Genomic DNA, 118,991 nt, shown 5'->3' on the forward strand with positions numbered 1-118,991 from the left:
TGAAATTGTAGAAAACTAGCAGAAAATAAACTGTCAGATGGGTAGAAGAAAGCTCACTTTGTCAGCATTGAATCAATAAAAAAATCACAAAGGACTAGAATGACAGATTGAGCATTAAAATAAAACAACAATGAACAACGGCTGGGAAATATTTGCATCATTGATGATGCAGGAATAATAGCTATAATATAAAAAAAAAATACTTAGTCACAGAAGAGGTTTGAGTCCCCAACAGATGAATGAATATGAACAGATGATTCACAGAAAGGGGAATATAGATAGTAAACGAATGAAAAACATTCATTTTTAAAGTCATCTTAGAAACACTCAAGTATTTTAGGCACTACTAAATTATAAGGAAAAAAAGATGGTACCCTATGTTTACAAATAGATATCAAGGTCCTTACACTTGTTCCTGGGAGGTGGCAGAATGAGTGGGCAGTTCTTTGGGAAAGTCCTTTGGCACTGAGCAGCAAGACCACTTTGCCCTTTCTTAGCGTTTCACTTGGATATTTGGCTGCCAGGAATTTGTCCCAAGTGCAGAATTAAAGCATATATTAGCAAACAATTGTAAAGAACCCAAATATACCTTATTAGGAGACTGGCTGAATGGACGAGGATACCTGCACACTTTAAAAACGAATCAAAAGAAAAACCTGAGAGTAGCCAAGAATAGAGAATGTATAGTTGCAACAATGTAAACACGTACTTGGATGGGATGTTTTATAAGTGAAAGTTGCATTCTGTAGTAGTATTATGGATATTTTTATTCTTTTTACATTTTCTTTCTCTCTGGTTGTCATGTCTTCTTTTCAGTGGTGTTAAAGTAGAATAAAATATCTGGACTTTGAGCAAGTTTTTCAAGTGGGGTAATATTTCCCAGCGCAGAGGTAAGGTCAGTGGGAAGTGGCCTGAGCCCGCGCCTGGCACCCAAGACCTCTTTTTTGCGGTGGGCGCCTCCTCCTTCCTGAAAGGCAAAAGCCATCAGCACCCCTTCGGAGACTTCTCCCTCAACCCCCCCCTCCCCCCCCCGCCCGCCGCCCCACCCCTAGGGCTCAGAAGTCCGGGCATTCCTGGAATAGGCCGCGCTGGTGCTCCCTTCTGGATGGAACTTTCCAGAGCAGGCGGGGATGGGGATGTCCGACGGGCACCTGCTCTCGCTGGGTAAGGGGCAAGCTGGGGAACAACCATCCGTGGGCACCTCCGGTTTCGGGGCCGGTTTGCAGCCACTTTGGAGCTTCTGTCTCGACCCGGGGTCCTCGGCTCTCCTGCCTGAATTCGGCAGCCGTCTCGTGCCCCCTCGCTGAGGCCCCGAACGGCCGGAAAACTCGGATTTACAGAGTGCCTTCTGCGGAAGCCCGGAGACAGCGGGTGCGCCAAGGGCCCGAGTCTGACTTAGCAGACAGGGGCACTTGAATGCCCTTTCAGGTCTCAAAGGACGCGCCAGAACCCAGACGGGGGCCAAGCGGGCGGACGCAGCCCTCTCCAGCGGCCACACGCGCTCATCTGGGATCGGGCCGCCGCTCCGTCCGTTCCCTTGCTAATGCCATCTTGCCGGAGGCGGTCACGTGCGGACGACAGCCGTGAGCTTCGCCCCGGCCCAGACGCCAGGACTGACTCGGGAACGTCAGTGGGTTTTCTGGGCTCCGTCCACAATCGAGGTGAGGCGCGGGGGACCCTTCCCTCGGGGGTTGGAGCAGGGACAAGGGTGGGCGCTGGTTCCCTAAGGGCGCGTCTCCCCGTCGGGGCCCGTCCTCGTAGGGCCGCAGCGCTGTCGGGTCCCGGAGGCGCAGCTGCGAGCCCTGCGCCACGGCCTCGGGGGTGTCCGTGGCAAGTTGTGGGCTGGTGACACGAGGGGCGGGGTTGGCTGGCGGCGCTGGACCCCCAGCACCCTAGTCCGCGGACGTCTCGCATCCCGCGCGGCCCCAGCTGGGCGAAACCACTCGCGGGCGGGTTCGGGAACGATGGATTGGGGGGCGCCACGCGCGCGGCGCGAGGGGCGCGGACTGCCGGGAGGAGCGCGGGTGAGGGGGGGGGGGGGGCGCGGGCGCATGCGCCCTGCACCCGTGCCATATTGGAATGAGTCGGAGCGCGGAGCGCCGCCGCCGCCGCCGCCTCCGCCGGAGCGCGGTGGAGGGGGGCGGGGAGAGCTGCCGGCCGCCCCGCTCCGCCGAGCCCAGCAGGAAGGAGGGCGCGAGCGGGCGAGCGCGGGCGGTGTGAGCGGAAAAAGCGCCCGTGCTGGGGAACGAAAAGAAGGAAAGAAAGAAAGAAGACGAGCGCGAGAGGGGTAAAAGAGAGCGATCGAGGAGCGCGCGCGCGAAAACTCCCGGCAGGTAAAAAAGCGGGGCTACCGGCTGGGCCTTCCCGCGCGGCGGCCTGAAGGGGGGGCAGCGGCGGCGCTGGGCGGGGAACCGCGCGGCGCCCCCTCGACGCGGCGGCGCAACTTTGCTAGCGAAACCGCCGGCAGGCAGAGGCCGGCGGGCGCGCGGGCCGGGGCGCCAACGGGCGGCGGCAGCACGTTGGGGGCGGGGGCGGTCGGGGGGGAGCGCGGCGCCCGCGCGCGGCCTCGCGCGCCCCCGCTGCCCCGCGCGCCGGCCGGCCGGGCTGCAGGAGCGCGCCTGGGCGCCTCGCCGCGGCAGGGAGAGGCGGGGAGCGGCGGCGGCGGATGGCAGCTCCGCGCGGGCAGTTAGGCGCGCGGCAGCCCCCGGGATGTGAAAGGAAAGTGGCTGAGCGGCGGCACCGGCGGGCGCCCAAGTTCCTGGCGCGCGCCCCTCCCCGCGGGTCCAGCTCTCCCGCCCGCCGAGCCCCCGCGGACCCGCCCCCCGGGCTCGCTCCGAGGCCCGGGCGCGAACCCGCAGCGGAGGCCGGGGACGCGCTGGTCCGAACTTCGGAGGGCGAGGTGGCCTCGACGCGCTGGCGGAGCGTCTACAGAGGCCGCCGCAACCGGTTGCTTCGGGCCGGCGAGGTGGATGAGCCGGGCCTCCCCGGGTCGCGCGCCGCGGGCTGTGTGCTCGCAGGGGCCCGGGCCCCGGCCGGCCACTCGGGAGTCCGTGACCGTTTCGATTTCTGTTCTTGAAGTCTCGTTTTGGAGACTGAAAAGGAGGCTGTGGAGAGGCGATCAGTGCCCCGAGAAGCTAGGCCTGCTCTGTGGGGAACAGAAACGCCTTCTGAGAAATAAATCCCCGCGGAAAGGATGTAGGTTAAGTTTTTCGCAAGATGTCAGCTGTGCGCTGGGGTCTAAAACTAAGCGTAAAGCACAGGTCACCTACAGGTCTTGTAAGGTGCTGGGAGTGGGGCAGGGCATTCCTGCCAGACACAGGCAGGGTTTTTATTTAGTGGGGTAATTCCCTGGGGTCGTCACGTACAGCAGTGCTGATGAACCGCCCCAAGCCATCTTTCTTGAGCCCTACTTACCAGCGATGAAGTTTGAGAACCAAGTAACCATCGAAGAGATTTGAAAGGAAATAAGGTGGACTTCGTCAGTCCCTGCATTGTCTTCTTGAACTGCACGTTAAAGGTGTCATACTTTGCATCGAAAGTAAAATGCCTGAAAATGTAGTTGTTTATTTACCAGCTGTCTTGGGAGGAGGAAGTTGAGTGCGCCTGTGTGTGTGTACTTTGGGGCCTGTTGGCCCCGCGTTTTGAGAGACACATTAAATCCTCTAGGGCCCCATTGGTTGGCAAACTGCGGCTCGCGAGCCACATGCGGCTCGCGAGCCGCGGTTTGCCGCTCTGTTGACTAATGAGTTTGCCGACCACTGCTCTAGGCGACAGGTAGATTCAGTTCAGATTTGTTTACAGTGTCAGAAAAGTAACGGCCTGGTGGAAACGGGAGTGGCCCCGAATCAGGAAACAGTTCTGTTACTATTGTTGCCATTGACTAGCTGCCTTATCTTGGGTAGTCTCTTACCTTTTATAGATACGGGTTTCCTTATTTGCAAAATTAGAGGATGAATAGATTATATTTCTGTGTGCTTTCAGTTCTAAAACTCAGCTAAAATGCAAGATTAAAAAGTCAGTCTGTATTTTGAAAGGTTCTACATAAAAGTATTCACACACAGTATGCATCTTTATTAAAATACATTTGGAAAAACATCTGGACAGCTATATCTAGGGTGATTTTATGTCATTGTTTGAACAAAGACATTTAAAAATGTATTTCAGTCTGTTTTTTAAATTATCTAAATTTTTAAATTGAGGTCTAATTTATAATAAGATTGTTAAGAGTACAGCCTGGCTGGTGATGCTCAGTGGTTGATCATCGATCCATGAAACAGGAGGTCGCTGGTTCCGTTCCTGGGGCTTCGGGCTCTGTCCCTAGTAGGGGGCGTGCAGGAGACAGCCAATCCCATCGATATTTCTCTCTATCCTCCCTTCCTCTAAATAAATAAATAAATAAATAAATAAATAAATAAATAAATAAAGTACAGTTCACTGACTTTTTACATATGATAACCATATGATAATCATACTCAGATCAAGGTGTAAACATTTTCAGCCTCCCAAAGTGCTCCCTTGACATTTCCCCCCATTCAGTAAACCCTTCCTGCCTCTCCAAGGCAACCACCACTGACTTCTATCACCACTGATGAGTTTTGCTTCAAAACAGGGCCCTTTTGAGAGTGAAAGGGGGTGATAGTAATAATTAAGCTGAAGGACAACAGGTGGTAAACCTGGAATTATGGTCATTTCACCATGACAAAATGCTTTTATAACAATTCTTATAGTCTTTACTATCTAAAATGACTATAAATTCTGCCCTTGGAGACTTTGTAGTTAGAAAGTCACTTTTTAGCTTGAAGCAATACTTTCCAGGTTTGGATCTGTGGCTCTTGGGAGTCCTGTGGTCACAGGCTCAGTATTAATCTATTACTTCCCATTTTTGGAATATAGGTATATTTGCAGACAGTAGGTCTGAATTATGAACTTTATTAGCAAGTCAGAGTTTAAGGGTCAGTAGATGAATCAGTTCCTTAAAGCCAGGAATTTGCTGAGAAAATTGATTTTTTGAAAGTTCAGTGAATTAAAGAATGTAGATATAAAGCTTTTAACATTTTAAGTGACAGCAATTAATTTGATTTATATATGCAGGATATTTGTCTGGTTTATCAAATTATTAACACTTTAAAAATAAAAACAAAAGGTAACTAAAATTATGTCAGGTGTGATTTTTTTTTTTTTTTTTAATTTCAACATGATGAAGATACCTTTTTGTATTAGGCTTCTAGGAAGTTTGGTGTTCTATATTCTCCACTGAAGCAAGTACTTCAACGATTTGCTTATCCTTCCCCCAAAGGCCTTTTAAAATGTTCTTGTGCCTTGTTTCTACTGCTGAAAGGATAGGAGGTTATAAGTGTGCTTTGCACTGTGAGGATACCTATGTAATGGAAAGTTGGGAACAGTGGAAGGCCTCTGGGAGGGATGTATGGGGCATAGTCCACAGAGGTCAAAGATTCTCTTTTGTGAAATAAGTTTTTTCCTGGGACTAAGCTAGCCAATTGGCTAACGACTAAGCTGGATTTGGTCACTCTACCCCAAGATTCATATCTTCCTTAGCCAAGAGAGTATTTGATATTGAGTTATTGATCCACCTTTGTGTGTGTGTGTGGCTCTTTTTAGATTTCTTAACTTTTGTATTGCTAGATATTGAAAACTTACTAATATTTTAAGACTGCAACTAAAAAGATGTGCAATGAGAAACACATATAAAAGCAAATTTTTTCATAGGGAATATCCTATATAATAAAGAGGTAATATGCAAATTAACCATCATGCCGTCACATGATGGCTGTGCCCACAGCAGAGGCGGGGTTCCCGTAACACAAGATGGCTGCACCCACAGCAGATGTGGGGTTCCCGTAGCACAAGATGGCCGCGCCCACAATGGAGGCAGGGTTTCCATAACAAGCGATCAGCAGGGAACTGAGGCTGCATGGAGCTGGGCTGGGGCCGGGAACCTGATGTCCTCAGCCCCGGTGCCAGGCTGGGGAACCTGAGGCTGTGCCCCCCCGCCTGGCAGGGCTTGATGGGGTACCTCAGGCTGTGCCCCCCCCCTGCCTGGTGGGGCTTGACGGGGGACCTCAAGGTGTGCCCCCCCCACCCTGGTGCCGGACCAGGGGACCTCAGGCCACGCCCTTAGCCCTGGGCCGGGGGACCTGAGGCTGCGCTCCCCACCCAGCATGCGCCGGGGACCTGAGGCTGTGTCCCCAGCTTGGCACTAGGCCAGGGGACCTGAGGCTGCACCCCCCACCTGGCAGGGCTTGATGGGGCTGGGGCCGGCCAGGTCTGGGTATCGTGTGATTTCCAGGCATGCGCAGGTGGGTGGGGACTTGACTCTGGGTCCCATGGAGCGCCCCAGACTCTCACAGGAGGAAGATTTTCATATACATTTTACTAATTTTCTTTCATCTCTAACACTTCTATTATAGAGAAAGGGCAGATAGCAATATTAAAATATTTCCTCTAATTAATTCCCTTTTAATGTGCACGAATTTCGTGCACCGGGCCACTAGTAGTCAATAATATTGTAATAACTGTGTGGTAGCAGGTGGGTACTGGAAATATGGGGGGAACACATTGTAAAGTATATGGTCATTTAACCATTATTCTGTACACCTGAAATTAATGCAAAATAATATTGAATGTAAACTCTAATTGAAAAATAAAATTTCAAGCACTTAAAAAATAATTTCTCTTTTGATATTTGTTTCCTTGTAAACTCTGATTTTTCTCTTTAAATACACTTTGCCTATCCATAATCTTCTTGCTACTGTAGAGTACTTTTGCTTTCACAGTGTTCACTTGGCTGGGCTTAGCTGTAGATGGTGGTGTCGAAGCAGATGACTCTAAAGTCTGTAGAAAAGGTGAACTGTCTAAGCTTCATTGGCTTTTAAAAAATATATATTTTTATTGATTTCAGAGAGGAAGAGAGAGGGGGGGAGAGAGAGAGAGAGAGAGAGACAGAGAGAGAGAGAAACATCAATGATGAGAGAGAATCATCGATTGGCTGCCTCCTGCACGCCACCCACGAGGGATCGAACCTGCAACCCGGCACATGCTCTGACCAGGAACCTGACTGTGACCTCCTGACTCACAGGTTGATGCTCAACCACTGAGCCACGCCGGCTGGGTTTTATTGGCCTTTTAATGATGACTTCATGTTATGTTCACATTAAATAAATGATTACAATTCAAAAAAGCAGACGACCGTTATATAGACAGGCAATTTGAATGCTAAATGTTTTTATGTTAGAAATTTTCTCTTATAACTTCCTGAAGCTCTCTGGAATTATTTGGCAGTTAGCCAATATTTCAAAATAAGAGAGAATAAAAGAACATTTAATCAGTAAATGTATCTCTTCGTTATGGCAGGAATTTTTCTTTCAGTAAACAGCATTTGTTAGCTAATTGTGATGTTTTATAACTGAAGAAATATATTTCTCATTATACATAGTTGTTAAATTGGATGAAAGTCTCTGGGGATTTTGGTTACGGGGGAGATTTGAACCATTAGACTTCGGGGAGTGGGATTTTGATTTGACTTTATGCTTTTAAGTGGTACTAGCCTCATTGGAAAATGATTTAAAATAGAAAGGAGCCCTAATCGGTTTGGCTCGGTGGATAGAGCGTGGGCCTGCGGACTCAAGGGTACCAGGTTCGGTTCCGGTCAAGGGCATGTAACTTGGTTGCAGGCACATCCCCAGTAGGAGGTGTGCAGGAGGCAGCTGATCGATGTTTCTCTCGCATCAATGTTTCTAACTCTCTATCCCTCTCCCTTCCTCTCTGTGAAAATCAATAAAATATATAAAAAAATAAAATAAAATAGAAAGGATATGGTCAGGTTGTTGCAAGTTCATTTTTAAACTTCACAAGAGGGCGAGAGAGGATAAGAACAAAGACAAATTATTAATAGAAAAATGATGATTTCAGTGCAGAAATCTTAAGAAGTTTGATTGTAAACCTTTACCTATAACTCAGAGGCACCTGAAGATGTGTATATAATTATTTCCTAGTCTCTTTTATTTAAGAAGATTTTTGTAACCTTATTCACCTCTTTATCTTTAGATGATCACTCAAGGACATAATTGAAAAACAAAAAATGTAGTCTATATATTGTGCTAAATGATATGAAGTCCCTCTTGAACTTTGTGGTTTGATAGTTGAGTAACTTCAAAACCAAGCCCTTTGCTGTGCAGGGAGAGGCTGTAAGGTGGCATTTCTAACACAGTATACAGTGCTGCATGTAGGTTCCTTTTGAAGCTTTTGCTTAATCTAGAGAAAGGTTAATGACGACCAATTTGGGGCAGATAGGGCAGTTGAGAGTAGCTGCTTGGTCTTGGTCTGGGAACGTTGGTTCTGGTCTGAGATGACATATGGGGAGAGTCCCAGATGAGAGATGGAAGATGGTTTGTTGTCACTTGCAAGTGCAGGACAGTCATGTATTTGGAATGACGACATGAGACGGGCTGAGAAATTTAGGAGTTACTAAAACATCTCAAGAGTTTTTCCTGATGAAATTCAAATAAAGTGTTAAGCGTAGTCAACAATATTGTGATAAGTTTACACAGTGACAGATAATGAATAGAATTGGTGGGGTGATCACATTGTAAGGTACAAAAATGTTGAATCACTATATTGTACACCTGAAACTAATATAACCAGTATAAGATTATATACCAACTATATTTAAATAACAGTATTTTTTTTAAAAAAAGAAAAAATAAATTGTTAATCAACAAGTACTTTGATTTGAATTCCAAATTATATATATATTTTTACCCTGAATAGTTTTTATAAGAAGTGTTTGAGATGGCTGCTATGTAATATATGCTGAATAGTAAGGCCACTGGTTTTTCATTTCTTTTCACATTAATTTGCTACCTGGACTAGGATTCTTCTCTCTCAGTTTCTGCTAGTTTTCTATCTGATGGATCAGTTTCTATAAAACATTAGCTTTCCACGTTAAAAATAGTATGTGTTTATTTGGAATCATAAGAAGCCAGTTGGCTCATTTTTACTTATGCCATTATAAAATAACATCGGAGTGATTAGGTGATGATAACACAGATACATTTAACATATTACACCTGTCTAGAACATAGTAGATAATGAGGAAGTAAATTTTCATTGTTTAAAATTAAAAAAAAATTTAGTTATGGTAAAATATACATAACACAAAATTTACCATTATAAATTGTATAATTCAGTGGCATTAGTACATTCACAATGTTATGCAGTGGTCACCACTATTTATTTGCAGAACTTTTTCATCTTCCCGAACTGAAATTTGTACCCATTGATAATGACTCCTCATTCCCCATTTCCCCCAGCCCTTGGCAACCACTGTTCTACTTTTTGGCTCTATGAATTTGACTACTCTGGCTACCTCATATAAGTGGAATCATACGGTATCTGTCTTTTTGTGAGTGGCTTATTTCATTTAGCATAATGTCCTCACTGGTCATCCATATTACAGCACGTGTGTCAGAATTTCCTTTTGAGGAAATATATTTTTTAAAAGATTTCCATAGTTGATAAAATAAAGATCACAGAACCATGTGCACTGTTTCACCTCCCTTGGGAGAGCTTTGTAGGTGTCCAGCAAAGTTCTGAGGACCAGGTACTCTTTTCCTTAGGTTGGTTCCGACACAGTTATTGGAATGAAAGAGAGAGATGGAAGCAGAATATGACATGTGGAAAACAGGGAAAGTGTAAAAGCAAAGGTTGCCAGTGGCCCAGGATCTTATCTGGATAGGGACAGAGAGCCTTGTGGTCTTAGCTTACATCTTACTGTGTTATGTTAGTCTGAATCAAAGCATTCTGTCCAGAACCGTTCACAAAAAAAGTTTGTGTATTCAGAGTTGTAAATAAGCCTTCAGCTATCTGAGAGACAAGATTATTCAATGACTCATTCCCCAGCTGTCTGGTTAGTAGAGGTTTTGCCATATTTCACTCTCATTTCTGTATTAATGGAAAACTAGTGAGTATTTAAAGAGGCTCAATAGCCTATATAATAATGATAACATAATTAATGCTTTATATTTTAGATTTATTATATTACTTTAACTGTATTTGTGAAATACAGATGTCCAGTCATAGGTGGAGAGAAAGCAGGTTGACAAAATTAAGGATTATGAGTTGAGTAGTCACTATGAGAATAGCTAAAGAGGTATAAGTTTTTTCTTTTATTATTGTTTTCTTCCTTTATTTCTAACTAGAGGCCTGGTACACGAAATTCGTGCATGGGGGAGGGGAGTGTCCCTCAACCTGGCCTGCACCCTCTCCAATCCAGGACCCCTCCGAGGATGTCCGACTGCCGGTTTAGGCCCGATCCCACCCCCTAACTGCCCTCCCCTGCCTGCCTGATCACCCCCTAACTGCCCTTCCCTGCTGGCCTGATTGCCCCCTAACTGCCTTCCCTTGCCAGCCTGATTGCCCCCTAACTGCTCCCCCCCTGCTGGCCTGATCGCCCCTGACCGCCTCTGCCTCGGCCCCTGCCACTGTGGCTTTGTCTGGAAGATGTCCGGTCTAATTAGCATGTTACCTTTTTATTAGTATAGATATCTACATTAGCGAAGTAAACATGGGGTGAGTGTCCTGCATACTGTATGTTACCAGGGGGAGGGCAGACACCTTAGAGCACCTCTTGATCACCCCCCACCCCCACTACTTTCTTGACAAGGGTACTTTTGACTATCTTGAAACCCTTGCAGAAGTGACAGTATCATGAAGCCTGATTGTGTGTGTGATAAATTCTACTTAGTTCTTAAGGAAATCAGAGTGATTAGTGTGATTAGTAGTTTCCCAGAGTTCTGAAAGCATGTTAGGCAAGATATTATCCTTAGGGTACTATTGAGTACCTTTTTTACACCATTCTGTCCTTATTGTATATCATTATCTCCTGAATTGACAGTTAAATATTTTGAAAAATCTAGTTTATATACCAGAGGCAGTTGGTTAATTTGTAAAATATGAATTGGAGTTTCTAAGTAAATTGTTAAAAGAGACATTTTTTTTTTAAAGAAAATAAATTAATAGGTAGTGTTCTTTCCAGTAATATTGTTTCCTTTTGGTTAGTTTTCATTTTTATTATTGAGCAAAATGGGCAGAAGTAGGTGTCTAGTAGCTAAAGCTAGAAATTTGAAAAACTTTGGGTGTTTTATTGTTATAGTCACTTACGATACCTGAACCTCTTGATCTCTTACTGTAATTAATATTTTTATTTTTGTTTTGTTTCTTTACAAGTAACGCTGTATACAAATTGGGAAATAAACGTAGATCTGCCCCTAAACTTAACTGCATCTGGTTTTCCTTAAGGGCACATAGTGGGTCCTGGGTGAACTGAGAGAAGCTTTAAATGACTCTGTTGCCGACCCCCATTGCCAGCAGTGGCTGTGACAAGGGAAACAGAGGCTGGCTCCTCTGACCTCCCTTTTTTGAGTGGGTCTCCCTCCTCTGCAATGAGTGCTTGAGGAGGGCTCCGTGACTTAAGGCGCAACAGGTTTCTGAAGACATGCTCCCCTCTCAACCCCGCCCCCTCTTGACCTTTACCCTGATTTTGACTTCCTATTTTTTTTTTTTGGTTGTTGTTGTTAATCCTCACCTGAGCATATTTTTCCATTGATTTTTAGGAAGAGTGGAAGAGAGAGGGAAAGACAGAGAGAAACATTGATGTGAGAGAAACACATGGATTGGTTGCCTCCTGCAGGGGCCCTAACTAAGGGCTCCGGGCTGGGGAGGAGCCTGTAACCAATGTACGTGCCCTTGATCAGAATCGAACCTGGGACCTTTTGGTCCACAGGCCGATGCTCTATCCACTGAGCCAAACTGACTAGGGCTGGGCTTCCTTTTAACTTTAGCTGAAATGAGTTCTTTCTGGAGCAGCTCTACCGGTGAAATCTTAGGTTCTGATGCTGTATTTTTCACCAGCCTCGTGGAGGGGCTTCCCTACTCTCCTTGTCCCATCTTTGACCTCCTTGTGACCTCTTTTTTCTCTCAGAGTTTCAGCCCCTTCAGGCCTGGACCCATTGTCTAAAATTTCATTTGCTTCCTGGCCAGTGCCCTTTGCTCTGGCCCTCTTGCCTTTCTGAGGCCTCCGCTCTGGAGAATACCACCCCCAGCCAGTCCAGTCTGTGCCTTCTCTGCTCCTAGATACAGAGTATCCCAGAGTCAGGGACTCCTCCTGAGGTGGCCCTCAGTAACGCCACACAGTCCAGTCTCGGGGCAGACACTTTTCTTTTTGCTGTCCTCGACCTTTTCAAACCTGCCTTCGCTTCTCTCTTTACATCTCTCGGTGGATTCATCCACAGTTAGACTTCACGAGCTCTCCTGCTCTCCTACACCTTTCTGCTGAGCTCCAGGTGCCTGTCCCTGCTGTGTGGGCCTCTCCAATTTGGATGCCCACTGGCCCACCCAGAATCCCTCATGCTACCGTAAAGCTGCTGCTCCTTGCCTCCCTGGGTCTCTCTCTTTATGTTCCTCCTCAGTGATGGTGTTTGTTTTGTCCCCTTGGCCACTTTCCTGTGGAACTTGGAATCTTATTCTGAAATTACCAATCTCTGACTTAAGAACGTGCAGTTCTGACTCCTTGGCTTTCAAACATACTTAAAGCTATGGAACTCTTTGTTCAAATGCAATCTTTCTAGGAAGCCCAAAATAAATAGAGCTGGAGTTCTGGTGGAGGGGTCTGAAGGACGCATTTGCCAGGAAGGCTGCCTTGGCTACAGCCTTCCCCTGGAGTGCTGCAAGTTGGAGCTCCTTGGAGTTGCTGTCCGTAGTGCCCTGAGGGCACTCTGCGCCTTTGAAAACTGGTATCCATTCTGCACCCCACTCGTTTCCCGTTGGTTTTCTTTGGAAATTTTTATTTTTAGTGTGACTGATTAAACATAAAGTCAGGGCCAGTGATGGATCTTGCCAAGGAAAAAGAAAAGCCACTTTGGAAAATGAAACTAGGTATTTAAAAGAGCCAGCTCTGCTCTGGTCGGGTGCTCATTTGGTTGGAGTGTTGTCTTGTACACCAACAGGTTGCGGGTTTGATTCTTGGTCAGGGCATATACCTGGGTTGCAGGTTCGATCCCTGGTCAGGGCACATAATGGAGGCAACCGATCAATGTCTCTCTCTCTCTCTCTATCCCCCTCTCCCAACCGCCCCCTCCCCCCCCCCCCCCCCCCGCCCCGCTCCACCTTCTCTCAAATCATAAAAAAAAAAAAAAAAAAAAAGAGCCAGCTCTATTAAATGCTTCAAAAGCTCTCAGGGTTCCTTTTAAAATTTACGTCTCTGCTGACTCTCTTTAACGCTGCATTCCTACAACATAAACATTCAATTACAGATGACAAAAGCTGTAAAACGTTACAAAATTCTTGTTAACTTGTATATATCACTAAAAGTGAAAATATTTTTATTCTTAAAGCGCGTATCCTAAAAAAAGAGATGGAGATGGAATTATGAATTTTTAAAAACTCTATTTGGGTTACCTGCTCCTGAATCTAGTGAGCTACAATATGAACATTCAGGGTAAACTTAGTTTGGTTTTATTGTTTTTGTTTTGTTCATTTACCAGCATCTCAGGTTTGTTCAACTATAACTAAAATGCTATATATATTTTCTGTGAAAAAAATATAAACCTTGTTTGATTGCCTTTAGTTGCCCCCCATCTCTCCTCTTCAGTCTATCCAATACACTGGGACCAGATAGATTTTTCTAAATAAACTTGATTTTATCACAAAAGAATTCCACTGCCAGCAGGGTAAAGTTCAGAATTCTCAGGAAGACGCACAGAATGCTTGAGGAGCTTCTCCCAGGCACCTGGCCAGCGCATCTCCTTCTCACAGGTGCCCTCACTCCGCCAGCCAGAGATCACTCTCTTCTGTAACCCTTTCCTCGGATGTCCCTCTGCCTAGTGTCCTTCCACCAGTGCAGTGCCCCCAAAATGCCAGCCTGGCATGTACCACTTTCATACTTTTTGCCATGTTTTATTACAATTATTTTAATATTCTTAAAATTAACGTTTAAAAATCTGACTTTCTAACCCAGTGGTCGGCAAACTCGTTAGCCAACAGAGCGGCAAACCGCTGTTCTAACCTAAATTTTTATAAAGTATTATCACATTTTAAAAATAAAGATATACAAGTAATAATAAATCTAATCAATTTAGGCAATGATTTTTTTTTTTTTACTCTGACCCCAAAAGCAAAAGCAACAAAAGCAAAAATAAAAAAAGTGGGACTACATCAAACTAAAAAGCTTCCATATAGCAAAGGAAACCATCAAAGAATGAAATGGAAACTGCCCCTGGCCAGTGTGGCTTGGTTGGTTGGAGTGTCATCTGTACAGTAAAAGGTGGTGCATTGGATCACCGGCCGATCGGTGTTTCTCTCATCGATGTTTATCTCTCTCTCTCTCTCTTAAAAAAAAAAAAAAAAGTCAATAATAAAAAAAGGCAACCTACTGAATGGGAAAAATATATGCAAATCATATATCTGATAAGGGGCTAATATTCAAATATATAAAGTATTCATACAACTCAATAGCAAAAAAACCCAAATAATCTGATTTAAAAATGGGCAGAAGATCTGATAGACATTTTCCCAAAGAAGACATACAGATGGCCAACAGGTACATGAAAAGATGCTCAAGATCACTAATCATCAAGGAAATGAAAATCAAAACCACAATAAGATATCACCTCACCCCTGTTAGAATGACTATTGTAAAAAAGACAAGAACCCAGACTGCGTGGCTCAGTGGTTGAGCATTGACCTATGAACCAGGAGGTCAGAGCACATGCCCGGGCTGCGAGCTCAACTCCCAGTAGGGGGTGTGCAGGAGGTAGCCGATTAATGATATTCTCTCTCTCTCTCTCTCTCTCTCTCTCTCTCTCTCTCTCTCTTTCTCTCTCCCTTCCTCTCTGAAATCAGTAAAAATATATTAAAAACAAAAGAAATGTGTTGTCAAGGATGTGGAGAGAAGGGAACCCATATGCACTGTTGGTAGGAATGTAAATTGGTGCAGCCACTATGGAAAAAGTATGGAGGTTCCTCAAAAAATTAAAAATAGAGCTACCATATGATCCAGCAAATCCACTTTTGGGTATTTATCTGAAAGAAACAAAAAAACTAACTTGAAAAGATATCTGTACCCCCATGTTCATTGCAGCATTATTTTCAATAGCCCCAAATTATGGAAACAACTTAAGAGTTCATCCACGGATGGAAGGCTAAAGAAATTGTGTTATATATCTACAGTGGAATATTATTTGGCCATAGAAAAGAGTGAAATCTTGTCATTTGTGACAATATGGATGGACCTTGAGGGCATTCTGCTAAGTGAAATAAGTCAAATAGAGAATGACAAATACTGTATGATCTCACTTAATATGTAGACTCTAAAATGAAAAAAACAAGCTCATAGGTACAAAGAATATGTTGGTGGTTGCCAGAGGTAGAGAGGTGGGTAGGGGGGAAGAAATAGGTGATTTGTTTTCATTTTTAGTTGAAATAAATTGAATTAAAAAAATAAAATAATAAAATACAAGTAATACATTTAATCAGTTTATTAAAATACATTCCTGTAAGGTTCTCAACAAAGCACTTTGTACTTAAAATTTTAAAAATATGTACCTGATAATAGGTGATATTAAAGAATTATTTATTAAAAGTATGTTTTTATTGATTTCAAAGAGAGGAAGGGAAAGAAAGAGGGATAGAAACATCAGTGTTGAGAGAAAGTCATTGATGGGCTGCCTCCTGCATGCCTCCTACTGGAGATCAAGCCCACAACCTGGGCATGTGCCCTCATTGGGAATTGAACCGTGACCTCCTGGTTCATAGGTTGATGCTTAACCACTGAGGCACACTGGCTGGGCAAGAATTGTTTATATTTTTTAGTGTGGTAATGGCATTGTGATTATATAGGATAATGCCCTTATTTTGGGAGATGCAAGTTGAAGAGTTTTTCTTTTTCTTTTTTTTTTAAATATGTTTTATTGATTTTTTTTTTATAGAGTGGAAGATAGAGGGATAGAGAGTTAGAAACATCAATGAGAGAGAAACATTGATCAGCTGCTTCCTGCACAACCCCTACTGGGGATGTGCCCGCAACCAAGGTACATGCCCTTGACTGGAATCAAACCTGGGACCTTTCAGTCCGTAGGCTGACGCTCTATCCACTGAGCCAAACCGGGTAGGGCAAGTTGAAGAGTTTTGAGGTGAGGTATCATGAGGTCGTCCACACTTTCAAATGGCTCATAAAGTATATACATATATATGTATGCGCATGTATAAAAGGTTAAAGCAAATAAGGAAAATTTTAATTTTTAATTTGGTGGAGAGTATTTGGAATATTTTCAAGATCTCTGTGTTTGAAGTTTGTTTTGAATTTTGACATGTTTGAAGTTCTAACCCCAGCTCACAATGGGCAACACACACACACACACACACACACACACGAATAGAGTTACAGACCAACTTGTTAAAGTGACATTTAGATTATTGTATTTCAGTGTTGTAGGAAAATAAAATAATTGAGACTCTTAATAAGCCTTATTTAAGCAATACATTTGCAAGTTTTATATGTTAGCTCCTTTTTTTGCCCCATTCCACCTTAATAATCTTACATAAATACTTTACTTTTTAAAGATTTTTAATTGATTTTTAGAAAGAGGAAGGGAGAGGCAAGGAGAGAGAAACATTGATGTGAGAGCGAAACATCGATCTACTGCCTCCTGCTCCCCTCCTGAGGATCCAGCCCATAACCTAAACGGCAGCCTTTCGGTGCATGGCACAAGACCAACCAGCTGAGCCACACTGGCCAGGGCTTACATGACTTTAAAAGAGTCTTTGGTAGCCCCTATTCCTGTGTTCCACCAGTGGTGTGGGTGTTATGCACCAAGGAAATCCCTGCCTGTACTCTAATACTCAGATATTCTGTGAAGTATTTCTGGACTCGCCCAGGCCGATTAACTACCCTTTGCCACAGCATTCTACATATTCCACTCTTATAAATATTACAGTTGTAATCATTTGTTCAATGTTTCTTATCTCTACCAGCCTGTGAGCTGAAGGTCAGATACCCTATTTTATTCCTCACCACTATTTTGCACATAACTTTGCAGAGAATAGACGGCAGGTAAATAAAGGTACAGAAGCAATACTGCAGTACCACCATTGGTAACATTATTTCTACTTGAAAATGTGTCATGTTCTAAATGAGGAACTATTATTCTTAAGCAGATTTCATTTTGCTACTTCCAGGCTTAACGCCTATCAGAGGCTTTCTATAATAATTAGAATAAAATCCAAACTCCTTATGTGGCCTGTAAATGGCCTTTGTGATTCATTCCCTGCCCCTCACTTTTCTGCCTGCTTTCCCACAATCCAGCCACTTGTTTTTTCTGTCCCTCCAAGTACACTCCTGCTTTTCATCAGAGGTTTAGCTCAACCATGAAGCCTTCCCTACACATCCTCACCTCCACCCCTCAGGAGCTTTTTCTCATTACTGTTTGATTTTCTTCATGGCACGTATCACTATATGAAATTATCTTACTTTTATTTCATTTTAATATTTTAATTTTCAAATTTTAAATTATTACAAAATGTTTTGAAGCTACGCTGTAGAGAATATTAAAACCTACTCCAGGGATTTTTTCCTTATTGTTCCTTGTGGGAAAGCTAGACAGTACACTAATGCATTGTTCCTGTGTTTGCTATTGTAAAGTCTGTGAAGACAGGAACCCGATCTGTCTTTTAATCAGCAAGACATCCCTGGTACTGAAGACGGTGTATGGCAAATGGAGGTATGAAGAAACAACCAACTTGTAAATGATCTGAGAAATTTTTTTTTTTCTAACTCCAGAGATTTTTCTGTAGTGTTTTAGTTTAGTTCTGAATGTTCAGAAAATTTTTTTTATGAGAAATCAGTATTTTGCTGCATGAAATGTCAATTTTGATTGTTTTAGGTTAGCAAAATTTCTTCCCTCAACTTCATTTTTTTTTAATCATATTAATTTATAACATCACTTTTTCCAAGAGAACTGCATACCTTTAGATCTGTGACAAATGCATTTTCATTAGTCAAAATCAAGTCGAAGGGCATAGTCAGTTGTTTTACTTTTCACGGTATTAGTTACAAAGAGACAAGCAACAGTCTGCTTCTAGGTGGGCTTGGGGTGGGGCAACTGCACTTCCTTTGCCCTGGTGTGACTTAAGAGAGCCTGTTATGTGTAGGTGTGTGAGCCCCAGGTTTAGCTTCAGAATCGAATACAGTGAATTCACTGTTACTGAATCAGTGCTCTTACCATGGTGGGAGCATTGTTGATGGCTGTACCTGGATGCGGACCTGGGGGTTCCTGAGACAAGGGCAGGCGTCTGCAGAGGTGGAAGAGGGTTGGATAGGCCTTGCCTGTAATCTCCACCCCCTACTCTGGGCCAGTCCTGCTTGGAAATGGAAAAGGTTTCTGAAAATTGAAGCTATAGGGGGGAAAAACCCTCTAGTTACTACTGAACTGACTTTTGGCTGGGGAGAGCTTAGGAAATTTGGACTCTTAGGTAATTCTAAAGTTCTTCGTTAATTTAAAATAAAAAATATGTAAAACTTTATTCAAAATATGTTTAGCATATAATATTAACATATGATATGTAATTAACTGAACTTTAGTTGAGGACTTAATATATTAAAATCTTTTAAACTTTGATTACAACAGAACAAACATTTAAGGGATTTTTGCATCCTGGTTTGAGAACAAGTATAACTTTTAGCATTATGGCAAGAAACTGAAGTTACTGTTTTTGAAAAAGGATAAAACAGACCTCTCCATATCCATCTGTCCACCCACCCATGTTTTACTGAATTTGAATTTTGCCACAAAGAATTTAGAGATAGTTAAGAAAGATGAGTTTGCTTTTAGTAGGATTCACTTTTTCTACCATAATCCACAGACTTAAACATTTCTACGCCATAAGTGTCTATAGATGCAAGCGGCGGACCTTTTTTTAATTAAATTCAAAATATCATGGCAGTTAACTGCTTAAGTACTCTTTAATTCTTTTTAAAACAGGGATACATGTACACAGTAAAATATTTTTGAATAGTGAAAGAGTGTACTCCTTACCTAGACCGTCAGTCCCACAGTCTCTTCTGTAGGCCATTGCTATTCCTAGGTTCTTTTGTATTTTTCCAGAAAAACTCTGTATAAAAACATAAATTTCCTCCTTTAAAAAATTAATTGGTAATGCCCTTTTCATTTAAAATATCTTGGATGTATCCAAGTACAGATGGATCTTCCTCATTCTTTTCATGGTTGCATAGTAGTCCATGATATCCTATATAATAAAATAGTAATATGCAAATTGACCATCACTCCAACACACAAGATGGCTGCCCCCATGTGGTCAAAGATGGCTGCCACAAGATGGCCAGCAGGGGAGGGCAATTGGGAGGGACCAGGCCTGCAATGGAGGGCAGTTGGGGCAATCAGGCCAGCAGGGGAGGGCAGTTAGGGGGGACCGGGCCTGCAGGGGAGAACAGTTAGGGGTGACCAGGCTGGCAGGGGAGGGCAGTTAGGTGTCAATCAGGCTGGCAGGGGAGTGGTTAGGGGGTGATCAGGCTGGCAGGCAGAAGCGGTTAGGGCAGGGGTGGGGCAAACTTTTTGACTCGAGGGCCACAATGGGTTCTTAAACTGGACCGGAGGGCCGGAACAAAAGCATGGATGGAGTGTTTGTGTGAACTAATATAGATTCAAAGTAAAGGAGCGGAGGGGAGAGCAAGAGAACCCTCCGCTCTTTCGGCTCCGCGGGCCGGATAGAACAGCCGAACGGGCTGGATCTGGCCCGCGGGCCGTAGTTTGCCCACGGCTGGGTTAGGGCAATCAGGCAGACAGGCAGAAGCGGTTAGGGGCAATCAGGAAGGCAGGCAGGCAAGCAGTTGGAAGCCAGCAGTGCTGGATTGTGAGAGGGATGCCCGACTGCCTGTTTAGGCCCAATCCCCGGGATCGGGCCTAAACGGGCAGTCGGACATCCCTCGAGGGGTCCCAGATTGGAGAGGGTGCAGGCTGGGCTGAGGGACACACACACACACACACACCCTGTGCGTGAATTTCATGCACCAGGCCTCTAAAATATATATAGATACACACACACACACACACACACATATACATATACATATACATATACACCAAAATTTATTCAGTTAGTTCTCTGTTTGTATACGTTCTGGGTTATTTCTAGTTTTTTAATTCCACAAGCAGTATCATGGACTGAATTTGCTTAGATTAATACAAGCTTTTTCATACTTAAAATGTTTGGGGGTTTTTTTGGAGTTAGTATATTTGTAAAGATAGATAGTTCTACATCCACTCCCTCCCCCCCCCCCCCAAATGCAGAAGAGAAAGGAACTGATGTAGTAGAGAAGACGGATGAGCTGGAGGTGAAGTCATGCAGAGCTTTCCACCTGCCTCACCATTCTTTCCCTGCCCCATGTTGCAGAAGAGGTGGCGGAGGCAGAAGTCTTGGGAGATGAACCCTGAGGTCTGACCATGCCTTTAAAGCCCAAGGCCTGTGTGCATGCTGCTTGTTACAAATTAATTTATTTTAATATATTTTAATTGATATATTTTTTTGTTTTTTAGAGAGAGGAAGGGAGAGGGGGAGAGAGAGAAACATCCATCGGCTGCTTCCTGCACAACCCCTCCCGGGGATTGAGCTTGCAACCTGGTCAGGTGCCCTGACTGGGAATGGAACCAATGGCCTCTCAGTGCTTGGGACAGCGCTCAACCAACTGAGCTGCACCAGCCAGGATTGCTTGTTATAAATATAGCTAATGTTCTTTTTGTATTTTGGTTTTGAGAAACTTGCAGCAGCATGGATTGGCTAACAAATTATATTGATTTCTGGAAAAATTTTTCTATATCTTTTTATTAATTGGCAGCTGATTTTTATCTGAGTTACTTGGTAAGGAATTTTTAATACTATGCTCTGGTTTCAGTGCAGTATTTCTGAAGACACTGAATTTGGAATCTTGAGGCATTCTGTAGTTGAACCCCACAGTGTTGTATATCTCGGTACTCCAAGGTCTTAGTTATTACCTTTATTGGAAGAACTTCAGAACACTTCTCAGAGCATACTTTCACACTTCCATTGTATCTCCTTTGTGTTCTGTCATTGCCTGCAAAATGCTTTCCAAAAATGTGTAACAATTTATGGTAGTATAGTGTGTGTGTGTGTGTGTGTGTGTGTGTAGGTGTTGGTGTATTCCTAACCAGGACTGTTGCTTGCTCAAAGTGTATGCACACTGAGCCAGTGGTGGGTGGTCTGTGAGCACTAGCACACTTTCCTGCAGGGGTTCTCAGCCACTGAATGCTCTACTGGGCTTTCTTGAGTCAAGTGTGTTTGCTTTGCTGTAGTCTTCTTTCTGTCCTTAATTTTGTGTTCTCCTGAGCAGTTTTGACCCAGAAAGCAGACAGAGGATGCAGCTTGTCAAATTATACTTGTGGCAAAGAAACACTATCACATTGTCAAAAAGCAAGTTTTATGGATCAGTAATGTGCTTTCAAGAAGTGATCTGAGAAAAAAAAAGTATAGTAATTTCCACATATCTGCGGTTTTGCTTTCCCGTTTCAATTACCTGTAGTTAACCATGATCCAAACATATTAAATGGAAAATTCCATAAATAACATACGTGTTAAATTGTGCTTTGTTCCGAGTATGAACAATGAAAGCTCGTGCCATCTGACTTAGTTCTGCCTGGGAAATGATTCCTCCCTTTGTCCAGGGTGTTCATGCAGTATAAGCTTTCTCTGTTATCAGACCGACTGCCATGGTGTCACAGTGTTTGTATTCAGATAACCCTTATTTTGGCCCCCAAAATAACCCTTAATAATGTTCAAGTAACCTTTAATAATGGCCCCTTAGTGCAAGAGTAGTGATGTGGCAATTCAGATATGCTAAAGAGAAGCTGCAAATGCTGCCTTTAGGGTTCGATACTATTCTGGGTTTCAGGCATTCACTAGGGGTCTTGGAATGTATCCCCCATGTATAAAGGGGGGACTATTGTATAGAAATCAGCAGGCAATCAGGGTTATTCAAGTTATTTCCATTGTGAAAGGCTTTATAAATAACAGGAGAACCTGATAAATTGGACCATCCAAAAGTCTAAAGAACAGGTGGAAGAAACAATGGCTTGAAGGCATGTTTTAATCAGAGGATTTAAGAAGACTAAGCAAATTGTCTATGGTTAACGCCTAATAAATTTACACAGGGACTCTGCTTTCTTGACCTCTGAGATCTTCCATCCATTCTTGCTGAGAAAGGCACTCCTGGTGAGCTGTGTGCACACTAGGGCTAGTCAGAGTGCTGGCCTCAAGGCAGGTGCCAGGCACTGCATTTCCTTCTCATGTGAAAAGGACAGTACCCCTCCGTGGGGCAGCCATTGCTGCATTAAAAAGTTGTATATAAATTTTTCTCATTAGTGAATTGGAGGTACCATGATCTGATACCTTAGAAATTCATTTAGCAAATGCTAAATAGGTGTAAAGTGCAGCAGTGGTGCCAGGGGTTTAGGGAATGCAAAGTTGCCTAAAGTCCCTGGCCTGGAGAAGCTTACATATGAGACAGAATAGCTTGTTGAAAAGGTACAAAGTGACTATTATGGAAGATACTTTGACAGCGGTGTGGGAAGGGGCTAACCTTTCTGTAGGATATTGTTTTGAGCAATAATTTTTGTGGGAGTAAATACCAGGGAGTGAGTCATCTGTGAATACTTATTCATATATTGTATTGTTAGCGTAAGAATTTCTAATAAGCTAAAATATTTGTTTTTAACGGAGAACAGGCTCAGTGTAAAATAAAAACCCCGAATGTGTCCTTTTCAAATCCCTTTCCCAGCCTTTATCTCTAATACTGCTACCCCCTAACGCTGCCTTGGTTAGGTTCCTGCCCACTCCTCCTCTCTGAGAGTGGTGGAGGAAGCAGACACTCCGTCACGTAGCTCTGGCCTGTTACATCTGGAACTGTAGGGAGACCCACAGGGCCTGCCTGGAACTGGAGTGAGCAGCAGTCAGAGCATGGGGTGGAGGGGAAACTGTTAACGTGTGGCTGAGCTTGCAGCCTGGCAAGAATTACAGTATATGCCAATGGGCCCCAACCTTTTACTTCGTATTACCTGTTCAGCTCCCCTATTTGCTCTTTAATTGCTAAGGGAAGTTATTATGCTGAGTGCTTAATATATGTGAGCCATTAGCTACTTTGATTTATGGTTCTGTGTTTTTGTGAATCTTCCCTTTCCAATACAGATTAACCTTAAACTTTTTTATTATTAAATTTTAAAATAAGCTACTTTGATAGAATGGCAGGAAAGGAAGCAGAAAATTGAGTTCCTGTTAGCCTACTGGAGCATTTTGGTGGGGTAGTAGGGTTTAGAAGAAAAGAAGTGCCCTTTTATTACAGCTTATTACTTTCCTGTTTATACTTTATGTTGTTGTTTGAGATGTAAATATTACCTTGGCAGCTTGCTTTTTTATGTAGTGATGTATATAGTGTTAATGGTCCGAAAGTTATTTCTCTTTAAGTAATTTTAAACTTCACACTTTTTCAAAAGTGATGAGTGCATTTTGGGGTAGAACTTTTTCTAAAGGGCTGCACATGCATCACCTTTTTAGTCATCCATGTGGGGGACCATCTTAGCCCTGCAGAGCACAGCCCAACCCCTCGAATAAGCAGGTTTCCAGGTGCTGGCAGTAGTTGTTAGAGGGCTCCTGCACCAAAGTGGATCGTTTTTTTCCTTTGGTTCTTACCTAGTCTCACTTTAATTGATGTATGATTTTTAATGTTTCCCAATCTTCTGTTGATTAGGCACCATCAGCTGGGCGGGAGATGAGCAGAACAAAGCCCAGCATTACATCTGGGCTGGACATAAGGGTTCTTTGGAGAAGAAAACTTAAGCTGTATTTTAAGACTCTTTGGTCTTAAGAATTAAGAAGATAAGGAGGTAAACTACATTTTAGAAATACGTCCATCAAGTGTTAAACATGTTTTGATACTTGAAGAAGGGACAGGCTATATTTACTTCTGGGCTTTATTACTTTGGTCCAAAAATGAAGAGAATAGGACTTCCAGATTCTTTCCAGTTCCAAAATTCTTAATTACTCTCTAGAAAATTTACATATGATTTTCCTCTTAAAAATAGAGTTAATAAGGTAATACTCTATCTCTAATTTCATCAGTTAAATAAAAACTGAATTTATAGGTATTGTTTCTTTAATTTTTTTGTTTTGTTAATCTTCATCTAAGATATTTCTCCATTGATTTTTTTAGAGAGAATGGAAGGGAGAGGGAGAGAGAGAGAAACACATAGATTTGAGAGAGACACATCTATTGGTTGCCTCCTGCACGCGCCCCAACCAGGGCCGGGGATGGAGCCTGCAACCGAGGTACATGCCCTTGACTGGAATCGAACCTGGGACCCTTCAGTCTGAGGCCCATGCTCTATCCACTGAGCCAAACTGGCTAGGGCTGTTTCTTTAATAGTTTTATTAAAATGTTAAAAATATTATAACCTTGGCATGTTATACATTAGTTTTTCCCTGTATTGACTATTGCAGAATGTTAATTTATAATTATGTTTTCTTTGGCTGCAACCATTATATTCTCACCTGGTAGGAGTCCTATAGAAATATCTATTAATGTGAGTTCCAGGAAGATTCAGGGACCAAGCCCCTGACTTTTTAAGGATCATTTAGGGGTTCAAAATAAATATTCACAATTTGCTCAGCATCCTTACTGTTGCCACTTTGTTCCAAGCTATCCAGTCTCATTTAGATCATTGCAGTAGCCTCCTGATTGATTCCCCTCCTGCTGTTCGGGCCCCCACCAGTCTACCCTTGACACTGGGGGATCCTCTTAACAGGTAAGTTAGATGATGTCACTCCTCTATTCAGAATCTGCTGATAAAATCTTTATTGTATCCCACAAGGCTCCCATGGCCTAGCCTCCCCACCTCTCAGACTTCCTCCTGCTTAATCTGCTCTGGCCACATATGACTCTTGCTATTCTGTAACATGCCAAGGGGCTCCCTCCTGGGCACCTTTGCACATGCTGTTCCCTCTGCCTTGGAAGGCTTTTCTGTAGATATGTTTGCATGATTAGCTCCTTCACTTCCTTGGGGTCTTTTCCCAAAAATCACCTCAGTGACCTGAGTAGCTAAAATTTCAACCCCCTTCTATCACTTCACTCCCTGCCCCTGCTTAGTTGTTTTTTTCTACTTAGTATTTATTGCCTCACACTGTATTTCACTTATCTGTCCTGTGTATTGTCTCTCTTCTCCACTAGAATGTAAGCTCTTCAAGGATGAGGATTTTTGTGCTATTTACTACTGAATCACCAGCACCTAGAACAGGGTCTGGCCTATGGTAGGTGCTCAGTAAGAAAAAATATTGTTGAATGAACATTTCATAGCCAGCTTCCATGCTGGTCTGTGACTTAGAGAAATTCTGAATTTGGCGGCTGTCCACCAATTAGTGTCTTGTTAGGAAACCACTCCAGGTGCTTCAATCAAAAGGGGATATAATTATAGGAGGTGGATATAAAAGGAAAGGCTGGAGGAATTTGGGGGAAGGTGGTATTACCCAGAGCCCACAAACTCCCAGTTTTCACTCTTGCTGCTGGAATTCACTGCCACCACGGAGGAGATTGTCCTTCTGCCAGTGCTGCTGCCAGAGGTACTGGTAGCACAGCTGACAAGGCGGGGTGGGATGGGGATGTAGATGAGTTAGGGAGAGTGTAGAAGGGTAGGTGTGGGGCCGAGTACCAACATAAACTATCCAGCACAGGTGGTATTATTCAGCTCTCGTGTGGAGATAAACTTAGGTGCAGGACAAACTGAAGGGGGTAGTTTGGGCTGTGATGCCAATTAATAGCACAGGGAAAGATATTAGATTGCTACTGAAACATTAAAAAGCTAAGAATTAAATCCTAGCTTAGCCTGGTCACATCCATGTGTTGAACCACAAACTGAACTCGGCTCTAGAAATGGGGCACAACAGGAAATACATCTTCGCGGTGGCCATCATCTCTTTGTGTGATTAAGTGCTCATTTCTGTGACTCCAGTAAATCTGTGTTTAGGCCCAATTGTGTCCCAGATTAGATCACTGTCACTGAAAGGATCATATGGCCTCCCCTAATCTGATTACAGTCATTACTCAGAGCCCTGCTGTCATTTATTTGCAGGTTTAAGATGCAACAGGCATGTGTTTGTGGTACCTCTAGGTGCTACTCCCTTTGCTACTCAAATCATGCCTTGCTCCCCACTCCCCCAGGACACATGCCAGGATCTTGTTGCTCCTCTCCTCACTTTCCTCCTCTTCTCACTTTGTAAACAAGGCCTCCAGTGTCTAAGTATACTTTCTTGCTAATTATATTCATGTTCAGTGCTTGTCGATATTTATGACGTGAATCCAACACTAATAAGCTTATATTTTTAAATTAGGGATAGCAACATTTTTAATCTCTTAAGATGTAGAGGGAGAAAGTAGTGGATATAGAAGGAATTGGTGGGACGTCTGTTCGCCTTGCTTTTTTTCCCACTGCTCTACGTCCAGGGACTTGGGTTGAGTGTCTGTTTCTTGGATGTGAGGTCTGTCATTAATAGACTAAGAAACTACCTTCTCCACCCACACCTCCTAAAAAAAAAAAAAAAAAAAGACAAAATGAAATTCTATACAATGATTACATCTACAGATTTAGAATTCTACTATTATTTATTTATAAATACACATTTTTTACTGATTTCAGAGAGGAAGGGAGAGAGAGAGAGAGAGAAAGAGTTAGAAACATCAGTGATGAGAGAGAATCATTGATTGGCTGCCTCCTGCACGCCTCCTACTGGACATTGAGCCTGCAACCTGGGCATCACACCATGGGATTTGGTTTGGTGACCAGGAATCAAACCATGACCTCCTGTTTCTAGTTTCCTGTTCAACTACTGAGCTACACTGGTTAGGCCCATAATTCTTACAAAATTTACATCCTTTATTTTTCCTCAAAACCTAAAATTCCTAAGGTATTTTAATGTTAAAAATCTTCAGAGTAATATGTCATGTTTTTGATGAATTAAACAATTTATGTTCAAGTACCAGATTATTTCACTCATCAGGTTGTTTCAGATTTCTGTATTGCTAGTTATTTTTATTTAAGGGTGGTCCTGTGCTGCTTGTAGACATAAATAAATGGACCTTTCATGTGCTGGTTTGGATCCATCTTGTCATGTTTATGGATTCATTTATAGGGATATAATTAGCTTTTAAAAATTATACCTAGCTGCAGTTCCTTAATTTCCTAATAGGATTTTATAATTTTTCTTCAAGCTAAGAAAACTAAAATAAACCTCTATTATTTTTGTTTTCCCATAGTCCAGAGTATTCCCATAGCAAGAAAGTTAAGCCTGGCCGGCGTGGCTCAGCAGTTGAATGTGGACCTGTGAACCAGGAGGCTATGGTTCTATTTCTGATCAGGGCACATGCCCACCCAGGTTGCAGATTTGATCCCCAGTGTGGGACATGTAGGAGGCAGCCAATCAGTGATTCTCTCTCATTATTGATGTTTCTCTCTCTCCCCCTCTCCCACCCTCTCTGAAATCAATAAAAATATATTAAAAAAGAAAAAGTTAACTGCCAGCGCACTTTAGATTCTTCTGTTCTTTGTGCCTCCTCATAATTGAGGGCTTAATATTTGCATTTTCACCACTGAAAGCCATAACATTCTATTTAATGCTATAGAGAAGGAATCCATGAGAGGAGGAGCTGTATTGGGCAGGGATACTGGCCTCTGGTGTATTTGCATTTTGTCTTCTGTAAGTTTCTTTCTGAATTTGAAGTGCCACTTTATTTTTTTTTTATTTTTTATTTTTTTAAATATATTTTATTGATTTTTTACAGAGAGTAAGGAAGAGGGATAGAGAGCTAGAAACATCGATGAGAGAGAAACATCGATCAGCTGCCTCCTGCACACCCCCTACTGGGGATGTGCCCGCAACCAAGTTACGTGCCCTTGACCGGAATCAAACCTGGGACCCTTCAGTCCGCAGGCCGACGCTCTATCCACTGAGCCAAACCGGTTTTGGCTGAAGTGCCACTTTAAAGAGAAATATCACCTCATCAGAATTCTAGGAGAAAAATATTCTGTTTGAAATTTAAGCAAAAAACATTTTACTCTTCCTGCATGCTTCCACTCCTTCCCCCCTTTATTTTATTTTTTAGATCAGCTGCCTGCTTTTTTTTTTCTTTTTAATAAATCTTTATTGTTCAGATTATTACAGTTGTTGCTCTTTTTTCCCCCATAGCTCCCCTCCACCCGGTTCCCACCCCACCCTCTGCCCTTACCCGCCCCCCACTCTCCTCATTCATAGGTGTACAATTTTTGTCCAGTCTCTTCCCGCACCCCCCACACCCCTTTCCCCCTGAGAATTGTCAGTCCACTCCATTTCTATGTCCCTGATTCTATTATATTCACCAGTTTATTCTGTTCATCAGATTTTTTATTCACTTGATTTTTAGATTCACTTGTTGATAGATATGTATTTGTTGTTCATAATTTTTAACTTTACCTTTTTCTTCTTCTTCCTCTTCTTAAAGAATACCTTTTAGCATTTCATATAATACTGGTTTGGTGTTGATGAACTCCTTTAGCTTTTTCTTATCTGTGAAGCTCTTTATCTGCCCTTCATTCTGAATGATAGCTTTGCTGGGTAGAGTAATCTTGGTTGTAGGTTCTTGCTATTCATCACTTTGAATATTTCTTGCCACTCCCATCTGGCCTGCATAGTTTCTGTTGAGAAATCAGCTGACAGTCGTATGGGTGCTCCCTTGTAGGTAACTAACTGTTTTTCTCTTGCTGCTTTTAATATTCTCTCTTTGTCTTTTGCTCTTGGCATTTTAATTATGATGTGTCTTGGTGTGGTCCTCTTTGGATTCTTTTTGTTTGGGGTTCTGTGTGATTCCTGGACTTGTAAGTCTATTTCTTTCTCCAGATGGGGGAAGTTTTCGGTCATTATTTCTTCAAATAGATTTTCAGTATCTTGCTCTCTCTCTTCTTTTGGCACCCCCATAATTCTGATGTTGGTACGCTTGAGGTTGTCCCAGAGGCTCCTTACACTATCTTCATATTTTTGGATTTTTTTTTCTTTTTGCTTTTTCAGTTGAGTGTTTTTTGCTTCTTTGTATTTCAAATCTTTGACTTGATTCTTGCTATCCTCTAGTCTGCTGTGAGATCTCTGTATAATATTTTTTATTTCAGTCAGTGTATGTTTCATTTCTAGTTGGTCCTTTTTCATATCCTTGAGGGTCTCACTAAATTTATCGGCCTTTTCTAGAAAATTCTTGAAAATCCTTATAACCGTGGTTTTGAACTCTATATCCAGTCATTTGCTTTCCTCCATTTCTTTCATTTGTGATCTGTTTCTTTGTCTCTGCATTTTGGCTGCTTCCCTGAGTTGATAGAGTGGCTTTGTGTGCTAGGTGTCCTGTAGGGCCCAGTGGCTCAGCCTCCCCAGTTACCTGAGGTGGACACTCTTGGGTGCACCCCTTTGTGGGCTGTGTGCACAGTCTTGTTGTAGTTAAGCCTTGATTGTTGTTGGTATCACTGGGAGGAATTGACCTCCAGGCCAATTGGCTGTGAGGATCAGCTGTGTCTACGCTGAGAGAACTTCTGTGCTGGAGACACCCTTATGAGACAAGATTTGCAAAAGCCTCTGTGCTCAGCTTGGATGGGGCGGAGTCTCAGGGCAGAGCAGACAGCATTGGTTTCCCATCAGTCCTGCCCTAATAGGCCCCTGTGTCTCAGTGTCCTGCGGTAATCGCTGCAAGCACCTCTGAGAGAAAGCCACCCTCGAGGTCTGCCCGCCGCCAGACAGTCCAGTTTCTCCCTGAATGAGTCTGGGTCCCCAGAGTCTTGCCCAGAACTGGAGTTCAGTGCAGTCGGGAGCTTTTGTCTCCCTCCCGCTTGAGAAAGCCAGCCGCACACTTAGCCGCCAGTCCTCTCCCTGTGCGCGTGTCTCAGTACCTCTGCCTCCTGCAGCTCCTCTGAGTCTCAGTGTGCTTTTCTCTTTCCTTCTAGTTGTAGAATTTCCACTTAGCCAGCCTTCCTGTGGTTCTGGATGATGTCCGTTTTGTCTTTTAGTTGTAGTTTTGAAATTGTGCGAGCCAGCAACTTAGGTATTTACCTATGCTGCCACCTTCCTCCTTCCCCCCTTTAAATGATTTTATTCTTCTCCTGAAGGTGCTCTGTTTTCGAGCTGTAGTTATTGCTGATGCACAGAAAGGTGCTGGCAGATTGGGCTGGGGTTGCAGTGCTGTGACACTGAGCAGATGGGAGGACAGTCCTGCTTTCCTGTGTCCTCAGGTCTTCCAACGAGCTGATGTCTTATGAAAACACCTTTAAAAATTATCAACTGATTTAAATTAAATCTCCAAATGGCAACAGAATACACTTGACCAGGAAAATATCTGTGACTCAGATATTTATTTGCTTTTAACTTCTTAGAGACATTTACTTTTATTTATTTAACTTTTTATTATTGGAAATTTTAAACATACTTAAATGAAGAGATACTAATATAATGTATCCTCATTTACTGATCACCCTGCATTAATATTTTGCTATTTTAGAGGCATTTTCTAATGAATTGAGGCATAAAAACTTGCATTTTATATTTTCCTCTGTTTTAAGCAGACTTTTATCCTAATTTACATTGGCAAATTTGCGTGTGCATTAGGAACTCCCAAGTCTAGTTATAAAGAAGCAATAACTAAATTGGATCTTTCAATAGAAAGACAATGAGTGTAAAATGAACACCTTGCTGCTAGAGCTATACGTTACGAATACGTTGTTATATATAGAATATTACTGTTAGGCTCAACTTAGCCATTGGGGAACCTCTATTTTCACTTACAGTATGGAAAACTCTGTATTATAAAACTCTGGTGGAAACCTATGTATAGATTGGGAATATTTTATTTCTCCCTTCTTTTTCTCCTTTCTCCATTTCCCACTTGGGTTCTTTTTGCTATTCATTCTACAAATATTTATTGACACTGCATATACAACCTAAAGAAGACAGAAACTTATATGGTAGTAAAGTAGGGAGATAATAAACCAGCAAGGAAATAAATAGAACCTCGTATGTGTGATAAATATTTAGCAGGTAGACTGAGTGATAATGTTAGAGAATAGATGGGGGTGTGCTCAGTAGGGTGAATAGAAAACATTTTATGTGCTGGTGATTTTAGACAAAGATGTGAAGGGTGAGAAGCAGCTGTGTTTAGGGAAAGGGAGAAGCACTTGCAAAGGCCCTGCAGTAGGAGATAGTGTGTGGCGAATTAGAAAGCCATAGAGGGGCTATGGATGGAAGGAAGGTGGAGTGGTAAGTAGGGACTTGTAGATCCTGGTAAGGAGTTTGGTGTTTATTATTTAGGAGGCTCCTGGAAGCCTTAATGTGGGATTGTGACAGGGTCTGCTTTGCCTTTTAAAAAGATATCTATCTGCTGTGTGGAGAATGGACTTATAAGGGTAAAAAGGAAGCAGTTTAGAGGCTACTGAGATAGTCCAGTGGATTGGATTAGGATGATGGCAGTGAAAACAGAGAGAAGTGATTGATTTCAAGATACATGGTGATAGTAGACTCAATAGAGTTTGCTAATGGACAGGGTGAAGGTGAGGGAGCCATCAGTGATGGTTTCTAAGTTTGGCTTGGTTGGTTGCATACTACTGAGATAGGGAAGCCTGGGGAGAGTTGGGTTTGAAGCAAATGAGAGACAGTTTTGGTTGCCTGCCCAACATTAAAGTGGAGATTCCAAATGTGTAGTTGGACATATGTGTCTGGAGGTCAGAGAGTAAGCCTCATAAGATTCATGTATTTATAGCCATGAATTTACATAACACCACCTAGGAAAAGATTGTGAAATGTGTATGGAGGAAAGAAATAACTTAGCACCCAATTCTTAGAAATTCCAAGATTAAGAGTTTGTGTTACTCTGGAGGAACCAGCGAAGAAGAAGACTGAGAAGGGTTGGCCAGTGGGGAAGAAGAAAAACCAGGAGAGCAATGTCACTTTAGTTCAGGAGGAAAATGCTTTGAGCAGGAGGGACAGTGAGGCTGGGGACCTCGTAAGATCAGAGAGGGAACCAATCATTGGATTTGGTGATTGGAAGGTCATTGGTGAGCTGGACAAGGGCAATGCCAGTGTGTTAGGATAGCCTGTAGCCAGATTGGGGAGGAAGTGAGGAAATAGTATATGTATATGTATATGTATATGTATATGTATATGTATATGTATATGTATATGTATATGTGATAAGGCTTCTTACTGTGAAAGGAAAGCAGAGATATGGTAAGTTCTTGGAGGGCATGAGGGGTTTCATTATTGAGATAGCAGAATTAGAGCATGTTTGTATGTTGTTTTGATGGGACTCATTTGGTAGAGAGGGATCGAGTACAGAAAGAATAACTGAAGGTGATGTTATTAAGTAGGTGGAAGGGGTGAATCTAGAGCAGTGGTCGGCAAACTGTGGCTCGCGAGCCACATGCGGCTTGCAAGCTGCGGTTTGCCTCTCTGTTGACTAATGAGTTTGCCGACCACTGGGATAGGGGCTTAATCACAAGGAACAACAACAGCCTGTAATTATTGGAATCGAGAGTCTAGGTCAGTGGTCGGCAAACTCATTAGTCAACAGAGCGGCAAACCACGGATGCGGCTCGCGAGCCGCAGTTTGCCGACCAGGGATCTAGAGCCCCGGGGGGTTTTCCTTTGAGGATAGAAGCAGATGCTGCAGGTGGTGGGAAAATCAAGGAAGTTCTTGACACCCTCACGTGATCTGCATAGTTAACTTTTTTCTCTCCTAGCTCTTGCATAGATAGCCAATTGGAAGAAATAAGTAAAGAAGCAGAAGTTTTCTACTGCTTATTGTACATTGAAATGTATCTTTTAAGAAGAGGAGGAAAGGGGTTTAGAAATTGCCCAAGATGTACTGGTGTATAGGTGCTTATAAGAAGTCACAATCATTTTTTTAAGGTAATTACTTTTGGAAGATTGCTAATAATGTTTGAAAAGTGAAAAATGTAAACTGCAGAAGAAGGAAAGAGGCCGGGAAGCTTTATTTTGTGGGGTTCTTGCAGTATGAATACTGGAATTTCTCCGAGTTGCTGCAGCTCGTGTGGCAGTCCTGTGATTGTGCTCTCTGAGGAAGGTTTCCTTTTTTTTTTAATGTGCTACAAGACACATCACTTTTCACAATTATTTAAAAAAAAATGTTTTTATTGATTTTAGAGAGAGGGGTAGAGAGATAGAAACATTGATGAGAGAAAGACATCATTGATTGGCTGCCTCCTGCATGCCCCCTTCTGAGGATCAAGCCTGCAACTCCATCCAGCATGTGTCCTAACCTGGAATGGTCGGTGACCTCTTGGGTTGAGGCTTAACCACTGACCCACACCAGCTGGACAAGGAAGTTTTTCTTTATTAAGTGTATAAGACTAAGTCATGTAGAAGGGACGTAGGAGAGTGCTTATGATCAGTTTAGGCTGTAAGACCCCCAAGAGGATAGGGACTTTGTTCACCACTTCTTCTCCAGAGCAAGGAACTACATCAGGCAAGTAAAAGGCACTCAGTAAGTATCTGTTACATGAATAGTGCCACTATATTAGTGGGCCTGGAGAGTAAGTGACTGCAGCATCCTCAAAATGAAAGTTTCGCCCGGCCGGCGTGGCTCAGTGGTTGAGCATCGACCTATGAACCAGGAGGTCACGGTTTGATTCCCAGTCAGGGCACATGCCCAGGTTGCTGGCTTGATCCGCAGGAGGGGGGCGTGCAGGAGCCAGACAATCCATGATTTTCTCTCATCATGGATGTTTCTCTCTCTCCCTCTCCCTTCCTCTCTGAAGTCAATAAAAAAAATACTTAAGCCCTAACTGGTTTGGCTCAGTGGATAGAGCGTCAGCCTGCCGACTGAAAGGTCCCAGGTTTGATTCCGGTCAAGGGCATGTACCTTGGTTACAGGCACATCCCCAGTAGGAGGTGTGCAGGAGGCAGCTGATGGATGTTTCTCTCTCATCGATGTTTCTAACTCTATCCCTCTCCCTTCCTCTCTGTAAAAAATCAATGAAATATATTTAAAAAAATAAAGAAAAATGAAAGTTTCTTTTATCCAGAGATCAAATTCTTACATAAAGCAATGAGGTATGGTAGAAAAAACACAGGCATTAAAATAGGTAACAATCCCATTTTTATCTTTTAATACCATGGTCATGTTTCTTAGCCTCAATTTCTTTATATCTGTAAGATGGAAATAGTAATAATGTACTTTACATAATTGTATACTTATGTAATGTATATAAAATACTGTATATACTGCCTGGCTTAGTAGGTCCTCAACAAAAGGACCATTTTATTAGTTTCCCTTTGTTTAGTGGTTGAGTCTAGCTCAGTACTGAGTCAAATCTAGTTCCCAGTGATTAGTTTTCTAGATAGGGAAAAAAGAGTGAAATTGGAGCTTTCCCTCATATCAGCTGGATTAAAGAACTGAATGTAAAAGGCATAATTAGAAAACTTTTAGGTGTTATTAGGAGAGATCTCTGTGACCTCTGTGACCTCAGAGTGAGGAAGAATTTCTCTTTTTCTTTTGTGATACTTAGTTTATTGTGGTGGTCTGGAACCTAACCTGCAACTTTTAACTTTTTAACTTTTTTTTTAAGTTAAATTTATTGAAGTGACATGGTTAATAAGATTCTATGATACATCATCTGTGTATTGCATTGTGTGACCACTACCCAAAGTCAAATCTTCTTCTGTCACCATATATTTGACCCCCTTTATCCTTCACCACCTCCAACGCCCCTTCCCTCTGTTAACCACCAGACTCTTGCCTGTGTCTGTGAGTTAAGAATTTCTTAAGGTACAAAAAGCACTATCTAAAAAGAAAAGATTAATGAGTATGACTACGTTAAAATTAAAACCATTATCAATAGACACCATAAAGAGAATGAAAACATTAAGCCATAGAGTAGAGAATAAATCTTAATCACATGTAGCTATCAGAATGTATAAAGAGCTTTCAAATCAGTAAGTAAAACAGATAGCCAGTAGAAAAAGGACTTGAGCAGGCACTTATCAAAAGAGGAAATCCAGTGGTCAATAAACATAAGAAAAGGCGTTTCACTTCACATTAATTGGGGAAATACAAATTAAAACACTGTTAGACACCATTACACACTCAGAGATTTGCAAAAATCTAAAAATCTCACTATAGGAAGTGAGTATGTGGAGAATGAGAGCTCTATTCAACCTGTGAGGCGGTACAACCACTTTGGGAAAGTTAGACATTGTTTTAAAAGTCAGCTATGTATACTCTTCCTGACCTCAGCTAGATTGGCAGGGCTGTGGCCTGAGGCTGGTATTGAGATGACCAGGGCTATGATTGTAAGGTTACTAGAGCTCAGAATGGCCCTTGGTGTCTGATACTAAGCAAATTGCTCCTACTTTGGAGTTAGGAGTGTGAACTTAAAGTTCTAACAATTTTTCTTCCTCTGTCCTTTTCTTTATTAACTAGAGGCCCGATGCATGAAATACGTGCAAGAGTAGGCCTTCCTTCCCCCAGCTGCCAGCACCGGCTTCCCTCTGGCCACCCTCGGGCACCCAGGACCCAGGCTGGCTTCCGTCTGGCTGCCCACAGGCACCAGGACCCGGGCTTCCCTCTGGCCCTGGCTTTGTCCGGAAGGACGTCTGGAATGATGTCCAGTCTAATTAGCATATTACCCTTTTTTAAAAAAAATATATTTTATTGATTTTCTTACAGAGAGGAAGGGAGAGGAACAGAGAGCTAGAAACATCGATGAGAGAGAAACATCTATCAGCTGCCTCCTGCACACCCCCACTGGGGATGCACCCACAACCGAGGTACATGCCCTTGACCGGAATCGAACCGGGACCCTTCAGTCTGCAGTCCGACGCTCTATCCACTGAGCCAAACCGGTCAGGGCGCATATTACCCTTTTATTATTATTATAGATGACTCTGTTCTGGATTTTAGAAAGCCCATATTTTCTTTTCTTTTTAAAAGTTCTTTTACAGCTAGAAGTAGGATGCCAAAAAGACAGCAGTTTAAATAAAAGAATAAAAAATTATATTGTTTTTGATGAAATAAGTCTTCCCCACTCTGTACCTTGCCATATAAGGCAGAAAATTGAAAAGCACAATTGTAGGCTTAATTTTTTCCTCTTATTTTAAATACTAGGGGCCCAGTGCATGAATTCGTGCACCTTGAAAGGAACTGTGGGCTGCGAGGCTGCAGTAGGCACAGGGGCCAGTCTCGGCCCATCCTCCGCACCCCTACCCGGCCCCTCCCGCTGCGTCCCACGGTCCCCTGTCTGCCGGAAATCCCCCTCCCGCCTGCCCCGCTTGCACCCGTTGATGGCGCGGAGTGATTGGGGCCGGCGCCAGCAGTGGGTGCGAGTGGCAGCTGCTGCTCCAATCGTCCCTCAGGAGCAGAAGGAGGTGGAGAAGCCTTAGGGGGCAATCAGGGCCAGCAACTGCTGCTTGCACCCGCTGATGGCACCAAGTGATCGGGACTGGCACTGGCAGTGGGTGCGAGCAGGGCCAGCACAGGTGTGAGTGCCGGGTGGGACCACCGTGCGTGGGAGCAAAGAATTTTCAGTAACCACCAGAGGCTCGCCCTGATGACAGCAACCGGCGCTCCGCCTTAGTCTGGCATTCCTGCTCACCTTCATTATCCCGCTGTGGCCAACGCCTGCCATGTTCCGCACACGCCCCCCGGTCAGCGCATGTCATAGGGACTGGTCGTTCGGTTGTTCCAGTTGTTTCGCTGTTTGGTCTATTTGCATATTAGCCTTTTATTATATAGGATAGCTCAGTGGTTGGCAAACTCATTAGTCAACAGAGCGGCAAACCGCGGCTTGTGAGCCACATGTGGCTTGCGAGCCGCAGTTTGCCGACCACTGGGATAGCTTAATTGAGTTATGGTTTACATGTTATAAAGTTCACCTATTTAAAGTATACAATTCAGTGTTTTTTAGTATATTTATAGAATTGTGCAGCCCTCATCATCAACTTAATTTTAGCACATTTTCATTATTCCAAAAAGAAACTTTGTACCCATTAGCAGTTACTCCCTGTTCCTCCTCCGCCTGCCTCCTCGGCCCTTCCTCCTTGACCTGAGGCAACCACCAATCCACTTTCTATCTCTAGTTTGCCTATTCTGGACATTTTGTATAAATGATATATGTGATCTTTTGTGATTTGCTTTTTTAACATAGTATAAAGTTTTTGAGATTCATCTATGTTGTAGCATGTATTAGTGCTTCATTTCTTTTTATTGCTAGATAATATTCTACTTTCTGGATGTATCACATTTTATTTATTCATTATTTGATGGAAATTTGGGTTGTGATAAATAATGCTGTTATGGACATTCATGTACAAGTTTTTGTGTGTAATATTTTTATTTCTCTTAGTTGAATGTACCTAGGAGTGGAATTGCTGGGTCATATGGAAACTTTATATTTAACTTTTTGAAAAAAATGCAAAACTGTTTTCCAAAGCGGTTGCATCCCACCAGAAATGTAAGAGGCTTTTAGTTTGTCACATTTTCTTTTTTTAAAAAATTTCAATTACAGTTGATGTTCAGTATCATTTTATATTTGTTTCAGATCAGTCTGTCCACATTTTGCTCTCTTTCTCTCTCTCTTTTTAAATGTATTTTTTATTGTTGATAGTATTACAGGTATCTCCTGTCTCACTTTTTATAGCCATCTTATGGCTTTACATGAGGAAACAGAAATTAAAACACAGTGAGATTCCATTACAAATTTATCACATGCAGATATTTAAAGGCAGTGAGTATGTGGAAGTGTTTTTTTTATCTGATTCAGAAATGATTTTGGCTTTTTAAATGACTTTTGTTGAGGTGAAGTTGCTTTATGCTTTGGGGTGGGGTCCGCCAGCTTCATGATTTCTCTCTGCTGTATTGACGTTTATGCTAGCTGTGTCTATTCACTCCTCCATCAGCACTCATGAAGGGCCTGTCTCTTCTCAAAACTCCCATCCTGTGTCCTAGGGACTGGACATCTGATTTTGTGATGTGAGAATAAAGAGTGTTGTAAAATTAACTATAAAAGCTTACGTGTAAAGATTATGGTTTTGAATTGCAGCTTGGTATGATGGAGAAAGAACTTATATTTTCGATTTGGCTGTCCTTTAGTAGTTGTATAACCTTGGGCAGTTAAATTAACTTCTTCAACCTTCATTTTCTGACCTTTGCTATGGGAATATTTCAAAGGGGGGTGGAATGGATGCGGTTACCATATTGCAGAGTGCCTCGCATACTTCCCTTCCTCCCTGACCTCAATACATTAAAAAAAAATTCTTCATAAGTTAGCCGTGTTCCTTCTTGAAGTAATTACAGCTACTAGTTAACTGATTATTATCTAAGAGTAACAAAATTGTGAGAGCAGTTTGGGGAAAGAAAAAATAAGAGTAAACATATTAATATGTTTAGTTATAATCATTTTCTGAAATGTGACATAACTGATGCAATTTTAAATCATTTTTATTTTTTAATCCTCACACGAGGATATTTTTTTCCATTGATCTTTAGAGAGAGAGTGGAAGTGAGGGAGGAGGGGTGGAGAGAAAAAGAGAGAAACATCGATGAGAGAGAGAGAGACACACATTGATTGGTTGCCTCCCACAGGCACCCTGACGCGGCTGGGGATTGAACCTACAACAGGTACGTGTCCTTGATAGGGAATCCTACCCTCGACCCTTTGGTCCACAGCTGGCCCTCTAACCACTGAACAAAAACCAGCCAGGGCTTAAATCACCCTTAATTCATATGAGTTACACTGCTTTTTGTTAATTCTAGATTATTCTGTTACTTTGAGGTATAAGTAATTAAAAATTCCTCACAGAAGATGTTTAGGTGTCCTGGTTAAATGTATTCTAAAACAAAATGTACTTTTTTGTTATAGTAATATGTAAGAATGTTTCTGATAAAAGCAGGGGAAAATGATAATAAAATCAACATTTTATTATTTCCTATTCTTTTATTGAAAATCATTAATATGTCCTTACCTGAAAAAATGCTTTTTTAATATGTGGTAAGATGGCCCCAGGCCGTGCTTTGTAAAGCATGAGGTTTGCATCCTGAATCAATGACTCAGAAAGTATAGTAAATGTCTCCTACATTTCAAATGAATTTAAGAATCCATAGGAATCTGTTGTTCAGAATTCTTTTGTCTTATGGCATATTCTTGCATTCTGTTCAGTATTAAGCAATTCAGAACCAGTAGTGGATAGAAAGGTGAATTTAGCAGAATATTTGCCTCTGGTCAGCTTTGAACAACCCAGTCATATGCCACTAAGAGTTGTTCTCATGTCATATTCTGCCCATTCTAAGTGTATATATTACTTATGGTTCCCTCTGTAGAAGAGCTTATTCTTCAGGGGGAGGATTGAAGAATGGCTATTTTTATTATTTTGAATATAGACTAATGCATAAGTTGTAACTAATGCATAAGTTATGACTGGGTTGGACTGTCTGCATTTAAGGCTCAGCACTGGAATCAGATAGAAAATGTTCTTTTTCATTCAGCCAGTAAGTGTTTTTGCCATTATAATCAATTCCTCTAGCACTACTAGTCCTATAGCAAGTTTCTAGATGATTGTGATTGGTCTTTCAGATATTTTACTTGTAAAAATGTGGTTTAGGATTTGGGAAAAGTGGAATGAAATATTTGTAATTTTTTATAGCATAACAATCTTTGTATTTTTGTTGTTAGTCTCTTTAGCATTCAGTTTTGAGAGATGTTAGCTTTTCAGCTGTAAAGCAGGTGGAATATGCTTTAATTAGTATATGCTATTTTGTTATATTTATAGCTGAACTCCATTTGTTGGTCATGGAATTGAGCCTGCAAAAACTAAATTGTGTCAGTCATTTCCCTTTAATTTTAGCACCCTAAGTCATATGCATGATGGGCCCTAACCTTTGAGTTTATTGGTCAGTGTTTTGCTAATAATAATAATAAAAAAAAGGATTATAAGAACTGCCTGACATTGCTGCCCTCTTTAAGAGGCCTTACTCATTTGTTGCCCAGATACCTAAATATACACTTACTTTTCATTCATTGTATTCACTTTGTGCCTACCCATTCTCAGCCCTATCCTCACAGCCTCTGCTTCTTCCACACAGCAGGAAGTCTCCCAGGGGTGCTGTGGTCTTTGCCTTGGAGATCTAGTGCCATTTCTCAGTCTTCTTTCTCCTTCCTTTCCTATTTGGCTTTGTTGATGGTACACTCTTTGTGAGGAGGTTTTCTAATTTCCTCTCTATTTAATGTGTATGAGTGACTCTCATAGTGGATGACAAAAAGCGTTAATTCCTTTCCCCCTTTTTTCTTACCTCCTGTTCTTCATTCTCTGTTCTTTCTCCTTGGGTTTTTCTGATATATAGCTACTTGCACTCTGCGGGCTGACTTGTAAATTTACAGCGTAGCCTGTCTCATACTTTGTTGTCTGACAGCAGCCTGGTTTTTAGCTACTTCCGGAACTCTAAACCTGGGTGGCCCTCTCTTGACCCCAGAATCCATAGAAGTCACAGTGGAATGCACCAGTCTTTGGCATGCCCCCAGTCCCAGCTCAGTTCTTCTTCACTACTATTTGGCCTTTTACATGATAGAATTTGGAGTCATTTCTGATTTTTCTGTTGCTTCCTACTTTACAGTGTCTCTTAGGTTCAGTCTTTCTTACCGTTCTGATGGCTGCTTCTCTGCCTTTCAACCAGGCCTTCAGCTTTTCATATCTGGGCTAGCCCAGCACCTCCCTGCTGGTCTGCCTCTAGTCCTAACTGTCCTTTAACTGTGTGTGTGTGTGTGAGAGAGCAGACAGACAAACTTTAAAATGTAGTAATTCTCAAATCTTTCCTGTTTGTTGCCTTTTGTGTAGTATATAACTTCTGCATGCTATGTAGACTCTTCTGTGTGGCCTTGTTTATCCTGTACACCAGCAGACTGATCTTCCCTGTCACCTTACATGCAAGCATGTCCCCTTCCTACACACACACAAATACACACACACAGCTGATGCCTGCCTTGCTGCCTTTTGCATGTTGTTGGCCCTTCTTGGAATGTCTTTCACTCCGTTCTTTACCTTTTCATAGTTCTGTTCATCCTTCAAGATGAAGTTCATGCTTTGCTTTTTGGTGAAGCTCTTTGCAGCTATCTTGACCCACAGCTAATGCTCCCTTCTCTTCCTGCATTTCAAAAATATTTGCCGTGGCTCTATCCATACTGTAAAACCCTTTAGGGCAAGACTGAGCTTTGCATCATGCTCAGCCATCCCTAGGGTAGTGCCAGAAACAAAGGAGGTGCTCAGTAGAGGATGGAGGTAAATCAGGAGAACGGTCAAGAAAATGTAAACATACAGGTTTCTAATAGTGTAGGTCAGTGGTCGGCAAACTCATTAGTCAACAGAGCCAAATATCAACAGTACAACGATTGAAATTTCTTTTGAGAGCCAAATTTTTTAAACTTAAACTTCTTCTAACGCCACTTCTTCAAAATAGATTCACCCAGGCCGTGGTATTTTGTGGAAGAGCCACACTCAAGGGGCCAAAGAGCCGCATGTGGCTCATGAGCCGCAGTTTGCCGACCACTGGTGTAGGTTAGTGGTCAGCAAATTGCGGCTCGCGAGCCGTGGTTTGCTGCTCTGTTGACTAATGAGTTTGCCGACCACTGACCTAGACTCTCGATTCCAATAATTACAGGCTGTTGTTGTTCCTTGTGATTAAGCCCCTATCCCAGGGGTCGGCAAACTCATTAGTCAACAGAGCGGCAAACCGCTGGTATAGGAACAAGTTGAATGTGTAAGTGACTCATGTGTTTAAAAGCCAAACTTTTTCCCTCTGTATTCTCTCAAATTCTCAGTCGATTAACAACATGGTTGTTCAAAACTAGGGGTTCTTGTCCTGGCCGGCTTTCTTTTTTTCTTTTTGTCTGGCCGGTTTTGCTCAGTGGTTAGAGTGTCAGCTTGTGGCCAGAGGGTTTGATTTCTGGTCAAGGGCACATGCCTAGGTTGCGCCAGTTGGGGCAAGTGCGGGAGGCAACCAATGGATGTGTCTCTCATGTGGAAGTTTCTCTACCCTTCCCCCTTCCTTTCCACTCTCTCTAGAAATCAATGGAAAAAATAACCTGGAGTGAGGATTAAAATACAAAACAAAACAAAAAACCCTTCTTAAGCCTTTTGGTATTCATGTATCCCTTTGGTAAACTAGTGAAGCTGGTGGACTTGTTCTCGATTAATGATTTTTTTAAAAAATATATTTTATTGATATTTTACAGAGAGGAAAGGAGAGGGACAGAGAGTTAGAAACATCGATGAGAGAGAAACATCGATCAGCTGCCTCCTGCACACCCCCTACTGGGGATGCGCCTGCAACCAAGGTACATGCCCCTGACCAGAATCGAACCTGGGACCCTTCAGTCCGCAGGCCGACGCTCTATCCACTGAGCCAAACCAGTCAGGGCTCGATTAATGGTTTTAAATAAATAAAATACATAGGATTGCCCTGGCTGGTTGGCTCAGTTGATTGGCGCGTTGTCCTGTACACCAAAATGTTGTGGGCTTGATTCCTGGTCAGGACACATACCTCGGTGTATATAGGAGGCAACCGATCAATGTTTCTCACATTGATGTTTCTTTCTCTCTCCCTCCCTCTTCCTCTCTATCTAAAAAATCAATAAAACATATCCTCGGGTGAGGATTAAAAAAAAAGAAAATTACACAGAATTAAAAAGGAAATCAGTTATATATAGATCTGTATAAACTGTAATGTGATAGGAAAATATTTGTTCGGTGGTGGCAAAGTTACTACTGATGTTCCTGTGATTTGTTGCCTACACTCTTATTGGAAGGAAATCTTAAACTTCTATTTGAGGTTAGTGAAAGCAAATGTAAAAACTTTCATTCAAATCCACAGACCCCTGAGTTCTCTTCATGGACCCTAGGACGCCAGGTCGAGAACCTTTCTTTAAACAGCAGGAATAAGAGAAACTGCTTAAAGTAGAAAGACATTTTGAGAAATTTATCTCATATAACACTGTTGCTGATTTTTAGTAAACAAGTTTGGGATAGGAGAGTAGACAGGATCATTGTGAATTGCTGAGGATGCTGATGGACAAAGACTTAGTGGTTAAATGATTTGTTTTACACAGATAACATTTTGAGAACTGTGTAACGGAATAATTTCTTGAGTGCATAGGGTACAGAAATACCTTTCAAACACGGGTGTTGTGTCTTTCTTATTCACATTTGGAAATGACAGAGATAACACTGGGAAAATTTATGAATTTTAGAGTAAGAGAGACCTGAATTCTGAGTAAGTTTCTTAATATTGCTTGAGCCTTGATTTCCTCCCCTGTAAAATAATAACACTTCCTTCAGAGAAGATGAAATGGGAGCATGTCAGGTGCCTGGTGCTCCAGACCAATGTTGTGTCTCTGTGATGGGAGACGCTTCGCCTTGCCTTGTGTAAGTCCAGTCTCATTTCCTTATCTGTAAAGCAAGGGTGTCAGCGTAAAGGATCTTTAACATCCCTTAAGCCTGAGGAGTGTTTGAGATCAGGAAGCCTACTTTGAAGGCTCACTAAGATGTACACTTGTTAAGTAATCTATTAAGGAATAGATTAAGGAATCTGTAAGTAGATTGCTTGGAAATGGGAGAGAACTAGTTTTGAGTGTTTATAATCTGATAGGCATCTCAAACATGCCATCTTATTTCATCCTCACAGCCACTCTATAAAAAAGGTGTTTTTTCCACTTTCATTGATAAAGATATCGAGACCCCTCAAAAGGGTGAAACATCTTCCACGGTCATGTAATGAAGTAGAGTTTGAAGTCAGTAAACGTCCTCTGAAAACCAGAAGTGCCTATGTTATGTCTCTCTATATATTTTTGGTTAAATCTCTACACCTTTTAAACAACAACAAAACCCCAATGCTCCTCCTCTTTTCCCCCTAAAAACTATGTTTTTCTCCTGCCATTAATTATTTAAGTAAACTTAAATACAACACTACAATGGTTGCCAGTTTTCTAAGATCAGCAGTTACCAATCTATTCCACTTTCTAGCATGTAATACAAAAGTATATGATTTTCAATCCTTAATAATACTGACTATACTACACTAGTTTTCATGTTTTATTTAAAAATCATCTTTACAAAATATAAAACTTTTCATTCTTGGACATAACTATCATTGAAACAGAGACAGGTGCCTGAAGTCATCAAAACGAGTGGAAAAGAATTCAAAGCCTTGTTATTTGCAGATTAACAAAAAGCAGCCATAAGGCAAATAACTGGTTATTAATTTTTCTCAGAGGAAAAAATATCCAGCTTGTGTTCCAAAGGCTGGTTGTTTTTTAGGATGTGGAGAGGGTAGAGAAAACAAGATTATTTTAATTGTATTTAAGCTGTTCAGAAAATAAATGAGCTAGTTGGTCAAAATACAGCCCCTCACTCAGGAAAAACCAAGCACACACTGCATCAACATGTTTTTCCTCAATATTTTCTCACAGGACCTGAGACTATAAATACAGTATTATTCCCTATTAAAGTATGAAAAAGAATTTGGTTCAGTTGTTTAAGTTTACACTAAATTCTTCCAAAATGATAATTTGAAGATTATCACAAGCTTAGCCACATCAAGGTTGGAATTTCATGGCCTACAGTCAGTTGACAGGACACTCAGTCAATCCTCGCTGACTTGGAAACCAAAACCCAATGATTGAAGAGCCTTCCTGTCAAATCTAACTATGAAAAAGTCATAAGCTTACTTCAGATTCCTCTCAAAGCAACCTTTTAAGAAATAAAAAGATCAATAAGCCATTCAAACACTTGACTGAATCTTTAAGAAAATGTCAAACAAATTCAGATTGCTAGTTAGATTTCAAAGAGCCACCTTACTGAAAAGTCTCGTCAAGAAGGAAGGGAAAGAGCTCAGCTGGTATGGCTCAGTGGTTGAGCAACAACCTATCAACCAGTAGGTCAATTCCGGTCAGTGCATGTGCCCAGGTTGCAGTCTTAATCCCCAATAGGGGGCGAGTAGGAGGCAGCTGATCAATGATTCTCTCTCATCATTGATGTTTCTATCCCTCTATCCCTTCCTCTCTGAAATCAATAAAAAAAATATATATATATTTTTAAAAAGTAAGAAAGAAGGGAAGGAAAGTGTTCGCAACTTCAGCAAATACTATGATGAGAACTTTTACACATTATGGAATTTTGGCCTTGGGAATTTTGACATTAGCACACTGTAAAACAAATAAACCTAATAAATAAACATTACTACAGTAGGGTTTACCCGGTCAACATTGCAATTTTGAAGAGATATTGACAGAGTGGGGTAAAGTATGAAGAAAAGAAAATAATTTTTCCATTCATCAAATGATAAGTGATGAAGTTCAAAATATAAACATTTTTTCCTTTTGCTCCCCCCTCAATACTTAAATACTTCATACTCAAATCACTGTCTTATTTTCAAACATTTGCTTAGTGCCTGACTACCCCCTAACTGCCCCCCCTGCTGGCCTGGCCGCCCCCTAACTGCTCCCCTGCCGGCCTGGTCACCCCCTAACTGCTCTCTTGCTGGCTTACCTGCTTGCCTGATTACCCCTAACTGCTTCTGCTTGCCGGCCTGATTGCCCCCTAAATGGTCCCCTGCCAGACTGGCCGCCCCCTAACTGCTCCTCTGCTGGCCTGGTCTTCCCTAACTGCCTCCCTGTGGCCTGGTCACCCCCTAACTGCTCTCCTTGCTGACCTTATCGCCCCCTAACTGGTTCTCTGCCAGCCTGGTCGTCCCCTAACTGCCCCCCTGCTGGCCTGGTCACCCCTTAACTGCCCCCCTGCTGGCCTGGTCACCCCCGAACTGCTCCCCCCCCCCCTTGCTGGCCTGGTTCCCGCCTAACTGCTGGCCTGGTCGCCCACTAACTGTCTGGAAGGAAGTCGGACGTCCGGAAGATGTCCGGTTGACCTGGTCTAATTAGAATATTACCCTTTTGTTAGTATAGATATAGATGCTGTGTAGGTGCATGCAGTGATTTTGAGGGATAGTAAGCTATCCAAAGGTCCTTGGTATTCACAACTGATAATCTGCTTATTTTAGGGCCTTAAATTCTTTATAAAATTCCAGTGAAAATTTCACAGCCCCTGTGATTATAGTCTAGGAGTCTTTAAAGTCTAACAAAGTTTTTAAAAATACCTGTGTGCTTAATATAACAAAACAAAAGGGCAAAAACCCAAAGCATCTGGCCTTAAAATCACCCTTTGAAGGCTTTGAGGAGAAAGAGAGTTAAAATTTTGTGAATGATTGGACAAGAGGCAGCCTCCAGGGATCTGGGCACGTGAATCACTGCTTCTCTCTGCCCCTGGGGTGAGGCAGAAGCTTCCTGCTCCTTAGTGCAAAGGCTTTGCTTCTGTGCTTTCCTCCTGAGTCTCTATGAAAAGCTTGTACCATCTGTGCTCTTCACCTGGTAAGGAGAGCATCCGTTTCTCCACATCTTCTCCCAAATTGGATGTTATTAATCTTTTATTTTTGCCAGTCTGATTGAAAAATAACTCGTAGCTATTGATGTTGAACATATTATCATTATTGGTCAATTGCATTTCTTTTGTAAAATTTCTGTTCATACCTTTTTTTCCCCTATTAGGTTTGTTTTTTTCTTCATTGATGAATATGGGCTTTCTGCTGTGATTATGGCTATTAATCCTTTGTCTATTATAAATGTTGGAAATATTTTCTTCTAGTCGGAAGCTTGGCTTTTAAAGTTGTTTTTGCCAATCAGAAATTTTAAATGTTTATGTGGTCAAATGTAATCTATTTTATGGCTTCCTTGCTTAAGAAGTATACCCCAAAGTTATGCTTATAACTACTATATTCTCTTGTGTTTTCTTTTTAATTTGTTTGGAGTCTTGTTTTTCATGTTTTGCTCTTTTAATTCACCTAGAATTTTTTAATGTGACAGCATGAAATAAGGATCTAATTTTTTCCCTTCTCTGAATAGTTTTCCAATTCTTACACGCTATTTGTTTGTTCACCCTTTCACAATTGATATGCGATTCCATTTGATCACAGACTATACTCTCATGTAAATGGATCTACTTCTCAATCTTATTCTACGTTATCCATGTACTTGGCTTTTCTTGTACTAATACCACACTGTGTTCATATTTTAATTGGTTTCAAAGAGGAAGAAAGAGGGAGAGAAATAGAAACATCAATGATGAGAGAGAATCATTGATTGGCTGCCTCCTGCACGTTCCCCACTGGGGATTGAGCCCGCAACCCGAGCTGAGCATGTGCCCCTACTGGGAATCAAACCTCGACCACCTGATTCATAGGTTGTTGCTTAACCACTGAGCTACACTGGTGGGCTATCAGACTTATATTTTTATCTCCATAGTTAGACATGTAGCAGATTAAAAACAACAGCAACAAACAACTAATGAAGCAATAGATCTCTACCCCTAATAGGTAAGTTATTTGGCATTTGACAGATGGAAGCACAATATTTAATTAAGATAATCTGTCAAATAGGACATGTACAAGATCAGGGAGTGATGATTGACTTGTAGAGAGTGAAAAGTCAACAGAAATCTATAGGTGTTAGGAAATAAAAAATACAGTGACTGTACCACTAGCTTCCTGTCAAGGTTAGGGCCAACTGCAGATCTGCCAAAAACAAGAGCATCTGATTTGCTGAATGTTTGCACTTACCAAATTTAAGAGTGTATTTGGAATTATTATTGGATTTTCATCTGTTGAGTAGAGGGATAGGAGTGTAAATTCAAAGATTTCAATGGAAATTTTCCATAACTTACTCTATCGATTGATCGATCAATACATCGACCTACCTACCTACCTACCTACCTACCTACCTACCTAGATAAACTGCCAGGTAAATGTTTATTGAATTAAAGTATTTTGTTGCAACCACCATACATACTGGATACATATATCTTTAGAGCCACACTGACTTCCTGTCCTTCCTAAGTGCTTTAAAAGTTATTTGTTGGACATGTCAGGTCATTTGGCTGAGGAATCATCCTACAGAAGTCTCTCTCGCATTATTGTAACTTTTCACATATTCTTACTCATTGTTTCATTCTAAGCCTTGGAAACAAAGTTCATTAACACTAAGCGTAGTATAGGCTTAGACGCAGGGGTGGGCAAACTTTTTGACTCGAGGGCCACAATGGGTTCTTAAACTGGACCGGAGGGCCGGAACAAAAGCATGGATGGAGTGTTTGTGTGAACTAATATAAATTCAAAGTAAAGGAGCGGAGGGGAGAGCAAGAGAACCGGATAGAACAGCCGGATCCGGCCCCCGGGCCGTAGTTTGCCCACGGCTGGCTTAGAGTGTGGATTGCATGTGTGGACTCGATTGTTGTTCAGGTGGCTTTTAAATCTTTTAAAAAACCTGTTAAAAGGTTAATTATTCCATGGTGGTTTTGTTTGATGTATCACTAAAAATGAAATAGTGAATTCAGTGTGATTTTTATTCTAACTGGGTTTTGTGTTTATGTGCATGTGTAATCAAAGCTTGTTTTGCACACTTAGCTTTTTACATTTTTATTTATATTTCTTAGAAGTGTTTCAGATTTTAGTATGGCTCATTCTGGCTTCAAGTCTTATTTGCATCCCCTATAACTATATAGGCATCTATTTAGTTTACTGAAATATTCTAAATAAAATGAGCAAGGTCCAGATCATTTAGTTCAGGATAACTTATTTGAATAAATAACTTTTGATATATTCTAGTCACCAAAAAAGGAAGTATGCTACCAAACTCAACAATAAAATAAAGAGCGTAAAACAACTTAACATGAATAGGAAATAGATGGAATAAAAGGAAAAAAATGAAAGGTGAATTAAATGTCCATATTCTAAGCTGGATATTTTATGGCTTTTTTTCTCCATCACTACGTAAGAAGGTAGCAAACTAGCAATAAAGAGAGAGATCTAACATGTTCCACGGCAAAAGGCTTCATCAGTTTATTTCTCATGATCCTATTAATGCAATGAGCTGGTTGATTGTTCTTTGGTTAAAATTAAGTAATGTAAGATTGAACAAAAAAGAACAAAAAGGAACTCATGGACATGGACAACAGTGTGATGATTGTAGGAGGGAGGGGGGTTTGGGGAAGGTAGAAGAGGGTATGTGGGGATAAATGATGATGGAAAAAATTAAATTATGCCCTAACTGGTTTGGCTCAGTGGATAGAGCGTCGGCCTGTGGACTGAAAGGTCCCAGGTTCGATTCCAGTTAGGGGCATGTACCTTGGTTGTGGGCACATCCCCATAGGAGGTGTGCAGGAGGCGGCTGATCGATGTTTCTAACTCTCTGTCCCTCTCCCTTCCTCTCTGTAAAAAAATCAATAAACTATATTTAAAAAAATAATAATAAATTAAATTTAAAGCAGAATAAAGCTTCTCTGCTTAAAAAAGAAAAGAGAAAGGGTATCACAGTGTTCACTTTTCAGCTACATAGGACTTGCATTTCTCCCAACTCATGTCTTTTTGGCTTTGAAACTTAATTTGTTGTTGCTGCTGTTATTATTTTGTACTGTGTGGTTCTCAAATATGCTGGCATATTTCAAGAGTTTATGAATATAAGCAGTGGTGACATCTTCAAAGCATAGCAAACCTACAGGTATTTACTTAGCACTAGCTTTGTTATATCAAACCCATGATGAAGTGTTAAGACTTTATACTGTATGTAGAGATGATACACTAAATTACTGTCATAGTAACTTGAAGAATTAACTCAGTGTTTTCTATGTAGCCAGCTCTGTGCTAAGTGCTCTTCTGTCCAGTGAAGTAGGTACAGTTTTTTCCTTTTACAAATGATGCCATTGGCACAAATAAGTCGAGTCATTTGTTAAAAGTCACATAGCCAAGTAAACAATGAACACAGAGTGATGTAAATATTTTAACATTGGATTAGAGTGATGGTTACACAACTCTGTAAATTTACTAAAAATTATTGAATTGTATACTTAAAATGGTAAATTTTGATATGTGAATTATATTCCAATAAAACTTTTAAAAAAGAATAAATGGGTTCAGAGCTTATTTTGGAGGGGTTCTCTTTTATAAGTATAATTGTAAACTAATATAGTTGATACTTTTTGGTTCTGCATAGTATTTTAGGTAAGTGGAATGGAAAACTGAATAAGGTAATACACTGTATCTTAAGTATCATTCATTAGGTAAGACAGAACATTGAAAGGTAACCCTCCACCCTCATATATTCATTAAGAGTTAGAGTTTTGCCGAAACCGGTTTGGCTCAGTGGATAGAGCGTCGGCCTGCGGACTGAAGGGTCCCGGGTTCGATTCCGGTCAAGGGCATGTACCTTGGTTGCGGGCACATCCCCAGTGGGAGGTGTGCAGGAGGCGGCTGATCGATGTTTCTCTCTCATCGATGTTTCTAAGCTCTCTATCCCTCTCCCTTCCTCTCTGTAAAAATACCAATAAAATATATTAAAAAAAAAAAAGAGTTAGAGTTTTTATGGATAGGAATTAAGGAGCTAAGTATTATAATCTAAGTTTAAAGGGTAGTGATTCAAATATATGTTAATCTCTTGTGATTTTTAGATATCAAGATCTTGATAGCATGCTCTCTCTACACACATACACACACACATACACACACACACAGTCTTCAATATTAGAAAAGGTATTGATATTTTCTCTAATCTCATCTATACTGCCAATGTGTTTTTGTTTTATCTGCCCTCTCAACCCACTGGAATGCCATGTCTTATGAATGAGTAAACACACTTGGACTTCAGGCTATTTATATGTTCTGTTTTTATTTTTAGCACTTTCATTTTATTTGGAGCCTTGGATGCCCATTGACGGATGCTTGAGACCTGCAAGTAATCTTCAGATCATAGCAGAACTGTAAGGCCCTTTGTATGGGAAGGAGATAGTCCGTGTGCTGTGGAAATGAACGGGGAGCAGCAGCTTGATGCAGGTATTGGTTTTGGTGAGCAGAATTCCTTCTTCAGAGTGCAGAATCATATTACCTTCCTGTGTGACATTGTCTGACTTACTTTCTAACACTAAAGAGAGAGAGCTGGTTGAGGATATGAGTTGTCTTTCTCTGTACCTGGCAGAGAGCCTGGCACTAGGGCATACTCACAATGTTTCCTGAAAAACTAAACTTTTATGAATAGACTTCTGTTTTGAAAAAAACAACATTTTAATTTTGATGGCTATTTTTGAATTATTTTGAAATAATTATATATTCATAGGAAGTTGCAACGATAATACTGACAGGTCCCCGGTATTCATCACCAGTTTCTACCATTAGTTACATCGCATATAAGTATAGTACAGTGTAAAAGCCAGGAAATTGACGTATGTAAAAAGTGTATGTAGTTCTGTGTCATTTTATCACATACTAGAGGCCCTGTTGCATGAAATTTGTGCACTCGGGGACGGTTCCCCCTCAGCGCAGCCTGCGCCCTCTCGCAGTCCGGGAGCCCTCGGGGGATGTCCGACTGACGACTTAGGCCCGTTCCCCGCCGAGCGGCAGTCAGACATCCTGAGCACTACCGCAGAGGCAGGAGATGCTCCTGCCACTGCCGCTGCGCTCGCCAGCCATGAGTCTGGCTTCTGGCTGAGCGGTTCTCCCCCTGTAGGAGTGCACTGACCACCAGGGTGCAGCTCTTGCATTGAGCGTCTGTCCCCTGGTGGTCAGTGCACATTGTAGCGACCGATCATTCTACCGTTCAGTCGATTTGCATATTAGCCTTTTATTATATAGGATAGATTCCTGTAACCACCACCTCAGTCAAGATACAGAACTGCTCCATCACCACAAAGAGCTCCGTATTCTACCCCTTCATACTTACACCTACTTTCTTTCCCCAGCCTTCCCTAAATTAGGCAACCATTAATCTGTTTTCTATCTCTATAATTTTGTCATTTCAGGAATATTACACATATAGAACCACATAGTATGTGACTTTTTGAGGTTGGCTTTTATCACTCAAAATAATGCCCTTGAGATCCATCCAAATTCTTGAATATATCAATAGTTTGTTCTCTTTTATTGCTGAGCAGTGTTCCATGGATATACTATAGCTTGGTAACTATTCATCTACTGTTGTACATTTTGGTTGCTTTCAATTTTGGGCTACTAAAAATAAAGCTGCTTGAGCAATAGTATACATTAGATTTCATTTTTCTGGGGTACATGTCTAGGAACACAATTGCTGGATCATCTACACCAGAGGTCCTCAAACTTTTTCAACAGGGGGCCAGTTCACTGTCCCTCAGACCGTTGGAGGGCCAGACTATAGTTTAAAAAAAAAAACTATGAACAAATTCCTATGCACACTGCGGGCCCGGGAGAAGTCGGCTGCTAAGCAGGACAGGCAGCGGCACCCGGCGGGCCAGATAAATGTCCTTGGCGGGCCGCATGTGGCCCGCGGGCCGTATTTTGAGGACGCCTGATCTACACTAATAAAAGAGAAAGATGCAAATTGACTGTACCTTCGCGATGCCCACCAACCAATCAGGAGTGTGTATGCAAATTAACCCAACAAAGATGGCGGGTTAATTTGCATACACAGGTGCCAAGCGGCCAGGGGCGGGACGCAGGCATTCCGCACTGCCTCAGCCGCTCCGGGCCTCTGGGCAGCATGGGAAGGTGGCAAGGTGGCTCCAGGCTGGAGCAAAGGCGGAACGGTGGCTCTGGCCGGAGTAAAGGCAGTGCTGGCAGCCAGGGGAAGGAAGGCCCATTCTTGCACGAATCTTCGTGCTTCGGGCCTCTAGTACATTTAATAAAGAAACTGCCAAACTATTTTCCAGGATGATTATACTGTTTTACATTCTCACCATCCGTGTGTGAGATGTAGTTTTTTCTCATTCTCACTATCATTTGCTATTGTCACTAATTTTTATTTAACTCTGATGGGCATCTAATAATGACAGCTTATCCTGATCTTAATTTTCATTTTCCTAATGGCTAGTGATGTTGAACATGTGCTGTATCCTCTTCAGCACAATGTTTTCATTTCTTTGGTTCGTTTATTGTTTGTCTGCCTTTTTTGTTTTTTTTTAATATATTTTTATTGATTTCAGAGAGTAAGGGAGAGGGAGAGAGAGTTAGAAACATCAATGATGAGACAGAATCATTGACTGGTTGCCTCCTGCACACCCCCTACTGGGGATCGAGCCTGCAACCCGGGCATGTGCCCTTGACTGGAATCAAAACCGGGACCCTTCAGTCTGCAGGCGGACGCTCTATCCATTGAGCCAAACCAGCTAGGGCCTTTTGTTGTTTTTTTCAATCCTCACCTGAGGATATTTTTCCATTGCTCTTTAGAAAGAGTAGAGGGAAGGGAGGGAAAGAGAGAGACACACATCAATCAATTGGTTGCCTCCCACACAAGCCCATACCGACTGGGATCAAACCCACAACCCAAGTACATGCCCTTGATCAGCAGTTGAACCTGAGACCCTTTGATGTGCGGGATGATGTTCTCACCAGCCAGGGCTGTATGTCTGCTTTTTAATTAATACTTATTTCTTTAAACATTGAGCTTTTAAAAAACCAGCTTTATTGAGGTATTTTTCTTTTTTTGAGGTATAATTGTGCCCTTATAGAGTGTACAGTTCAGTGGCTTGCAGCATATTCACAAAGTTTTGTGACCATCACTACTATTTATAAAACATTTTCATCACCCCCTAAAAGAAACAGCACTTGTTTCTTGTCCCACTCAGCCTCTGGCAACCAACATTCATCTACTTTCTGTCTGCATGGATTTACCTGTTTCTGCTTCCTTTTGATTAATGCTTATTTACATGGTATATCTTTTTCATTCTTATACCTTCAACCTGCCTATATATCATTATATTTGAAGTAAGTTTCTTATAACAGCACATAATCTTTTTTTAAATTTCAGTCTTATAATTATTATGTATTTAGACCTTCTACATTTAATGTAATTATTGGTAAGTTAGGGTTCAAGTGTGCTATTTTTGTTCATTTGTTTTCTGGGATTATTTTTGTCTTCTACCCCCTGCCTTCCTGTGGGTTACTTGAATATTTTTTTTTAGAATTCCATTTACATTTGTCTATAGTGTTTTTTAGTCTGTCTTTTTGTATGGCACTTTAGTGGTTGCTCTAGCATTACATTTTATGTACATAACTTATTAGTCTGCTGGTATCATCATTTTATTGGTTTGAGTCACATGTAGAAACTTTTCCTATTTTTATGTCTTTACCTTGTAATATAATTATCATAAATATTTCCTCTTCATATTTTGAGAACCATATCAGATATTAAAATTTTTGTTTCAACTTTCAAACATAATTTAGAAAACTCGAGAAGGAAAAATATTTTTAAATATTTTTACTCTTTCCATTGTTCTTCTTATACTAACTAGTTTTATTATTTATTTCTACTGTTCATTAAAAAATATAAACAGCCATAGCTGGTTTGGTTCAGTGGATAGAGCGTCGGCCCACGGACTGAAGGGTCCCAGTCAAGGGCATGAACCTCAGCTGCAGGCTCAATCCCTGGCCCTGGTCTGGTTGGGGTGCATGCTGGAGGCAACCAGTCAATGTGGCTCTCTCACATCCGCTGTTTCTCTCTCTCTCTCTCTCTCTCTCTCTCTCTTTCTCTCTCTCTCTCTCCACTCTCTCTAAAAATCAGTGGAAAAATATCCTCCGGTGTGGATTAACAAGAAAATTAAAAATAAACAAATAGGTTTGAGTATGTACAGATATATTTATTTCTATACCTCTCTCACCATACACAAAAGTAGAGATACAATAAAAACTGATTTGTAGTTTCCAGTTTCACTGAATATATACTGGAAAGTATCCCACAGCAGTATGTAGAAATTGTTCTCATTCCTTTTTACAGCTGTATAGTGCTGGATGTATAAACCATAGATCGTTCAGCCAGTTCCTTATTGATGGACATTGGGTCTTTGCAGTCTTGATATCACAAGTAGTGCTGCAGTGAATAGCTTGTACATACGTCTTTTTGTATTTTGCCAGCATATCTTTGGAATAGATTCCTAGAAGTGGGATTGCTGGATCAAAAGGTAAATACAGATACCATTTTGCTAGATATTGCCAAGTTTTCTTTCACTAGGGTTGTATCATTATGCTTCACCTGCTTAACTTTAGCCTCACCATAGAGTATGTTGTCAAAGTTTGGAATTTTTCCCAATGTGATATTTCAGTGTAGTTTTAATTTGCATTTCTCTTAAAAATGAGTAGATTTTCATATCTTTCCATATGTTCCAGGACCTTTGAATTTCTTTTTTATAAATTTTCTTTTCCTGTATTTTGCTCATTTTTCTATCCAGTCATTAACCTGTTTCTTCTCCATTCTTGAATAGTTTCTCATGTATGAGAAACTTTAGTTCCTTAGCTCATTATTTTTATTGTTGTTGTTTATTTTTATTTTTAAATTAGCACGCTGTTTCAGGGACTAGGGTCCTCCTAAGGACTATGAGTGTTCAGCCCTGCTATGTGTCAGTAATGGAAATTGACTTTCTACTGGCCCATACTTCTAGGATATTTCCAATGTAGTCTTTGTTGGCTTGTTATATTTCTAGTGAAAAATTTCAAATACATAAAAATGAGTGGGAAACAATGTAAGAACACCCACATAGCTACCCTGAAGAATTAGTAAATGTTAACATTGTCTTACATTTCTTTCCATTGTTTTTATTGTGGTAAAATATCCATTGTACACAGTTTACCATTTTAACCATTTTTAAAAGAGTATATTGTTCATTGGCTTTAAGTACATTCGTATTGTTGTGCACTCATTACCACAGTCCATCCCTAGAACATTTTTCATTTTCTCAAACTGAAGCTCTATACTCATTAAACACAAACTCCTCATTCTCGTTGCCCCACAGTTCTGGAAACTACCATTTTTCTTTCTGCCTCTGTGAATTTGACTATTCTGGCTACCTCGTATATGTGGAATCATACGGTATTTATCCTCTCACAGGTGGCTTATTTCACTTAGCATAATGTCCTCTAGGTTCATCCATGTTGTATTATGTGGACGAATTCCTTCTTTTTTTTAAAGACTGAATAATACTCCATTAGATGGATGTATCACATTTTAATTTCTTTTTCTGTCGCTGGATACTTGGGTTGCTTCCACCTTTTGGGTTTTGTAAATATTGCTGCTGTGAACATTTGTGTTCAAATGTCTGTTTGAGTCTGCTTTCACTTCTTGTGGATATATACCCAGAAGTAGAATTGGTGGATCCTATGGCAGTTGTATTTTTAATTTTTGAGAAACCACCATATAGTTTTCCACAGTGGCTATATCATTTTACATTCCAACACCAGCAGTGCACAAAGATTCTAATTTCTCACTTCCTTGCCAACATGTATTTTCTGCTTTTTGTTGTTAATCCTCACCTGAGGATATTTTTTCCATTGCTTTTCAGAGAGAAGAGTGGAAAGGAGGGGGCGGGGAGAGAGAGAGAGAGATTGATGTGAGAAAGACACATTGATTGGTTGCCTTCTATATGTGCCGGAATCAGAGCAGGTAGCGAACCTGCAACCTTGTGTACATGCCCTTGACCGGAATCGAACCCGGGACTCTTGGTCTGCAGGCCACTGCTCTATCCACTGAGCCAAACCGGCTAGGGCTGTTTGCATTTTTTAAAATAAATAATTACTAGATAGGCACAACCAAGTTTATGCCTCTGTAGTGCTTCTCTTCTATCATGTTTTCTCCTCTCCATCCCCAAAGGTAGCACTGTTCATTGCAAACTACTAGTGCCAGGCATTGTTTTGGACAGCGGGGATACAAAGTTTCTGTCTTCATAGAGCTTGTTTTCTAAAGGGGAAGATAAAAAGACATGGTGTCCTGTCCAATAGGAATGAATGTCTTGAAGACCAGAAGGCAGAGCCTGGGAGTTTTCTACTGTGGGCACTGCTTGGAAGGCCTTTGTGGAGACAATTGAGTGAAGCTTGAATGCAATGAAGATGTGAATGACACTGGGAAATCAGTCTTGGAGCTACAGAAATAGCAAATTCAGAGGCTTCGAGGAAAGAACATGATTAAATTAAAAGAAGAATAAACTCAGTGTCACTTGAGTGCAGTGAGCAAACAAAAGGCTGGTTGGGAATGAAGTGGCAGGGTAGGTAGCAAGAGGGTCAGATCATGTAGCGAATTTGCAATCTCTCAAAGATTTTAGATTTTTCTTAAATGTGATTAAAAAATGAGTGATGTCATGGTTAGGCCTTGGACGAGAGAGAACAATAGGAATGGTGAGATGTGATTAGATAGATCCCAAATCTCTTTTAAAGGTGGTACCTAGAGAATTTTTTGATAGTTTGGATGTGGGAAGTTGGATGTGAAGGAAAGGGAGGAAAGCAAGGATAATCTCACATTTTTTGGATTGAGCCAAAATACCGACAAGGGTATGTTTTACTTAATTGGAGAGCACTAAGGAAGAAATCAGATTAAAATTTCAAGTGTGAAATGCCTACTTATTACGTATCTCAAATATTTGATGTTAGGTACTAAATACAATCCAAAGTGGTTGTAGTAGTTACACTCTCACCAGCGTTAGGTGATCCATTTGGGTGAATCCCAGATGGATCCCAACAGGAGACGGCATGTCACACTTCTGTGCTGTTGAGGTTCATTGATGATCAGTGCACCAAGGGAACCTACCATAAAGCCAGTTAACCTGTGAAGTAAATTGTAAATTAGGTTTATTACTAAATTTATGTTTTTGCACCTTGAGTTTTCTTGGGGCTCACCTGTTTTTTATTTGTTTTATTTTGTCTTTGATTCCAGATGCTGGATCTGGTGTGGAAGAAGTGGAATTAAGCTGGGAAGATTATCTAGAAGAGACGGGATCCACAGCAGTTCCCTATGAATCTTTTAAACATGTGAGCAGCAACTGCATTGCTTCCCTGTTTACATCTGTTTCCTTTGACTGACTGTGCCATCATTAGACAGTTTGGAGTTGTTTTAAGTTGGGGCGCTTGAAAGAACTTGAATGCCTTTTCCTGTTTTCTCCCCTTGGTACCCTTATTAAGAAAACTTGATATACTCTTAAAATTATTTTTGGTTTTGTGTACTTTCTGCCACTTAATGCAGGAATTGTTTTTTTGACTGGTCATGAATATTCCTTTATTTTTGTCAAACAATCCTATCTAATAAAGAGGGAATATGCTAATTGACCATCACTCTGTCACAAAGATGGCTACACCCACAGCTGAGGCCAAGTTCCCTTAAGGAGCCTTAATGAGCAATCAGCAGGGACCTGAGGCTACACCCTCTTCCACCCCTGTGGGGCTTGACAGGGGACCTCAGGCCACGCCCTTCACCCAGCAGGGCTTGACAGGGGACCTCAGGCCATGCCCCCTACCCGGCATGGCTTGACAGGGGACCTCAGGCTGTGCCCCCCACCCTGGCGTCAGGCTGGGGGACCTCAGGCCATGCCTCCTGCCTTGGCACCAGGCTGGGGGGCCTCAGGTCACGCCTCCTGCCTTGGCACCAGGCCTGGGGACCTGAGGCCACACCCCCCGCCCAGCGGGGCTTGACAGGGGACCTCAAGGTGCACTTCCCGTCCTGGTGCTAGGCTAGGGGACCTCAGGCTGCTCCCCCCGCCCCAGCACCAGGCCGGCCGGGGAACCTCAGGCCGTGCCCCCATCCAGTGGGGCTTGACGGGGGACCTCAAGGCACATCCCCCGCCCCATATGGAGGACCTCAGGCCACACTCCCTGTCCTGGCGCCGGGCCAGGGGACCTGCGGCTATGCCCCCTGCCCTGTGGGGCTTGACAAGGGTGGGACTGGCCGGGTCTGGATCTAGCCCAGTGGCGGGGGGGCTGCCAGGTCTGGGTCTCATGCGATTTTGAGGGGCATGTGGGTGGGTGGGGATTTGACTCTGGGTCCCCCTTTTAATGTGCATGAATTTCATGCACTGGGCCACTAGTCTTTTTATAAAGATAATGTTTTTTCTTGCACTTTACATTATAACATTTTATGACTATTGGTTTGCTTATTGAAAGTAATTTCAATAACACTGTTGTTTTCTATTATGTTGAGCAGAAATGTAGTAATGTCATCCAGTGAGTCACATGAGTGGCCTGTGCAGCATAGTTTTATGCCCTAACAGCCCAATTTAATGCTCTATCAATGGACAACGTATTTGCCTATGAAATGCCTTTAGAGTGTAAGAAATTAGACCTAGTTTTCTTTAATCTGTTCACTCTTCACTCCCTCTTAAAAGATACAAAATTATTGATTCTTAAACTAATTATTTCATGTTTGTCGTAGTCTCCTCAGGAGCCCATAAAAAATAACACAATTGAGAGGCTTAAACGACAAAAGTTTATTTTCTTACAGTTCTGGAGATTAAAAGTCTAAGATTAGGGTACCAGCATGGTCATTTTCTAGTGAAGACTATTCCTGGTTTGCAGACAGCCACCTTCTTGCTCTGTCCTCACATGGTAGATGTGAGAGAGCAGGCTCTCTGGTGTCTCTTCTTATAAGGACACGAATCCTATTGGATCAGGGCTCCATCACTGAGGCCTCATTTCATCCTTACTGACTTCATAAAGGTTCTATCTCCAAATATAGGTGCATTGGGAGCTAGGATTTGAACATATGAATTTGGGGGGAAGGCAGTTCAGTTGATAGCACTGTTCAACAGGACATAGTTCCTTTTGTTCTAGGATTTGCAAAGATACTCAGTATTGTCTATGATTTTGTGAAGTTGAACTGTATTTTTTAGGTGTCTTTATAAGCAAAAGAGTACTGCTATTTGCAGTTTGTTCTCGTAAAAACTCTGGCACAGAAGTTGACATTTTTTAAAAAAAGAATCGTTTAATGATTTTTAGAGAGAGAGGAAGGGAGAGAGAGAAACATCGATGTGAAAGTGTAACATCAATCAGCTGCCTCGTGCACCTGCTCTACCAGGGATCAAGCCCACAACCGGGCATGTGCCCTGACTGGGAATCAAACCGCAACCTTTGGTACACAGCAGGACACCCAACCAACTGAGCCACACCAGCCAGAGCGTGGCTGTCATTTTTTAGTATGTCTTCGTTCATTTTGTCTCTCTTAAGTTGAAGTGAGAATTATGTATTTTAGGTAAGGGTTTTATTTTGTATTGCATTGGCAAATCTTTTACAGTAGTTTTCAATATTGTTAATTTTCTATTAACATAGAAAATCTGTGAGTGAGATACCTTTGAATTTTTATTTTTAATGTTATTACTGATCTGATATGTATTTACACAAGCTTATTTATTTATACTAAAATGCAAATGATGGATAAATTCCCTGATCAAAATTCTTGTCTAAAAAAAGTCACTTTAAAGAGACAGATTTTACCTTTTCCTCTTTGAATGACAAAGCAACAAAATGAGAAATAAATGCATGCATACTCTCTCACTGTCAAATGTAGGAAATATTTATTAACCTGAATCAGTGTATGTGGTGAAGGGCTGCCAAATATGCTGAAAATCAAGCCTTGGTGTAGGAAGATGATGAGAAAGGATGCTTTTGGCTAGCAGATCACAAGACAAAGCTGACACAGCTCAGATCTTCAGAATAATGGAGATGGATGTGACAGCCACTGGCAAGAGTTTTGTAGGACCCAGTTGGGGATAAAGGCGGGAGGGAAGACCGGCTTACAAAGGAATTAGAGATAAACCACATTTACAAGGAGGACACATCTAAGATAGTGAAAAAGCCTTCCTCAAGGTACATGTCTGATGGATAGAACAGCACTCACTATGGGGAAAGGCACTAAGCTTTACCTGGGTCTTTTAAAATAAAAACTTGAGCTCCTAGGGGAAGGGATGCAAACCCTATTAACCCCAGGGTACAGGTGGAGATCTCTTGTAGCTTGGAGCTAGAACAGAAGGAATAAAAGCCCTCTGTCTCTGGGACAGGGGTAGAAATTCATGCTGCAGCATTAAAGATCCTCTGTAGTTGGGAGAGGGTTAAGATATCTGAGAAGTTCTCACCCCCTAGACCCAGGAACACAAAGCCTGACTAAGACTGAGGCTGCATCTCAGAGAATGCTCCTTTCAGCCTGTTTCTAACCACCAGTAAGAAAATGTTGGATAACAGCAGTTTATTTGTGGGGGAGAGGCAAAAGAGTATGGAGAGAGATGGCCTGTGAGATGCATACACAAAGACCCTAAATCTGAGGGTGGAGCAGCAAACATTGAGGGAAATAAAACCCTCTAGCAAATGAGTTTACACCCTAAACACCAGAAAATGCCAATGGAAGTAAAAGCCTGTGGTGCACTGTGAATAATCATAGCAACAACAAAACCCAAACCCAGCTCCACTCCTTAGTAGATTGACTTAACATTCTCCCTCAGACTGATGGTATAAGAAAGAACATGCCCATTCCCAGGCACAAGTACTATTTACCTTCACCTTGACTGTTTTACACAGGATGTCTGGCTTTCAACCAAAAATTATGGGACACATAAAGAAGCAAGAGGAAAATAGCAGACTGTCAAGAGACAAAGCAGTGAACAGAACCAGACTTACATGATCCAGTTGTTGGAACTATCAGAAAATTTTAAATAACTGTGATCAGTATGTTAAAGGCTCTAGCAAAATAGGTGGACAACATATGTGAATAGTAAAGGAGCATCACAGAGATGGAAACCATTAGAAAGAATCAAATGGGAATCATAGAAATGAAAAACAAGGTAAAGGAAATGGTGAATGCTGTTGATACAGGCTTATCAGTAGGTTGAAACAGATGAGGAAATAATCAGTATACCTGAAGATAAGTCAATAGAAATGAAACACAAAGAGAAAAAAAGAGTGAGAAATAAACAGACCATAATACCAAACAGCTGTGGACAATATAAACATGTCTAATGCATGTGTAATTGGAATCTCAGTAGAAGAAAGTGAGGAAGAGATATTAGAAGAGATAATGGCAAACAATTTTCCAATGAAGGAAAGATTTCACATCACAGGTTGAAGAAGCTCGGGGAATGCAAAACAGAATAAATAATAAACAACAAACAAAATCCATCCTGGCACATTATATTCAAACTAGAAAACCAAATATAAAAAATCTTTTTTTTTATTTTTTATTTTTTTTTTAAATAAATCTTTATTCAGATTATTACAATTATTTCTCCTTTTTTCCCCCATAGCTCCCCTCCACCCATTTCCCACTCCACCTTCTGCCCTTACCTACCCCCCACTGTCCTCATCCATAGGTGTATGATTTTTGTCTAGTCTCTTTATGAACCCCCCCATACCCCTTTCCCCCTGAGAATTATCAGTCCACTCCCTTTCTATGCCCCTGATTCTATTATATTCACCAGATTATTCTGTTCCTCAGGTTTTTAATTCACTTGATTTTTAGGTTCACTTGTTGATAGATATGTATTTGTTGTTCATAATTTTTATCTTTCCTTTTTTCTTCTTCCTCTTCTTTAAGAATACCTTTCAGCATTTCATATAATACTGGTTTGGTGGTGATGAACTCCTTTAGCTTTTTCTTGTCTGTGAAACTCTTTATCTGCCCTTCAATTCTGAATGATAGCTTTGCTGGGTAGAGTAGTCTTGGTTGTAGGTTCTTGCTATTCATCACATTGAAAATTTCTTGCCACTCCCGTCTGGCCTGCATAGTTTCTGTTGAAAAGTCAGCTGACAGTCGTATGGGTGCTCCCTTGTAGGTAACTAACTGTTTTTCTCTTGCTGCTTTTAATATTCTCTCTTTGTCTTTTGCTCTTGGCATTTTAATTATGATGTGTCTTGGTGTAGTCCTCTTTGGATTCCTTTTGTTTGGGGTTCTGTGGGCTTCCTGGACTTGTAAGTCTATTTCTTTCACCAGGTGGGGGAAGTTTTCGGTCATTATTTCTTCAAATAGGTTTTCAGTATCTTGCTCTCTCTCTTCTTCTGGCACCCCCATAATTCTGATGTTGGTACGCTTGAAGTTGTCCCAGAGTCTTCTTACATTATCTTCAACTTTTTGGATTTTTTTTTTTTGCTTTTTGCTTTTTCTGTTGAGTGTTTTTTGCTTCTTTGTATTTCAATTCTTTGACTTGATTTTTGTGTTCCTCTTGTCTGTTTTTGGGTCTCTGTATAATATTTTTTATTTCAGTCAGTGTATGTTTAATTTCTAGTTGGTCCTTTTTCATCTCTTCGAGGGTCTCGTTATATTTATCGGCCTTTTCTAGGATATTCTTAAAAAGCCTTATAACCGTGGTTTTGAATTCTATATCCAGTCGTTTGTTTTCCTCCATTTCTTTCGTTTGTGATCTGATTCTTAGACGCCGCATTTTCACTGCTTCCCTGAGTTGGTAGATTTGTGTGCTAGGTTTCCAATTTGGCCCAGTGGGTCTGCCTCCCCAGTTAACCTGAGGTGGACACTCTTGGTGCACACCTTTGTGGACTGTGTGTACAGCCTTGTTGTAATTAAGTCTTTATTGTTGTTGGTTTCACTGGGAAGAATTGACCTCCAGGCCAGTTGGCTGCAAGGATCAGCTGTGTCTATGCTGGGAGAAGTCCGGTGCTGGAGACAGCCTTATAGGATTAGACTTGCCAAATTGCAATAGCCTCTGTGCTCAGCTTGGATGGGGTGGAGTCTCAGTCTTGGCTTCCCGTCAGCCTTGCCCTTGCGCGCACGTGTGTGCCTTCAGTCCTCTGCCTTCCCGGCTCCCGATTCTCCGCCCGAGAGTCCAGACTCCCCCCACAAGAGCGTGGGTCCCCAGGGGCTCGCCTGGAACTGGGGTTCACTGCAGTCAGAACTGGGGCTCACTTCAGTCAGAACTGGGGTTCAGTGCCGTCAGGAGCCTCTCACTCCCTTCCGCTAGGGAAAGCCTTTGGCAGCCTCCGCAGCCTTTGTGCGCACTGGCGCGAGCGGACTTTCAGTCCTCCGCCTTCCCTGGCTCCTGAGTCTCCGCCCGAGAGTCCAGACTCCCCCCACAAGAGCGTGGGTCTCCAGGGGCTCGCCTGGAACTGGGGTTCACTGCAGTCAGAACTGGGGCTCACTTCAGTCAGAACTGGGGTTCAGTGCCGTCAGGAGCCTCTCACTCCCTTCCGCTAGGGAAAGCCTGTGGCAGCCTCCGCAGCCTTTGTGCGCACTGGCGCGAGCGGACTTTCAGTCCTCCGCCTTCCCCGGCTCCCGAGTCTCCACCCGAGAGTCCAGACTCCCCCCACAAGAGCGTGGGTCCCCAGGGGCTTGCCCGGAACAGGGGTTCAGTGCAGTCAGAACTGGGGTTCAGTGTGGTCGGGGGCTCCCTTCCCCCTTCCGCCAGAGAAAGTCAGCCAGGCTCTCAGCCGCCCTTCCTCTCTGCGCGCACAAAGACCCTTTGCCGTACCTCCAATTCTCTGTGAGCTTTTCTCTATCCTTCTAGTTGTAGAATTTTCACTCAGTCAGCTTTCCTGCGGTTCTGGATGGTGTCCGTTCTGTCTTTTAGTTGTAGTTTTGAAATTGTTGTGCGAGGCAGCAGTTTAGGTGTTTACCTATGCCGCCATCTTGGTTTCTCTCTCTCCAAATATAAAAAATCTTAAAGGCAGACAAAGAAAATATCCTATATAATCCTATATAATAAAAGGCTAATATGCAAATTGACCGAACAGCAGAACCACTGGTCACTATGACATGCACTGACCACCAGGGGGCCGATGCTCAACGCAGGAGCTGCCCCGTGGTGGTCAGTGTGCTTCCACAGGGGGAGCACTGCTCAGCCAGAAGCTGGGCTCATGGCTGGCAAGCGCAGTGTTGGTGGCGGGAGCCTCTCCCGCCTCCGCGGCAACGCTAAGGATGTCTGACTGATGGCCATCCCCCAAAGGCTCCCAGACTGCAAGAGGGCACAGGCTGGGCTGAGGGACCCCCCCTGAGTACACAAATTTCCTGCACCGGACCCCTAGTACATTACATAAAGAAGAATAAATGGGAAGATGACAGTAACATTTTTTTCAGAAACTGTCCAAACCAGAAGACAATAGAGGAAGAAGATCTTGTTAAAAGAAATAAACTTGTCAATCCATAATTCTATACCCAGCAGAAACTTATTCTAAAAGTAAAGAAGAAATAACGACTTTTTCAGGAAATCAAAAATTGAGAGAATTCATTACCTGCAAAAAGATACTAAAGGAAGTTGTTAAGGTAGAAGTTTGATTTGATATAAGATAGAAACTTAGATCTATACAAAGAAATAAAGAACAATAGAAATGGCATAAATGTAAGTGGATATAAATTTCATTTCTTATTATGTCTAAATAACTGTTTGAAACAAAAATGGTAGCAATATGATGTGTGTTTATAGCATATGTAACTACACTAGCACAAAGGATGAGAGGGAGGATTTGTGAGTATATGGTTGTAAGATCTTCATGCATCACATGAAGTAGTATAATATTATTTGTAAGTAGACCTCAATTGAAGATGCATATTGAAAACACTTCAACAACCACTAAATTAAAAATATAATTATTATATTGAAATATACATAAAACTTAACCATTTAACAATTCAGTGGCATTAAGTACTTCCTCAGTGTTGTACAGCCACTATCACTATCCATTTCCAGAGCTTTTTCATGATCTCAAACAGAAACCCTATATCCATTAAACAAGAACTCCCCATTTCCTTCTCTCCCTAGCCCCCAGTAACCTCTATTATACTTTCTGTCTTAATGTATTAACATATGTAACCTAAGTGGAATCATACGGTATTTGTCCCTTTTATACCTGGCATATATCTGAACAATGCAGGGGTTAGAGGCACTAACTCCCCTCCCCCTCACACACACACCCCAGGCAGTTGAAAATCCACATATAACTTTTGGCTCCCTAAAAACTTAACTAGTAACAGCCTACTGTTGACCAGAAGCCTTCCAGATAACATATAGTTGATTAACATATTTTGTATGGAATGTAGTTTTACAATAAAGTAAGCTAGAGAAAAGAAAATCATAAGGAAGATAAAATACACTTACAGTATTTATTGAAAAAAATCTGCCTATAAGTGGACCCCTGCAGTTCAAACTTGTGTTATTCAAGGGTCAACTGAAATTCTTTTTAAGACTTTTTTAGTGGTTGCCCTAGAGTTTGCAATATACACTTACAATTAATCCATGTCCTCTTTCAAGTAACACTATACCACTTCATGGGTTGTGCCAGTATCTTAGAATATTCCCAGTTACTCCCTCCTGTCCCTCATAACATTGCTGTCATTTATTTCTCTCATGCATAAGCTATAATCACCAAATACTTTATTGCTACTATTATTTTGAACAAATTGTTATGAATTTAGAATAAGAAAAATTAGATTTTATTTTAACTTTGTTCCTTTTGTAATACCCTTTTTTTATTACATCTGAGTTTCTGACCTATATCATTTTCCTTATTTAGGAAGAATTTATTTTAAGAATTTCTTGTGAGACAGCTCTACTGGCAACAAAAATCCCTCAATCTTTATTTGCCCGAGAAAGTCTTTATTTACCTGGATGTAGAATTTTAGGTTGGTAGCTTTTCTTTCAGTAATTTAAATATTTTACTCCATTCTCATCTTGCTTCCATGGTTTCTGAAGAAAAGTCTGATGTAATTTTTATCCTTGCTTCTCTATAGGTAGAGTGTTTTGTTTTGTTTTTCTCTTTCTTCTTTCAATTATTTCTTTTGTCTTTGTTTTTCTGCAGTTTGAATATGATATGCCTAGGTTTAAGTATTTTTTGGTTTTTATTCTGCTTGGTCTCTGGGATTCTTGGATCTGTGGTTTGGTATCTCATTGATTTTGGGACATCTCAGTGACTATTGCTTCGAATATTTCTTCTGTTCCTTTCTCTCTTCTCCTGGTATTCCCATTACACATATGTTACATTTGTAATTATTCTACAGTTCTTTGATATTGTTTTATATTTTTCATTTCTTTTTCAGTTTTGTAAGTTTCTATTGACATTTTTTTCTCTAGCTCACTGATTCTTTCCTTGGCTGAGCCCAGTCTCTTGGTGAACCCAGCAAAGGCAGTCTTAATTTCTGTTACAGTGTTTCTGGTTTCTAACATTTCCTTTTAATTTGTTTCTTAAGATTTCTACCTCTCTCTTTACATTATCCACCTGTTCTTGCATGTTGTCCTCTTTTTCTATTAGAGGTTTGCTTTTTTAATGTAGTCATTTAGCTGTAAATTTCCCTCTTAGCACTGCTTTCTCTGCCTCATAAATTTTGATATGTTGTATTTTTGTTATGTCTCAAGGTATTTTCTAATTTCCATTGTGATTTTTTCTTGAGCCAATAGTAGTTCTCCCTCATCTACAGTTTCACTTTCCACAATTTTAGTTTAGTCAACTGTGACCCAAAAACATGAAATTGAAATTTCCAGAAACAAACAATAAGTTTTATTTATGCTTATTTTATTATATTTTTTTCATAAGTTTTAACTTGCATGCCTTTCTGAGTAGCATGATGAAATTTTGTGCTGTCCCACACCATTGCATCCATCCCACCCTGGACATGCGTCATCCCTTTGTCCAGCTGTATATGCTACCTGCTTTTTAGTCACTTAGTAGCTGTCTTGGTTATCAGATCCACTGTCAGGGTATTGCAGTGCTTGTGTTCAAGTAACCCTTATTTTACTTAATAATGTTACATTCATGTAACTTATTACAGTATATTGTTATAATTGTTCTATTTTAGTATTGTTAATCTCTTACTGTGCCTAGTTTATAAATTAAACTTTATTATAGATATGTATGTATAGGGAAAAAAAACATATAGGTATACACTGAGTGGCCAGATTATTATGATCTCTGAATGCACAAATTCATGCACCGGGCCTCTAATATTAGAGGCCCGGTGCATGAATTTGTGCATGGGTGGGATCCGGCCAGCCTGGCCAGGGGGAGAGGACATGGGCGGTTGGCCGGCCTGCCTGCTAGTCGAACTCCTGGTCAAGGGGACAATTTGCATATTAGCCTTTTATTATATAGAATATACACTGAGTGGCCAGATTATTATGCGTTCAGAGATCATAATATGCTGGCCACTCAGTGTATAGGGTTTGGTACTATCTGGGGATTCAGGCATCCACTGGGGGTCTTGGAACATATCCCTTGTGGTTAAGGGAGGTGGCCCCCATAGTAGTTGTTTAAGAGTATTTAATCTCCAAATATTTGTGAATTTCCTAGTTTTCCTTCTGTTACTACATATCAGTTTTATTCCTTTTGATCAGAAAAGATACTTTGAATGACTTCAGTCTTTTTGAATTTGAGACTTGTTTTGTGGCCTAACATTTTGGTCTGTCCTAGAGAACATGAAAAGAATGTATATTCCGCTGTTGCTGAGTGGGGTATTCTGTTAATGTCTGTTAGTTCTCATTGGTTTATAGTCTTGTTCAAGTCCTGTTTCCTTTCTGGCTGGTGGTTCTATCCATTATTGATTGTTGGATACCAGTTTGTTTAGAGATCGCATAACCTTGATATCAAACCTAACTTGAGTATTTTAGGAAAGGAAAATTACAGAGCAGTGTCACTCATGAAGACTGATGCATAAATATCTGCATACAAAATAATAACACACTGAATGTAGCTGTATTATAAAGAATAATACTTTAATAACAAGTTGATTTTTCCAGGAATTCAAGGTGGTTTAACACTTAAAAATCAACCAGCATAATAATAGTAGCAGAATAAAGGAGAAAAGTCACATCATGTCATTATATAAAGAAAAATTATTAATAAAATTTCATACCCGCCATGATAAAATTTTTAGCAAACTGTAGATAGTAATTTTTTTAAACTTAATTAAGGATATCTACCCCCAAAAAAGCTATAGGAAATTTTATTAATGGTAATATAATACATGGTTTCTTTTTAATATGGAGCAAGACAAAGATACTGGTTAGCATGATTTTTGTTTGATACTGTTATAGAGGTTCTAGCCAGTACAGTTAGGTTAAAAAAAAAAAATCCACAGTAAAATGTATAAGGATTAGAAAGGAAGGGAAAAAATGTTATTTTTGCAGATAAATAAAATAATTTGAAGATAATTAATGAGTAATTTCAGCAGATTATTTGATACAGGATAGCATAAAAAATCTATTATATTCCTACTGGAGGCTCAGTGCACAAATTCGTGCATGAGTGGGGTCCCTCTGGGTGGCCTGCAGGGATCGGGCCGAAACCCACAGTCCAACGCCCCCTGCAGCTCCTACCTGCTGCTCCCGCTCATCCCGGCCCCACTGTGCCTGCTGCGGGCTCGCGCCCAGTCAGTCTCTATATTGGGAGAGGCTTGTGCTGCCATAGCAGCACTCACCAGTTATGAGCCCTGTGTCTGGCACCCTCCCAAGTGGAGTGGCCTGCGGGATCGGCTGAAACAGGCTCTCCAACATCCCCTGAGGGGTCCCAGATTGCGAGAGGGCGCCAGACGCAGGGCTCACGGCTGGCGAGTGCTGCCTTGGCAGCACGAACCTCTCCCATTCTGGGAAACATTTGTTTCAAAATTTGGAAAAAGCACTAACTTTTTAAAGGAGAACCTCTCACTGATTGGGCGTGAGCCCATGGCAGGCCCCACCTGTGCACGAATTTGTGCACCGGGCTTCTAGTTATTGATATAAGTTAAAATGAAGGAATATACTTTGTTCATGTATTGGAAAATTCACTATGTAAAGATGTCAGTTCCCTGTAAATAGATCTGTAGATTTACTGTAAACCAAGTCAAATACCACCTGCCCATCCCCCCAAAAAAATCTAGGTAGAAGTTGACAAGCTGATTCTAAAGTTTGTGTGGAATATAAAAGAGCAAGGCTAGTCAGACAAAGCTAAAGAATAAGATGAGAAGACTTGCTATGCTAGATATCAAAGTTAATTAAGGCAGTGTAGTGCTACTCTAAGGAAAAACAAATCAGAAACATCCACTTTTGTAGGGATTTTTGTAGTGATGATGTATAACAAAGGTGGCAATTTACAGTGGTGAGGAAAGGTAATAGGTCAATTGTATATGCATTTTCAAACAAAACCTGACCCCTATCAATATCTTATACAGATATTAATTCAAGGTGGACATTAGTCCTAAATATGAGAGGCTTCTAGAAAAGAATATGGTATATCCTTATTACCTCTAGCAGTAGGGAAACATTTGTTTCAAAATATGGGAAAAGGCTGCTCAACCGCTTACTATGATGTGCACTGACTACCAGGGGGAAGACACTCTGACCAGTAGGTGAGCTTGCTGCTGGGGTCTGGCTCATCAGGTCTGAGTGAGATGGGCCAGATACGCCCTGGAGCCCTCCCGCAGTCCCTCCCCAGCTGGCCAACCTCCTGTGTCCCTCCCCAGCCCCGATCGTGCACTGGGGGGGTCCCTCAGCCTGTTCTGAGCCCTCTCCCAATCCTGGACCCCTCGGGGGATGTCGGAGAGCTGGTTTCAGCCTGATCCTGCAGGCCAGGCCGAGGGACCCCACTGGTGCACGAATTCGTGTGCTGGGCCTCTAGTACAGTGGTTGGCAAACTGCGGCTCGCAAGCCACATGCGGCTCATGAGCCGCGGTTTGCCGCTCTGTTGACTAATGAGTTTGCCGACCACTGACCTAGACTCTCAATTCCAATAATTACAGGCTGTTGTTGTTCCTTGTGATTAAGCCCCTATCCCAGTGGTCAGCAAACTCATTAGTCAACAGAGCGGCAAACCGCGGCTCGCGAGCCACATGTGGCTCACGAGCCACAGTTTGCCAACCACTGCTCTAGTAGACTCAATAAAAAATTGACAAGAAACTTAGCCATTTCCCAAAAGAAGATATATAAATAGCTAATAAATATAAAAGTTCTTGACTTTATTAGTTAGGTAATGCAAATTAAAATCATAATGAGCTTTACTACACACTTTCTAAAATGGTTAAAATGAAGACAGAAAACACAAAAATGTTGGAACAAAAGGATTTTTGCTACTGGGAAAGTAAATTGGAACAACCACTTTGTAAAACAGTTTGACTGTTACAGAAATCCATATATGTATGCACCAAGGGACATACAAAAATATTCATATAATCATGGTAGTATTCTTTATAGTCTTCCAAAACTTGGAACTACCCCAAATGCTTACTATTAGCATTAGAATGGATAAATTGTGGCACATTTGTAAAGATGGAATACTATACACCAATGAAAAGAAATAAAATACCGTTATATGCAACAGCATTTGTCTCATAAGCAATGTTGGGAAAGAGAAGCCTTACACAGAAAAACATTCATACCGCATAATTCTACTAACAGTGTGAAAACTCAGGCACTATTAAAACATCCTATCTAATAAAGAGGGAATATGCTAATTAACCATCACTCCGTCACAAAGATGGCTGCACCCACAGCTGTGGCCAAGTTCCCATAAGGAGCCTTAATGAGCAATCAGCAGAGACCTGAGGCTACGCCCTCCCCCACCCCCATGGGGCTTGACAGGGGACCTCAGGCCGCGCCCCCCACCCCAGCACCAGGCTGGGGAACCTCAGACCGCACCCCCCACCTGGTGGGGCTTGATGAGGGACCTCAGGCCATGCCCCCAACCGCAGCACTGGGCCAGGGGACCTGAGGCTGCGCCCCTCTGCCTGGCTGGGCTTGACAGGGGACCTCAGGCCGTGCTCCCCACCGAGCAGAGCTTGACAGGGGACCTCAAGGTGCACCCCCAGTTCTGGGTTGGGGGAAATCAGGTTGTGCCCCCTGCCCAGAGGGGCTTGATGGGGGACCTGAGGCTGCACCCCCCTGCCAGTGGGGCTTGACAGGGGACCTGAGGCTGTGCCCCCCTCCTGGTGCCGGGCCGGGAGACCTGAGGCGGCGCCCCTCTGCCTGGTGGCCCGCCTGGCAGGGCTTGACAGGGGACCTCAGGCCATGCCCCCCACCCAGCGGGGCTTGACAGGGGATCTCAGGCCATGTCCCCCACCTGGTGGGGTTTGATGGGGGACCTCAAGGCACACCCCCCACCCTGGTCTGGGCTGGGGGACCTCAGGCCACACCTCCCATCCTGGCGCCAGGCCAGGGGACCTGAGGGTGGGACTGGCCAGGTCTGGATCTAGCCCAATGGGGGTGGGCCGGCCGGGTCTGGGTCTCACGCGATTTTGAGGTGCATGTGGGTGGCCGGGGACTTGACTCTGGGTCCCGTGGTGAGTGCCCCAGACTCTGACAGGAGGAAGGTTTTCGTATACATTTTACTAATTTTCTTTCATCTCTGACACTTCTATGATAGAGAAAGGGCAAATAGCAATATTAAATTATTTCCTCTAATTAATCCCCTTTTAATGTGCACGAATTTCGTGCACCGGGCCACTAGTTTATATATATAAAACCCTAAGCAACTGGTCGACCGTTTGACCTGTCAGTGCACTCCCACAGCAGGAGTGCCACTCAGCTGACAGACCCCGGGCTCACGGCTGGCGAGTGCAGCTGTGGCAGCACAAGCCTCTTCCACCTCGGCAGCACTACTGGGCGGCGGCAGTGGTGGCAGGGGCAGTGTGGCCGGGATGAGCGGGAGCAGCGCCTGGCTGGGCTTTGGCTCCTCCCTGGCCTCCTGCCACTTCACACACTACTACATCCTCCAAGGGGTCCTGGATTGCAAGAGGGCGCAGGCCAGGCTGAGGGACCCCACTGGTGTGCAAATCCGTGCACCGGACCTCTAGTAGTGTTATAATTCAGGATAGTGATTACCTTTCAAGAGTCTAATGGGGGCGGGGGAGGATTTTTACACAGAATGTGTGACTTTGCATCTCTGGCTCTCTCCTTTCCAGAGGTTATTACTGCATTGCATTTAGTGGTCAGGGCTCCATAGCCTCCTTCAGTGCATGGCAGTTCCTTATGCTTTCTTTGTCTTTCATGGCCTTGATATTTTTGAAGAGCAAATTACTTATTAGTTATTTTATAGAATATTCCACAATTTAAGTTTCATTTTTCTCATGCTTAGCTCAAGTTTATGCAGATTTGGCAAAAATGTTGTAAAAATGATTTTGTGCTTTTTTGTTTTATGATATCAAGGGTGTATGATATTGATGTTTTCAGACTGGTGATGTTAACTTTGATCACTTAGGGTAGTTTCTGCCAGATTTCTTCAGTGTAATGTTGCTGTTTTCTCCTTTGTAGTTACTAAGAATCTTTCAGGAAGAACCTTTGAGTTTATGTAAATATCATAGCATCATAGTAATATTAGCACTGACTCATGATTGTCGCCTGCAGTGTTTACTTCTGTGGTATTTGTCTAAAGTTGATTTTCTATTTCCATCATTTCCCCCTATTTTTATTAATTGGTCTACTGTAAGGAATTTCTGTCCCCTCTTCTCTGTTAATTATTTTTAACAGTATGAACTCATGGATATCAATGTAAATTGGTGGGTTATAATCTACTAACCTCATTTATTTTATTGCTCAAATTGTCCCACATGTGTCCATTGGGAGATGCTTCTAATTGGCTCTCATGTCCTTTCAAATGCCCCCATCATTTTTTGGAGCATTTCCATACTTTTTGGCATTACAAGATATTCCAGGCTCCTCCTGTGTTTTCCCTACCCCGGAATTTGGATCAGTTATTTCTCCTGGAGCTTTTGTTCTTTTTTATTGGAGGATGCTATTTAGAAATCAATATTTAAAAACTAAATTTGCCATTGCTACTGAGTTTCATTACTTCTACTGTGTCTGTCAGTTCACAGAGCTAGGAAATATATGTTAACACATATATACATACACATCTATACTTTTTTCTGTATCTCTTTCTATTTGTCTTTCTGTATGGCTGTAATCATACCCTCATTCTGATACCTTGATTCCAATTCAGCACCACAAGATTCATTCTCTTCTTCCCCCTTCCTTATTTTCACTTCTTTCTCCCACATCAGAAACCTGTCTCTCATCATCTACAATATATTAGTATACACATGCAGTAGTCCTAAAATTGCTAACCCCATACCTTTGTGACCATATAATTTTTCATCTAAATTAGGACACTTGAGAGAGAAAGGGGTATTTTTAATTATTATTCAAGGACAACAGGTGTGAACATAGACTGTTTCCCAGGGTGACTGGGAGGTATAGCTCCCTACATATGGCACATGTCATACTAATTTTTTATTATTATAGTTTATTTTTATCCCACCTCTTTTCTAGAGTCATAAATTTTCTCTAGAATGATCTAGAAATCACTCCTGACAACTTAATATGTCAAATATTAAGCTGTTAAAATGGTGAACATTTAGTGATGTATTTATTTACTAGAAAACATTTCTGTGTTCATAATAGACTGATGGTGGTGAAAATACTGAGTTCTGCTGAGATGGAACAGAACAGCATTGCTGTTCCCTGCTTTGTTTGGGTCACTCCTGAGTTAGAATTGGAATTTCTCGGGTTTCCCTTGAGAGGATCTTATTGCATTTAGTACTTCAGAATTGTAAGTCTTAAAAAGAACGCCAGCCAAAGAAACACTCATTTGAGATACTTGTCTGGTGGTTAATAACATTTCCCTGTTCAGGTGGACACACGTTTGCAAAATGGATTTGCTCCTGGGATGAAACTGGAGGTGATTGTGAAAAAAGATCCTGAAATCTACTGGGTTGCCACCATCATTACCACCTGTGAGCAGCTGCTCCTCCTCCGCTACGATGGCTATGGAGAGGACCGGAGAGCGGACTTCTGGTGTGACATCAGGAAGGCTGACCTTTACCCCATTGGGTGGTGTGAGCAGAATAAGAAGACCCTCGAAGCACCGGAAGGTATATAATACTTCCTATCGTGACATAATAGGAAATTGCTGTAGGAAAGCCTGTCCATAATCTTTTTAAAATATATATATTTTATTGATTTCAGAGAGGAAGGGAGAAGGAGAGAGAGACAGAAACATCAATGATGAGAGAGAATCATTGACTGGCTGCCTCCTGCACGCCCCACACTGGGGATTGAGCCCACAACCTGGGTACTTGCCCCTACCAGGAATTGAACCATGACCTTCTGGTTCATAGGTCAACGCTCATCCACCGAGTCACACTGGCTGAGCTTCTTATCCATAATCTTGAGGTTTTCAGTCTCCATACACATAGGTTTTTATAACTTTTTTGGTTTAGCATTTTGAAGAAAAATATTTATAAAGAATAATGCACATTCTTCTATCTTTTAAAATTACTTTCTGTGCTCCATAAGCCTCATGTTTTTGTGACACTCATAGGGAGCATCACTTATCGTTCTGTAAGACTGTGAGGCTCTCTGAGTTTGAGGATGTCTTTAGGTGCATTGGGCCAGATTGATTCTCTTTTTTGACTTGGTTGTCCTCTCACCTCTCACCCACAAGTGATCTGGGACCTATGAACTAACTGAGGCTTTCTTCCAGATAAAAGCCTACTAGGAGTAGAATCCAAATTCAGTAAGACAGAGACAGTAGGACAAAAGAGAGGAGTCATATAAAAGTGGAGAAAGGGAAGAGAGACTGCAGATTTATGAAAATACCAGACCTTATATGTTTTTCTTTCAACCTCTTATTCTGACACTAGAGGCCCAGTGCACGAGTTCGTGCATGGGTGGGGTCCCTCAGGGTGGCCTGTGGGGATCGGGCCCCAGTTCATGCCCCTAGGCTCGCAGTCCTGCAGCCTCACCTGGCACCCCTCAGTGGCCTGGCACCGCCCCCTCTCCTGCTTCACCATCCCGCTGCGGTCCCGCTCTCTTTGGGGCCCGTCAGGGCCAGCAGCGCCTCCACTGCTGCCCACTGCCAGCGCCGTGTCACCGTTCCGCGCCACCCCCTGGTGGTCAGTGCACGTCATAGCAAGCTGTCAAACTCCCGGTCTCCCAGTTGAATACCCAGACTAACGACTGCCCGAGGAGACAATTTGCCAACCTGAAGAGATTCCCTCTGGGTAAAAAGAAGACAGTTGAGCATCAATAGGACAAGAACTGCAATGGCCTGAAACATATCATATGTGACTTAGTCTGTAATTTTATAATGGAACTTTTAAACAAAATTCTCATTGGTCACTTTTGGATGATAGAAATATGCTGATAATTTTGAAGGCTGGTAAATACAGGGGAAGTATAAAGACAATTAAGCATATATCCTGTCTTCTTTTTGTGAACTTTAATACCTTAGGGCAGCGATTTTCAACCGGTGTTCCACAAGAATTTTTAAAACATGCAATACCTGACTATTTAGTCAGGGGCACTGACCTCTTGTCCCTTAGATTGTCAAATTAAAAAATAACTGCCAATACAACAGTAGCCATCTGGTGTGAATAAATAAAAATGATACCTATTTTTGACAGGTCAGCAAAAAATACAGAATTCTGTGCCACAGAATTTTAATAATTAGTTCATGTGTGCCATGAGATGAAAAAAGTTACCTTAGGGTAATCACACAGTTGAAGAAGGTAATTTTTTCTTTATAGAAGTAGTAAACGAAGGAGGGGTGATAGAAAATTATCATTTGTAGCACCCAGTGAATGAATGTATCTGTGTAATGACTATTGAAAACCACTGACATCACAAAAGGAGAGACAAAAAGACTGAATGTGCCTCTTGATGGAAGGATGTAACTCCACTTACGAAATACTAGAGGCCAAGTGCACAAATTCGTGCATGGGTGGGGTCCAGCCAGCCCGGCCCCAATTGGGGCAGATCTGGGCCGGGCCTGTCAGGAGGAGGAGACGGCAGGAGGTTGGCTGGCCCGCCCACCCCGATCCGGGCCTGATCAGGGCCGGGCTGGCTGTGGGGAGGGGCTGTGAGTGGTGGGCTGATCGAGGGCCAGCAGCCTGGGGAGGGGCCATGGGTGGTTGGCCAGCTGGCTCTGCCCCTGATCAGAGTGTGGGAGCCAATCAGGGGCAGAGCTTGCTCAGGGGAGGGGTCGCAGGCGGTTGGTCAGTCGGCCCTGCCCCTGATCAGGGTGGGGGGGCCAATCTGGGGTGGGGCCGGGGGGGGAGGGGCTGTAGGAGGTTGGCCGGCTGTCCGGCCCCATCCCCCAGATCGGGCCGGTTTGCTGGCCGCAGTGGGTGTTATAGCGTCCAATCGTTCTGGTTGTTAACAGCGTTCTAGTTGCTGGCTTTTTTTATATATATAGCTTCTTGCTCCCTTTCCCCCAAGAGTCAAATCTAAATTTGATCAAGCCTACTGATTTTATAGAAAATGTAGAGGTCAGTAGAAGAACACCTGGTTACCACAAGGAGGCAACCAGGAAAAGCAGATTCAGAAAAACTCTATCCTATATAATAAAGAGGTAATATGCAAATTGACCATCACTCCAACACACAAAATGGCCACCCCCATGTGGACACAAGATGGCGCCACAAGATGGCCAGCAGGGGAGGGCAGTTAGGGGTGACCGGCCTGGCAGAGGAGGGCAGTTGGGGGCAACCAGGCCTGCAGGAGAGGACAGTTAGGGGTGACCAGGCCAGCAAGGGAGGGCAGTTAGGGGCAATCAGGCTGGCAGGGGAGCAGTTAGGTGTCGATCAGGCCTGCAGGGTAGTGGTTAGGGGCTGATCAGGCTGGCAGGCAGAAGTGGTTAGGGGCAGTTAGGCAGGCAGGCAGGCGAGCGGTTGGGAACCAGCAGTCCTGTATTGTGAGAGGGCAGTCAGACATCCTTCAAGGGGTCCCAGATTGGAGAGGGTGCAGGCTGGGCTGAGGGACACACAGACACACACACACACACACACACACACACACACACACCCGTGCATGAATTTCGTGCACTGGGCCTATAGTACAGGATAAAAGGCTGAGTCAAGAAATATGTGGCAAGAAAAAGAGAGAGACGGGGTTGCAGAGGAGGAGAAGGAACATACAGATTAAAAGAGATTCAGGTGATATACATCAACCATTTGTAATATAGATCTCATTTGGATCCTGATTTGACTGAGCAAATTGAAAAAATCATTTTTGAGACATTTCAGAAAATTTGAACATGGACTATGTATATTTGATGTTAAGGAATTATTGCTAATTGTTTAAGGAGTGGTTATGTAAAAAGTTCTTTTCTTTTGTAAATATATATTGAGATTATATTGGATGAAATTATATAATATCAGGAATTGGTTGGGTGGGGGTGGAGTGTGTAAAGGTATAGATCAGGGGTTGGCAAAGTATCTGTAAAGGATCAGATAGTAAAAGTTTTAGGTTTTACTAGCCATGTGGTTTCTCTAACAGTTGCCCACCTGTACCTTTGCAGTGTGAAAGCAGCCACAGACAGTATGTAAACAAACAAGCATAGCTGTGTTCTAATAAAACTATTTACAAAATAGACAGCAGGCTGAGTTCAGCCCACATGTTGTAGTTTGCTAACTTCTCCAGATCTAGAGGAAAAGATTGACCATGAAGTTACAGTTGTTGAACCTAGGATACAAGAGGATTCATTATACTATTTTCTATACTTTTATATATATTTGAAAATTCCCATAATAAAAAATAAACTAGGTACCTTTTGAATAATTGTCCTTGTTTTGCATACAACTCCTACTAAACTATTCAGTTGTAGCTCTTATCTAGGAGGATTTTTTTTGCCTGCCTCCTTACACATCCTCTCCTGGGGATCCAGCCTGCAACCCAGGCATGTGCCCTGACGGGGAATCAAACCCTGGCTTCCTGGTTCATAAGTCGACACTCAGCCACTGAGTCATGCTGGTCAGTCAGGCAAATTTTTATTTTAAGCTCTCAAAGAAGCAATTGTTGGACCCTTTGATATTAAAATGACATACCTCTAAACCATTTTCACTGGTTTAATTCTCTGTATTCTGTTTAGTTTAGTTTCTCTGTGTTCCATGGCTGACTATTATGAGTAATCACTCATTTTATTTCCTCATCTAGGCATCAGAGACAAGGTGTCTGACTGGGAGGAGTTCCTGCGGCAGACTCTGAAGGAAGCGTGTAGTCCTCCTGTCCCGCTGCTAGAGGGCGTGAGTATGATGGCTTGCAGGATCAGTGTGGAAAACCCTTCAGTCTTTAGTGAGATTTCCTGTCTAAGGAATTTTAAAATTAGTTGCTCATTTCCTACCCCAAGGCAAATAGGCATTATTATTAAAGACATAGGCATGCGTACTGGGAGGTTTAAGCTTATTGTCCTCAGAGGTTACAAACTGCCGGCTTGCTCAGTGCCTAAAGTATTCTGAATTAGTTGCTTACACATAAAAATCTAGTTTTCCAGATGCTGTTATGTAGCTGGAAAATGTGGTGTTTTGGTGTTCTCACTGTAATGGAGCAGGCGTTGACTCGGCTTGAGGATGGGCATTTGTAACTCCCACACCAGGTGACTTGAGACTCTCCCCTTTTTAAAAAATACGTATATTTTTGCTTTCAGAGAGAAGGGAGAGAGAGAGAGGGGGAGAGAGAGAGAGAGAGAGAGAGAGAGAGAGAGAGAGAGAGAGAGAGAGAAGAGAGAGAAACATTAGTGATGAGAGAGAATTATTGATCTGCTGCCTCCTACATGTCCCCCACTGGCATGTGCCCTGATTGGGTATCGAACCGTGACCTCCTGGTTCATAAGTTGGCACTCAACCACTGGGCCACACTGGCCGGGCAAGACTCCCTTTTTTTCAGTCGAAGACAGTAGTAGATCTGTAGTACTTCTACCACCTACTTGCTTTCAGCAGTCCTTTTACATTATTGTAGGTTTTGAGCTTGTTAGTAATCATAGATTTCTTGTTTTTATAAAAATCAGTTTATTGGTTATGACATTTCTAAATTATATTTTGTTACATTGTGCAGTTGCAAAATGTAATGTATGAAGTTTCCAATTTTTCTACATCGTTGACAACACTTATATTCTCTTTTTGGTTATAGCTGTTCTGGTGAGTATAAAGTAGTACCTCATTTTGATTTAGGGAAGTCACTCATTTCCCTAATGACTGAGGATGTCGAGCATCTTTTTAAGTGCTTATTTGCAATTTGTGTATCTTTTTCTAGAGAAATGTCTTTGCCCATTTTTAAAATTTTAATTATTTATTTGTTTGTTTATATATTTATATGTTTTTTATTGCTTTTTTTTTTTTTTTGAGAGGAAGCAGGGTCGGGGGCGGGGGGGAGAGAGAGAGAGAGAGAGAGAGAGAGAGAGAGATATCTATTGGTTGCCTCTCGTGGGCGCCCCAGCTAGGGATTGAACCCACAATCTAGCTATGTGCCCTGACTGAGAATTGAACCCACAACCTTTTGGTGTAGGAGATTACTCTCCAATCAACTGAGCCACCTAGCCAGGGCATCCATTTTTAAATTGGGTTATGTCTTTTAATTATTGAGTTGTAAGAGTTTCTTATGAATTCTAGTTGCAAGTCTAGATCAGATAAATGATTTCCAAATATTATCTCCAGTTCTGTAAATTATCTTTTCACTTTCTTGATATCATTTACAGCACAAACATTTTTTATTTTTATGTAGTCCATTTTATCTGTTTTTTCTTTTTTTTTTTTTTTTGCTTGTGCTTTTGGTGTCATATCTAGGAAAGCTTTGCTTAACCTGACTCATTTCATTATGTTTAGCTAGGACTTGGTACATGTTAAAGACTCAGTAAAATTTGAGCAAATGCGTGAAATCATGAACAAATGAATTAATAAGTATTCTTCTGTACATTGACCTTGATTCTGCCATTTTATCTTTAGCTGTGAATGTGTTTCCTCCACTTGTTCCCATGTTCATTTGCATAATAAGAATATGCAAGTGTCACAGAGCAGTTCTTATTAGAAAAAATGTAAGTTTGAATATTAAGAAATGGTTATGTAATAATGTTGGAATTAGCATTCCTCTTTATTCTTTATTGTAGCTTTTAATATATATCTAGAGTGTGCGACTTAAACTTATCCTTTCTATCAGTGTAATCAAAGCACTGTGTTCTTAAGAACATTGTGAAATGAGTAAAAACATCAGAAATAACCTAAATGCCATCGGTATATAAGTGGATCAATCACTGCCCATTTATAATACTGGATAGCATAAAACAGTTTAAAATAATGAGGAAGCCCTAGCCGGTTTGGCTCAGTGGATGGAGTGTTGGCCTGCAGACCGAAGACCTGGGTTTGATTCTGGTCAAGGGCAAGTACCTCGGTCAGCTTGGACCCTGGTGCAGGAGGCAAGCAACTGATGTGTTTCTCTCACATTGATGTTTCTCTCTGTCTTTCCCTCTCTCTTCCACTCTTTCTAAAAATCAATAGAAAAATATCCTCAAGCAAGGATTAAAACTAATAATAAAACAATGAGGAAGATTTGTATGTGCTATTATAGAAAGATAGCTATGATTTATTAAGTGATAGGCACAAATTGAAAAACAGTATACAGTGTTCCTATTAAAAAAAAGTGAGAGAGTGAAAGACACAGACTTGTGTGTAGAAAACGCAGTCTCAGAGAGTGTATGCCAAAGTGTTTATTGTGTTTTTCTTTTTAAAGGTGGGATTGTGAAGTATTTTGACTTCTGTTGTGTTTTTTTTCTTTGATGATCATATTTGCTTTTACAACAGTCAGAGACTAATGATGATATTTTTAAAATCATTATTAGATTAAACTATATAATATAATCCTCAAGGCAGAGATCTGTTAGAATAGTTTTATTGCATTATAGGTAGATTTTTTTTAAGAAAAACACTTTATATCACCTACAAATAATATTATAGGTTCTTGTATACTATGAGACAATTCAGTATCACTGACTTTGAATGGGTAAAAATATAAAGGCTTGTTTGAGGTTATTTAACTTGACTTTGAAAAATATTATGTTAACTTCTCTTATTTAATATTGTCTCCTTTTTTACCTACAGCTCCGTAATGGGAGGAATCCTTTAGATCTCATTGCTCCAGGTTCCAAGCTAGAATGTCAAGCTTTCCAGGACACTCTAAGCACTTGGATTGTTACTGTAGTAGAAAACATTGGGGGAAGGCTGAAGCTACGTTATGAAGGACTTGAAAGTTCTGACAATTTTGAACATTGGTTGTATTACTTGGATCCGTTTCTTCATCACGTTGGTTGGGCAGCTCAACAAGGATATGAACTTCAGCCCCCATTAGGTGAAGAGAAATATAACATTTTTCTTTTAACTATTATATTATTGTTATGTTTTTATTAATATTTATGAGGCTAAGAAAAGCATTCTGCATATTATAAAAGCCTTTGTTACTTTGCATAGAGATATTGAAAAAATATATAGGGAGTTGTTAAGCTAAACACCTGTTATTCTTTTCATTTTATTGCTTTTGAACTTTGCCACACATACTAATATGCATACCTTATAGATTTCTGCCTCACCCGATACTGACCTCTTACCAAAATGAAAGAAAAATTCCCTAGGTAGCATTCATATAGGTATTGGAATGGGACAGATCTTGAGTTCAAAGCAGATTGTTGATTAAGTTATTATAACTGGAGTTACTGTTTAAATCAATTTGCATTTATGATTATGTGCCCCAATTTGGATGTCATATTATGTTATTTTGTGGACTACAGCAGTCCTTGATCTCACTATAGGTGTTTTCCCTATACTTTACTACCCAGGCTCTGAACCGAGGAGACAAAGAAGGTGTAAGTTCTTTGAGTGAAGATGGTATAAGTGGGCTTGAACCCTTTTCTTTCCCAGTGGAAAGTGATTTTTTTATTTATGTGAATGCTTTCACAATAGTTATTAATATGTATATTCTGTAGTTATTTAAAGTTACCTGTCTTATTTTACTAAAGCCATCAGGCATCTGAAAAATGAAACTGAGTGGCAAGAGATCTTGGCCAAAGTGAAAGAGGAAGAGGAAGAGCCATTACCATCTTACTTATTTAAGGTAAAAACAAAAATGAGCGAAACAGTCTGAGGGAGGTGCAAAGCATAAAATAACCCCGGAGTCAGAGTGAGTGTTGTTGTGTCCGAAGGAGGGAAGAGGTTTGAAGGCTGGACAGATGCTCATCCTTTTCTTCTTCTAAAAATAGTCTAGATTTTCTCCCCAAAGACCTCTTAGAGCATTTTGAACCTTTTCTACCCTTAAAGTTGTTTTTTTTTAATTTCCAATTATGGCTGACACAATATTACAGTAGTTTCAGGTATACAACATAGTGATTAGACATTTATGTAACTTACAAAGTGATCCCCCCAATAAAGTACCCATCTAACACCATACAGCGTTATTATAATAGTAGAAGCCCGGTGCATGAAATTCTTGCACGGGAGGGGGATGTTTCCTCAGCCCATCCTGCACCCTCTCCAATCCGGGACCCCTTGGGGGATGTCCAACTGCCAGTTTAGGCCCAATCCCAGGGATCGGGCCTAAACCGGCCGTCAGACATTCCTCTCACAATCCTGGACCACTGGCTCCTAATCGCTCACCTGCCTGCCTGCCTGGTTGCCCCTAACTGCCCCCCCCCCCCCGCTGGCCTGATTGCCTCTCACTGCCTCTGCGTGCTGGCCTGGTTGCCCCCAACTGCCCCCCGCTGCCGGCCAGGTTGCCCCCAACTGCCTCCTCCCTACCGGCCTGGTCACTCCTAACTGCCCCCTCCCCTCCAGACTGGTCACCCCTTACTGCCCCCCCTGCCAGCGTGGTTGCCCCCAACTGCCACCCCTCCCCCCCCGCCGGCCCCCCCGCCAGCCTGGTCGTCCCACACAGCCTGCTGTTCAGTTATTTGGTAGTCCCTCACTAACCCCCCTACCGGCCTGGTCGCCCCATGCAGCCTACTTGTTCAGTCGTTTGGTTGTCCCTCACTAACCCCCCTGCCGGCCTGGTCGCCCCATGCAGCCTGCTTGTTCAGTCATTTGGTCATCCCTCACCCCCCTGCTGGCCTGGTCATAGGCAGCCATCTTGTGAGGGTGTGAGGGTCAATTTGCATATTACCTCCTCATTATATAGGATTATTGTTATATTTCCTATGCTGATTTCTACATCCCTGTTACTGTTTTATAACTGGTAATCTGTACTTCTTAATCCCTTCAAAGTGAAGGAATTTTTCCTACTCTTAACTATATAGTTTTGACTTATCAAGTAAACTTGTTTTTCTGTCAGATAGCCTTTGTGTTTAAAATGTAGAGTAGGAGTGCCTCCTGTGGTTTTATTCCTGAATAATGTTTTTCAGGGAAGAAAATGATAGGATTAGGTTATTTACCAGAAATTGGACAGGTCCATTATTTTAATTAACTAAGGGGTAGTATTCAGTTATATATGAGTATAAAATTAATGTGAAAATACTATGTTCTTATTCCCTCTTGGTGTTTGCATTTCAGGACAAACAAGTGATTGGTACACATTCATTCTCTGTAAATATGAAATTGGAAGCTGTGGATCCCTGGTCTCCTTTTGGGATCTCTCCTGCTACAGTTGTTAAGGTAAAATGGGGGCAACTTTCTTGGTAAGAATTCCTGTCAGGGTGACTGGTTTAGGAAATTAGTAGTATTTTGGTTTCAGGCTCTGCTAATCCAACCCATTGTACTGCCCAGTTCTCTATGGCCTATTCCTTCTTTGAAGATTGGTTGCCCCAGCAAACCAAAGTGTGGGCACCAGAGTGGAGGGGCATGTTTTTGGGGGCAGGCCTGCCTGTAGTAGAGGAGATTCAGCTGGCAGGTGAGCCATGGTACCTGAAAAGCCTGGAGGCGGCAGTGTCACTGTGTCCAGCCAGGTGCAGGAGATGTGTGGGCAGTAGGTGATCAGTGTCACCGGATCTGCCACTTGCATTACCCAGCCATGGATTCCAGGTTCCGACTTTAATCTTTTGAAAGACTGACAAAAGTAAGGCTCTTGTTAGGAGTAGCCACAAGAACTGAGCAGGTGTCAAGGCCCAGTTACTCAGTTTCTGTAAGAACTGGGGCATAAAGGAGAGAATTTCAGTTGAAAAGCCCCATTTACTGAAAGTAGAAGCAAAAGTCGTGCACAACTAGAGGAATAGTTGCTTTGATACTGAGTCATCCAACTAGTTAAGATTTAAAGTTTCTTTGCCTTGGAAAAAGAATCATTCTTAGAATGGGGAGGAATTCTGACCCTGCAATGGGGTCAGAAGACCATAACTGGAGTCTAAAGACTGTGGGTTGGTAAGGAGCCAGAGGAGGTTCATGCAACCTCTTTGGCATTTGAAACTAGGCTAGGATCTGAAAATCGAATATACGGTCCAGTTGACTCCTCAGTAAGCCTAAACTAAATTTTGTTTGGAACCATAATACTTAGATTTAAATCCGAGTTCTGCTAGTTCCTGCTTGCTCCTGCCTATGTAACACAGGTCAAGTTATTTAACCTCTTTTTTTGGGGGAGGGTGGTTGTTGTTGTTACTCCTCACCTGAGGATATTTTTTCCTTTAATTTTTAGAGATAAGGGAGGGAAGCAAGGGATCGGGGGAGAGAGAGAGAAAGATGGGGGAGGAAAAGGGAGAGAAACATCAATGTGAGAGAGACACATCAATTGGTTGCCTGCCACATGCTCCCTGACTAGGGCCAGGGAACAAATCTGCAACCCAGATATGAGCCTTTGACCAGGAATTGAACCTTTGGTGTGCTGGCTAATGCTCTAACTACTGAGACACATGGCTTAACCTGTTTTTAAACTTAGTTTATCTGCAAAATGGAGTTGATAATAGTGCCTACCTCGTTAGATTGTCAGGAAGATTAAAACTGATTAATACAGGGAAAGTATTCAATTAAAATAGTGTCTGACACAGAAAAAACATTTATTGAATAAGTAGTAGTATTAATACCCATTGTAGTTAAGAACTTTTTTTTAAAATCATCATCCAAGGACATGTTTTCATAGATTTTTAGAGAGAGAGAGGAAACATCAATCTGTTGCCTTCTGTATGCACCCGACCGGGATTGACCCTGCAACCTGGGTGTGTGCCCTGACTGGGAATTGAACATGCAACCTTTTTGGTGTATGGGACAGTGCTCCAACCAACCAACCCACCTGGCCAGGGCATAGCTATATACTTTTGTAACATGTTCAGTTGTGCCAAGGAAATGACGTGTGTGTGTGTGTACACGTGCGCATGCACATGCATGCATGCATGGGCACATACACATAAAACTATTCATCTATTTTATCATTGTATGTACAGGTTTTTGACGAGAAGTACTTTCTGGTGGAAATGGATGATTTGCGACCAGAGAATCATGCAAGGCGATCCTTTGTGTGTCATGTCGACAGTCCTGGTATTTTCCCTGTGCAGTGGAGTCTGAAGAATGGTTTACACATCACACCCCCTCCTGGTAGTCATTCGTTCTGTTCTGAATTGTTTATCAGGAACTTTCCTTTGAAATGAGATTTATCAGATACATTACCTGGATCTCTTGTCCCTTTCTCTCTTTATGCCCCAGGCTATCCTTAACATTTCGGAGCCCAGGACAAGTATAAATGAAGGCCAAGTTCCATATATTTAACTAGGGGTCTGGTGCACGAAATTCGTGCACTGGGAGGGGTGTCCCTCAGCCCAGCCTGCCCCCTCTCACATACTGGGAGCCCTCAGGGGATGTCCGACTGAGGCAACTGGGCTGATCAGGGGAAGTCACCAGCCCCATCACCCCGCTGCTGCAGCCACTGCCAGTCACCACAGCCACCAAGGTGTTTTCATCAACACAGACTCCAGTCCCTTCACCATGAAAAAAAGACAACTTTCTTTAGGCATTTTCAAGATGTGTCTTTCATAGGATATGACATTTCTTTCTTTTTTTTTTTTTTTTTTATCCTCACCTGAGGATATGTTTCCATTGATTTTTAGAGAATGTGGAAGAGAAAGGGAAAAACAGAGAGAAACATCAAAGTGAGAGGAACACTTTGATTGGTTGCCTCCTGCATGAGCCCTGACCTGGGCCCCAGCCAGGGAGGAGCCTGCAACCTAGGTACATGCCCTTGATCAGAATCAAACCGGACTCTGTGGTCGGCAAGCCTAGGTATTATCCACTGAGCCAAACTGGCTAGGGCAGGATATGACATTTCTTAGCCTCCAGCAGCGGACCTTCCTTTTTTTCCTCCAGGAGTGTGGTGGAAAAACCCTAGATCACCTTTTTGGATTCTTATACCCAAGTTACTAAGAGTATTACCAGCAAATGGAGCTTAGCCAATGAGAGGTCAGAAAAGGTATTTCCTCTGTAGTTCACACCAATCGCCTCCTATCTCTGGCTCTGCCCCTGCCAAGGCCTAAAGCCTCCAGGCCTGGCCAGGGGACCTCCAGCTCCCTCCGATTGCCCGGCTCTGCCCCTGCCCAGGTCCCAAGCCTCTGGCCGGGGCTTGGTGCCTGGGTAGGGGACCTCCAGCTCCATCTGATCGCCTGATAGCCCGGCTCCGCCCCTGCCCAGGCCCCAAGCCTCTGGCCGGGGCTTGGGGCGTGGACAGGGGACCCCCAGCTCCCTCTGATCGCCCGGCTCTGCCCCTGCCCAGGTCTCAAGCCTCTGGTCGGGGCTTGGGGCCTGGACAGGGGAACTCCAGCTCCCTCCAATAGCCCTGCTCCGCCCCTGCCCAGGCCCCAAGCCTCTGGCTGGGGCTTGGGGCCTGGACAGGGGACCCCCAGCTCCCTCCTATTGCCCAGCTCCGCCCCTGTCCAGGCCCCAAGCATCTGGCTGGGGCTTGGGGCCTGGACAGGGGACCCCCAGCTCCCTCTGATCGCCCGGCTCCGCCCCTGCCCAGGAGCCCCCTGGCTCAGGCCCTTCCCAGGTTGCTCAGGATCCACCGGGGGCCTACCTCGGAGTGACCTGGGTGCTGAGAAAGTTCCTGGGACCCAGGCTGCTGGGTGCCTATGTATGCAAATTAACCTCCATCTTTGTTGGGTTAATTTGCCTACTCTGATTGGCTGTGGGTGTAGCGGAGGTACGGTCAATTTACATGTTTGTCTATTATTAGGTATGATATTTGAAAGTTATAAATTGTTAAACTACTAAATGAAGTCTTTTCTGTCCTACCTTGACAAATACATCTTCATGACAACCTGGGGTTCCATGTGGGTTCCTTAGTTCCTTCCATCTTGTTTCTGTTGGGAGGTCACAGAAGAGTGGGAATAGTTTGTGCAATGGATGTTGGGAGCTGACTCATGAGGAGAGATGTGAGAGCCAGAGCTAGGACGTAGATTATTGGTAATTTTTAGGTATCTGGGCCTTGTCTTAGAGGGAGACTGTTCAGATTCCAGAGAGAGGTTTATGGTCAAGAGTAGGACATAGAGGGGTTGTAGATAGGAAAGTAGCAGCTCATGTTCTGGTGTTTGCAGCTTTGCAAAATATAATCTTTGACCCTTTAATCAAAACTTATAAATATGACTGTTGAGCTTAAATGAAATTTTTAAATTTTTTAACTTGGAATATTTGGAAGTGTCAGACATTTCTCTGACTTTTCTATCAGCAAACGAGATTGGTTGGCAGACTCTGCATCTTTTTTTAGTAGGCTTCTGGTGAAGTCCAGCTAAATGCTGACTGCTGGGGCATGGGGCTGGGAGTGCCCTGCGTGTGAGCAGGAGTCATGAACTCAGAACTTTTGCCTTCCATTCAGTTTTCTTTCATCCAGCAAACATTTATGGAATGTTTGCAGTGAACCAGCATTGGGCTTGTCACTAGAGGGTACAACACATTTCCTACAACGAGCAAGAGGGAGAACAGTAACAGCCTCCCAGGTCCCCCTTCGTCAGTGAACAGAATGGGAGAGCCTGCCTGGAGGGGATGGGATGAGGGGCACATCTGCAAGAGCAAGTTCTTGTTTTTCAGGAAGGCTCTGTGCATCCCAAGTTCTTTATCCTGCCTGCTGACTTTCGTTAAAAGGAAAACCCATGATGAAAGCTACTGGAGCTTTCAGCATTGTTATAGACAAGTCAACTGTCTTTGTAAATAGAAGGAAGTAGTGGAATATATCATTGAAAATGGCAGATAATTTACTGAGGAATTGAGGTGGAGGCAGAAGTAGAACATGATACCAATCTCAGTTGGGCAGAAGAGGTGATTGCATGGGCTGTTTGGTTGTAGGATTGGCATAGTCTTGAATAGCTTGCTTTGTACCTGTGAGATATAAGCTCTGCAGAGCCAAGAGACCTCAGACAGACACAGCAGGCACAGCCCCGCTCCTTGCACACAGATGCAGAGACTTCTACTTGGAACCTGGTAGATTTAAGTGGAGAGTGAAGTTCAACTTTTTTTCTAAAATGAAATCATGAGTCAGGTTATAAGAGCATTGAAATTCTGTAGGGCATGAATCATAGTTAAGAGTATCATTCGTAGGAGCTAAGATATGTTTAAAGAAATAGCTTTATGAAAGAAAAAAGTCTGTACTGATTAAGTAGTACTGCTGTCTCTCCTTTAGAGCCTGAGTCATAATAGGATTGATAATAAGATGAGATTTATTGGTACAAATCAAATCCAATTATAACTGTCTTAAATTTTTTTTTGGTAAATTGCCAGTAATTAATCATATAAAATATTGCTCAAAATAAATGCCTAGTTTGAAATTAAAAGTTTAAAAATTTATCCAAAGAATTGTATTGTCATGTAGTTTGACCACATTTGTTCTGTTTTATAAAATTAACAATGCTTTGGGTTTATAAGGTGTTTTACCCCCGTCTCTAGAATGATCAGAATCCCCAAATTAGCAAAATTAGAAGTTATGGGTGCATGTTTGACAGAACAATAAAGCCAGGCATGCTTTTGTGATGTGAATCATTGTTTTTGTTTGTTTGTTTGTTTGTTTTTAATTATTATTTAAAGTATTACATATGTCTCCTTTTTCCCCCATCACCCCTCCCCGGCCACGCCCACCCCCCAGGACATGCCCCCACTGCCCCAGTGTCCATGTCCATTGGTTATGCTTATATGCATGCATATAAGTCCTTTGGTTGATCTCTTACATCCCCATCCCCTCCCCTGCCTTTCCTCTGAGGTTTGACAGTCTGTTCAGTGCTTCTCTGTCTCTGGATTTATTTTTGTTCATCAGTTTATGTTGTTCATTATATTCCACAAATGAGTGAGATCATGTGATATTTATCTTCTCCGACTGGCATTGTTCTCTTGTCTCTACCTAGGCTACCCCGGCCAGGACTTTGATTGGGCCGACTACCTCAAACAGTGTGGTGCTGAAGCTGCTCCCCAGAGGTGCTTCCCTGAGGTGAGAACCCCGGACCCAACCTCTCGACCCCTCGAAGCCACTGCTTCCTGTGCTGTTTATGATGAGTACTCTGAAGTCAGCTCTCTCACTCAACCCGAATAAGCATCTTGTTGATTGTAATCAAATGGTCCAAGGAAAAATCCATTCACTGCAGAAGCTAATTTGTTAATTTAATTATTTAAAGTTTATCAGTTTTATTTTTTATTAACTGAAATATGAATTTAAAATTGTAGTTCATAATGATTTTTGACGGTTCAATAATATGAAAAAATATTAAGTGGAAAAAAATTGTTAAACTTATTTAAAACTACTCTATCAAAATAATTATGTTATTATTAACATAATAATAATTTATTTATCAAAATAAAACCATGCATATGGCTTACAAAGCCAAATAGCAGTAAAAAGCTTAGAACATAAAACAACAGTTCTCGCCTTAACCGATTTGGCTCAGTGGATAGAGCATTGGCCTGCGGACTGAAGGGTCCCAGGTTCAATTTTGGTCAAGGGCATGTACGTTGGTTGCAGGCACATCCCCAGTAGGGGGTGTGTAGGAGGCAGCTGATCCATGTTTCTAACTCTATCCCTCTCCCTTTCTCTCTGTAAAAAAATCAATAAAATATATATTTTTAAAAAATAAGGGAAAAACCCCACACAACAGTTCTCTGTCCTGTCCCTTTCCAATATCTCTTCCCACAGCAGTCACGTCTGCTCTTCTTACTGTTGTTCTGATAGTTACCTTTCTCATTTCCAAAATAACATGCTGTTTTTTGACTCATTCATTTTAAACATGTCTATTGGTTCTACATTATGGTAAATGAACATTTAGCTATTTTATATTACCTTTCTCCTCTGTCTTACCCCCACCTCTTCTTCCTATTAGAGTTATATTGTAATTTTTGGTTCAAGCTGAATTAAGTATTTATATTATCATGTGCATTCCAATATTATTCATAGCTTAGTACTGCAATATTTTATGATTGGTTCCTTCTTTAATTGCCATGTTTTTCATAGCTTAATTTTCTTTGTTTTATTGCTAGTTTTTTCCACACCTTCCAGTAGCCTGCCATAACTATTTCCACAAAGGCAATCACATTAGGAAATCTGTCATTCCCCCACTTTATGAAACAATTTATTTGAGAGATGGGAAAGACATGAATAATATATGCAGATGTTCCCTTATCTGACTCTGTCAGACAGATAATTAGTGAGTTAATTGAAAGTCAGATAAATCAGGAAATCATTTTTTTGATGAAGCAGTCTTTTAATTTAAGATGTATAAATATGCATTAATTTGTTTATCTTTTGGTAAGGCTTTTCCTTTGAGTATAGATTGTCAACAAGTGTTCCCTCGAGTCTTTTCTTGCATGAACTACACCTAACATAAACTCTGTGATTTTCAGTAAAATGACAGCTTTGTTACTTTGAAACAATTTGAATGTAAAATTCTTTTGCAACCAGACACTTTTGCAGGTGTCTGAAGTTCCACCATTAGCACATGTTGCTTTGGCTCCACCCACCTGGTAAATGGGCCCTGAGTGAGATGATGATGGTACAGAACACAAGCATCAGTGGTCCACCCCTCCCCCCGAACCTCGTGCCTGGGTCATAGTTCCATGTTTGGAGCCAAATACTCACACAGTGCCTTGTGCTGTTTTCCAGAGTCTCCTTGGTCCAGCTAGACCTGTGTATTTTCTTTCTAGTTAAAGGATTTTATTGTTGTTGCTGCTGTTGTTGCTTTAGAGTAGAGGGGTTAAAATATAATATGTTCTCTAGCTGTGTTTTCTTTTTCTCATATACATGGCCATTCTGACACCCTGATATAGGAAATTATCTAATATTTTTCTTAGAGATATCCCTCTTAGCAACCTCCATTCTCTCTCCCTGGATGGGTTGCTCTCTAGGCTTGCAGTGTAGTTTTAATCCTGGAAACTGACCTTCAGTGCCACCCAAGGAATTGACTCTCCACTTTCTGTTTTGTGTAGCTTGTGGCCACCTCTTTCTTGGTTTACTCCCTTGTTTTGATGGAGCGTGTCTCTCAGTAGCTTCCTGAAATGTGATGTAAGGGAGGTAAATTTTTGTAGGCTTTGCATTTTTGAAAATGTCTTCATTCCTATTAGACATGAATAATTTGATTGATTGTTTGGCTCAATGTGGAATTTTGAGTCAGAAGTTATTTTACTTAAGAATTTTGAAAATATTAGTTAGTTGTTTTCTACCTTCCAGTGTTGCTCTACCTTTGAGGCAAGATGAAAGCCATTCTTTTTCTTGATCTTTCATAGATGACCTGCCTTTTACTTCCTCCTGGAAGGTTATAGAATCTCTCAACACGTTTCACAGTGACGAGCTATGACGGCCTCTCTTCATTCACATGCTGGCTTTTCAGTGAGCACCTTCTCTCTGGACATTCGTACCTCTCTGTGGGGAGATTCTCTTGAATTTCTTCTTTGATTTCCTTCCATTTCTCTATTTTCTTTTTCTAGGATTTTTGAATTTGTATATTGGGGTTCTGGATGAGACCTCTGCTTTTCTTGTTTTCCATTTCTTAGTCTTTTTGCTTTGCTTGCTGCAAGATTTCCTAAACTTTATCTTTCAACCCTTCTTTTCATTATTAATTAATTTTGAGAGAGAGAGAGAGATAAACATTGATTTGATGTGCTCTAACCCGAAAACTTGGTGTTATTGGGTTGATGCTCTAACCAACTGAGTGACCTGGTCAGGGCTTTCATACCTTCTTTTGAGTTTTCAATGTTTAATATCATAGTTTTGATATCCAGAACTATTTCTGTTCTGAGTATTTGGTTTTAATAGCATATTACTCTTGTTTTAAGGATGCAGTAGTTTTTCTTTTTTTAATTTGTTGATTTCAAAGAGGAAGAGAGAGGAAGAGAGAGAGAGAAACATCAGTGATAAGAGAGAATCATTGATTGGCTGCCTGCGGCATGCCCCCTACTGGGGATCGAGCCTGCAACCCAGGCATGTGCCCTGACCTGGAATCGAACTGTGACCTTCTTGTTCATAGTTCAGTGCTCAACCATGGAGCCACATGGGCCGGGCGCGATAGTTTTTCTTGTCAGAGGATGTTAATTATCCCTTCCTTTTGGGAAGTTTTCTTCTCGCTTAATCTGTTTTTTCCAAATTGCTTGCTTTGTTTGTCTTGGTCTCTAGCTTTCATATCTTTAGATGTCTTGTAATTCTTGGTTGGTTGCTTATATTTAAGAATGGGAGACTAAAAGAAAAAGCTGACTGGGAGCTCTGAGTGTGTTGATGGGGCTTGTCAACCTTGAACTTCCCTATAGGGTGGATCTGGCTGGTCATTTGTTGGGGACACCTAATCCATATTTTTATGTGTTTCTTCTTGGGCTTATCATGTTACCATGAGAAGTCTCTTCTAGGCCCTTGCCTGGAGAGTAGAGGCAAGGGCTGGGTCTCTCACATTCCATATGCAAATCCTGTTTTGGGCACTGCATGCATTCCTTCACTAGTTCCCGTGTCCTCCTGCTCAGGGGTCTCGTGTGTTACCCTCTCTGGAGGGTAAATTTCATCTTATGTAGGGGAGGGGAAGGTACAGTTGTCCTGAGCTGTAGAGTGGAGGAGCTGATGGAATGACCTGAAGTTCAACAAATCTCTTTGTTTTACCTATTTCTCTTCCAACACTAATTGTCTCCTACCTGCTGCTGCCAATTTTTAGCTTTCTTCACTGTCAGCTTAGATTTACTTTTCTTTAATCTGCTGAGTTAGTTCTAGACCCTATTCTGAATTTTAGCTTATAGAATGTTGTCTCCTTTCCTGTTTATCTTAGCAGGTTTATGTCTTAAAAAACACATAACAAAACCCTTTGATTTTAGTGAGTTGTCAAAAGAAAGATAAAACAATCAAATACAGTTCAGTTCTTTATTTTGACCCAGAAGCAGCACATTTTTAAGACATACATTTGAAATCACCCTTTCCCTTTATTCTTAAGCATTATTCATCCTGACCGCCTTTTATGATACACATAGTGGTAGGAACCAGACAGTTTATTGTATGATGGGGCCCTTTATGGGAGGATCAGCGAACCAATAGTGGTGAGAAGCCATCTGATTCAGGCACAGAGCCTTAGGTATTTTATTTTATGGAAACATCATACTAACCCAATGAGATAGGTGTTCTCAATTTCATCTGACATAAGAGGAAATTGAGTCAAAAGAAGTTACGTAACATGAGCAAGGTCACAAAACAAGCAGTAATGCAGGTATATCTGACTTCAGAGACTGCCTATAACACCAAAAAGAAAGACATTTTCCCGTTACTTCATTAAGAAACAAAACAAAGCAAAATAGACTTATAGCCTTAAAGTATTACTCTAGGATTAACTATCAGAGGTCTCTCAGATTAGCTCATGAGTTAATATTTAGTATGTTTTGGACTTACCTTCTAGTCAGTTTCTGAGCACGAATTTAAGGAGCACATGAAGCTTGAGGCAGTGAACCCCCTTCTCCCCGAGGAAGTGTGTGTGGCCACCGTCAGTGCCGTGCGCGGCTCCTACCTGTGGCTCCAGCTGGAGGGTGAGTGCCAGTGCCCCGAGAAGCCTTCTGGGGCCACTCTTCTCCGCCTTTTCTGTTCACCCCTATAACGTGGTTTGTTAAACTTAATCGATTAGCTAAAGAGGACTCTTGTTCAGAGACTTCCAATTTATAATGGGCGATCCTCAGGTAAGAATTTCTTTTCTTGTTCTTGACTTTCAAATTTTAAGAAATGAATGTAAATAAAAAGCCTTTACTGCAGAGTCCCTTGTTTTCTTGAAGGGGAAAGAATAAGTCAAATAGTATATATTTTTATTTGACTAAAATATATGGGCACATGCATTAACAACTAGTTCATTCAAGAGATAATACTTTGGCTGTCCCCATCCATTAGAACCAAAAAATATGTAAAATAAAAGAGATATATTGGACAGGTTTGTAGACAGAAGCACAGGGCACGTACTCAGCTCTGCAGTTACTGTGTGTGGCCTGGGTTTCGTTTTTATTCAGCTGCCAAATAGACTCAGTACTTTCTGTTTCCAGTTTGTAGAATTGGCATTTGGGACAGATATCAAGGACAGTATTGAATATAAACTATTTTTTAACCCCAGCTGAGCAACTTACCTACATCACTTTCTGATTCGAATTCACTGATCTACCTTTGGCTTGTCCCATGTGCCACAACTGATGTTGAATAGAATTGGCACTTTTGCCATTTTCCAATTATTTCTTGGAGTTGACTGATATTTGTCAACCATCTGAATGATACTGCTGGTAGTTTCAGTTGCTTATTTGCTATTCTCTAAGGGTCACCTATATATTCACCACTCATTTAGGTCTTTATATAGCTATGCATGAGGTTAACTTTTTTTTCTTAATGTTTTTCACATGTGAAAAAGTATGACTTCTGTATAAAAGGAATTTGTTTAAGAGTCTTTGTATCTGTATACACAGTAGAACATTGATTGTCTAGAAAGTGGTTTATGAAAAAGGGTATTCAGTGGCCTAAACATTTTTTTTAAATCTAAGCAGGTTCTAAGAAGCCTATACCTGAATGTATAGTGAGTGTGGAATCCATGGATATATTTCCTTTGGGCTGGTGTGAAACCAATGGCCATCCCCTCAGCACTCCTCGTCGAGCACGAGGTACTTGTCTTTTTCTGGGCCAGAGGGTTGTTTGTTAAATAATCTGTTGTGTGGCTGCTACCAATTAGGATGAATCTGGACATTTCAGAGAAAAACAAAATGATATTCTGGTTATCTGTTCATATATAGGAAATGGTTTATTGTAACAAACATTTGTCATTTTACTGTTTCTGTGGGTCAGGAATCTGGACACAACTTAGCGGGTCCTCCGGTCCGTCTCTCACGGCTGCAATCCAGGTGCCAGCCAGGGCTGCAGTCACCGCAGGCCCAACTTGGGGAGGACCTGCTCCCAAGTTGACACAGAGGAGTGTTGGCAGGAATTCATTTCCTCGTGGACTATTGGACCGAGGACCTCTGTTTCTTACTGGCTGTTGGTTGGTGGTTTTCCTCAGTTTCTTGCCAGGTGGCCCTCTTTCTAGGGGAGCTCACAGCGTGGCAGTAGGGTGCGATCAGCCAAGAAGTGAGAGAGCAAGAGAGGTTGAGCAAGATGGAAGCCGGAGTATTTCTGTAACCTGATGCTAAAGTGACTGACTCCTCACCCCCTTTTAAAACAGCTTTATTGAGATACCATTTATATAACATAAAATTTGCTCTTTTAAAGTATAGCAGGTCCTCAAGTAACATCGTTTGTTCAACATCATTTCATTACAGAATTGATGAGATGCCATAAGAACTTAACTCTTGTTTATATCAATTAGCCTGTGGTGAAATTGGTTTTACTATATGTCATTTTGCTTGAAGTCATAGAATCTATTGAAGATGTTAGGTGAGGACTTACTGTATACAGTTCAGTGGTTTTTAGTATATTCACAGAGTTTTGCCACTGTCACCACAGTCAATCTGAGAACATTTCATCATCTCAAAAGAAAACCACACTCCTTAGCAATCACCTCTTTGCCTCCTGCCCTGCAGCCCTAGCTCACACTAATCTAACTCCCATCTCAATAGATTTGCCTGTTCTGGACAGTTCCTGTGAATGAAATCGTACACTATACGGTCTTTTGTGACTGCTTCTTTTAGTATACTGTTTTCAGAGTTTATTCATGTTTTAGTATGTATCAATCCTTCATTTGTTTATATTTCTGAATAATATTCCATTGTTGTACCACATTTTGTTTATCCATGCATCAGTTGATAGATATTTGGATTGTTTTCATTCTTTAAGCTATTATGAATAATGAACATTTTTGTACAGATTTTTATGTGGACTTAGGTTTTCATTTCACTTGAGTATAGCACTCTGTGTGTAACACTGACAGGCTGTTTTCCAAAGCAACTGCACCATTTACTTTTACAGCAATGGTGAGGGTTCCACTCTCTTCATATTCTCCCAACACGTATTTTCTGTGGGTTTTTGTTTGCTATTTATAATAGCCATCCTGGTAGGTGTGGGGATGGCATCTTAACTGTGGTCTCGATTTGCCTTTCCCTAATGACTAGTTATGTGGAGCTTTTTCCCATGTGCTTATTGGTCATTAGTGTATCTTCTTTGGAGAAATGTCTGTTCAAATCATTTGCCCATTTTTAATTTTTTTTTTTATTGTTGAGTTGTAGGATTTTGTTACATATTCTAGATATTCTTTATCAGAAATATTACTTGCAAATATTTTCTCCCATTCTATGGGTTGCCTTTACTTCTCTTGATAGTGTCCTTTGGTGCACAAAACTTTTTCATTTTGATGTAGTGCAACTTATTTTTTCTTTTGCTGCCTGTGCTTCTGTTGTCATAACCAAGAAATCACTGCCAAATCCAATGACATGAATATTTCCCTCTGTGTTTTCTTCTGAGAGTGTTATAGTTTTACCTCTGAAGTTTAGGTCTTTGATCCATGTGGAGTTACTTTTTATATGTGGTGTAAGGTAAAGGTCCAACTTCATTAATGTGGATATTCAGTTTTCCCACCACCACTGGTTGAAAAGACTAATTTCCATACTGTGTGTGTTGGCACCCTTGTCAAAACTAGTTTTTATTTTGAATATATATTCCTGCTTAAAAAATATTCATGGGAGTTGATTGACCCAGGGAACCTTGAAAATATTATTTTTGGTCTTTGTTTAAAGACCCGGAAACTGCTTTAGTCTAGATATTCAGACATATCAGCACTTATTTATAGTACTTGCTAGTTATATATACATATAGGACTCAAATATGCTAATGTTATGTTAATACATATGTAACTTTTCCTCTGTCTTTTATTTTTTCTTGACATACACATTATTGTTTTCTTCTTACAGTATACAAACAAAGGAAAATTGCTGTGGTTCAGCCTGAAAAACAGTAAGTAATATAATAGTATGTTTCAAAAGTTGATATTAGAAAGTTAGAATTTCTAGAAAAAGAAATAATTAAGAGTATATCTCCTCACGTGTTAATTTCTCAGATGGAAGCATAATCCTTTAATTCAGCTTTTGATAGTTTACATACTTCTCCTTACAGTTTATACATTTCCTAAAATGGCATTATATACAGAAGGGTAAAATCCACTCTCAAGATGTTCCCCACATTGAGTTTTCTTTGGCTTTGAGAGCTGGGAGGCATTTGAATAAGAGAGAAAATAGAGTCTCCATGCTGGGATTTATAAAGGAAGAGCAAAAATTGTAAAGTAGGACTTGATTTGTGACAGTGAAACACTGGAACTAGAAGACAGTCGAAAGGGAGAGGCGTATGAAAGGAGTGCCTTTGTGTCCCGTCAGGAGGTTCTCCGTAGCACATCTGCCTACGCAGCTTTGGAGAAGCGGCTGGTCAGTGTTGCCTTAAAAATGTAAGGGTTTCTGTGTGTACGGTGTGTTTTTAAATATTGAGTTTTCAATTTTGCATTAGTTTGCTCAGGCCACCGTAACAAAATGCCACAGACTGGGTGGCTTAGGCAAATTTACTTCTCACAGTTCTGCAGTCTGGGGAGTCCGAGATCAATTTGGTTCCTGGTCAGGGCTCTCTTCCTCGCTCGCAGACTTTCTCACGGTGTCTTCACATGGAAAGGATGGAGAGGGAAGCAGGTCCTTCTCTCTTCCTCTTCTTATAAGGCCACCAATCCTATTGGATTACAGCCCGACCCTTCTACCTCCAAAAAGCCCTATCTCCAAATATAGTCACATTGAGGATTAGGTCTTTGACATGGATTTTAAAGGGACACAATTCTGGTTATAGCAAATTCTATAAAATTTGTATCTGCTTTTGTGGCTCTGTGAGTAATAAAACTGACACTAGAAGTAGGAAGGCCATAGAGTTCTAATCTAGGTAGTGATAGTAGGGACAAAAATCTGGCCTTGGATTTTTCCTTGACTTAGTTGTCGAGACTGATCTAAAGTTTTAGTCAGGAAGTATTCTAAGAAGATAAATTAGTCTTTTCAGTGATTGCTGCAAATACAGTAATTCTCTTTTTTAAAACTGTAATTTGTCTTTAATTTTTAAACTGATGGAAAAAGACAGACTCTATATTAAAAATGTTTCTGTTCTTTGACAATTAAAAACAACAAATAGTCTACTTGCGTTTTTAGAATCCCAGAAGGAATTCTGATTGTTGCTAACACGAATGGAAGTTTGTTTGAACGTGCAGTATCCTCTGCCTGTAGACTGTTGGCTCCCTAGGCTGTGTACAGTTGCCAAGGAAGCACCTTCTGTTACAGATTTTGCAATCTGCCACCTTTGCTTTCTTCTTAGATTTGAAAGGAAACTAACCCTCACACTTTACTGACTTTACAGATTATCTTACTATTTTGTTGTGTTTTCTTGACTCAGAATGCCATCCTCGAGGACTGTCCATGAGGGCCTGAAGAGTCGGGAGCTGAACTCCACAGACTCTGGTATGCAGTCGTAGGGAAAAGAGGACCTTTCTTTTCTTTAATGGACTCTATCTAAAAATAAATAATACATTTGATTTACGCAATGTAGCTTCAGAGGGGTCTCTTAATTGTGAATTTTGTCTTAAGATATACTTATTAACAATGATCTTTAGGCTGACATCTTTGTTCGTTTACAGTGTCTACAGAATTAAGACATTAATATCTCCCACATGACCACAGTCAAGTTTGGGTTTTGTGATAGGTCAGCTTACCTTGGGAAAGGAGTCTTAAGACTGATCACTTACTGGGTGCCAAGGACTCCAGAGGTCAATATTATTATCCCCGAGTTTAGATAAAGAAACAGGCTTGCCCTGATCGGTTTGGCTCAGTGGATAGAGCATCGGGCTGTGGACTGAAAGGTCCCGTGTTCAATTCCAGTCCGGGGCATGTACCTTGGTTGCAGGCTTGATCCCCAGTAGAGGGCGTGCAGGAGGCAGCTGATGGATGTTTCTAACTCTCTATCCCTCTCCCTTCCTCTCTGTAAAGTCAATAAAAAAATTAAAAAAGAAAAAAAAAACAGACTTTCCAGGCAGTGCTCTTTCTTAAGTGGGGTGGTTGCGAGGTGAGTGTTTATTCTTTAAACCCTTGTATGATCTGCACAGTTTGTATATATATATATTTCACAATTTAAAAAGCACTGGCAAAACAAGTTGTCCCAGAGGCGATACCTGACCAATGAGACAAGGCTCTTTTTGGAGGCCAGCAATCTCTCCCCGAAACTACTCTTGCCTCCCCCTGTGCTTGTTGTGTTATGCTTAGCATCTTGGCTGTGTGTCTTCTAGCACAGGTTGGGCATCTGGATGGTAGTTAGTAAATGCCTAGAAAAGAAAAGAAACCAAAGCTTAGAGAGATCATACAGTTTATGAGTAGAAGGGTCAGAAATGGAACTCAGATCTTTCTCAAGTTCAAAACCTGCATTTTTTTGGTCTCTTCTACCCACTGCCTTTTCATTATATCATTTATACATAAGAGGATCAGGGCTGTGTAACTCATTTTTGATGTATTACTATGCCTACGGAAACTACAGAATTAAGACATTAATATCTCTCACATGACAATAGTCAAGTTTGGGGTTTGTGATAGGTCAGGTTACCTTGGGAAAGGAGTCTGAGACTGATATTTATACGAAGGAGTTTTATTGGGGAGTACTTTTGGGAACAACTCCTTGGAGGGGTAAAGGAAGCAGGACTGGGCAGGGGGAGAAGTTGAGCCACATTCAGAATAACAGAATTCCAGTCCCACAGGGAGCCTTGGCACTGCTATAGCCACTCAGACTCGTCCCTAATTGAGGCAATTCCAAGAAATAGGCTGCTGCTCCCTCTCCACCTCACAAAGGATGGGGTCTTCGGCAGGGTAGCTCTCCTAGTGAGGGAGGCCTAGACTGAGTGAGGGTAATTCCAGGGTAGACTTACAGCTCAGAGCTATAAACTGTCACATTCCCAGCAGCAGGGAGTGTAAGTGTCTTAATCCTGAAAGGGGGGATCTGGGTGGTAGAGTTCAAATGCAGAAGTGGACACCGACATACTGACCTGTGTGCCAAGACTGCATTCGTAGTAGCATTATGTCCTGCAGGGTCCTGTCGACAGTGGGCAGTGCACACACATCTTTCCTTAGCGTTGGCTAACAGCATCCATCAGAAAAGCTTCTGGCTGTTTGATATAAAATGAAGATGTTTTAGTGTCTTTGAATTTTTTACATTCAGTTGCTGAATTGCCAATCACTACGAGGGGATTTTTAAAAAATACTATATTGAAGTGCAGTATTCATATATAAAAATGGTTGAAGAGAGGGTTCTCTAGACCCAGTTATACCCCACAGTACTTAAAGAATTAGAGATGTGACCACAGTGTACTTTCAGCCCTCTGAGAAATCCCAGAAATGGGAGGACACCCACATCATAAAGGCTGCCGTTAGAGTAGTTTGGTGCTTTTAAGGGGATGAACTGGGGTTCTGGATAGTATTCACCATCACCCCCTGGAAATACTCCAGAGTCCATTATTGAATAGTTGGTTGTCAGGAATCATCATGGGTTCTGGAAGAAATCTTCCACTTCCTTGACTATAGAAGTACTAGTGACCTGGTGCACGAAATTCGTGCACATTAAAAGGGGATTAATTAGAGGGAATAATTTAATATTGCTATTTGCCCTTTCTCTATAATAGAAGTGTCAGAGATGAAAGAAAATTAGTAAAATGTATATGAAAACCTTCCTCCTGTCAGAGTCTGGTGCTCACCACGGGACCCAGAGTCAAGTCCCCGCCCACCCACATGCACCTCAAAATCGCATGAGACCCAGACCCGGCCGGCCCACCCCCGTTGGGCTAGATCCAGACCCGGCCAGTCCCACCCTTGACAAACCCTGCCGGGCAGGGGGTGTAGCCTTAGGTCCCCTGGCCCTGCGCCGGGACGGGGGGCGTGGCCTGAGGTCCTCCAGCCCAGACTGGGGCGGGGGGCGTGCCTTGAAGTCTTCCGTCAAGCCCCACCAGGTGGGGGACACGGCCTGAGGTCCCCTGTCAAGCCCAGCCAGGCAGGGGGGCGCAGCCTCAGGTCCCCTGGCCCAGTGCTGGGGCGGGGGTGTGTGGCCTGAAGTCCCCTGTCAAGCCCCACCTGGTGGGGGGGTGCGGCCTGAGGTCCCCTAGCCTGGTGCTGGGGTGGGGGAAGCAGCCTGAGGTCCCCTAGCCCAGCACCAGGACAGGAAGTGCACCTTGAGGTCCCCTGTCAAGCCCTGCCGGGCAGGGGGTACAGTCTGAGGTCCCCCAGCCTGGTGCCGGGGTGGGGGGCGTGGCCTGAAGTCCCCTGTCAAGCCCCACCTGGTGGGGGGCGGGGCCTCAGTTCCCCTGGCCTGGCACTGGGGCGGGGGGCACGGCCTGAGGTCCCCTGTCAAGCTTCGCTGGGTGGGGAGCATGGCCTGAGGTTCCCTGTCAAGCCCCGCCAGGCGGGGGTGCGCAGCCTCTGGTTGGTCCCCCGGCCCGGCACCAGGAGGGGGGCACAGCCTCAGGTCCCCTATCAAGCCCCACTGGCAGGGGGGGTGCAGCCTCAGGTCCCCCATCAAGCCCCGCTGGGAGGGGGGGCGCAGCCTGAGTTCCCCCGACCCAGCACTGGGGGTGCACCTTGAGGTCCCCTGTCAAGCCCCGCTGGGTGGGGAACGCAGCCTGAGGTCCCTCGGCCTGGCACTGGGGCGGGGGAGCAGCCTGAGGTCCCCATCAAGCCCCACCGGGTGAGGGGCATGGCCTGAGGTCCCCAGCCTGGTGCCAAGGCAGGAGGCGTGGCCTGAGGTCCCCTGTCAAGCCCTGCCGGGGGGAGGGGGGGTGTGCAGTCAAGGTCCTCTAGCCCAGCACCAGGACGAGAAGTGCACCTTGAGGTCCCCTGTCAAGCCCTGCCAGGTGGGGGACACGGCCTGAGGTCCCCTGTCAAGCCCCATGGGGGTGGGGGAGGACGTAGCCTCAGGTCCCTGCTAATTGCTCATTAAGGCACCTTATGGGAACTTGGCCTCAGCTGTGGGTGTAGCCATCTTTGTGACCGAGTGATGGTTAATTAGCATATTCCCTCTTTATTAGATAGGATAAGGCTCTAGAACAGTGTCACTAACCCAGGAGTTAATCTGCACGTAATTTAGGACATTGTCTGATTTTAGCATTGATAAGCTTTATAATAGCGGTATTGTAAGTATTTTAAGGCACTCTCAGATAACATGTTAAACATCAAAATATGTAATTTCTGATATTATATAATGGTATAGATGCTTGTTTTTCCCACAGTAACCCAACTTTGAAAATAGGGGTTGGAAAATGACTGTTCTGAATATTTTTTTTTTCTTTTCATTTCTCAGTTATGATTAATGGAAAATATTGCTGTCCAAAGATATACTTCAACCACCGTTGCTTCTCAGGGCCATATCTTAATAAAGGAAGAATCGCTGAGCTGCCTCAATGTGTGGGACCTGGAAACTGTGTTCTGGTCCTCAGAGAGGTAAGGTTCTGGCCTAGAGCAAAAGAACTTGGAAACTTCACAGCAGTTTCATAAACGCATTCATGCAGAGATCTCTGCATGCCATGGAAGTGACAACTCTTAGGTTTTATCATAAGTGATTAACTTTTCTCATGTTGGACAGTGATGGGCATGACATTATTTCTGCCCCCACGGGACCTTCACCTAAGCCGTTATTCACATAGCAGGCTCACCTCTGTCAGTGTAAAAAGTCTCTGTCAGAGCACACATGGGAACTGGGCAAGAGTCGGTGTGAGAATAGTCAGTCTGTGACCGAGAGGCTGTATGGCATTAATCCGAGACCGTGATACAACTGCGCGTCTGCTGGACTTGCAGAGCTTCCTGCCTGGATGCCACAGTGCCAGTAACAGATGTGAGGAGCACCGAACTGTTCAGCCCATGGGGTGGCAATGGCAAAACAGGGCTGGGTGGCTGGCACTCGGCCCGACTCCGCCACCCACACGAAAGCTCGGCTGTCTACAAAGTGTCCCAAAGAAATACAGTTTTCTGAGTATTGTGACGGAATGGATTCAGAAGCACATGCTAGAGTAATTTTAAATCATGGTTCCATTCTTTCTGACCGTAACGTTTTAAATATTTAAGAGAGTCTGATTACTCTCTTATTTGCAATTTTGATCAGCTGTCATATCTTCAGTATGACTATTTTGTTAACTAATGTGACTAGAATTAATGTCATAAATGACATGCTAAGGCATAGCAAGGTTCTAATGGTCTGCTTTTCTCCTTCCCAACCCATATTTCTGCTTTGAAAATGGAGCACAGGTCCTCACCTTACTTATCAATGCAGCTTACAAACCCAGCCGTGTCCTTCGGGAGCTGCAGCTGGACAAAGACTCTGTGTGGCATGGATGTGGGGAAGTCCTCAAAGCCAAGTGAGTAGTCCCCTCCACCTTTATGCATATGCATCCTTAACAGGTCACAGAATCAGTTCTCCCAGGGGTAAAGTTAGAGCACTCAGGTTTCCTTGGGCAGTGCTTCTTCAGCTATTTGTGGTGAAGGCCCAGGTTTGTTTTCTTATAAGTTTCCATTCTGTCATGGACCAACATATAAGATATGCTAAAAATGAATTATATGAAATGTAAAAGTCATAGAATTCAAGAACAGTTTTCATTGTTACTAGATTTTAGAAACATAGAATTTCTTTTTCAAATTACTGTGCAAGTTCATAAACGTTTACTCTTGTTTTCTGCCATGAACTTGTCATGAGTGTATGACAGTAGTCAGGTTTTACTGGGCCTCAGACCACACTCTGAGGATACTGCCTGAGGGTAAAGAAAGACAGTGAAAGTCACTTTTCTTTTATTAGTGTAGAAGTTACTATTTGAGAACCTTAAACTTAGGAACAGAAAGCAGGACCTTCATTTTGCTAATTTAAGTAACTCAGCTTTTAGTTGTCATAGCTTACTAGATTATAAATGTAAGTATATAATACATAACTCCATATTATTTTCAGAGCCTTAAAATATAAAAGACATAGAATATTCTAACAAGCAGAAATATTCTAATAAGCAATTATTAATACACTTGACTTTTCTCTGGATAATCACTAGCCCAATAAACTTGGTGTCTGATGTCTTCCAATGGCAGATACAAAGGGAAGAGTTATCGGGCTACTGTTGAGATAGTGAAAACAGCAGATCGGGTGACTGAATTCTGCCGGCAAACCTGTGTCAAACTGGAATGCTGTCCCAATCTGTTCGGTCCACGGATGGTTCTGGATAAGTGTTCTGAGAACTGCTCTGTACTTACAAAGACCAAATATAGTGAGTCATGTTTTTCAGATTTGTTAGCTATAGCAGCTGACCATGCCTTATATCTTGGAAAGTTTTTATTTTGCAGACTCATAGCAGAAGTATACAAACTTATTCTGTGAAGGGCCAGATAATAAATATCTTGGGCTGTGGGTCATGTGATCTCATTGCATATTTTTGTTTTATTTTCACGTTAAAAAAAAAAACTTTAAAAAATCTAAAAATCATTTTTAGCTTGAGAGCTATACCAAACAGATCATGTGCCAGATTTTGCCAACTTTTATAGCTAGCACGTATATAAATTAGCTATTGAAGGTATTAGGATATGTAATTCATTCATACAATCTGCAAGTGTTTATTTTGTGCCTGCTGTGTGCTGCCACTGTGCTAGCACTGGGATATAAGAGTAAAGGAAAAAAATTTCTGTTCTCATTGAGTTTACATTTTAATGTGGGAGACAGATAATAAACAAATGAATAAATATAGGGTGGGTAAGCATTGTGGATAAAAACGAAGCAGGATGAGCAAAGTAGGAGAGTTTTCTAAAAGGAAAGAACCTGAAGGAAGCCAGAGAGCCAGCTGCACAGATGTTGGGGTAGAGAATGTTCTGGGTAGGGGTAGCAAGAGTACAGGCCTGAGGTAGGAGCATGCTTAGTGTCTGTGAGGAGCAGCAAAGAAGCCACAGTGTTTGGGAGGCATAAACAGTAGGAGGGGTGGTTGCAGATCTCACTCTGAATCATATAATGACACCTGTTCCTTCTCATTGTTTTTCTTCTCTCTTGTGAAACTGCAACAAAAAAGCAAATGATAAAGGATGAAATTTCCAATTTGGAACTTTTTCAAGGCACTGTTATCCAACTACTACAAAATTCTGTTCCTAACTTTCCTTAAATTGTACAAGCCCTGATGTCACCTGGGAGAATTAACACAGAGCAGGACTTTATCTTGATAAATTTGAAGATTGCTTTTAGGGATCTCTCATTCTGTGCCTCCTAAACTTTATCATGCATGCAAATTCCCTGATGATCTTGTTAAAGGGAGGTTCTGACTCATCAGGTGTGTGGGTTTCTGGGACCCAAGTGTCTGCATTTCTAACAGACTCCCAGGTGCTGCTGATACTGTTGATCTAAGGGCCATATTTAGCATGATGAGTTTTACAATCAGGACTTGAATGATAAATCAAAGAAGAGTAACCTTCTAGTTTCTGTTTATATTTGTTGGATTGTAAATTTCTTAAGGGTAGAGATTGTCTTAGCTCATTGGTCGGCAAACCATGAGCCACATGCGGCTTTTTGGCCCCTTGAGTGTGGCTCTTCCACAAAATACCACGTGCGGGTGTGCGCGTACAGTGTGATTGAAACTTCGTGGCCCATGCGCAGAAGTCGGTTTTCGGCCTGGGCTAGTCTATTTTGAAGAAGTGGTTCTAACGCCGAGCCACACTCAAGGGGCCAAAGATCCGCATGTGGCTCGCGAGCCGCGGTTTGCCGACCACTGTCTTAGCTTATTCTGTTAGATTCAGCACTTAGTTTAGCAAATTGCCAAAAAAAAAAGTTGCATTTATTACTAGGTAAGTGAAATATGCTATTCATGCAAGTGTGTATATAACTATACCACTTTAAGGCTTTGGAAGATATATGGATTTTATTATGCCTTTTATCTCAATTTATCTTTCACAATGATATAATGAAATTAGACTAGAAATAGATATTAGGAGTCTTTATAATTTTTCTCAATAATTTTAGTGATGTTAAATGGATTTATATCCTTTGGAATTCATTTTTTTGGTAAAAATTACAGTACATATTAATATTACTTTAGTATATAACAGAGCTAGAATGTATGTTTCAATTTTAGAATTATCTCTGTAATCTAAAATTTATATGAAAATGCAAAGGACCTAGAAGAGGCAAAATATTCCTGAAAAAAAGAAGAATAAAGTTGGAGGACTTACTCTGCCTGACTTCAAGTTTTACCATAGAACTGTAGTAATTAAGAGTTGGGTGTTGATGAAAGAATCGTCAGGTAGAGTGATGGGACCAAGGAGAATGTCCAGAAATGGAGCCAAACTTATATAGTTAAATGATTTTCAACAAAGATGACAAATGTAAGGGTGGGAGGGGAGGCGGGATCCTTTCAACAATTGGCACTGGTACAATTAGATATCAAAATTGAAAAAAACAAGCAAAACTCCTTGTCTCCTACCTCACTGAATATGAAAAGCAACGTAAGCTATGTCATAGACTGAAGGTAAAGCTTCTGGAAGCAAATTGAGGATTTCCTCAAGATCTTGGGTTAGTCAAGGATTTCTTAAGAGAGGGACATAATACACTGACATAAAGGAAAAAATTAAGTTAAACATCAAAATTTAAAAAAAAAGACTTTTTTCAAAATACATTTTTATTGATTTCAGAGAGGAAGAGAGAGAGAGGTAGAAACATCAATGATGAGAAAGAATCATTGATCTGCTGCCTCCTGCACATCCCCCACTGGGGACCAAGCCCGCAACCCGGCCATGTGCCCTTACTTGGAATTGAACTGTGACCTCTTCTTTCATAGAACCTCCTGGTTCATAGATCAATATTCAACCACTGAGCCACACCGGCTGGGTTAAAAAACTTTTGTTCTTAATAACACCATTTATAAAAAGGAAAAGACAAGCTACAGTCATGGAGAAAATATTCTTTATATATAATAACAAAGAACTCCCCAGAATATATTAAAAACTGCCACAACTCAATAAAAAGAGAAGTTTTGCAGTTAAAGAAAGGTGGTAGTTGTAAAATGTGAATACCACTGAATTGTATGGGGTGGGGCAAAAGGAGATTTACAGTTCATATGGAAAATAATGCAATCTTTATATATAAAAGCCTAAGCGACCCGCCAGCCGGTAGCTATGACGTGCACTGATCACCAGGAGGCAGACGCTCATGGAAACCACAGGCATGGAAACATGGAACAGACTGATGAATCTCAGAGGGAAGAGGGGAGGGGGAATGGAGGGAAGAGATTAACCAAAGATCTTATATGCATACTAGAGGCCCAGTGCATGGATTTGTGCACCAGTGGGGTCCCTCGGCCTGGCCTGCGCCCTCTCGTAATCTGGGACCCCTTGGGGGATGTTGGAGAGCTGGTTTCGGCCCGATCCCCACAGGCCAGGCCGAGGGACCCCACCACTGCATGAATCCATGCACTGGGCCTCTAGTAAGTTAATAATAATACAAGAATAAACTGTTTTGCATAGTCACAATTGTAAACCTACTTTTGCACTACCCTGTGTTTTTAAATGATTAATTGCATGTTATGTGACTGTTATCTCAATTAAAAAAAAGAGAAACAAAATGTCCTGGAATTAGATCATGGTGATGGTTGTACAGTATAGTGCATACACAAAAAAACCACTGAATATGTACACTTTAATATAATGAAGTTTATGCTATGTGGATTATCCTATCTAATAAAGAGGGAATATGCTAATTGCCCCTCACGCCATTGCAAAGATGGCGGCACCCACAGCCAATAAGGAGGGAATATGCTAATTGCTGTGGCTGATGGTGGCGCCCACAGCCACAAGATGGCGGCCTGCCTCCGGAATCCCCTAGTTCCCTCAGCCCCCTAGCTGCCCAGGGCCAGCCCGAGGTGCAGGCAAGCCTTGGATGGCGGCTGCCCAGCTACCCAGGGCTGCCCGAGGCTCAGGTAACCAGGGCCAGCTGAGGCTTGCGCTGCCGGCAATGGCAGCAGCAGAGGTGTGATGGGGCATCACCTTCGCTGATCGCTGGGACACCTCCCACTCCTGAGGGCTCCCAGACTGAGAGGGGGCAGGCCGGGCTGAGGGACCCCCCTCCAGTGCATGGCTTTTCTTGAACTGGGCCTCTAGAAGCTCAATAAAAATGAAAGAAACAGTAAGTGAATAAAAGATTTGAATATAGACACATCACAGAAGAATATATGCAAATGGCCAATTAGCACATGAAAACATACTCAATATCATTAGTGATCAGGAAAATGTAAATTTAAATTACAGTGAAGTTACTGCATATCCACTAGATTGGCTAAAATGAAAAAGACTGACAAACCCATATACTGGCAAAGGCGTAGAGCACCTACATCTCTCATACATTGCTGATGGGAGTATAACATTATACAACCCTTTTAGAAAACTGGCAGTTTCTTTAAAAGTTAATCATACATGCCCTGCTGGTGTGGCTCAGTGGTTGAGCATCAACCTGTGAACCAGGAGGTCATGGTTCAATTCCTGGTCAGGGAACATGTCCAGGTTGTGGGCTCAATCCCCGGTAGGAGGCATGCAGGAGGCAGCCGATTAATGATTCTCCCTTCCTTTCTGAAATCAATAAAAATATATTTTTTTAAAAAGTTAATCATACATCTATCATATGATCCAGCAATTCCTTTCCTAGTTATTTATCTAAGGAAAATGAAAACATGCCCACTAAAAACCGTGCACAGAATGGAAAGCCTGGAAACAGCCCAGATACCCACACACAGGAGAATAGATACACTGGTATAGTCATACAATAGAATGCTAGTCATCAATATGAAGGCATGAACTACTTATACACACAACAGCAAAGATGAACCTCAAGAACATTATGGTCAATGAAAGAAGCCTTGCACAAAATAGTACCTACTGCGTGGTTCCAGAGGTGAGACAGGCTAACTTATAGTGATGAAAATCAGAATAATGTTTGCTTCTTGTGAGGGGGGCTGACTAAAAAGGGACCCTAGGAACTTTCTAAGTTGATGGAGATGGTTTGTGTCTTGATGTGGGGAGGATTATTCAGGTTTATGCATTTGTTAGTACTAATCAAACTGTACATCTAAGGTCTCTACAGTTAAGATTATTCCACTTGTATGAAATTTAAACTTTAATCAAATACAGTGTACCTGTTTTCTGCTGGGCTAATAGAATCTCTTGTGGTTTGAGGTGCACAAACATAATGAACTGCTTCATTTTTCTTTGTCATTCACATTTAGCGCACTATTATGGGAAGAAGAAAAGTAAAAGAATTGGGAGGCCGCCTGGTGGGCACAGTAACTTAGCATGTGCCCTGAAAAAAGCCAGTAAGAGGAGAAAGAGGCGGAAAAGTGTTTTTGTTCATAAGAAGAAACGCTCCTCTGCATCTGTTGATAATACCCCTGTGGGCTCTCCTCAGGTATGAGATCTGATTTACCTGTAACATCTAGAAACTCAGAAAGAATACCTGGTCTTTCTCATTGAGATCCCTGGCCAGTAAAAGACGGTTTCATGGCCCCAGAACTGGTTTGTCCTGATTTTCAATGAACCTTCTCTCATTTTCCTCTAGGGAAGTGGGGTTGAAGATGAGGATGACCCCGATGAAGGAGATGACGATTCTCTAAGTGAGGGCAGTACTTCTGAGCAGCAGGACGAGCTACAGGAAGAGTCAGAAATGTCAGAAAAAAAGTCATGTTCCTCTTCTCCCACCCAAAGTGAGATATCCACATCACTGCCTGCAGACCAACAAAGGAGGAAAAGGGAGCTTCGGTCTTTTTCATTTTCTGATGATGAGAACAAGCCTCCTTCACCAAAGGTGCCCCCTTTTTTACAGTGCACGCTTCTCTCGGGCTTCTCTCTAGAATATAACTGTTAATGATGTGGGCATTGCACTCATTTCATTACAGGCTTCAGTTGAATTTCCTGGTCGCTTTTTAAATGATTCCACATTCAGTTATGTATTTGTGTATCAAGGATTATTTGGAGATTAACTGTTTATTAGGAGGAAGGTCTCAGAGTGGCTGCTTGTCTTGAGTAAAAGAAGTTTCATTGCTAGCTTATTTGCAGCCTTTTAGTTTAGGGAAAACTTCCTTTTCAATATGTTTCATAAATGGTTTTATAGAAATATAATGGTTTTGTAGAAATAAATTATCCTTTTGTTCTGGTTAAGCCATCTTATTTAGTATATTTAACATATACATATCTGTATATTATATAACATATACACACTAAAGAATGGCAGTTAAGTTAGTGTTTTAAAACTGGGTTGCTTTTTTTTAAATTTTAAATATATATTTTATTGATTTTTTAACAGAGAGGAAGGGAAAGGGATACAGAGTTAGAAACATCGATGAGAGAGAAACATCGATCAGCTGCCTCCTGCATACCTCCCACTGGGGATGTGCCCGCAACAAAGGTACGTGCCCTTGACCGGAATCGAACCTGGGACCCTTCAGTCCGCAGGCCGATGCTCTATCCACTGAGCCAAACTGGTTAGGGCAAACTGGGTTGCTCTTTAAATATATCCTACTAGTAGCCCAGTGCACAAATCTGTGTGCGAGTAGCTCGCTGCCGCTTGCCTCAGGGGCCGCCGGGCGCACCACCGCTGGTATCTCTCTGCTGGTAGCTCGCTGCCCCACCCTCCTGTAGCTCTCCTGCTGTTTGGTCATTACGTGTCACGGTGTAACCACCATTTGCATATTACCTCTTTATTATATAGGATGGACAGAAGCAACAAATGATTTCTCCTGACAATTTAGCTATTACTTCTGTCATTGGAAATATCATCCCATTCACTTTAGCACACACTAGAGAGTGAGTTGAAATTGACTGAGAAACAAACGGGAGATTTGTTTAAAAGTTATTTTTCTCTGTTAAATTGTCCAAATGATTTCTTCTGAAACTGAGATTAAATTTCCCCATTGATATTTCTTATTATAAAAGACCAACATTTCCGCCGAAACCGGTTTGGCTCAGTGGATAGAGCGTCGGCCTGTGGACTGAGAGGTCCCGGGTTCGATTCCGGTCAAGGGCATGTACCTTGGTTGCGGGCACATCCCCAGTGGGAGGTGTGCAGGAGGCAGCTGATTGATGTTTCTCTCTCATCGATGTTTCTAGCTCTCTATCCCTCTCCCTTCCTCTCTGTAAAATATCAATAAAATATATTAAAAAAAAAAAAAAAAAAAAGACCAACATTTCCTGAGTTCCTAGTGTATAGGGGCCTTTGCCATCTTTGCTGGGAGAAATCACCTCATAAAACCACTTTAAATCCTGCCTTGAGGGGTTATGAATTTAAATAGAGAGACTTAAAGAATATAATAACTCTTACACCATTTGGTTTGATTTTGTTGTGGGGAATGAAGGAAATCAGGATTGAAGTTGCTGAAGGGCTTCACCTGGACAGTAACCCCCTGAAGTGGAGTGTGGCGGATGTGGTGCGGTTCATCAGATCCACTGACTGCGCTCCATTAGCAAGAATATTCCTAGACCAGGTAACCACCAGCACCTTTCATTTTTAGTAATATGTTTCTTTTGCAAAGGAATGTGGGTGTACTAGCAATTTATTTACAAGTCAGGAAGAATACTAGTATTTCTATGCAAAAGAAAAAACTTTTAGTACCCATTTTAGGAATACAAATATGTCAAAGTTATTTATCTGACTTCCTTCATAGTTGAAGCAAATTTCATTGCATTCTCATTTTTCCTAAGAATTTATTTCCATCCCGCAAATATTTAAATGGCTTAAAATTAAGTGTGCCATGCTTATTGTCCCCCTCTTTTCCAAAATAACAGTTTGCCCATTTTAAGAAAATAACATCTGTAATATATTAGGCTCTGAAGTTGTGATAAATTTTAAGGCAAGTTTTCTGAGACAGAAATATCTGTGGCCTTAAATAAATATTGAAATAAATTTGTCTTGATAATTGGGGAGATTCAAAGCTTAACATCTTTGAAGAACTTATCAGGCTTTTATGAATGTTATAAAGAAGGAAAACATTGAAGTTTATTGTTAATACCTTTCAGATTTAGAAAGAGTCCTCTAAAATGTTTCTTTTGGCGCATTTAATTGCTAGTTACAAGGCTAGTGTCCTGAATTTCTGTAGAGCAGAAACTGTAGAGTGGATTCTTATCCTTGGTAAAACTTTGTTATTAATTATGAAGATTCATTGGTATGGAGGACTATGAGAGGCGTCTAAAAGGAAATGTGTGATACTTATTCAAAGGGGAAAAGTAATGAAAGCACAGGGACTCTGATTTTGACTAAGCCAAAGTGACTGGGGCTATCATGATTGAGCTGCTGCTATTCATGTGCACATCGTAAATAATTTGTATTTTATGTTTTAACAGGAAATTGATGGGCAGGCCCTGCTGCTCCTTACCCTTCCCACCGTTCAAGAGTGCATGGACTTAAAATTAGGCCCTGCCATCAAACTTTGCCATCACATAGAGAGGATCAAGTTTGCTTTTTATGAGCAGTTTGCCAACTGAGAAGGACAACCAAAGTGAGCTGTATCTTTGAAGCACAAATGCAGCAAATCCTTCGCCTGCTCTATGAGTGGAGCTGAAATAGCGCTGGGGCTCTGGGCCCTGCAGGTGTCGGCTTGCTCTCTTTGCACTTTCAGGGAAGGAGGTCCCACAGTGAGGAAGCAAAAACTGCACAGAAGTGGCTCTCCTGCCAGTGGAAATGGGAGCATCTCTCATTCAGCAGATGGCAGTTTTAAAAAAAATGAAGTTGTGAAGAAACGACTCATATAAGAAGAATGAGCATTTCCAGTGGTGTGGCCTAAATGAAGACTAATTTAGGCTGCTGGGAAGCACCCTTTGGTTGTTTTCTTTTTGTTCTGTCCCTTCCCATTGTAGATTGAACTTTGTTCTCTGCTTCTCTTTCTTGGAAAGAGAGGACCTAGCTTTAAGTCAGCACTGATTTGAGACTGCACCTAAGGCGAACCAGTGCTTCCTTGTCATTGTGTTTTTTGAGCTATTTTAAATTAAAACAGTTTCTTTTGGGGATGATTATGTGGCTCTAGGGTTTTGAATGTGCAGTCACACTTCAGTCCAGTTTGAAGTCTGTTCTTAGGAGTCCCTTTGTTTACTACCTCTGTTGATAATTGAGCTTGCAGCCATGTGTGAGGTTTTTGTATGGTGCCATTTTAAGGTACATGAACACTAAACTTATGGCAGAAGTTGGAGGGGGAAAATACTGTTTGCTTTCTCAAAAACATTGTGTGAGCACTTACACTAGTTCCTTAACTGACCTAATCTAAGAACTCGACTGTCATTGTTTTCCATCTTACCTAGCATGGACTACCTGTTTTAAGAAATACCTCAAAGACTGTTGGTATTTCGGTTTAATTGCTCTCTCCCCATTAGTTTTCAGAGGGACTTCAGTGGCTTTTATTGTGTTTACTTTTCTTCACAATTGTTTGTTTCATTTCTTAAAGTCCTTACTTCGGATAAAAATCAGTAAGTATTTCTTGGACCCACCATTAAGGCCATTTTCCCTTCTTTCTCCATGTCTTGAGGCAGGTATGTAGAAGCACAAGAAAGAAAACAGGTTTTGAGGGCTTATGCAGAGCATGGAGTTTCTGTAGCTATTTCCTCAGTGGCTAGATAAAGATTGAGAGGTGGTTAAGGATTCTGGAAACCTCTTCGCCTAGTCAGGTTTATAATTTTCTTCAGTTAAATCTAAATTGGATATAATTTATAGTCTGAGGATTCCTACTCAATAACTCAGTTTTCTTTTAGGTGTTTCTTTGACCCAGCTCAAAGTGACATGAAGCTACAGGTGAATTTCACTTATCATTGCACTAATAGCTATTATAGGATAATAGCATTTGCTATACTGGTCCAGCTGTTGAGGAAAAAGAAAAGACATACATAGATTGCTTCCTTTAAATGGTTTGCTTTGCTGAGGGTATTTTTTTAAATTAGTCAGCTGCAAATTTATAAAATAATCATTCCTCTTCAAGATTTGAAAATGTTTTGGAACTACAAACTGGGTAAATTCCAAACAGCTATACAAATATAAGGTAATATTATAAAGGAAAAATGATTGGGGTTTTCCCCCCCTTTTTATTCCCTTGCCCCTCACCTGTTTTTATAGACATTGGTAAACATTCTGTAGTTTAGACCCTCTCTTCATTGGATAATTTATGAACTATCTTAATTCAAGCCCTCCAACCAAGCCATCTATTAAAACACCAGCTCTTTGTTTAGGCTACTACCAGATATACCTGGAAAGAAGCTTCATTTAAGTAAAAATTAATATGCTTGACCTTATAGCCCAGCTTTTGAAAATTTGATTAAGTCTATGCCCACGGAAGAGAAGCATATATAAGATGCTTGGGAACAATTAGCATTAAGCAGATAGACTTTGGAGGAGGGGTGTAGCCTGAATAATCAAATCTCCTGAGAGCTCAGCAGTCAAGGCACCAAGGTAAGGAAGGTTCCTGGAAGATCAGTGGGACAAAAAATATCTGGAATTAATTAACATTGTTGTCTTATTTAGGAAAATGAGATTTATTTTCTATAAGAGGAAATTCCCACATGCAACAGTGAACACGGGGTGGGGCAAAAGTAGATTTACAGTTGTTCCTATGGAAAATAATACAATAAATTAATAAATAATAATACAAGAATAAACTCCCATACTCACAACTGTAAACCTACCTTTGCCCCCTCCCTTTTTTGTTATATTGCCTCTCTTTTTGACTTCTCCAGAAACCACTGAATTAGGAACACCCCCCATCTCAAAGAGTGAAAAGCTCCTGAAAGTGAAACAAATGGCCCTAACTAGTCTGATCTGGATACAGTCGAGTCCCAACCAGCTTGTCTATGTTTCCCATGATTATTCAAGCTCAGCTTCCTCCTAGAGAGAGGCTGACTCTAAATTGGAAAAGTAAGTAGGGTTTCCCTTACTACTTTTTGCCTTCTTACACTGAGATACAATTTATGAGGCAACGGCATTAAAGAACAATGATATATCCCCAGCTTCCACTCCCAGATATTGGATAAGAGAGGATACTTGTTTGGAAAGTTGGCATAAGGCATTTTTTTAAAAGGGTATAATGTTTAAGCTTCGTTTGCCTCATAAAACTGCTGGGGCTGGGCTGGACAGTACCGACAGTCTGATTCCTATGATTCTGAATCAGATTTTAAGCCTGACACTAGTTCAACACATTGGGGTGAATGTTTGTATGTTGCACATAAGTGCTGAACTTTGTTTTTTAAAGGCACCAACCTCTTAAATTTATGAGAGGTGCATGCAAGGTGCCACGTTTGAATCTCACCTTTCACTGGCCCCACAGCCTGCCTGAGGCCAGAAAGTTTTCCATGATCCACTTTTGATCCTAAATTGACAAGCTTGGAGGCAGGTGAATGAACTATATTACCCCTCTGGACCTTGAAGTCGGCTGACCAATATTAGCTTATGACTGCTCTGTGAATGTGTTAGGGAAGCCTTGTATAGCACATGAAAATTTGCTGACATTTTCTCTGTACTGTGTCAGCTTCTGGGAACTATGCTATTTTCCTTTGTAAACTACCTTCCTCCTCCGTTGAAGTGGCTAATGCAGGGAATGTATTAATGAGGGCTTTTACCTTATCTGGCTTTCTTTAACAATGTAAGTGGCTCCCAGCATCTACATTATCGATATATACTTACAACATCTGGAAAAGGTGGGCTTCTTGGGAAATATTTGTTGACTTATGATGGAGTCAAACATAGAAAACCAGTTCAGAACTTGGCGTTGATTTGCCTCTTCTCATGAAAGTAAAATTATTCTCACTGTGAGGGACAGGGCTTTGGACCAAAGCTTCCCAAGGACTTGAATACATGTTACTTGCTCTCTTGTACTAGTTCAGTAGCTAATGTGGTACCTGAATAGAGATTAAAAGCTTTAAAAGGCCTTAGGTAGAGTAGGACTCAGAACCATTGCCCTCTCTCAAGCCAAAAAGTATTTCCAGGGGACACAAAAAACATCAGGGAATTGTTAACAGTAGATAAGATTTATCTAGATGGCGACATTAGGAAAACTGTCACAGGCACTATTTACTTAGCACCTATCACCAAAGACTTTTATATTTAAGATGCCATTTACTGATTTGATTGATGCCCATAGAAGCTCTGAGAGAGTTGTTAGGAGCTTAGCCTCAGCAGTGGAAATACACACTGGGTTTGAACTCTGGTCCCGTATATTGGGGATGTTTCATGTGTGTACGTGTAAATTCAAAAGTATTCTGTGTTAATAGTTGGCCTTATGAAGATGAAGAAGTCACTAACTAATGAAGTATAAATCTTGGTGGGGACTGGGTACCCCCTTTTAAAATTTGAATGTCTTTGGTCCTGGATCATGGTCATGGTGCTGGCTCAGAAATTGTAGGACAGAGCATCCTGCAAAGCCAAAAAGAAATCAAGTGATAGTCATGCAATTATAATCCTTCCTTGACTTTATTCACTTTACAATGTTTCGCTAATGAATTTTGATGATTCCCACCCACTCGGTGAGAATGTGCATAATTTGGAAATTTGAATTTATCCAAATAAGCCTCCTTGGAGTGTTGGCAGAAGAGTTCTCAACTCAAAGCTCTGTCCGAACGGGTCTGTTTTCAAACATGCTCACTTGGGGTTTCCTCTGTGCTGTTCCAGACCACATAGGTAGTCTTGTTTCTGAGGGCTGCCTTAGGGATTCAGGTGTAGAAGGTGGTGGGTGGTAACTGCACTGGAGATTGATTTTCTTGGTTCTGCTATTTCAGAAGTCTTAGATTTTCACAAGAACCAGCAAAACCAGGAGTGAGGGTTGGGGGAATAGAGAAGTAGGCTTAAAACTCCCTCCCCTTATATCTTTTCTGACTTAACACAATTCTTGGATCAGTTCTGTGCTATGGCCTATCACAGAGGACTATTTCAAAAGGGAAATAAGCCACAGCCTCACAGGCTAAGTCTTCAACACCAGCAGTGAAGTGCAACCCTGAGCCATGGGAGGCAAAGGATGATACTGAAGCCACCATTTCTGATGGGGGTTCCTGTTCTCAGGATGTGTGGAAGTTCAGTCCTAAGGGCTTCTACGTGGTGTAGTCAATCTAACTGCATGTCTAGCTTGGCAAATAGTGTTGACAGGATGAGGGTAGGCTTTGGGGGCAAATCAGATCACAAAGCAGATGATGAGGGCAGTTATAAAATTTAGACAAAGTTAAAACTGGACAATTCCTTAGCTCCTTTTGCAAGAAGTCTCTAGGGAAGTGTAGTTTGAGTGTGAGATTTAAGCACTCATTTCTTTTCCTTTCTTTTTTGGGTTGAGTATTCTCTAAAGACAATCAGAGGCCTGTGAGGGCAGGACTTCTGGCGGGTTCCAGCACTGTCCTGAGGCCTCTTTCTAATACTCATTGGAACTAATGCACTTTGTTTAATGTATGCTGTTCTTTTATTTTTACTTTTTAAGCTGCTTGTTTGGAACAAAATGAAATGCATATTGAGTTGTATCCTTGCTTGCTGTTTTTCTCTTAATTTTAAAAGTTATGCATTGGGAATAAAATACACTTAAGGAGAAATATGCACAAGAATACCTATTTTAAAAAAAACTTCCACCAAGTTTGATGTTATTTCAAGGGATTAAAAAATAACTATTTTGGATGAATATTTTGTGTGAGGTTTTGGTGGCTTTTTTTTCTGTAAATAAGAATGTATATAAACTTGTGGTATATTATGGCAGTTCAAAGTGGTTGTGAGAAAATGAAAGCAGGTCTTAAGCTATGTTTAACTTCATTTAACAGCAAGAGGGCTTCTTGCCAAGAGTAAATCCTTCAAAAAAACTTTCCAGCGGGGCCATCATCTCCAAATGGAGAAGTACGTTCCTTCCTACTTTAATAAAATGAACCTTTCTAGAATTCTCCCCCCTCTCCTGCTGTCTGGGTCTTTTCCTCTCCCAATTTAGGTACTTTTTATTA

General features: G+C 41.7%; 1 protein-coding gene across 4 annotated transcripts; it reads left to right on the forward strand.

Moving 5' to 3' along the window:
* The first annotated feature begins 1,559 nt into the window (after positions 1-1,559).
* Positions 1,560-114,060, forward strand: SFMBT1 (Scm like with four mbt domains 1). Of its 4 annotated transcripts, none has more exons than XM_080672188.1 (21): positions 1,560-1,661; positions 50,925-51,079; positions 57,909-58,003; positions 74,543-74,783; positions 78,847-78,935; positions 81,780-82,026; positions 82,691-82,785; positions 84,213-84,314; positions 86,027-86,177; positions 89,960-90,042; positions 94,463-94,589; positions 95,580-95,693; positions 97,929-97,971; positions 99,433-99,497; positions 103,366-103,505; positions 104,307-104,416; positions 105,132-105,307; positions 110,288-110,466; positions 110,617-110,862; positions 112,409-112,537; positions 113,394-114,060. In XM_080672188.1, the coding sequence occupies exons 2-21, from the start codon at positions 51,052-51,054 to the stop codon at positions 113,532-113,534; spliced, it is 2,601 nt and encodes an 866-aa protein (XP_080528314.1). In that variant the 5' UTR covers positions 1,560-1,661; positions 50,925-51,051; the 3' UTR covers positions 113,535-114,060. The 4 variants fall into 4 exon arrangements, with proteins under 4 accessions (XP_080528314.1, XP_080528312.1, XP_080528313.1 ...); XM_080672186.1 differs by having other exon boundaries at positions 1,574-1,661; positions 50,925-51,091; XM_080672187.1 differs by lacking the exon at positions 1,560-1,661 and adding an exon at positions 2,082-2,333.
* Positions 114,061-118,991: the final 4,931 nt, after the last annotated feature.

This window comes from Plecotus auritus, assembly GCF_963455305.1.
Source record: "Plecotus auritus genome assembly, chromosome: 6".
Lineage (NCBI taxonomy): Eukaryota > Metazoa > Chordata > Mammalia > Chiroptera > Vespertilionidae > Plecotus > Plecotus auritus.

Bases quoted from the DNA above. Each gene is read 5' to 3' on its own strand.
- SFMBT1 (XM_080672186.1), top strand. From the start codon at position 51,052: ATGAACGGGGAGCAGCAGCTTGATGCAGGTATTGGTTTTG. The intron at 94,590-95,579 runs GTGAGTGCCAGT...AAATCTAAGCAG, and splicing joins CCTGTGGCTCCAGCTGGAGG to GTTCTAAGAAGCCTATACCT. The intron at 110,863-112,408 runs GTGCCCCCTTTT...TGGGGAATGAAG, and splicing joins ACAAGCCTCCTTCACCAAAG to GAAATCAGGATTGAAGTTGC.